The sequence below is a fragment of the Colias eurytheme genome, chromosome 19, assembly GCF_061535395.1.
Source record: "Colias eurytheme isolate Ceu_HAF_F1 chromosome 19, ilColEury1 Martin Lab GWU primary, whole genome shotgun sequence".
Lineage (NCBI taxonomy): Eukaryota > Metazoa > Arthropoda > Insecta > Lepidoptera > Pieridae > Colias > Colias eurytheme.
The window spans coordinates 9,386,139-9,530,317 of NC_142998.1; the positions used below are offsets into that span (position 1 = coordinate 9,386,139).

Genomic DNA, 144,179 nt, shown 5'->3' on the forward strand with positions numbered 1-144,179 from the left:
AAGTTTACGTGACATTTTAATATTATCGTGTATTACTTTATTGGACGGATAAGTTTTATCCAAGCATTGAAAGATCGGCCTCATGAAATACTAAATGACTATCCAACATGATAATATTACTACTAAGTATGTAGTAGTATTATAATATTATCTGTGATATTACTAAGGAGCGTAATAAAATAACACTTAAGTGTGACTATAATTGAATTGTAATATAGGTACCTCTGCGGAGTGTGGTTACACGTTTGAACTCTTAGTGGTCTGTGACTCATTATAGTGTACCATAAATAAATCATTGCTCATAGTCTTTGTCTCATTGTGTATTATTATAATATCGTTACATACACTATCCATACTAATATCATCTAATATTATAAATGCGAAAGTAACTCTGTCTGTCTGTCTGTTACTCAATCACGCCTAAACTACTGAACCGATTTGCATGAAATTTGGTATGGAGATATTTTGATAACCGAGAAAGGACATAGGCTACCTTTTATTGCGAAATATGTACCACGGGCGAAGCCGGGGCGGACCACTAGTAGTCTATACATTTATTTCTTCATAACAACACTAGCAGTCAACATCAATACGAGTTTTATGCGATAAAAATTCTAGCTACGTAGGTAATATGTATACAAAATAGCAAGTGAAAAATTGCTTCTTAGATTTTAGATGCCTTTTAAAGTGTTACTTGGAAGTAGAATACTTAATTATTCAGACATTATTAGTTAAGTAACATTTAACTTTTACATTCTTTAGTTAGCAGGAACTAGGATTGCTAAAAGTTACCAGTTATGCATCGTGGCGCAAAATTGTTTTGCAAATTGCTTAGAATTGAGCTTTTGTTGTTATGTTTTCATGGAAAGTTGTTGAACTTACCGATACATATATAACATTTTTATTTTAAATTATCTTACATTATTAAGTCATATTGTACCACGGTATTGTACCTACTCAAAATTATTAATTAAAATCGGAGCCATGACAGGCTACAATAGAAATTTTAAGAAAATATAGAGACTTAATAACGAAAAAAAAAAAATAAACAATATGATCAATATACTGACAATGATTACTAACTTTAATTTTTAATGGTTCCTTGTAACTATGTACTAGATACCTTTTAACTAATTTAAGCTTCTAAAAAGATGTATCATAAAAATAAACATAGAGCGGAAATCTTCAAAGACATAGTTAACCATATTTTTATTGTAGCATAATTTTTTATAGCCCAGACTAAAATTTACATTTTTAGTGCATCGATGTTTTTATGCACTTATTGACCTTTTGCTTGCATAATAAGAAACTACTTTAAACAATGTAATGATAAATTATCGAAAATGTCAAAGCTATTTTTAATTTATATTTACTAACCGACCCACGCATCTTCGTCATAATATATATTTTTCAATTCGAACTAGTCGTTGAGATGAGCAGTTTCAACCAAACCAACAATGATATTTTATTATTAGTATTAGTCTGTACCTATTAGTATTAAATATTTGGCTACCTTGCAACAGATAATAATTGAATTGTGTTTTTTTTTTTCTTTTACTTTTTCTATTATGTTCACTGTGAGACGTAGAGGAAACAATTGTTAATGTTATTATTGATTATGTCATTATTTTATGTATACGCCTTTAATTGTTTCTGTAAGATCTCCAAATAAATAAATAAATAAATAATAAATCAGTAATCAGTAACATGAGTTGAAGAGTTTGTTATATTTATCTACCGCAATATTTTAAATTAAAAATAATTAATATTATTTTAAAAATATGCTTTAAATAAATGGTACGCAATTGTTTCCTGCAAACAATTTGCTACTAGTTGTATTAAGGCGTCATGTGATTTTTTTTATAATGTGTTTTATTTTTTTTATCATAAAATAGCAATTAACCTTACGAAGAAAAATCTTACTCCAGTTTTATGAGTGAGATTTTTCTTCGTAGTAGTTACATATACTATTGAACATTCATTAATAGAACGCAAAAGAGTAATGTTTCATTAAAATTACAATAACTTTTAAATATTATGAAGTAGCAGAAGGAACAAAAGTGACCTGCAATTTTACCCGCATAGCTCCGCTCCTGTTGATATATTAAAATTTAAAGCCTATATGTTGACCCGTTAGTATTCATGCAAAATTTGAAGTTAATCCATGCAGTTCTAGAGAAACAGACAAAAAATTCTAAAAACTATAGTTTAGTTTAGCCAGGAAGTTCAACGATTCTTTTAAAAAAATGTACAGTTTTTACTTTTATTATGATTTTATTACATGACGTATATTCATGTGATACTTTTCACATGGGTTGATTTTTTATTGATTGCACCTAACAAAGCTGGAATGTGCAGTTTATAATTAAACTGATCGATATGTATGTATGCAATACGTCAAAAACAAGGTTGTATTATCCAATTTTGTGATTGTTACAATTATTATTGATTGCGTTACGATACGATACTACAGCAACTACAGCTACGCTTTCACAGAGCATTTGTGAAAAAACCGTCTTTGATACATGCGTATTTATTATTTTATAAAAACATAAAACTTTTTATAACTTATAATTTTTTCAAGTCAAGCTTTGTAAAGTAACTGTGAATAGTTCTGAAAGTAAATTTCTTTCATAAAAGTGGTAATTAATGAAAATAATTTATTTGTTTGTTAGTTTTTAAGTTATGTTGTGCAACATTTACGTAAACAGTGGTACTAGGAGAATTGATTTGAAAGGAGATACAGATTAAGGGCCAATAAGGAATCACAATAAAGCAGTCTGTGTTGGATTTTGAACTACTTCGTGACTCAGGACTGGTTCAAGAGGTATGTAACAAAGTCTATCTCTAAAACTAAATAATATTATAATTTCTATTGTAGATAAATTCTGTTGAAAATAAATTCAATTAATTAGCAGTTTTATTAGTAAATTGTGTTAATGTAATTCATTCGTTTATTGGCACAGAAATTCTTGAAAATATTTAAAATTAATCTTTATTACGCATGTATTATAAAATATGATGATTGGACTAATGTAATTAATAAAAAACACCTTACGATCCATAGTACAGTAACTATGCTACTACGTAAGACGTTCCGTGAAATCGCATTCAAAGCTGAACTGGATCGCCACATTGTTCCCGAGTGCGAGGACCAGGCCCGCATACTGTGTGGAGAGGATCCAGACAATCGGACAAATGCGATCAAGGAACTGAGGGACATGATACTTGGTATGTAGTGGTTCTTTGTAGTTATACGAACCTAGTACAAGTGACATTTTAAGGTCTTTTGCATATTTCGTTTGCCTTGGTGCCTGGTGGGTTGAAAAAATAATAAAGATAAAAATTACTGTAATATAATTTAAATTTTAAACAAACTACACTCTGGGCATATCTAAAATTTCTCAGAGTTACATTGTTTTGATCAATAGAAGAAATCGGACCGAATTGTATAGGAAAGTGTTAATAGCCACACATTTTTTTCAGTTCGTCACATTATACTTAAATAATGTGTTGACTCCCAATTAGGTTGATTGATAATGATCGACATTAAATTCGATTATTAAAAGTTTATTGATTGAAATCATTCAGTTACAATTATCATTTTGCTCTTCATAAAGATGAACGATTAGTTAATTGACAGCTCTTTTGCTTTCGTAACGCAAACATTTGACGACAACATTGAACATGATAAAAGCTAATGTGATGATTTTAATTCTATTGTGCTGTCATACTCCAAAGCCATAAGATCAAGCTTTTGTAATCCAAAGACAAGTCATATTCTATATTTGTTACAGACAGAGGTGAATGTAACCCGCCTCGGTTGGACGATGCGTTCTTATTGAAATTTTTACGTGCCCGTCGTAGTATTCCCGCTCGGGCTCATCGCTTGGTACGTTATGTTCTCCTAGTACATTGTAACTTTCGTTGTGTAATAATAGTGTAAGTACAGAACAGCATTACAACAACATACATACATACTTTACACGGCCTGCCTTTGTATGTAAGATGTAATTTCATGAGTGGAATGAGTAAACAGATTTGATTTTGCAGAAAGTGAAATTCGATGGTAACTCTATTTTACTGAATAGTTAGTTAGTTACAACTTACTTTGTAATGCGCAAATTAATTGTGTGTGTTTAATTAACTGTCCACAGTTGGTGCGTTACTGCAGATTTCGAGATCAAAACCCGAAATTATGGAAAGATGTATATTGGTACGGCCTTGCTCGTCTTGGGCATATCTTCGAAGGCGTGTTGTATGACAGGCCTGATGTTGGTCGACTTATCATTGGCAGACTTGGTAATTAATAGATTTAATTTTACTATTCTAAAGTTACAATTATCAAATTATATCATCACAAAATCTATCTACAGTAGGTCAGTAGAAAAAAAAAACAAATAGGTTGCATCAAATGTCTATAATTTCCCTTTATTTAATTATTGCATATATCGGATGCTGTTATCCAGGCCACTCAAGCGTAGTTCTAATTTAAAGGCTTGTCAGGTCATTTTCCCCTGACTAAATAGCCTACTTCACTTTTACTTTTATGTATTACGAAATTCTATTAATCGGGGCTAGAAAACCTACGTTCTAAACCTGAACTCACCAAAATGAGAAATAAAAATTGAACCCAATCTGTTTTGATGAAAAATATTAACCAGCCATTATTTTATTTTATTATTAACCCCTTACCGCATACAAAGCCATATATGGACGACGAAGTTCATGAATTTTTTATAGGCTAACCATAAACAATATCTAAAAAAACTACCTTACATCTTAAACAGCATTTCATCGAGAATTGGAATGTAATTAATTTATACAGTGTAAATAATATCCATCAGATATATTAGAGATTTAGTCTTGCGCGTGCGACGGTTTGGGTGCGCGGAAAAAACCGTGATTTTCAAATTAAGATTTCAATATCAAAAAGATGAGTAAAGCCATGGAAAAAAATATTACTTCATTCCTTAGTCTTTCTAAAATAAGGTAAAACATTTGGTTTGGTTGTTTTTTTGTTTTAATCATGTTTTTCTTGAACTTTTCCAAATCTGTCATATTTGGCTTCGTATGCATTCCGTCCAAAATATATTATGTCATATGTGGCTTGGTATGCATTCAAGGATACTTTCACTGATTGTTCCAGTATCGATCCTGGACACTTTTATCTCACTGCTAAGCATGTAAATATCATATCATCATCAATAAATACAGACTCATGCTATATGCCACTGTATGATTTTTAATTAGCCGTTTCAGAGCAAATGCGAAAGTCAGGGAAAGCTCTTATTATCAAAAGACGTGGTCGTCTCTCAAAAACTAAGGAACATCGGCATCTCTCGCGTCTCCTCAGGATTCCTGACTCGCCAATTGCCGCAAAAAAGCTACGAAAAACTCCTGCAAGTCATCTAGATTTTCACTTTGATTCTGTACGATCTGATGGGATTAGTCATTACCCAGTTTGGAAGAAGAACACCCGTCAGCTATGCCTATATTGTTCCAATTTCGTTCCTTCACGTTATGTGAAAAACATAACGTATTTTTATGTTTTAATGACAAACGTAATTGTTTTAAGCAATTTCACGAAGTATAATTTGGCTGTGATTCTGGGTGTTATTCAGGTATCCATATAAAGTACTAACATTTCGCCCGCGGCCTCGCCCGCTCTTTCAAAGAAAACCCCGCATAGTTCCCGTTCCCGTGGGATTTCCGGGATAAAACCTATCCTATGTGTTAGTCCAAGTTACCCTCTATATTATGTGTGCTAAATTTCATTACAGTCGGTTCAGTAGTATTTGCGTGAAAGAGTAACAAACAAACACATACACATACATCCACCCTCACAAACTTTCGCATTTATAATATTAGTAGGATAGGATTTATGTAAAATATATGTAGTATATCAGTTGACTTAGCATTCAGGATACAAGCCTAAGTTTAGTTTGGGGCTTAGCAACCATGTGTGTGAAATTAGTCCGGAATATATTTTTATTTTATTAATTAGTTACTTTTTTCTAATTGCATACGAAGCCATATATGACAGAAAAAATACAACAAACACTGCATACGAGTCCATATATGGCGCCGTCTCATATTTTCTATAATATAAGTAAATAATTTTTTTTCTCAATTTAATCTCATAATGTAAGGTCTAATAAACACTTTTTTGCAAAAAAATAATTTTTATTTCATCTCCTTAATAATTCATGCAATAAGGGGTTAATTGTATAATTTGACCCGAATTTTGTTAACATTCTCAACATTGAGATCTCAATTTGCATTAGTTTAAAATTAAAGATAATAAATTATAAACACATGAACCAGCTGTGAGGGCAAGGGCGCACGAAGACGCATAATTCCTAACAATTATGCAATTTAGTGCATTTATTTAGTCAATGCCCTAAACCTTAATTCGAAAGATTAATCGTGTGAATCATGAAACGTTTATTTGTATAGCAAGTTTTGAAAAAGATCCTTACGTGGACTGTTAATATTTCTAAACAGGAAATCTGTGTGATTAGTTACTAATCATTTCTATCAATAACTTTTAAATACTTACGCTATTTTTGTTCTCTTACTTATTTAACAGTGTTCTCTTCGACTCCCAATAATTTATTCATATCGTTATTTTCAAATTACAATGCAGAATTCAAATTTTCATCATAGCAAGACGTGCCTATGTGATACTATGAAAAGTGCTCTGCTTAGTACTGAGTACTGACCATGCAACATCTACTCTAAAAGCAATATTTTATTCATTTCGCTCCTATTATTTTCTACTGATAAGATGTTACAATAAGCCTATATCTCTTTCAAATAACAATTTCATCGAACAATAACAAAATCATGTTCTAATATATCAGGTGAATGGGACCCGGACATCATAACAGCCGAAGAGTTGATGAGCGGTATGCTTCTTCTCCTTGAAGTGGGCATCATGCAGCCGAAACTGCAGGTGCTTGGTGGGATCGCCTTGCTGGATTGTGAAGGGATGACGCTGTACCACATGAGGCAGCTCACTCCCACTGTGGCAATACAGGCTATGAATGTTATGGGGGTAAAGTCATTTATGTATAATATTATTTAGTTCTGTTCTGTTATGACATAATAACACGTAACAAGATTTCGCTTAAGGGCTGATTTTTCAATCCTTGGTTAAAACGTATTCATCGAATAACGTATTAAACTACTATTTCAAAAATGTATTCTAATTGTCCGTATTTGACAGTTTACAGGTGACATTTTAAAATGTTCGTGTAATACTTTATTGGACGGATAAATTTTAAGCAAGGATTGAAAAATCAGCCCTAAATGAAGCTTAAAATAACCTCGTCACTACAAACTAGTGGCGAAAAGGAATATGGAAATAAATCAAAAATGCTATGAATAATGTTTATTTTTCCAACCCAATTTCAAGTATTTTTTTTGACCCAACTTTCCCGTTCTTTCCATTTTTCATTCACGCTATCGCGTAAGTTTCGCTGTAAAGTTTTCAACTACTATTTCAGCACTTGAGCTTCTATTTTCGCAAGTACATTCTGCTTTATTTTTATAAAATTTTATAACGTAAACGTTTATATTTCTCAGTACTCCTTCCCTCTACACCAACGTGGCGTGCACGTCATCAATTGTTCTAGAATCATCGAGAAGCTTTTCTACTTATTCAAACGGCTAGCTCCAGTCGATGATATCTGGAAAAATGTCTACTTCCACGGATATGACAACAGTTCCTTGCACCGGTAAGTTAGTCCGCAAACTTTTACTGCGCCTCACAAAAAATATTACCAACATTCTTTAAACGCGTTTACGTTTTAAAATAAATAAAGGCGTTAAAAAATAACAATTTATAGTTGATTTGTGAAAAAACTAATAATTTTATTGTATTATCAATACGAGTTTAGTTTCAATCTAATCTTTTTATGTGAGGATAATTATTATCACTATCCTTGCTCAGATATATTGCTGGTTTAGTAAATATATAAGAAAACGATACATTAAAATTAATTCCAGGTACATAGATCCTGAATGTCTACCAGTACGGTACGGCGGCTTCAGAGAGGCTGTATCGCTGGGAGAATGGTTAACAGCCATCAGGCAATATAAGGACGAAGAGTTTGACAAGGACATGAGTAGCATAGGTTATGCAGTGTGACCTTTCATTACCACTAATATTAATTTGTTTACACGCAGAATTATTTTAGCAACAGTGGGTGTAGGTACCGTAGAATTCTGTAAATAATGAAAATATACTTACTGTGTTTTGCTAGTAATATTTTACTTACTTGTTTCAAATTTATCCACTATATTTTTTTAATTGGTGGTTCATAGATGTTTGACTTTATTAATTAATGTTTTTGTACCCTTCATGGTTGTCTTGTATAATGATAATTAAAAAAACTTGAGTGTAGTATTAGTTACTTGTAAAATAAACGTAACCAAATAAATTTTGTTGTTTGTATTCACGATGTGTGCACGATATTGAAGGGAAGTGTTTTTCTATACCAATTTTAAGTCAGTTATGTTAGTGTGTTTAACCGATCTATATTCACAAATACCTATGCAAAATGCACTTATCTCTGAGTAACATATAGATATGAAAATATATTTTTAACTATCCTTTACCCGATCGATGCTATTCTAGCTTACTTACTTTTTTATAAACCTGCCCTTTAATGCCAGCAGGATCGTTAAGTATTAGCATGTATTAGCAGGCTAAGTATAAAATTTATTTATAGAACTTCAATAAAAAGGATAAAACCAGGAGCGAGCAGTAGCGCTTTTAATCCGTCGTAATAAACAGAATATGTATTAAAATAGGCGATGACTAGGTACCAGTCTGAAATCTGACTTATACTAATATTCAAAATTCTATAGTATATAGGTATAGCTAGGCTGTTTTAGGTTTGGTACCTACTCAAATGGAATTTCCATTTATTTCTCAAGTGTGCATAATGAAGGCCAATAATTTGTTAATTTATAGATAATATGTGTGCGATGTAAAATTCGTTTGCTCAAAATATCTATTAGATGTACCTACCTATTTTTAAGACGTTTTTCACTGCATTCTTTTTAGTAGTTGCAGTAGATTTTCATCCAGATGATATTTTTGTGTCTTGAAATCGAATTGTTCTGAAATCTGTTGAAGTGGGTGCTTCTATATCTTTCTTACAATCCGTTGAACTGACTTTGCCTTTCTCTACCATAAAAAGTTATTGCTTTGATACACAAGATAGTCAATTCTTGTTTCCTATACAATAATTTAAATGTCGTGCACGCAGTTTCCGTGTTTTATTCACATTATAACATTCTAACGTTTTAGATCTCTATGGTTTTATCTTATACATTAACATACTAGCTTTCCGCCCGCGGCTTCACCCGCGTTTTCAAAGAAAAACCCGTTCCCGTAGGATTTCCGGGATAAAACCTATCCTATGTCCTTTCTCGAGTATCAAAATATCTCTATACCAAATTTCATGCAAATTGGTTCAGTAGTTAAGGCGTGATTGAGTAACAGACAGACAGACAGAGTTACTTTCGCATTTATAATATTAGTACGGATTAACTAGATATCCACTCGGTTTCACCCGCATTGCTCTGCCCTATATTATAATCTTCCTTGATAAATGGGCTACCTAACGCTGAAATATTTTTTTTCTTAATCGGACCCCTACCTGGATTAGGTATGAGATAAGCGCGTTCTAACAAACATTCAAACAAATTGTTCAGCTTTATACTATGTAAATTTCCAATGTCACTCATGGTTTTCTACGCAGTTATTATATCTGCTTAGATTGTTCTGGAACCAAGACTGGTCCATGTTAAAAATTCTGTTTGTGCGAAAACAAAGACTATCGAAGCAAACGTGTTTTGCTTGAATACATAATATTTTTGTTTGCATATAGGTGTTTTATTCAGGGCTTGCAGTGTTTAGAAAATCTATGAACGACTGTTTTAGAAAAAACGTTGAATAATGAACAAAAAAATATTTGTAGGAAACTATCATAATTTGTAGCTACTCATGATGATAAATAATACTTTTTGTCGTCTTGAAACCGAGGTAGTACAATCAGAAAAAATATAATGTAAGAAATAGGAAACAATAGGTAAATTCAAATCCTACAAAAAGTGTGACTGATTGTTTATTCACACATATTTTTTTCCAAAAATATCGCAGCTATTTTGTAATATTACGGAAATCTTTGATCTGCGTGATTGATTAATCCATTTTCATAACTTTACGACTAAGTACATTGTTTTTATTAAAGTTTGAAAGAGTTTTTATGTATAAGATAAAACAATAATTTTCGATCTATGAACTTCAAATCCAAGTTTGCCTCTAGGTATTATTTTCAGAATGTTGATTAATTTATATAGCTACGTAGTGTTAGTTTCTTTTTGGAAAATCATTTTTTTTATTTAACAGGATTTTGATTTGCATAATTGATAATATAAATTGAGGAAAATGCCTTGCTAAAATTAAATGCACTTAAAAGTCATTTTTGAATCCTGGTCTTAACCTGCATCTTAACGCTATTTCTGAGATATTCACAAAACCAATATATCGTTGTACAAATCAGAAATATCATTGTTTGAATAAGTAACAGCGCCCACTACAACTGTAGTTAAATGGTTTTCCACAATGTTCTTTACATCTATAGCTATACTAATATTATAAAGCTGAAGAGTTTGTTTGTTTGTTTGAACGCGCTAATCTCAGGAACTAGGTACTGGTCCGATTTGAAAAATTCTTTCGGTGTTAGATAGCCCATTTATCGAGGAAGGCTATAGGCATATATTATACTAGCTGCTCCGCGTGGTTTCACCCCCGTGGCTCCTCTCCTGTTGATCGTAGCGTGATGATATATAGCCTATAGCCTTCCTCGATAAATGAGCTATCTAACACCGAAAGAATTTTTCAAATCGGACCAGCAGTTCCCGAGATTAGCGCGTTCAAACAAACTATAATACTCTATAGTCTATGCTACCGAGTAAATCGATGGTTCGTTAGCACGTTTGTGTGTGAAGTGTTATTTTCTTTTGTATAGCTAATGGGAATTTAGTAGGTTCAATGTCCGTGCTTTGACTCCAAATTAGAAAGTACTCAGATAGGTTCAAATGACCGATATTAGGTAATAATTAAGTGCCAAACCAACATTTCCTTGTTAAAATCCTATAGAGATATATATTCTTATATGATTCTTATTAAGATAAAATAAATATTACCTACTAAGAAATCACTCTTGATATTTAATGTTTATTTTATACTTTATAGGTAGCTTATCTAGTAGGTTATCTGCTTAAACTAATTATAGGATCCGGTTTCTCTACGAATCGAGAAGCTCTGTTGTTTTTGCGAATGTTTATAAATAGATACTTACTTTTAAACCCACAGATCTCTATGTTTAAACCCTATCCATACGCTAGAAAACTTACTGGTTATCTTACTGTGTACAAAAAATACATCTGAAGCAAATACGCATAAATGTTTTGTTTTGTTTCTTGCGTCGCTTCGAGATAACGCATTCGTCTCGCGACTATCGGAGAAGTGAACGTGTTTTTAATTCCAATTTCAAATACAACCTCTTTTAATGAAACTGGTGCTTTATAAAAAAGAATACTCTGTATTATCTGTGGTTTGGCAGTTTGAGGTGACAGTGTTTTGGCGGGAAAGGAGAATTTTCATAATGTAATTGGAGCTAAATACCACAATAAATACAAAGGTATGTTAAATCGTGTTTAGTCAACAGTCGGTTCATTGTAACTTGTGTGAATGACTCCGATGAGCGATACTATCTCTTATGTATAATACAACCGACTTTTATAGGAACGTACTCATTCTAACAAGGTATAAATTAAACCAGCCTATGTATACAATTTTGTTGTTGACTTTATTGTTAGAAATAAGATGGGAATAACTCAAGGTAACATAATATATGTAATACATAGTACACTCTTCATACTATGATTGTGTAATAGGTAAGTTAATTTTACATAAGCATTTATTAGTTTTATTAGGTTAATGTTGAAATATAGGATATTTTAATAGAATTATTTTAATTACAGTAAATGTACATTTTGAAAACAGAAAGGGTACTTGCCTTATGTTCTAAATAATGTGCCTATCAATAATCTATACTAATATTATAAAGCTGAAGAGTTTGTTTGTTTGTTTGAACGCGCTAATCTCGGGAACTACTGGTCCGATTTGAAAAATTCTTTCGGTGTTGGATAGCCCATTTATCGAGGAAGGTTATAGGCTATAACATCATCACGCTACGACCAACAGGAGTGGAGCCACGGGGGTGAAACCGCGCGGAGCAGCTAGTAACGGTATCTTTATATAAAAATATTGTGAATGCTAAAGAAAAACAGAAGTAGAGCAAAGCATTTTATTCGATATCGCACCAGATAAAGTTGTCGGTTATATCATTTAATTATAGAGGGAGTATAGTGGGTAATTTACATAGATTCCCTTATGTAATATTATATACTCTAGTTTTCCACCATCTATTTTACCGGTACATGAATGTTATTGCATACATTTCCGACTTCGTTCTCGTGGAGTTTGTTTTATAAAGTAACACACTCGCAACTTAGTGGAAGAAAAAAGGTTTTGAAATATTATCAATCTGGGCCGATACGATGATCAAGGTTTGTTTTATTTGCAAGTTTTAATATAATCATGGAAATCAATGTTTATTTTATTTCATACCTACTCTACTAAACCTCATTTTTGCCTCTTTCTTCTTACTTCTTATGTCTGGCATACAGATACATCAATTTTTAAAATCATTCCAACTGACAGAATTCAAATGTACCTCGCTTTAATTTGCCTGCAGCATTTTTAGTGTTATTTTTATGTCGTCTATCTTTTCAATTGTTATGAATACGCAATAAGATATGAACTTTCTTTATCTAATATATCACTTACATTCACTCATTGATCATAGATTTTACCGATGATTTTAACTCAATAAATTGTTGGCTGAGTCATGAGTGAAAGTTAAAAAAATACAATATTTCGTTACACGATTGCTCTACTTTCTCAATTTTTTTGTTACTTATCTTTTATAATAAAAAAAATATTATATTCCCGGTTCAGTCAGGCAGACAACAAGGCAAAACAGGGTCAATGTTAAACTTAACTATGAACAAAAAACACACAGTTATTTGCCTGATACTCTAATACCTACTCTATAAATTGGGTGTAAATAACCAACTAGCTATTTGCATTTATAAAAAATCACCATGCCACACATTTTTATTTCATTGCATATCGAGCATAAACGAGCCTCGAATTTATAACGCAAATAAGTATCGTGAGCTTGCGGCTAAATTCTAAGCTTTTTAAAATCTAACAAGTTAAAGACTTAAAGTAAACTAAACTTTAAAAATGGGCCAATTCAAAGTTTACTTTTTACGTTTAAATCTAATTAGGAAGCATAATGTGCAGTAATTGCTTAATTGCTGTTCTCAATTCTCACTCATTACAATATTGTAATCATGCAATACAATGGGGAGTACATTACATACAACTAGTACTAGACACGCAGGTTTGTTTCTTGTACCTCTTATTATTTGAGCAAAATATTAGCAAGTCCAATCACTATTATCTAGAAAGGAATATCGGAAAAATCTTAGTTGTAATTCTTAAAATGTTATATCAATCCATACTATGATCACATATACATTTAATCATCATCACTACATAGTATAAGACAAAACATACTACATTGTTTAAAACTACGCAACACTCAAAACTCAAACTCAATTCTCAAATATTTATTTATTCAATTAGACTTCTTCTAGAAGCACTTTTGAAACGTCATTACATATTTTTAACATTTACCATCGATTCGGAAAGCAGTATCTACTGGCCGAACAGGCAAGAAACTCCATAGTTTATTTTTTTTCCAACGGATTTTGAAGCAGTTTTTTAATAGATAGAGTGGTTCTCGAGGAAGGTTTTAGTATATATTTACTAGCTGCGCCCAGCGGTTTCCCCCGCGTGGCTTCGCTCCTGTTGGTCGCGTGATGTGATATAGTCTTTAGCCTTCTTCGATAAATGAGCTATCTAACACTGAAAGAATTTTTCAAATCGGACCAGTAGTTCCTGAGATTAGCGCGTTCAAACAAACAAACTCTTCAGCTTCATAATATTAAGAATTGATTAGGTTTTAGACAAAGAAAGTTAGTATATTATATATAACTAGCGGTCCGCCCCTGCTTCGCCCGTGGTACATATGAAAAATAGATGTTGGCCGATTCTCAGACTTACCCGATATGCACAGAAAATTTCATGAGAATCGGTCCACCCGTTTCGGAGGAGTATGCAGACTAACATTGTGACACGAGAATTTTATATATAAGAAGAAGAAGATATAATTCGTTCTCTTTTAAATTTTATTCTCAGTTCATGACATAAAAAATGTTACATCAAAAAGTATTTGGTTATGCGGTCATATATGAATATATTGCAAGCCTCAAATGAACGCCATTTAATCTCCGTGGAATAAAACTGAATTTTATTATTACATAGCATAGTAATGAAAGTACTGAATTTTTGTAGCTTCCATACAATTTTCAATCCAAAAACAAAATATAATAAACCAATATGTTTGTATATATCGAGTATATTTTGAGTTCAAAGTACCTACAGTTCGCTTTATTCCAAAAGCTTCATTGTTAGCAGATGCTTTGAATTTGCTGCTACGTTTAAATTCCTAACTGCTATTACACCTACGTTGAAAATAGTGACATGAATTGAGTCTTCTGTAATATTATTTTGGTATAATTATAACATCATTACGTACAAGCTTTCTGCCATATAGTGTGTTTGAACTGACGGGTGTAATAGTAGGGGAGCCCAGGATGCTAAATGTGGATTTACTCGAGCGTCACGGGAACCTATTAGAATTGGTAGATTAGACCATAGCGAGAAAAAAAGGTCCTATAATGTTTTCACTTTTAGCGGTGGGGAAGGGTTTTTTGATTTTTTTTAATTTAAAAAAGAAAAAAATTGGCTTGGAAATACTCAAGCGCGTTAGATATTGATATTTTGCATGCTCCAGGACGTCACTGAAAAAAAGTATACGTTAATCTGACGATTTAAGTGGCGATTTAATCGCTATGAAGAAAGGGTAAAAAATTAAAGTAATATTATTCGAGCGCGTCAGATTAATATATGGGGGGGTTAATTACAATATAAGAAGTCCCCATTTCGCTAATCTGACGATTCGAGCTCAACCTTAGGGAATTATGGATTATTCAAATTTTCCAGCGGGGCCCCTGAGCGCAACCACCAACCATAACTGCTCATATTGACTAGAGGTACTAATGAATAGCTAAGGTACCGTCCCTTATAAATACCGGCTCGAGTAAATCCCAAAATCCCCTCTTGGCCTCCCCTACTATAAATTGAGTACAAAGGGAGCATAATATGATAATATGTAATAGTTTTTAGTGCAGATTAATTACAAATATCGATGATCGAACTAAGTAGTACTGAATTAATCGTTTTAAATTTCTCAAAATATCTCTAGCTTCTAAAGGCTTATAAAAATTGTTGAAAATGCTTTATTGTCATTTTTAATATCTTAATATTTAATAAAAGATTAAAAAAAAGATTACAAATAAATGTAATTTCCCAGCATTGAGATTACAACAATAATGACTTTGTTTAACGAGTTTTTAATAGCGACAGTTGCGTTTAGATTTGTTCCGACATTTGTACGCAATGGTTACTTTCTTGTCTTTGTCAATGAATTCATAATATAACACCTTGATTATTAACACATAATTTTAAAATAATCGAAAATCCAAATATCTTAATATATATAAATCTCGTGTCACAATGTTTGTCCTCAATGGACTCCTTAACCACTAAACCGATTATAATCAAATTCGCACACCATGTGCATTGTGCAGTTCGATCCAACTTGAGAGAAAGGATAGGTTTTTTCCCGGAAATCCCACGGGAAAAGGAACTATGCGGGGTTTTCTCTGAAAACGCGGGCGAAGCCGCGGGTGGAAAGCTAGTTAAAATATAAACGAATCAAATGAATTTGATTGAGTCAGTAGTCACTATTCATTTAGGACAACTTAAAAATGACTCGTTGAATGTCTAGACTCTAGAACTTCATTTTCGCTGATATTTTTAGCAACATCAGCTAATACTTTCCTTCTGAAGGAGCACGGAATGTTAACTGTGAAAAAAATTAAATGGCCATGAAATTCATGTACCAAACATATTTATTGAATCTAATTAATGCTGGTAATACGATTATGATGTACATATTTTATAATATGACCTTCTCAACACTACAATAATTAATAAAGAAATATAACACGAAACTCATTAAAAATCTGAAGATAGGTAACGATAATAACTTTTGTTCTTCACAGTTTGAAATATTATAAATTATAATAAATTCAATTCCGCGTTTATAATTTGTAAATACAGCAAATTAACTTGGTGTTAACGATACTAAAATAATGTTATAATCACTTGAAGATTAGGTACGTTTTATGACTTTTATTTTACTTTTATTACTTTTTTATTACTATTTAAACAACATAATATTTTGAAGTGCATTATGATACACAAATAATGTTATTTTCTTTTAAATAAATTAGCAAGAAAATTATACCAAACGTATTTTAAAATATATTTTATGATTACATATTTCAAATTGTATTATATGTTTTAGATATTCTATTTTTATATTAATAATGTGTGAATCGATCGTCAGCAGTCAGCAAAAACCAGGTCAATGCCAGGTTTAGATCAACGACCTTGCTCTCCCGTGCGTTTAGGAAATCTCTTAAGGAATTAGTTTTAAATTTACATAAAAAATCTAATAAGTGATACCTTTTAAAGCTTTAGGCAAATTAATTTATTTCTTTTAGTCTAAGATTGCTTTTAACTAAAGTAGTAGGTATGTTGAGCAAATAGGCGGAAATAATGATATTTCGGCCTGCCTGCTATCCATTAGGATACATTCTACTAATATTATAAATGCGAAAGTTTGTGAGGATGTGTGTGTGTGTGTGTGTTTGTTACTCTTTCACGCAAATTCTACTGAACTGATTACAATGAAATTTAGCACACATATAGAGGGTAACTTGGGTTAACACATAGAATAGGTTTTATCCCGGAAATCCAACGGGAACGGGAACTATGCGGGTTTTCCTTTGAAAACGCGGGCGAAGCCGCGGGCGGAAATCTAGTATGCTATTATAATGAACTTTGTAGTCTATAGGTTCCTACTTCCTAGTCTATCATTCGATGCTATGTATTCTAAAATAATACAATATTGGACATGAAAATTTACATTCAAACATAAAGGTTACTCTTCCATATTATTTTCTACAGAAACAGTTTACCTTTAACGTTTAAGTAACTCAACAATTAAAAGAAATTTTCTTTCTTAAACATGACGATTTAAATTTTAAAGGTACACTTTCTTGTACATACTTTCACTGTAGATGTACCCGGTAATAGCTGAGTGCCAAAAATACCGTAATATTCTTACTATGGCTATTTTCAACCTTATAACTATCGGGTTAAGATGCTTATTTTAGATTATTTTCTGAGTAAATGTTTTTTTAATTGTGTACTTTTTGTTATTCAGTAGTTTTGACATGGCTATTGAACGAATTATCATAGGTTTATAAGAGAAATTAGAGATTCAGAATAATTTTCGAAAAAATTGGCTTCTAGAATTCAACTTTTTCATTCATAGTATTATCATATGTACCTACCTACATCTAAAAAGGGAGGGAGGCCTTTGTCCAGCAGTGGACGTCCCACAGCTGATTACACACACACAAATCTGAAAATGTAGGTATTAGATTTCTACTGTTATCAAAACAATAACTATCTATTGCAAATTTTTCTGTCTATCTCTACCAGTTTGTTAGTAAAAACAAAAGCCTGGGCTACAGATCTTCTCTAGCAATAGCTAGAAAGCAAACTGCTTGCGTTATAATCTCACTTAAATCTTACAAAATCGCGAGCGCCAATTTAAATATGAATCTTACAAAAGCGAAGCAATTTTAAAAAATGCGCAATGATGTACAAATTCATCTTGTTTTATGATCTTGTAATAGCCTAAAAACGACTTTGTTAAGCAATTGTTGAAATAAATATAAATGTATAATAAATAGTAAAAAGACAAATCCTATTCTGGGTTTGAGCAAGATGTGCTGTATATGTTACGATATATCCTCGGTTCTTGCTTTTTAGTTTTTATACAGATGGAGCCCGTGGGTACTATTAAAAGTCCGAGGAAAAAAGTCATAAAACGGTTAACTATATTATCCGGAACATTCTATCAGTAATAAAGATTAAATAAATCAGCCCCATTAGTAGGTACTTACATAATACATAATTATAAATATGTATGTACCAACAAGTTAATATTATTTTTATCTAAGGGCCGATTTTTCAATGCTTGGATAAAACTTATCCGTCCAATAAAGTATTACACGATAATATTAAAATGTCACGTAAACTGTCAAATACGGGCAATTAGAATACGTTTTTAATGATAGTTTTATACATTATTCGACGAATAAGTTTTATCCAAGCATTGAAAAATCGGCCCTAAGAAAATAAGCATGTGATTAAGTCGGCGTCATTAATCACAGAAGCAATAAAGTTAACAATGCCAATAATTATGATTGCTTGGTTTCAATACTTCTAGATTTTTCTCTACCACTCTAAACATGAAACAGATCATATTCAATTATGAATAGGTACTTTAAAAAGAGGCCTAGTTGAACAGACAAATTTTGATTTAAACCTTTAAAACACGGATTTGATAATCGATTTTATATATTCTTATCGATCAAATAAAAAGACCGAACTTCTTCAACATTCCACTAACAACTTATTTACAATACCTTGAAGTTTTTAACAAGATTATCCTTGCAATTAATGCTATATCTTCAAAGGGCACGACCGCATAACAATGAGTAAAAAGTATAATTAATACTAATCACATACTAAGATTCCATTTAGTTCTAAGGAATCACAGTCTCACCATATGAGTACTGGAAAATTATACCTACATATTACAAAATATTCTATACATTTGTTATGCAGAAAGTTATAACGCAATACACGTGAATAAGCAATGATACAGCATGATAATTATTAGTACTTGGAATGGTAATTTATTTAGGTCGTAGCCATATTCTATGAAATACTAGAAATTAATTAGGTCGTTCATTCCGTTATTTAGCTATTTTATTGTTTCAAAATGAGTGTAAGTATGTTATTCCATCACCCAAAACAATATTTACAGATGCCGTTCATAGACATCGCCTTCCAAGCTGAGATCAGCCGCTTCGAGGACACGGAGTTCGAAGAGGTGGCCCGGAGGAACTGCGGAGAGGACCCAGATACGAGGCAGCAGGCTATAGAGGAGCTTAGAAGCATGATACTAGGTAATGTATTAACACGTTCGCTGCGGCACAGATATATCTGTACTTTCCATTACTGCGTTACGGGTCGTTTTAAACCTTGTCCTATACCAGACATTGTGGCGGCACGAGGCATATTAAACCCCACCGCCCGTAGGAGACCAAAATCCTTTTTTTGGCGCCAAATAAGACAAAGTGTGCGGCTTTTGTCGTGATTATTATTAACAATGAGTTCATTAACCTAAATCTACCGCCGCCCGTGGTTAGATTAGTTAGTTTAGATTCTATGGGTAAAATAAAATGTGGGGTCTGATGTACCCCATACCGCACTGAACAATAGCAGTTTTTCATATAATTTAGTGATGTGAAAAGAAATATCGATTTTATTTAATTGTATTTATTTATCAAACTTATGGATGTTTTTTATTAAAACAGGCCAAACCAGAATATTGTTTGCAACCAGTGCATTCTGTGAGAATTTCCTTTACTTTTTTTGTCGGCCTCACGACTTGTTAAGAAGATGCGGAGTTTTTCGTAACATCCTACACATCTCCTCTTCTTTGATCCCTTTAAGAGATGATGTGCCTTGTTTGTTGGCTTGTTGACTTGGGCAAGAGTTAAATTTTGATGAGCCATACACCGATTGCCGGGTGTTTTGGATTTGCCGCTAGTTGATTCAATGAACAAACACACTAATAGTAATCATGATTATCAACCTATTTGAAGAAAGTTACTCAACATGTCACATTCACGTTTCTATTAACGATATTTATTATAACGAGTAGTTTGAAAATTAGGTACCTGTATCCACATTCAAGTCCTTCTTTGTAAAAGCTTCAATAAGTTGTTCCACAAATAGTCTCGAATGCGTTGCACAACACTAACCGCGTGAAGCTAGCTTAGGGTGCGGTACGAGGTGCGCGGTGGTACGAGGTGTTCGCAACCTCGTTCCGCACTGTGTTAGAAATTTTATTTGTTCAGTGCGGCACGAGGTCTAAGAAACCCGGTATTAAGGTCGGTATACCATTGAACTAGGAATCAATAGCACATCTCAGATATATAGATATCACGTTCCTACACTGAACCAGATGGAAGTTATGCCTCCCGCACGACAGAGAAGTTTAAGTTTTTTCCTACCGCTATAACGACGAGACACGGACAGGGTGTTTCAAGCCCTGTTTCGCAGCGAACGTGTTAAGGTTGATAAAAAAGATGTAAAATAAGTATTTGACATTTTAGTTTTATAGCCTTAGTTTATAGCATTCAAATGCTGTAAATATTTTTTTAAAATAATAGAAAAAAATCGATTACGATATAGTGTTCCGAGAATCCGCGACCTTAAAAAAAATATGTATATGTATGTATGTAGATAGCTATCTAAACTTTCCTTTTGGTAAAAAAGCCAGAGGTACTATAATAAAATTACCGATATTGAATCTATAATATAAAAATGAATCCCAAAATGTGTTGGTAAGCGCATAACTTGAGAACGGCTGAACCGATTTCGATAATTCTTTTTTTATTGTATACCTTGAAGTACGAGGACGGTTCTTATGTAGAGAAAACGTAAATATGTACCACGGGCGAAGCCGGGGCGGACCGCTAGTTTATAATAAAATTATTTGGATAGCTCAATACGGATTCAAGTCATGATGATTCATCATTCTATCTGTTCATAAATGACTTTTCATATCTATTGTACTGCAGTGTTTCATAACTGAAAAGGGGTCTACATTGATTCTAAACATATAATATTGTATAATATAAATAAATATAAGCTTAGAATTAGCGTAAGAAAACTGCAATAGCTCTCAATTAGCGGAAGTTAAAAAACTAGCGTTGCAACATTCCTTATATCACCACAATCTTAGGTATATGGTTGCATGGTTGCATTTATTTTCTGGTTAGACCAAGGGCAGAAAGAGAAAGAAATGTGGACTTCCTTTATCTTTATTATCTTGAGAATTTAACATACAACACATTACAAATCCCGTTGAAGCGAAAAATTTTCATACATTTCAGTGATCGATTTTCTTTGCGAGCATGTAGAACAGGTATCTCCTGCCTATTTGTGTTCACTGGGATTGAACCCAGGGTACTCACCATTTTGGCATAGGTACCTTAATGTAATACGAATATCAAATAAATACTTTATCTGACATAATAATGTGTATTTTTATGTATAACTAGCTTTCCGCCTGCGGCTTCGCCCGCGTTTTCAAAGAAAAACCCGCATAGTTCCCGTTCCCGTGGGATTTCCGGGATAAAACCTAGCCTATGTTACTCGTGGATAATGTAGCTTTCGAATGGTGAAAGAATTTTTAAAATCGGTCCAGTAGTTTATGAGCCTATTCATTACAATCAAACAAACAAACAAACAAACAAAGTTTTCCTCTTTATAATATTAGTGTAGATATGATACCTACATTTTCCCATAACGAGCCGGTTTCCTTGTAACTATAATATATTTTTGTTTTGTAGAGCGAGGTATGTGTAACCCACGAAGAATGGATGACGCCTATCTGCTGCGGTTTTTGCGTTGTCGAAGATTCATACCCGCCCTTACACATAAATTGGTAAGTAAATCAAATCTTTTATTAAAACAAGGTTTATATAAAAACTAAAATCACTTCGTGGCTTTAACTAGGTAGGTAAAAAGAGTTATTACTCTTACCTGCATTTAATTACGTATTGCAATAAAATTATAATACGCTAGCGTTGTTCCCCGCGGTTTCACCCGCATTGCTTCGCTCCTGTTGGTCTTAGCGTGATGATACATAGCCTTCCTCGACAAATGGGTTATCTAACACCGAAAGAATTTTTCAAATCGGACCAGTAGTTTCTGAGATTAACGCGTTCAAACAAACAAACAAACTCTTCAGCTTTATAATATTAGTATAGATAAGAGAAATCATTCATTTTATTTAAAGTAGAAGATAAAAATATAAAATCACCAAAAAATAATTAAAGATGTTCTTCCGTTATATTGTTGAAAACTGTGTTGATAAACAAGAAAGTATTTTTAAAACTGACTGATTCGCAACGGTCCATTGAATAACTATGACCACAACAAACTATTATTTTTGAAGGTGTAGTTTGTTGAACCCGGAACCTTTGCTTGTAACACTTTTAAGCACAGATGAACAAAAATTAGAAAATATTACTTATTTGAGATCAAAACGTACTAAAACTCATTTTAGTTCTTCCTATATTTATGTGTTGGATCATAATAATTATTTTAGGATGATTGTTTTGAAAATATGTAGTGTTGACTTATAGAGAAAAAAAATGTAGGAAATAAAGTACATTCATCCCAATAAAAAATACACAATATGTGCAATTAATCTGTTTACAAAAATTTATTGTTTTATTTTTCAAGGGCATTGAAACTTTCTGGCATATCAACCCGGCCGCCATTTTGATTTTTCTTCAAAATCGCGGCGCACGATTAAAGTTGTATGCATGGATAGAGGATACATAGACAAACAAAAAATGTCTAATATCATAGTACCCTAAAGCGTCACGTTACCGAGATATTTGGAGGTAAATATTCACTTATGAGTACAACGACAAACACTAAAAATTGACTTATTACGTGTCTATATGCATAATATTATCTCCAAATAATCACTCCCAGGTAGATTATTATTAATTAACAGTTTATTGGAAGAAAGTAGGTACATTCATTACATAAAAACATACATACATTACATAAAAATGTAAGTAATGTAATGAATACCTAATTTCTTCCTGTAATAATAATAATCTACCTGGGAGTGATTATTTGGAGATAATATTATGCATATAGACACGTAATAAGTCTATTTTTAGTGTTTGTCGTTGTACTCATAAGTGAATATTTACCTCCAAATATCTCGGTAATGTGACGCTTTAGGGTACTATGTTATGAGACATTTTTTGTTCGTCTATGTGTCCTCTATCCATACATACCACTTTAATCGTGCGCCGCGATTTTGAAAAAAAATCAAAATGGCGGCAGGTCGATATGCCAGCGTCCATACAAAAAGTTTCAAACCCCTTTATATGTAGATTAGTGATAACCGCCGTTAATTACATGTTTATGTCTGGAAGCCTGGGTTTAATGGAACTAAAATTTTCAATATAATAATTATATTGAAAAAGATTTTTTTTTTATTCCATTTAGATTCTTTTGTAAAATATACTTTTACTTTTTTATCTACCTATAAACAAATATAAGTACCATACTTAGTTGTGGCATTCAAATGCTTTAATAATATAATTTTTTAAAGAATAGAAAAAAATCGATCACAACGCGGCATTCGAACCCGCGTCTTCACTCTTCCTCCTTATCATTCCGCCTTACCTTTCTATTTTTTTTAAATATAAGCACAGATTATATCTTATATATAAAATTCTCGTGTCACAATGTTAGTCTGCATACTCCTCCGAAACGGGTGGACCGATTCTCATGAAATTTTCTGTGCATATCGGGTAAGTCTGAGAATCGGCCAACATCTATTTTTCATATGTACCACGGGCGAAGCCGGGGCGGACCGCTAGTATTATATATTACCTTAGGCAGCATTAGTATAAAAAAAAAACGTTAGCTATCTACTATATAAAAATAAGTCGGATTTTCCTTCCTGACGCTATAACTCCAGAATGCACGAACCAATTTTCACGGTTTTGCATTCGTTGGAAAGGTCTCGAGCTCCGTGAGGTTTATAGCAAAGAAAAGGTGTCTCTGGTGGCGAAACGGAGTTCGCCCGATTTGCTAGTTTTATATAAAATTCAAGTGTACTTCTATTGGTGACGGGCTAACTGGAATGAACCTTGACTGCACGTATTACCTTTCCAATCCGACCATAATGACATCGTAACATTGAAATAGTACTCGATCTAAAATAACTAGCGCTGTATATTCGTATTGCAGTCGAACTACATTTGAGTATAAGAATTTTTTGAGAAAAAAAATGATCACGAGGCGGGATTCGAGCCCCGCGTCTTTCGCTTAGCCGGTGTCTCGTGATAATTTTTTTTATTAGGTAATACATTAGAGCGGATTAAAATTAAAACCGAACCGCGGGTTTTTAGTGGGTGAAACCACGCCGCGCAACCAGTCTAGTATAAACAATTTTTAATACCAGGAATACATAACTGTTGCAGATGGTACGATACGAGGAATTCCGTAGGAAGAACTCTTATCTATACGACTGCAACGCATTCGGTCTGCAAAAAGTGAAGCATGTATACGGAGGCACACTACCCGATAGTCCAGATAATGGCAGGATCACGCTTATGAGGTTCGGTGAGTTTTTTTTATTTAATCTTTATATAGCAGAAACAAAAAAAAGCGTGTGCCGAGCACGTGTCAGAAGTGAAACTTCTTTGACCAGATTCAAAGATACCAAAGTCGTCACCTTACTCCATGACGTGACCAACGACGGTATTGTCATGACGCGACCTAAAAATTTTGCTCTCAACTTCAAAAGTTTGTTACGGTTGGAAACAGAAAAGTTTGCCTTAGCTTAGACAAGCCCGAGACTGACTATGCGTCGCGCAGAAAAGTGCTACACTGCACATTAGAAAAGGGTGCAAACTGCATCATAACAATTAACAATATAATGGAGTTAAGTACATATGCCTAGAGACTAGAGTCTGTTTTATCGAATTACTGGCAAGATAATTAAAAGGTTTCGATATTCCAATAGTTTACAGGCTATAGTTTCTCTTATCTTCCCAAATTCTTTTATAGCGTGAGCATTAATATAGCAATATGAAATGTGTCCACACCCAAAGTACAGTAATTGCCCCGTTCAATTTACACAGCTATGTGAAATCTCGTTAAGATAGCATCAAGTGTGATTTATTGCCAGGCTCGGTTATCTCGTTTATTCAAAACGGTGTCAAATGTAAATATGGTCAAATTTTATCAGGCCAATTAATGTTTATATGCCTGCATAAGTATTTTAAATGTTTTGAGGTTCAAGCATAAAATATGGATGAAATAATGGTTTCAAATCTTATTTATTTAGAAAATGATCGTATAAGTAGTATAATTGGGCTTGATAAAAAGGCCCGCCACAGATTACTCAATATTTACTTACCTGCTTCACATTTTTCCATTAAAACATACTGCGTCTTTCATATGAGTATACAAGACCGAATTAATTTAAAAAATGACTGGATATTCAAAATAGGATCTACCTTAACCAAAGTATGACATGACCTTAAAGCCAATTACTATTACAACCATAGAAATCGAAATAACAGCCTAGTTTAGAATTCTGTGATTTTGTAATCACAGAAATCTATCTGTTCGAAGTATGACAACTGATCTAACCAAAAATGCTTTCCAGGTAGGTGGAACGTAGAAGAAGTCCCCATAGAGGACGTAGTAAGATGTGCGCTATTAATGGACGAAATAGCGGCGATGCAGCCTCGCCTGCAGATCCTGGGGGTCACCATAATTGTGGATCTCGAAGGCCTGGGCATGAGGCATGTACGGCCCCTCACTAGGACGGTTGCTGGCCAGATTGTAGCTTTAATGGGGGTAAGTAATTTTACTATATTATTTTATAGGGTAACTAATAAGTATATAGAGTTGTCGTCTGAAGAGTATAGGTTGTACATAATTATGTACATAAGTCGGTAAAGTATGATGCCTAAAAAATTGAATTACACTAGACTTTGATGTTGAGTTACACTTATAAATAATTTAAAAATATTAAATAACAGCATATTTAATAATTGAAGCACAGTGTTCATAAGATAACAAATATTGAAATTCATGCGTCAAAAGTAAACAACAGAAATCAAAATTGTGCTTTTGCGTTACAAATAAGTAGCAATAATGTTTAGATTTTATGTTTCAACTATTTGGTAAATTCATCTTACCCTTTTATTTTCTTTTAGTGTTTTGTATAGCATTATTTACGATTCCTTTCAGGTATCATTCCCGATCCACATCCACGCGGTCCACGTGATCAACTACAACTGGATCCTTAGTAGCTTCTTTAGTCTTTTTAAACAGTTTATTCCCGCAGCTGCTTGGGCTCGTTTACACTTTCATGGTCACGATATGTCCTCCCTTCACAAACACATAGATCCTGAATACCTCCCACAGGAGTACGGAGGAAGGTGCCAACACGTGATCAGTACTGAGGAGTGGCTTCGGAAGATCAATATGTATAAGGATGAGTTTATGGTCCAGGAATTGAGAGCGCTAGGCTTCACGGTAGATGATACTAAAAGTGAGTGCAGTGATTTGTAGGAAAGTAGCAAGTTGTATGCATTAAATGATTTGAGTTTGAAAAAAGTTTGGGAAAATATAAAGGAATGACTGGAAGGAATGGAAGAAAAGGAAGGAATGGAATTTGAGTTTGAGTTTGAGTATGGAGGAAGGTGCCAACACGTGATCAGTACTGAGGAATGGCTTCGGAAGATCAATATGTATAAGGATGAGTTTATGGTCCAGGAATTAAGAGCGCTAGGCTTCACGGTAGATGATACTAAAAGTGAGTGCAGTGATTTGTAGGAAAGTAGCAAGTTGTATGCATTAAATGATTTGAGTTTGAAAAAAGTTTGGGAAAATATAAAGGAATGACATATTTTGGTAATTTTGGTAAATGTACGTTTGGAATGATGGTGTGGAAAGTAGGATACATTTTAAGAATGGAATATGTATAGAACTTCAGCAGAAAATATTATGAAGGGCATTTTCTGAGAAATATTTACAACGCGCTTTGTTTTTAATAATAATTAACTAATTGTTTTGAACAATACATTTTTATTTTTAAGGTCATTTCCTGTCTGAGGAGTAGCTGTAACATATTGTTTAAGGTTAAACGAAATATGTGTTATTGAGGCATCTATTATAAACGCTTAAAATGTTAAGTTTTAATAATATAACTATGTACAAACTGGGCATTTACGATTTTAATAAGAGACAATAAGAAAATAGAGTTACAATACTATTTGATAAAATATATAGGTTTTAGTAATAAACTAATACTAAACTAATAACATTTCAAATAATGTACTTATGTCCAATTAATCAAATATATGTATTACTGTAAGGGGACGTGAAAGACCTACTGCCAAATTAATGGTCATCAAAAATATTCTTCGCAAAATTGAGTAGGGTCTGGACAGTTTTTCAACAAATGTTTCAGTAACTTATAGTTAAATAAAATTTGGCTTCATATAACTTCTGGTATATTATAAGCTTCTGACTTCTACCTACATATAAAGAAGTATTGAAATAGTTGTCACAATCTCATAAAAGACATCAGAGAACATTAAGTAGGTATGCCGGATTGTGGTCAACCAAGAAAAAATTTTGAGGCCTAATTTATGACTAACCTACTAAATAATTGTGTTTATAATAAATATTATACTGACTGAAGTGTCGGACAGCTCTCTTTTGTAGTATTGATGGATACTTTATAGAATTGTTTACAAAATAAGGACCAGTTTTATAAACTTAGAAATATTTTAGTACCTATGTAAATTTTGTAGTCTGAATAAGTTTTGATCCTCAAAACGTTACTAGTAATTTAAGACTGGGATATCTTTAGATCGGTGATAAAACGCATTTTGATACTCATAATATTTTAATTGTATCTATATTACATGTGAATATATGATTTATGTACTTACGTTGTTTTTTATTTCACCTTACACTGCCTTTCTAATAAATAATAAACACTATTTTTTTACATACAGATTGGTTTAAGTTTAAGGGCCGGCGCCCACTGCCGGCACGGCGTGGCATGGCAGGGCAGAGGATTTTATTACTAAAGAAGTTATTTTGAATCTTATTTCAATCAGTTTAGAATTCAAGTTACTTTATTTCGATGCCACGATGCCGCGACGTATCGCAGGATGCTGAAGCATGACACGGCACGCCGCAGGATGCGGCAGCATGACGTGTCTTGCTGTTTCATTCCAAGGGATGCCGCGGCGCGCCATTGCATCCCGCGAGGCGTATGCGTCACTTTGGGGTCGAGGAATTATGATTGCTAGCTAGTTGAAATAAGGTTGAAACTTATGCAGCATTAGTGGGGCTTTAAGCAGGATGCCACGGCATGCCACTGAATGCCGCGGGTTCACGCAGCACGCCGCGGGATTCCACTGCACGCCGCGGGATGCCATTGCACGCCGCGGGATGCTCTGCCGTGCCATGCCGTGCCGTGCCGGCAGTGGGCGCCGGCCCTAACAATGTTTAAAAATTATACGTGCCCAAACTTCAATAAATAATTTATGTGCGTGTTTTGCAACAATGTTGTTCTCATTAAAATTATTTAAAAATTATAGATGAAATCATAAATAATGATATGTATAATTTGTTTATTAAATAATGACTAGATACAATCGACAATATGATTTATATATTAATCATTTTAATATGATTTTTTTAATCAATGGCTTTAAGGCTAGGCTAGGCTTCTAGGCAATTCCTTTAAATATAACCTAGACCATCAAGTATATGGTTTTTGCTATGATGATTAATTCTGAAAAGCTCTTCATCTCCCTCGAAAGATGTTTCATAATCTATTGATTCCTGATTTCCTGGTATCGTGAAAAGATTTTCACTAAAATCGAAGAAGTCATTATTGTCATTATTATTTAAGTACAAGTTATTATTTATTTCATTATCCAAGAAGTCGTCATTTTTATAAATGCGGGGGCCGTTTTTCATATGATTTGGCATTTGTTCTGTTCCATGTATAATCAGGGTCATTGGTTCCACGATACCATAGTTGGGCTCCCTGGTCTGAAAGAAATAAGTATAATACGTATATATTGACAACCATAATACCTACAAAAGGTATCTAATCTCTTATATATAAAAATGAATCGCAAAATGTGTTGGTAAGCGCATAACTCGAGAACGGCTGAACCGATTTCGATAATTCTTTTTTTATTATATTCCTTGAAGTACGAGGATGGTTCTTATGTAGAGAAAACGTAAATATGTACCACGGGCGAAGCCGGGGCGGACCGCTAGTTTTAAATAAAAAAAGTAAAGTCAGCTTATTAGTACATTTTGGCAGTCAAAGTAAAAGTTGTAGCATTAAACAGAACTATTCGCATTTTCTATAAATACACGACGCAAAAGGCTCGACTGTATGAAACTTATGTGTAACAAAACTTTGTAGACATATTTAACTATTTCAATAATAGAAGTCTCCAATTTATTGCTCAATTTATACTGAAAATAAATATTTTCGAGACTGGGTAGAAAAACTTACCAAATCTTGTACGATGACCTTCCAAATTCCATTAGGATTCTCTCCCCACGTCGCTACAGATGTTAAAGGCCACTTAAAGAAACCGGCTTCTGAAGAATCCTTTGGTCGTGGACTAAGAACTTGAACTTTTGTACCTGATTAGAACAAACTTTCCTAGAGAAGAATTTTCTGAGTAGATACTTAATTTATAAATGTTGGGATTAATCTTATAATTTGGTTTTATCAAAGGATAAATAATATAAACTGGTTAGGGAAGTTCAATTGGTTGAAAGTTAGAAGTGATTGTATCCTGAAATTTTGTATTGTGCTTTGCAAATGGGTGCAGATTGGGTGAAGATTACCTTTGAATTAAACACAATTCTTTATTTCATTAATCTTTTGTAAACATAACAAATTATATTCATGTGAAAAGAGGTTTTAGTTGCTATTTATTTCTTTAAAAAACACATTAAAAAACGTTTATGTTTCGTGACTTTAATACGGTTTCAATTAATATTGAATTTATAACCAAATCACCTGTAATAAATTCATAGCAAAATTTCTTGCACAAAGTTTACAATATCAGCAGGAGAAAAAAACATAATATTATTTAAATAAGATCTACACAAATGCTATCTAGTATCTACCTGTAGAATATAGGTACATTTTCCGACTGCCAGAACATGAAAACTCATTAAAAAATGTAACAATAAAATTGGTAGCAATATAGTACCTACTTATTACACAAACCTTGTGGGGAAACCAAGTAAATTTCAAGAGCGCCTCGCCTCGTGTATTGTATGCTAATTATAAGTTCAACGTGCTCCAAGTACTGTATTCCGCCGTTCACATAAATATCAACTTCCACGGGTCGTACTGGTCCGATGCTCAAGGAGATATTGCTGAAATTTTAAAGTGGAGTATTTTATTACAATAAGAACTCGGCAGATTAATTGAAATCTTTATTATTAAAAATTAACCATTCGTTTAATTTTTAACGAAGAAATTATATTTTAAATAGAAAGGACATGACAAAATAATACTTTTTTATTGCACGCCTCATAAGCGAAGCGTTGAGGTGGGTACTACTGTCACTTCGCGCAAAACATCTGATTTTTCAAACTTAAAATGTCTTTATGTATCATACATTGCACTTGTAAGATAATACATACACACACATATTAAGAAAAAACACTATTTTTAACGTTCATGATATTTTTGATGTCATTTTTGTTATTTAAACTAGTTAAAAAACAGTTTAAAAAAGTTCTGTCTTGGACGTCCGTGTGTCTGTATGTGCGGATCCTTTTTCTTGTTAACACGATAGCGACCGAAATACTTTACTAATCGAGTCTTTTTTTTTCTCTTACGCTTGAGTATGCTCAGGAATAGAACCCTTTCATTTTTCAGGGTCTGATTCGATGTGGTTTAATTGTTATTAAATAAACAAAAATAATAATTAATAAGTACTTATTTATTAAAAAAAAATTATGAGGCGTGCACTTTTGGATTTTCCAAATTATTTTATATTGGTACAGATCGACACCACCGTAACCACACCGTAACTGCCATATAATTATTTAAAGACTCAAGGCCAAACGCTTTTAAACGTTGCCGCATCGTCGTCGCTCATAAATTTTTTTGTGACCGCGCGCGGCGCAATAGCGACAGTCTGACGTAACTAACGTCCAAAGTACTAGGAGAGCATACTCACGCAGATGTGTACGTAGATATTTGCTTTGGTGGGACTGTGATCCAGTTCAATGCTGCTGATACAAGGCGCGCGGCATTTAAAAGGCCAAATCCAAAACGCACGTCAAAACGTAAACCAGCCCTGTGAATTAAGTAATAATTAAACTTATGAAATGAATATAATAATATTTGAATTTGAGATTTATATTAAAAAAATAAGTGTAAGTTGTTAAAATGTTTACCCATTGACTTGCCATCCTTTATTTTGAGACAAAGGTGCGTATTCAGATGTCCACACAATTAAATGTTGGACATCACGCCATGTAAGATTTGGGCTGCAATGAGATATATGTATTATAATTTAAAATATTCATGATAATATATGACCGCTTTTCTCATATTTATTTGATATGTAATTCATACTTAGCATGCAGCGCTAAAGCTATAATTCCGACTGCCAGTGGAGCGGCAGCCGAAGTTCCAGTGTGACCAAGAGTGCAGGAATTATTCGTATCGGTTGTAGCCTGTGGATATAGCATTATCTCATTTTACGGTAGTTCATCGCTGAAGTGCGAAAGAGATAGTTAGATTTTCATTATGTAAGCAAAATTGGATTTTATTTTCTAGGGTATAAATTCAATTATTGAATGAACATAACAGTGACTAAAGATAGACGATGTGTAACAAGTAAAAAAGTGTGTAAACGTTTTTTAACTTCATTGACAAATTATAGGTCAATAACCGAATCAACAAGAAAAAATTATTCTACAATACAATAACAATACTTTAAATTGTAACAAAAATATCAAGCAAATAAGAATTCATTAATGTACCCGACAGGAATTGAAGCGTCTAATTAATAATTGCATAAGTAGTAATTAACTACTGATAAGTAGTTAAGGGCCGATTTCAATCCTTGGTTAAAATTTATCCGTCCAATAAAGTATATATATTATACAAACATTTTAAAATTTCACCTGTAAACTGTCAAATACGGACAATTAGAATACATTTTTGAAATGGTAGTTTAAATACGTTATTCGGTGAATAAGTTTTAAACAAGGATTGAAAAATCAGCCTTAAATAAAATACTTTTTATATCACATCAATACAGACAAGAAGGAAAGTACAGATTAATTAAATAGTTTTAAATGAAACAGTGCCTTACTATTTTCTGATCCTTATATGCACCAGAGGAGTATGCAGTGGCAAGAGTTGAAGAACAAATTTCGCCGTACCATGGGAACAGACCTTGCTGAGATGCGCTGCCAATCGATATTGTATAAATACTTGAGGAATATCTGAAATAAGTTTAGCTTATTATAGCAAATTATTTTACCCTGGGCGTTAGTGCTACCCGTAACTAAAAATATTGTGTGATAAACGAAATACTAAAGTGTATAGACAATAGTCATGTTATGTCACAGGAATTATAGTAAGTAAGTAGGTATAAAAAAGAACTGAAATAATTCACGTATTTATATATTTTTTATAGACCATAAAAATATGTAGTAACTAGTAACTAAGTAGTTAAGTAGTACAAATTTAATGTTGATCGTGTTTCACTGTTCCGGTGGCTGTTCTAAATAAGAACTTTGCAAAGAGCTTCCATAGCATTCGAATAGATGGCGTTATCCGACTATCAATATATTTTATTTATTCATCAATACTACATCTTCTTAAATAGTTAAAGTAACTTACCCATCGCAGTTACAATTATCACCGTGACCTCCTCCATTACCATTTGCCCAAACAAAAATATTGCCCTTGCCGCCTCGACCCTTCGAACAAAACAGAATTAGTATAAAAATGATGTCTACATCCCTACAAGACACACGAGATTTCACTTTTTGAAATGAAAACTTTTTAGTTTTTAGTATTGTAGTTAAGTAAGTAATTTCGATTTTTTTTTTAAAGATCTTCGTTCCTTCTTACGTTCGTGGTAGATTTTACATTCGTCTCTTTCATTATCTTACAAGAAACATTTTTAAAGATTTTACAGTTCACTTCACTTCACAATATTTTACAGTTAAATAGAAAACAAAAATACTGTTTTTTTTTAATTTATAGAAAATAAACTAGTACTTATCCATATTCTTATTGTACCTGTTCGATTCCACGTTTAAATGCCTCGATTGCGAGCCTGCCAGGACCCTCAACAGTTTTGCCGTCATCATTGGGACCCCATGACGCACTATATATGTCAACCTTATCCCACGCATATCCTATAACACGTTAAAAGTATTTTACTATCAAAACTAAATTAAATAAGGTTTACTTCAAGAAAACACAATAATATTATTGCATGAAAGCATGAATGTGTTGTTGGAACAAACAGAACCTCTTCATAAGTCATATATTCCTATTAGAAGGTGACGTAACTAGAGTCACTAAAGTTGACTTTTACCCTATAGCCCTATTCACAGTCCACACTTGGTCCACACCGTGCTCAAAAGAGATATCAGGCACACAACTGCTGCAAATATTGTTCGGTTGGGACCAGACCAAAATAATATTAAAAATATTCAACTTTACATCTTCTAAACTCATGGTCTCCTAGTAGCCGTGGTCACCACGACCGTATTGTGGCTGCCTCTGATCCAAGAGGCGAAAGCCGCAAAGCAAGTTGTTTCGTCAACCAACTAGACTACAAGCCGGCATAGGAAAAAAATATGGGTCAAATGAACCACCATGGGACATATCTAGATCGATAGAAGAGCATAAAATAATAAGATTCATCACTATGCCGTCACTTGTAAGCTGTCCAACTGAGTGCAGATGAGAATTCAAAAGTACAGGTAGACTCGGTAAATTTTGGTCATATATTTTTGTACGGCATTCTTAACCATCGATAGATCCATTAAAAATAATAAGAAACCGCTCAGTGCCGTACAAAAATGGTGGTCCACCAAGTCGGAATTTTTATTTAATTTCCGAGAGTTACCGGGGGTAAATTTGGTCATTTGACCATGTACGGCATCTGTGTCATACTATTGCTATACTGCTTTTAATCCATTATTCCGCAACGCCGTACAAAAATCATGGGGACAAGGGGAAAAAATCGAGAGTTGCAATCCCCTCTCTCTCCCCACTCCAGGGGGTCATTTGACACAACACGAAATAAATTTATTTTTAAAGTATTTTATGCATTTCATTTCGTTATATGGATTATTTTCTTTTTCAGATTTTTCCCCTTTGAACCAATGAAAATGTACGGCACATGAAAAAATATTATCTATGCATAAAATACTTTAAAAATAAATTTATTTCGTGTTGTGTCAAATGACCCCCTGGAGTGGGGAAAGAGAGGGGATTACAACTCTCGATTTTTTCCCCTTGTCCCCATGATTTTTGTACGGCGTTGCGGAATAATGGATTAAAAGCAGTATAGCAATAGTATGACACAGATGCCGTACATGGTCAAATGACCAAATTTACCCTCGGTAACTCTCGGAAATTAAATAAAAATTCCGACTTGGTGGACCACCATTTTTGTACGGCACTGAGCGGTTTCTTATTATTTTTAATGGATCTATCGATGGTTAAGAATGCCGTACAAAAATATATGACCAAAATTTACCGAGTCTACCTGTACTTTTGAATTCTCATCTGCACTCAGTTGGACAGCTTACAAGTGACGGCATAGTGATGAATCTTATTATTTTATGCTCTTCTATCGATCTAGATATGTCCCATGGTGGTTCATTTGACCCATATTTTTTTCCTATGCCGGCTTGTAGTCTAAACCGTCACAAAAGCGGCTATTGCGAATTGCGATAATGTTTATGACCGCGTCGGTCGTTGCTTTACCCACAAGCAAAAGAAGATAGTAAAAGAAGTAGAAGTATTTAGCGTTTGAATCACTTTTTTGTTGAGGAACTCCGTCGTTTTTGGTGGATTTCGGTTATAACTTCTAGATTCTATGTGCGTTCAGAATTTGTTTATAATTTTGTAATAACATTTTCCCGTGATTTTGAAAAATTACCTGGTATCATCTCGTTTTCTTTGATCCATACTTAGATCCATAGGACATATTCAATTAAAATACATAATAATTTATTAATTAACAACAACATTTCAAACCAAAATTTCTCACTACAAGACAAAGTTTTGTTTATTGGACACAAATAATCAAACAATGTTTGTTTCCTATCCAAAGAATGTAAAAAAAATCAATCGCTTTCAGTATCCACGTATTTCGGGCTCAACTTGGCAATCGCTGATACTAGGAGAGCATAAAGCGCTAGAGATATTGGAATTTGTATTGTTGTTTCGCTTAACCTATTGCTTCTCCTTCAACACGATCAGTGATTCGTCCATCAAGCATCCGCACACCGCCCACCTTCGCTCGCCAAGCCACTCCTACTCCACACTTTCCGTTGTTTGCAACCATCGCTATCTAGAACCGAAAAAATATTTTTTTTCTTAAACAATTTATTTCTAAACGCATATAGGTAAAATAAACGATATTGATACAAAATTGTACATACTTCTCCTGCACATCTCGTACCATGTGAATTTCTGTTTTGTTCATCATATCTTGGAAATGGATCCGAATCACGATCATTGCAATCCCAACTTATTTCCTTGTCCTATAATTGAAATATTGGAGATTGAGTTTGAGAAAATAAATAATACCTAAAGATAAATAAACATTTAAAATCTGTAAAGTAAGGTAGGCATCAGGCATGTAGGCAAATATTGTAAAGGAAATTGCGCGGATTAGTCAATAAAAAAGATCGTGTGTCAGAAGTGAAACTTCTTTGGCAAAATTCAAAGATACCAAAATCGTGCCTTACTCCACGACGTGACGGTATTGACATCATGACCTTCTCTCAACGTGCCTAAAGAAGTTTCACTAAATCAAAAATTCCTAATATTAAAATTAATATAATACAAGTCGTTTAAAGTGACAGTTTTCGAACAACAATTTCAATTACAGTTGACAGAGAGACAATTATTGTGATTTAATCATGTTTTCCACATCTTTCAAATATCAAGCGACATTTGGTGCGTCACGAACGACGCATCGGCCGCGAAGTTACTAGGGAAAGAGGAGTTAAACGGAGACCGTATTGTTTATTTTATTTCGATGACAGGCGGTCTGCTCCTGCTGCGCCCATTGTACCAGACATGCGTCATGTACGTGTACGCTGTACGTGTAATGTACGTGATTCCCTTGTGATTCCTGAGGGCTATTTATTTATATAGTAAACTTTTAAAACCGTTATAATTACAAAAGCAAATTAATTACATAAGTAAGAGATAGAAGGTTAAATGAATTATTTCACGATAAAATACATAAAAGAAAATGAGACGAGCGTGCCGAATGAACTACGTTCTAAAAAGCTTCTAAAATATAGCACTATATTTTGGAACGTCATTCACCGTAGCTTTAAAAAAATAAACTACCTTAGTCCCTAGTACAAAAACCCAAGTGGATCATATACACTCGAATCACTCGACATTTCATTCAACATATTGTCGGCGTTGCGCCTGTGGCATTATCAACGAGATAATAATATGCTCGCGAATGCTTTTTTTCAGAGTTTATACTTCAGGCGTAGACAAAATAATGTTTAGTCTTTTTGAATTTGAATCTTCTTTGCGCGTTGAGAGTAAAATTTCAAGGTCGCGTCAGGGCAATACCGTCACGTCATTGATTAAGGCGATTTTTTTAGCGATTAATAAATAGTCCGGTCAAACTAGACATTCAAAAGAACAAAATTGGTGAAATTGTAAACGTAAGCAATTAATTAAATATAATCGAAGTTTCCTGTCATTCCGGTAATTGGATTAAAAATGATTTTCATTATTTTCACCTAGCTCTATGTTCATTCCATTGAGAATTTTTTCTTTATTCAGAGCTTTTTGGTCTAGGACCAGCTTGCAGCAGCGTACGAAAAGGATAGCTGTAGTCTTTGTTTTATGAATTTGAACTTTAATTAAGTGACTTACGACCTCTAGGAGATTTTAGCCAGACAAAGCAGGAGATAGATAGATAGATTAATTATGCTCACCACACAACGAATTTCGTTTTGTGTCAGTATTGTCGAAAAACTCCGCTTAAAGTAACAGGCGAGCATAAACTTCTGAAGATAAGAAAAGTTAGTTGGTTAGTTGCGCCAGTTGGCGTGTCCACGAATCGAGAAAGATTTGCAGTTACGCCAGTATTGTCGACAAACTTTACTAAATATACTAGGGTAGCATGATACTAGAGTAGATAGATCCATTAGAATCATTGGGACATGGATCCGCTAATTTGACAATAGGCTGTGCCAGTTGCCCAGTTGCCACTTTTTCAATACTTTATTTTTATTTTTTCATAAAATTGATTTAATAAAATTAACTAGGTAAATCAATAAAGTAACAGCAAAATAATAAATAGTAAAATAATACCTATGTACTATGTATGTATGTGAAAGTGGGCATACCTATGTTATTATTCATGATTTAATCAAACATTTTTATTTATTTTTTGAAGAAAAAGTTGTTGAAAAATTATTCAAGAAACAACAAAATATCATCAGATTTACTATTTTGTAAAACATCTAAAAGTTAACTAATTATTTTTTTGTTAGTGATTTTTATTTTTCAATCTTTTTGGTATTGATTTATTTATTCAATTTTATTATTCTTGAATTGCATAGTGCCTGCCGGAAATGTTTTTTTTTATTATTATTTTATAGTTACGACAAAATCACCTCGAACTTTACTATTATTACCAGGGAAACATAACATATTTGAAGATATATTAAAATTGCAATACCGCGACCGTCGTGAACGATCGTGACGTAAACGGACAGACGGAACTTAAGGCGTGAATCGGGTAGAATGACCTTTTAATACCGAAAATTAACTCTAGTTATAACCGTTTTTCTTCTTAGATTCTTAATGTACATATCTAAAAAAAATGTATATTAAAGTTTCGAATATGATAAAGGGCATGGTTGTTTTAATTTGTTTATTTTACAATCAGGTTTTTTGGAAAAAAATCATGAACTGAGGTAGATTTTTGGCCTTTAAACCAAAACGCTAAGTCAATATAACGTCAATTATTGTAGTATTTTTACAGTGTGTTTATGAAATTGAAACACAGGGCATGGTTGTTTTAAATTTTGATTCCATACCCAAATATCATTTTAAATAATTTTTATACGTACTTTTACTACGGTAGATTCGCGCCGGTCCCCCGATCCCGCCTTGTAAATCGTCGTCAAGGTCGCTAGCCCCTATTAACGCCTTAAACGGAACGGAACGAACGGAAGCTCATGGTGTGTATAACTTTGGTGTAACTGTAGAGTGTAGACTAAACACCATGAGCTTCAAAAAAAAATTATTTTCTTACTTTCTCTCAAGTAAATCGCCGACACGCATTTGAAACCCACGTACAATCACCAAAATGCACAAAAACAAAACCGAATTATTATATCAGATCATCTTAAAATTCTCGTGTCACAATGTTAGTCTGCATACTCCTCCGAAACGGGTGGACCCGATTCTCATGAAATTTTCTGTGCATATCGGGTAAGTCTGAGAATCGGCCAACATCTATTTTTCATATTATGTACCACGGGCGAAGCCGGGGCGGACCGCTAGTTTAAATATAAAATGATAATAATTAGGGAATAGTTACCTAGTTGTCGACGAAAGTCAAATGAAATGGAATATCTGATGACGTCATATTGCTAGCCTGAATTAACAGGACAACAGAAATAGAAAGGCAGAAAAGAATGTAGCAAGTACTGAAACTACATAAAATGTAATAATCTTATTATATTTTAGTGTGACTGGGACGCGGCGCCTAACCGCGCCTAAGGGTGACAAATCAACATCGAGCTGTGCTGCGCTGTACTGCGCTGTGCTGTGTTTGGTCAACTCGCTCGTCTAATATTTTAATGAGGATACAAACAAACCATGCTGTGCTGCGCTGTGTGAGGCTACGCTCTGTTTAAGGGTGACAAATCAACATCGAGCTATGCTGCGCTGTACTGCGTTGTGCTGTGCTGTGTTTCTTAAGCTACGTTTTTTTAACAATTAAACGATGCTGCGCTGTGATGTGCTGTGTTTCTTAAGCTACGTTTTTTAACAATCTAGCTCAGTATAAAGTAATCAGCAGCTCGTGTAGTCGTTTATCTCGTCAAATATGACCCTATTTTCAAAAAAACGTAAACATTACGACATAGTTGAATCCGATGAAGATGAAAGTGAAGAAGAAGCGGATATGGATATTTTATGTGTTATTTTGTCGTTAAAAGAGTCCAGTCACGGTAGCTTGTTACCTCATACCATACGTGAAAAATACGGAGAATTTTCTAAAGAGTATTGCCACTGAAGACGATTTTTTTTTAATATTTGCGAATGACTAAAAATCATTTTAATTATTATTAACTAGCGACCCGCCCCGGCTTCGCACGGGTGCAATGCTGATACTAAATACACTACAGAAAAACTGTGAACGTTGTACAATATAAAAACATAGCGGCCCGCTCCGGCTTCGCACGGGTATAAAATATATAGCCGGGCGGCCGGCCGGTACCGCCGCAAACGCTACGTCCCGCAATTTTTAAATCTGTAATATCTTCGAAAATATTCACTTAAATTATACGGTGTAAAGGGCCATATAGATCTATATTAAATGAACAATGTATTCAAGGTATTTAATTGGTTAAGGATTAATGCTGTATTGGTTAAAATCGCTTCGAAAATTAGCCATTATTTGTCGTAAAAAGTAAATGACAAAAATAAGTTATTGTGGGTTATCCATAAGAGATAGACATATACCATCGCGGACTTTTCTGTAGACCTTTTCAATGTGTATGTGTACTTAGTACATTATTTTGTTAAAACTCGTAGGGTTCAGCCTGCGTTTGCAATGTAAGCGGAATAAATGTAATTTTTTACGACATCATATTAGAAACCTCAAAAATAACAGTACTTCTCCACTATTTAATGGATATTATTATACATATAAACCTTCCTCTTGAATCACTCTATCTATTAAAAAAAACTGCATCAAAATCCGTTGCGTAGTTTCAAAGATTCAAGCGTACAAAGGGACATAGGGACATAGGGACAGAGAAAGCGACTTTGTTTTATACTATGTAGTGATAAGCTCGACACAGCGCAGCATGGCAGAGCTCCATAAAAACATAGCACAGTTCGGCACAGCGCGGCTCAGCAAGGCGGGTAGCGCGCCTCGCTCGAGACTGCTGCGTTTTTAAACAGAGCGTAGCCTCACACAGCGCAGCACAGCATGGTTTGTTTGTATCCTCATTAAAATATTAGACGAGCGAGTTGACCAAACACAGCACAGCGCAGTACAGCGCAGCATAGCTCGATGTTGATTCGTCACCCTAAAAACGCAGCAGTCTCGAGCGAGGCGCGCTACCCGCCATGCTGAGCCGCGCTGTGCCGAACTGTGCTATGTTTTTATGGAGCTCTGCCATGCTGCGCTGTGTCGAGCTTATCACTACATAGTATAAAACAAAGTCGCTTTCTCTGTCCCTATGTCCCTTTGTACGCTTAAATATTTGAAACTACGCAACGGATTTTGATGAAATTTTTTTTTTAATAGATAGAGTGATTCAAGAGGAAGGTTTATATGTATAATAACATCCATTAAATAGTGGAGAAGTACTGTTATTTTTGAGGTTTCTAATGTGATGTCGTAAAAAATTACATTTATTCCGCTTACATTGCAAACGCAGGCTGAACCTTACGAGTTTTATCAAAATAATGTACTAAGTATTTATACACATTGAAAAGGTCTACAGAAAAGTCCGCGATGGTATATGTCTATCTCTTATGGATAACCCACAATAACTTAATTTTGTCATTTACTTTTTACGACAAATAATGGCTAATTTTCGAAGCGATTTTAACCAAAACAGCATTAATCCTTAACCAATTAAATACCTTGAATACATTGTTCATTTAATATAGATCTATATGGCCCTTTACACCGTATGATTTAAGTGAATATTTTCGAAGATATTACAGATTTAAAAATTGCGGGACGTAGCGTTTGCGGCGGTACCGGCCGGCCGCCCGGCTATATATTTTATACCCGTGCGAAGCCGGAGCGGGCCGCTATGTTTTTATATTGTACAACGTTCACAGTTTTTCTGTAGTGTATTTAGTATCAGCATTGCACCCGTGCGAAGCCGGGGCGGGTCGCTAGTTAATAATAATTAAAATGATTTTTAGTCATTCGCAAATATTAAAAAAAAATCGTCTTCAGTGGCAATACTCTTTAGAAAATTCTCCGTATTTTTCACGTATGGTGTGAGGTAACAAGCTACCGTGACTGGACTCTTTTAACGACAAAATAACACATAAAATATCCATATCCGCTTCTTCTTCACTTTCATCTTCATCGGATTCAACTATGTCGTAATGTTTACGTTTTTTTGAAAATAGGGTCATATTTGACGAGATAAACGACTACACGAGCTGCTGATTACTTTATACTGAGCTAGATTGTTAAAAAACGTAGCTTAAGAAACACAGCACATCACAGCGCAGTACAGCGCAGCATCGTTTAATTGTTAAAAAAACGTAGCTTAAGAAACACAGCACAGCACAACGCAGTACATACAGCGCAGCATAGCTCGATGTTGATTTGTCACCCTTACTCACATAATATTTTCAAAACTAAAGTTATTTCATCTAGACTATAAAAATTAGTGTGGTTTCTTAGATTGGTTTATTTACGATGTGAGTACCTACAATTTTAAAACTGAAAATGGATTGCAATTTTTTTTTTTTTTTTTTTTTAATATTAAGTAATAATCACATAAAATCTCATTGATTCTAAGAGAATTAAGAAAGTACTTAGTACTTACGTATAGGTAAAAAGATTAAACAATATAGCGGCTAAGGTAAAGTAAACTCTTTACTTTGATTTTGGAAAACTAAACAAGTGAAAATACCTGTTACAGTGAAAACCTGTTGGCTAAAACTACGTTTGAAGACGTTTTTGACCGACCGACGCCCTTCTGTAGGGTTTTAATAATTAAGTAATTAACATTGATTGTAATTTTGTTCCAAAACCTTATTTTTTCATAATTGTCTGTACTTAGTCAATGTTCTCTCACCTAAAACTTTTCCAATAGGTACCTAATCATCTAATATAATATGTTCACATTTCACACGATAAAATACCTAGTTTTTATCATTATTAGGTATATAAATATTAAATAAACGTACCTTTTATATAAATTCAAGACAACTCCTAGCCACGCCACGGCCCTAGCTCCTACCTATATTATATTGTATAATTTGATCATTTATGTCAAGAGCACGACTCAAATTGTAAACTACCGCCATGAAAATTTATTTTCTAAAAAGCATTTACATAATTACCTACTTTTTTGTAACTCAACTCAGAATTACATTGTGCTTTGCTCATTGAACATCTATTACCCGTATTTTTTAAACCAAATATGTAATGTGTAAAAAAGCAAGAATAACCAACGAACCGCCAAGCAAATCAAATCTCGAGAAAAGAAAAAAAACAAAGTAGCAAACTCGCGTCAAAATCGCCTCAAACTTTGCCCAAAGTACCAGGCGAGCATAGCACTCACGTAGTTGTCTCGCAGGTCGGTGTGGTTGTGTTCGATGCCGTCATCCAGTATCGATATACGCACACCCAAGCCATTGAACCCCATGTCGTAAACTGGTAGCACGTTGAGGTCGAGACGCGGGAGATCCGTGAATGTTCGGGTGTCTTGCTGGAAGTAACATTTGTAAGTAAGTATATAATACCGCAACAAATGAAAGTAAAAGCACAGAATACTGAATAAGTACCTAACGCAAAAGCTCCCACCCAGTATTTACAGAATTAGTATCGTTTAAGGGTTATCTTGAAAAAAGTAATCAACCACCGCATTTATGATATGGCATGCCTGTAATCTATATTAAGAAATTCCTACATATAATTACCAATAAAAAGATTGGCTTGAGGGATATACATATAGGTATACCGAATCATTGACCTCTTGTTTTATACTTTTTTTTACTCCAAAAATGTAAATTAAATTGATTCAATTTAGTATCTATAAATTATGAAGACGTATTTAATTCTATCAAGTATCATCCAAAGCCTCGTCTTACCAAATACCATTCATAGCCCCAAAGTTCGTCGTTGAACATTTTACTGGGAACATTTCTCTTGTTTCTATCCTCGTCGCTCGCATTAGTAATACCATTTTCTCTCCTCTTTACTCTTAAAAGTTCTTTATTCAAATCCACCAATGGATATCGTTTGGCTCGTTTTTTTGTGAAGAGTTGCTCCGACCAACGTATCTAGGGAAAATTAATTTGTATTATATTGTTAATAAATTGTAAAACTGTGAAAATCATTGATTTATTGGGAGCTCAAAGACGCACGATTTTTTTTTGTCAAGTTGGTAGAACAATGTGTGAGAGTACATATTCTAAAATACATATACCAGGTAAGGAATAACAATAACAATGATATTAAAAATCTTTGTAGACACAAAATATATTGTTTTGCATATTATTTTCTTTCTTTTGTATCTTGTAAGTCTTAAAAATAATTATATGTATTTTAATTGCATCTACCTGCTATATTTGCACTCCCACATACACTTTACATATTATATTTTTATTCGAATAGGAATTGAGATAATACAAATACGGATTCCGGATTCACTAAACTGACTCAACTAAAAGCTCCTAAAAGTGCGCCTGTACGTACGTACTACGTACGTACTTAGGCCACTGACACCGTTTTGCAAACGATCGAAAACAGCACGTGTAATGCAAGTCAGTTGTACCAGGGGCCCATAGAACAAAAGCAATGACTCACCCTTCTATCGTTGGCAAGTATGGATGTGTGCTCGCTAGGGGTGCGACGGTTTTTGCTGTGGACTCGATAGGCATACACGTTCGGAAATCCTAATAACTGAAACAAACACAATAAAATATACAATAAAGTATGAGTGTTGATTATGAATAATTACAAAAAACCAAAAAACAAAACAAGTAACAATAATCAATAAGTTAACCTTAGATTCGATCATTGCAATTTTAGCTAGGGGGTAAAAAACAAAAAAATGAATAGAACAAGAAAAGTAACCTGAACTTTTTATTTAAAAGAAATTTAATACATGATAGTAGTTTAGTGTAGGGGCGTGGAGCTGCGACGGACTACGATTTAAAAAAAATCTAGCAGGACACAGAAGGCTCATCGTCATCACCTACTTGTCAGTAAATAAGATTGATCAATGAAATAGTACAATTAATCCAGTTATCAAAGAATCTCGGAATTCGAGATACCCAGCTGGTCTGTAATATGGTACACAACTATTAAATTTCAAGGTCAAAGGTTTTTTGCTTTTTGTACCTATTATCAATATTGTAGAATACAAAATTCTCTACAAATTTAACATATTTTTTTATGGTTTGGTGTGGCGTTTTCCAGATAGAGGGTGGGGAGCGCGTAGTCACAGGTCTTCAGGTCAAATTCTCCGGTCGAAAACGAGCCATATATTAGTTGATGAACTATCGATAAATCAATATAAAAGATCCTAAAAGATATAGCCATATTATGTAGGTTTTGAGACAACTTTTAAGGGTATTTATATCACTACATAGTATAAAACAAAGTCGCTTTCCCTGTCCCTATGTCCCTATGTCCCTTTGTACGCTTAAATCTTTGAAACTACGCAACGGATTTTGATGCGGTTTTTTTTAATAGATAGAGTAATTCAAGAGGAAGGTTTATATGTATAATAATATCCATTAAATAGTGGAGAAGTACTGTTATTTTGGAGGTTTCTAATGTGATGTCGTAAAAAATTACATTTTTTCCGCTTACATTGCAAACGCAGGCTGAACCCTACGAGTTTTATCAAAATAATGTACTAAGTATAATACACATTGAAAAGGTCTACAGAAAAGTCCGCGATGGTATATGTCTATCTCTTAAGGATAACCCACAATAACTTTTTTTTGTCATTTACTTTTCACGACAAATAATGGCTAATTTTCGATGCGATTTTAACAAATACAGCATTAATCCTTAACCAATTTAATACCTTGAATACATTGTTCATTTAATAAAGATCTATATGGCCCTTTACACCGTATGATTTAAGTGAATATTTTCGAAGATATTACAGACTAGCTTTCCGCCCGCGGCTTCGCCCGCGTTTTCAAATAAAAACCCGTTCCCGTAGGGTTTCCGGGATAAAACCTATCCTATGTCCTTTCTCGGGTATCAAAGTATCTCTATACCAAATTTCATGCAAATTGGTTCAGTAGTTAAGGCGTGATTGAGTAACAGACAGACAGACAGACAGAGTTACTTTCGCATTTATAATATTAGTATGGATTTAAAAATTGCGAGACGTAGCGTTTGCGGCGGTACCGGCCGGCCGCCCGGCTATCTATTTTATACCCGGGCCGTGCAACGATCACAGTTTTTCTGTAGTGTATTTAGTATCAGCATTGCACCCGTGCGAAGCCGGGGCGGGTCGCTAGTTTTAATATATACAAATATTTTCAGACTTACAGCCATCGAGATATATGTACTACTAGAGGGGTTATTCCAAACAAAAACATTGCGCGCGGCCGATGTGGTGGGGTACGTGTGGAACGAGCGAGGCGTGGCTTCAAGTTCAAAGATTAAGCAATGCGTGCAGATGCGACACATTGTGCAATCTGTTTACTCGGTACTATCTGGTGGTACTGATACTAGGGAATTAATAAAAAGAGGATTTTATATTAAACTATGTATTTTAATTTCCTTTAAATAATATCAATTTAGTAAGCTTTTGTCGTTTTGTGTAGTAATCAATAGTTTTATCAGTTTTTGCTTCATGATGTAATCGAATTTTTGAGTATTGGTTTATAATAGCCCTAATTAAATGGATACGATGATTCAATGTTGATGGCGTTTACGTCATAAGAAACTCACATTTTGAAAAATCTCACGTGAGATTCGAGGATGGGGGAGGGGTTGAATAAATTCTCACGACATCTCACCAGGGGGGGAGGGAGGTGCAGAAAATTTAAAAAAACACCTCACGTAATTTATGGACGCCCCCTTACTCGATCACAATTTTTGTAACTTTACTATAAACGGAACTACATTTAAAAATATACTTTATTTATTGAGTTATAAGGTTGCTTCCATTCTGTTTATTTACATTCTCAAAAACATCAATCGCCGCAGAGGTGGCTTGCGACAAAGGCGGCTTGTGTCAAAGGCCTCGGCGATATCATTTAAGAACATAATATTATGTACTTTAGGCAAACTTGTAATAAGATCTATTTTACTTTCTTATTAGTCCATTTCACAAGGATATTGGGTAAGATACCTATTGGAATAATTTTATTATTATGTATGTACTTATTAAATCCGCGAATAAAAAAAATTTTTGTCGTGAATATAGAAATTGGGTCGCATTTTTTTAATCCGCGAATAGTGAAAACACGAATAAAGGAAGCGCGATTAAGGAACTTTTACTGTATTAGTTTCTGTGAATGCTGTGTTTATTTGTAATTGTTGGGCATAATAATTTATAAATCCTATTGGAACAACTGTTGATTAACCTTTTTTTAATAAATAAAAATAGGTAAATAAATAAATATTACTTAATATAACCTACCGTTTTACTTTGCGTAGTCGGGTAAAAGTACATATAAATATTTAGGTACTACACCACGGTAATCTTTCCTAGTAGATATTGTATATACATAGTTAAAAAAATCCAGTTACATTTTTTTAACAGACTCATCGATAGTGTCACGTCTGTGCTGTTAGTCTATGAAAAATGGCGCGAAACGCAGAACGCGTGGTGATTTTTCGCAAAATGATAACAATATTAGTAAAATGCATGACTTACTCATAATAAGGAAACTTACTGGTGAAAAGTCACTCCTCGGGCTTTGTTTGTATTATGGGAACTGTTAAAACAATATCTAAGCAAACACGAAGGCATTTTGAACAGAGCAATAACACGTGTTGACGCGGCAAGCGGGGGGCACAGTCCGACACAGACTAAAGAGACTTGTGATTCTTACCTCTAGCTCGTGTTAAAGAGAGTGTAGTAGCGATCGCCTCTCTTGTACGTAGTACATTCTATCTCGATGCTTACAGCTGGTTATCTCGAATTCTGAGATGAACTTACTATAATGACTAGACCAAATGCATATTGCACGTATCTATTCCCTTATCCATACAGTGCGACCCGGGAGTTCACTTTTTAATTGTAAAATCAAAAGGACCAAACCTTCCTTTCTTTCTTTATTATTTGCCATCAAACACAGTTCCCCTGCGCATTATAAACCTTTGTAATATGTACCCTAGTTATCCAATAAAATTGGATAAAAATAATAGGTCGCCGAAACATTGTAAAAACTAGAACTTGATTGAAATCCGTTGAAAAAGTAGTGATCCGAAACATACTTGCAATTTAACGGATTAGCTTTCGTTCGATTAGGTTTAATTATTATTTATAATTAATCTATGGAAGTGATATCGTTGTTTTATATTACGGTGACATATTATCTTACACAAAAACCATTTATTGGTTTTTAGAAGACATGATTTATGAAAGTAAATTATGTATATGAAAAATCATATTATCAGCAGTCAGCACATCCCTATTCTACCCCGCCAAGGGTGCCCTAATAACTTTAGTCCTATTTCGGTGCCTCGGTCCTGCTTCCGCACCCCTTACAATTGCTACCTCCTACACATTCCTTTATTCCTGATATTTGACGTGTAAAACAATGGGATGTAGGCGGCGCCCTAGACTAAGTAAATGACAGCTTGGGCAGCCTTGGGCGGATTTACACCCCTTCACTGCGTTGCGACTAGTCGAATGCGTTTGGTTATTTTGTTGGAATTTATTAAGTGCGTCACGTCTTCTGATAAATAATAAATAATCAGTTTAAAAATAAGATTTGTCTTCTTTTATTATCGACTTTAATAATAAGATCCATTGATGTACAGACTATGCTGTCTAGCTAAAAATAAGAACTTCAATTACCTTTATATTAGACTAGCTTTCCACCCACAGCTTCGCCCGCGCAGTCAAAGAAAAACCCGCATAGTTCCCGTTCCCGTGGGATTTCCGGGATAAAACCTATCCTATTTCCCGGGGTAAAAGTAGCCTATGTCCTTTCTCGGGTATCAAATATCTCTATACCAAATTTCATGCAAATTGGTTCAGTAGTTAAGGCGTGATTGAGTAACAGACAGACAGACAGAGTTATTTTCGCATTTATAATATTAGTATGGATATGTGAAATGTCATAAAAATCAGATTTATGTACATATTTTGTTAAATTAATTGAAGTTAGATCGCATAGTCAACGAGATGTTCTCTGTACATTTCACCTCATTATTTATCGCTTTTTAACGAGAAATAGACAAGTACCTACATCGTGCATCGGTGTTATTTCTTGACTTTGTGTCGCATCTTCTTGAAATTTTAGTTTACATCAACATGTTTATATTTTAACATCGTATTATAACCAAATCATATTCGGTCCATATTGTTCTGCAGCGCGCTACAAATAGGGTAGATAAAAATAATCACAGTATAAACGTGAAACTGTAGTTTTTGTACCATTTTATGTAATGTAATTTGAATTTTACATAATATATATATTAATTTTAAGGATAACATGATAATAAAACCGAGATGCTTTCTCCACAAATTCCTTTTATTTTCCCTCCCAAAGAAGCTGTCATTCGTAACAAATTCAACAACGTCCTTACTTGAATAATTGAATCAATCTAAGTCAATTTTCACGTTGTTTACGCGCAATTTTTTATTTTTACATCATGTTTCATCTTCCCAAACAGATGAAAAATGTCAAAGGTGGTATTTAATAATTTTATTTATTTTCTAACAGTGAGTAAAGACAGATATGGACCATATGGACTTCCATATCTGTATTGACGAAATATCATTTTCACTTATCCATAAGAAAGAAAATTCAACAAGAAAAAAATTGCTACGAAAAAATCTTTACACGAACGTAAGTAACACATAACAAACACATGGTTTAATTTCTAGGTTACCAGTGTTTTTGTAAAGCTCATAAAAATAAAACGGACAAATTATGTGGTACTCAAGATTCATTTTAAAAAATATAATACATACTATTATATCGAAGCTGTGTGAATCAAAAAACGTGCTAGCGTTTGCCACTTGTCTGTCATTTGTCATGTTTGTCACATGTCACATCAAATACATGTCGTCATATGATGTTTTTGCCACACGTTAGTACCAGGGCAATATGAACGATAAGATACAAGCGATGCTATCATGTATGTGACGCACGCCACATGTGTTCGTATCGTTGTGTCGTTATCGCGTATACATGCGTATACGATATGTATGCGCCATACATACAACCATATAATATGTATATTATTTAATTTTTGTCAAACAAGTTATTTGACTATAAATATTATATTATAATCAATTACAAAAATGATTAAGCAAATACAAACAGAATTCTAATAAAAATTCCTGAATTTCATACTATGTCAAAATTGGCCTGTTTGTTCCTTAACAAGAGCAGCGAAGCTTGTGTGTTTGAAAGTACCGAGCAATGTGTGTAGAACAAACACGTCAATATTTGGTGTCATGTGAGTTTCCCGAGACACGTATGTACCAGGAAAGCAGAATTTCATAGGAGCAAATTCACACATGTGCGTTGCGAGGGGAAGGGTTGAAGTTTGCGATGTACGAGGGTTGATCGTGTATGTGTGCGACGCGTCGTGCATTGTTTATATAAATACTGAACGATTCATATAATTTGGTTACTTTTATTTTCCTTGTGATAGAATACTTATACGAATACTAACTAATAAGTTAAATAACTATTATAGCCAAAGATTTAATTTGCTATACCTATTCTTTTTTTAGCTCATCCAATGGCTTTGATAAAATGTTATAATAAGATAGGTAGGTACTCGATATGGTTCCAAATCTCTCCTTAGAAATATTTATTTTCTAATATATAATAATCAATAAGTAGTGCCCTGCTTACTTTACTATTATATGTCAGGCTTTTATTTTTTTGTAAAGCCGTGTTTTTGATATTGATGCTTGCTTCAAGTCAATTTCGTAGCAACTAATTGAAGCCTGTACGTAACAGATTTCTTGTTCATAAGGGTTTTCTTAAATTTTTATAGGTCCTCCTTATTTTACAAACAAAACGTTTATCCAGTATTTTTTTGGGTCATGAATAAATCCGTTTTTTGTCAAAAGAGGCCATTTACAATAGTCGTGGTCAGTTACAAACGCTCCGCATTTTAACATTATAGCAAAGAATACCTAGATCTCCTGAAATGTTAGAGCGAGGGTGCTTATATTCCATGTGCGTTCTGTTCGCCCCGTATCCTCATTTTGGGAATATAATGAAATATACTTCTAATAGCTTCTAAACGCCTAGTTATCGTGACGGTTAAACATTTTGCATCGCCTGAAAAATTAAATTTAGGCGAGGGACGTACATTTACGTCACGCGCATGTCTATTTTTGTTATGCTACGTTCTCCCTCGTTTCGAAACAGATGTCGTGATTTACAAAGCTGAAAATGAACTCTTAACCACTCTACATTCCTGGTAAAAATTACGCCGTTTCAGCCGTCAGTGTCGCCTGAAATCTTTCAGGTGGAGTAAGAATTTATTGTACCTACTGCCATCTACCGACGTATTAGAAAAGTGCTGTGTCGTTTCACAATGAAACGTAGGCACATAGTTACCGCGAAACGTTTAGTTTTGTGTAACATTCAGGTGCTAACTGCTACAAATGTTACCACCAATAAATTGGAAATAATAACTAAAATACTAATGCAGTAAGAAGAATCTATGTATTTTTTTTCTAAATTAATTTTTATCCTTTTCATCAACTACTTATGGTTACCTACTTCTACTTAGTATGTATTCCAAATTATACAAATACCCCTTTATGTAATAAATGACAGTATGTTTTATATTTATTACTAGCGGTCCGCCCCGGCTTCGCCCGTGGTACATATGAAAAATAGATGTTGGCCGATTCTCAGACTTACCCGATATGCACAGAAAATTTCATGAGAATCGGTCCACCCGTTTCGGAGGAGTATGCAGACTAACATTGTGACACGAGAATTTTATATATAAGAAGATTTATGTTCAATATGCATACAAAATATATCTCAAATTAATTTATATTTTATACAACCTATTAAAAAATTTAGCTTATCCTACTAATATTATAAATGCGAAAGTTTGTGAGGATGTGTGTGTGTGTTTATTACTCTTTCACGCAAATACTACTGAACCGATTACAATGAAATTTAGCACACATATAGAGGGTTACTTGGATTAACACATAGGATAGGTTTTATCCCGGAAATCCCTCGAAAACGGGAACTATGCGGCTTTTCTTTGAAAACGCGGGCGAAGCCGCGGGCGGAAAACTAGTCTTAAATATTCCTTACAGAATAGGTACAAATTTGAAGTTAAAAACAGCATGTAAAGGTATGTATTTGTATACTCTTGTCAAAACGTATTAACCTTTCCCTAGAACAGAAGTTAAAATAAAATTAAAGTTATTTTCTTACTTTCTAGGTCACTCCAGAACGGTTAACGTTTGTTGAACTTGACGTAAACCTTGTTAGCTTGTCTTTTTATTTTATTTTGTACAGCGTGGGTGCCGTGGATAATTTAGAATAATATAGATATTCAAGTTGCTATGCTGATTACGTCTCCATTGAAACGTAGGCTTAGAACAAAATACTTGATAATATAAATCGTATCATTGTGACTTCGAAAAAATTAAAATTCGTTATCTCTCACATCGTTATGTTATCCTGGTAAGCAGATGTTCATGAAAAAAATTTGCGGCCATGATTTGCGGTTTAGCCCTCCACCGCACCGCCCTCCCTCCTCAATTACCTACTGCACGATGAACCAAACCAATAATAATAATTATTGTGTCAAAATCAGGTCAAAATATAAATTACTAAGATTAAATTATATACTCATATTTTTTAAAAATAATTTTCGATTAATCGAGATTGTATTTCAATAGGTATCGGTACTGTAACGGATTCATAACAAAATTTATACGTACCAAATTCGTACACGACTCGTACTCACATAATACAGGTTTCATATTTTATAGCAAAAACAAACTTAAAATACGAAAGTACACATAATACTACTTATATTTTTAATAAATAAATTACATAAATCTGACACGGCACACCTGAAAATTAAAAAGTAAACGTTTAAAATAAGTTTAAAATGTCGAATCTCTTGTTACACTAACGAAACTTTTGCTCGAAAATTTAGCTCCCAATAAAGAAAGAATAGATACGGGAGCTTATAGTCGTAATTGGTACATTTTGCGTCGATTGAGACAAATAGTCGAACTAATTCCCAACATTAGTCACCATTACTGTCGTCTGTCTGTCAACGCATATATTTTTAGCAAACGTTTGCTTTCGCTTATTTATTCAACAATAAATGCACAATATTGTTTTCGAATAAAACAAATAATGCTTTATTTTTATTTCAAAACTTTTTGTTATACTGACATGAACTTTTTGGATATACCTAGGTAAATTTTAAGGCATTTATGTAAAAAATCTAAAAAATAATTATGCATTGCATGTGCATATTCTCTTTGTTTCTATTCATAAAGTATCCACCCGGGAATGAGGGATATCAATACGACCTTTACAAAATGTAACACGTAAAATTACATAAGTACATTTTTATATACGACAAACGCGTAATATAATTGTTATATTTATGGCATTTACAAAGTTAAAACATTAGGTCGTTTAGAAATTTAGATTTAGTTTTCTTCAGAAGAAGACTGAAGGTTTCATGTTACAGACAATAGACATTAGCCACACTCCTATTGGTGGAAGAAAACAGCGTAAAGAATGTCTAAACGTAAAGAAACTGCTTGTTTTTGCTAATCCTGCAATTGCGAAGATCACTGTCACCTAAACTCGAGGTAATTAGTGTCCCAGGCCCCTGCAGTGGGGAAGAAAATGGACTGAAAACTAAACGACTGATAAAATAAAGGATACAGGTTGTGACTATTATTTTTCTATGTATAACTACTTTTACTATACTAATATGTATTATAAAGTTTAAGAGTTTGTTTGTTTGCTTGAACGTGCTATCCTCTGGAACTACGGGGCCGATTTGAAAAATTGTTTCTGTGTTAGATAGCCCATTTATCAAGGAAGCTACGCCTAAACCAATAGAACCAATGCGGTTAAAATTGCGGGGCACAACTAGTCGGAAATAATGCACAGTTCAAGTTACAATGGCAATATTTTCTACAAGCATAACATTATTGTTTTTGCTGTTAAAAGTATTGGTGTAACGTAACGAAACTTAGCAACTAGAATCTGTTGCCAATTGCCATCGTCTAGTAAAATAGCATGTAGGAGGAATGTAGAAAACATGAGCAATATAACAAAGTAGATAGGTACGAAACCAATGATATTTATTACAATAGCTAAAACAGTATCTGTCAATATTTTCAAGTGTTATTGCTGAAATCAAAGCCAATGCCGTCACGTTTCAAGTGCTGATAAACTAAAGCTTATCAGTATATTGTATTTATCAAAAAGCTCTATTGCGTCACAAATAGATAATTAATTTGGATGAATGAAAGCACTATTTTTGTACTCTAAAAAAGAATAAATTTATTATGGGCCTTGGTAAGATTTCTGTCAGGAAGAGATATATACATAATTAATAATAGTAGATAAGTATTATTAAAATCGTCATCAACGTCAATTTTCTCTTTGAGGTTTAGTTTAGTGATAAAAAGGAGGCTAGAATAATATTTGCACGGATGCTGAAAATTACAATCAATCTAAATATGCGAAGTGACTTAGTAGTGAAAACTCCGCATTAAAACAGTACTTACAGCCACTTACAGGCAAGCCTGATCAAGATACAATTTGCGACGATTTAATTCGTATTATTACAAATTAGCGGTTGTCAATGGACAACTTTATAATTTACTAGCTTACCGCCCGCGGTTTCGCCCGCTTTGTTTAAAACCTAATTAATTATATACTAAAACCTTCCTCTTGAATCACTCGTTCTATTAAAAAAAACCGCATCAAAATCCGTTACGTTTTAAAGATTTAAGCATACATACGGACATAGCATAGGGACATAAGGACAGAGAAAGCGACTTTAAAATAGTGATATTTAAATTAAAAGTGGATTCTATCACATTATATTATGAGTAATAAGCGTTCCGATTTGGTGAAGATTCAATGCTTTTTGATATACGTGTTATTGCAGTTATAATGTGAAATTGAATGTTTTTTATTTTTTATTTATTGGTAGGTATATTGAATTTCATTATTTATCATATTACATTTAAATGTTAGTCTGATAAGAAAATCTTATTGTATCGGTAATCTCGAATGCTAATGTCGTCACAAAAATGATTTTCCGCAAAATACACGCTATGGCTTTGAATTTTTTCTTCGACCATATCATTATAAGTAAGTAGGTACATACTATATTTTTCAGTTTTTGATATCAAATAAATATTACAGTATTATTCTATTTTGTAATTTGCATAATCTAATGAAATACATCATGTACATATGTATTTTCTTAAAACAAAACTGATTTCAATAAATTTCAGCTTAAGAATTCTCCTGAATCCAATACCTCGGAAGCTTTCAATTAAAATGGTAAACCTTTTGCTAATTAAAAGCTTTACCTTCTTTAGCAAATCGAATACAGAATTCTAATTATAATCTTTCTGGGGCTGAACATTTGAATTAATTTAGAAAAATGCTAATTTTTAAAAGACCTAAAGAACCTTTTTTACAACAGTCAATGACGCTGAAACCTTTCTTAATTTTAAGATAATTAATCAATGATAGGCATGTATTGTAAAAATAGGTTACTAGTATTTTTAGCCCTTAACAATTAATAAAAAAATTTCTTAATAGACCTTGTATATTTTTTCTCTCTTCGTTTTATTCGTTATTTTTTTATCTATCTCTATCAAAAAAGTATTAGGAGATAATTAATTAATTTTTCAATTAACACTACACCAGGACATCATAAAATCAGAGAAGCTTACCGGCCCGTCGTACTCATATCCTAGCTCAAGTGCAACCAGCTGAGCGACTTCCTCACCAGCAGGCACTTCCACTGTCCATTCATCGATATAGTCCTTAGAACTCTCAGGTCCATTATGCACTATATGATAATCATAATATCCTGGTATCCCATCATGACTTGCGGTAGTCGAGATTAATAAAACTTTAATTAAAATAATTGAATTTATTATAATCATGATTTTTTACTTCATTTAAATTATAAAAGGGAAAGTTTGTTCCAAAGAAAATTTTGCAAGATAATCAATGGAGCCGGCGGACTCGATCAAGCGTTTTGTCTGAATGGCGTTTCAGTAACGTATATCTGCTACGAAAGTTAAGTTCGGAGGGATCAAAAAATTACTTATTACTTTATGCGTCATTGAACTTATTTAGTTCTACATAATAGATATCTAAATAAAGTTAGATATCGTTGTACATGACAGTAAAAAACATACCAGCTGACAATTTTTATGTATTATTTTAATTATGTGTCGTCAGTCGTGTAATGGGTGTCTCTTAATCTTAATGATTTAAACTCTTAATACATAAAAGTCCAATATAATTTTTTCAATCAATTAAACATCCAATAAAATATGTAGTTAATAGTTACCTATGTTATGAAAATAAGTAATATTGTTACTGCAAAACGTATGCAAAAGATTCTAAACTTGAAAGAGACTTAAAAATATAACATGATATTATAGATTATTAATTCCAAACAAATGAAAATGTTTCTTTCTATTAAGTCTAAGTATTAAGTAAAAAGATAGTATTTAAAAGCATGAAGATTAATCTTCGATTGTTGGCGAGGAAGCTTTTAATTTTTTATCATCTCGTTCATGTTTACATTGTTATAATTTTTTCTTGCAATATTTATTATGTACTTTGTGCTTCAAACTTCTATGCTCTGAGTTGTTATAAACCATTTTATGTTTTTATAAGATTAAAATATAGTTATACATTTTTATTTCAGAGACATCTAGCTATCCCAGATTGAACTACTGAAACAGTTCTATTTCAAGTTTCAACAGTTTCAACCGTGTTTCAACCCATTATTTTAACAATCTAGATATTCTGTACGTATAAAATTCCAATTAAAACTGATAGAGGCCGTTTGTCTGAAGGTTTTAACTCGAGAGCAGCTCGACCAATTCAGCAATTTTTTCGTGTTGTCTCTCCATAAGAACCTTCCCTGGGCAAATCTTGGCTAACAAAAACGTTAAAAATAATTAATTATTCAACTTTTTGTCTCGTTATTTATTTCTGATCCAAGTTACCCTCCAAATGATATTAAACTTTCACTGGTAGGTAGGCTGTTTTAAGTTATTTGTATTTTCGAAAAAACAATAAACATTTTTTGCTCTCGAATTAAAAGGGCTGCTCTAAAAAAAATATTTATCAATGTAGTCCGAGTTAGGACGGGGCTGTGTAGCATAAAGTGGAATAATTATGAAAATCGATAATACTGTACAATCACAGTGTACAATTCATGATATCATCTGGTTAGTAAGGAGCTTGAAGTACCACGTATCTTCATGTTATATTTTTAGTTTTGAATCTACGATATTTGCAGAAGCGAGTGTGTCAGTGGAGCGCGGCCGTGAGACGGTCAGATAAACAAACAAAATCACGGATGAGATGCTTTAGAAACAACCATTTTTATAGGCACTACAAGGTCAAAAAATTAATCAGACACTTGTGAATAGAAACTTCGTATATATTTGGTTTATCATCTATACTAATATTATAAAGCTGAAGAGTTTGTTTGTTTTTTTGAACGCGCTAATCTCGGGAACTACTGGTCCGATTTGAAAAATTCTTTCGGTGTTAGATAGCTCATTTATCGAGGAAGGCTATAGGGTATATATCATCACGCTACGACCTACAGGAGTGGAGCCACAGGGGTGAAACCGCGCGGAGCAGCTAGTCATAAATAAAAATCACACATTCTATAAACATAGACATTTTTAGATAGCAATTCCCCTAAATTTGTAGTAGGTACTTTCTCTTAACAACATAACTGATAACTATCTATTAAAGAAATATTTTTTATCAACAAATAGTCATTCAAGACCCAGTGCTATATACCAAGCACAAAATAATTAAAGGTTATAACTTATAATAGTGTTTCCATACTGTAGGTACACAAACTGCGTTACGCACTGGAGTCTATTTTCGGCTCAATGCTAGTGAAGACAGCGGTTCTCAAACTTACGAACAATACTTCGTTGTATTTATAAAGTAAAAAGTGAATGAAACAAAAAATGTTGCATTTTACTTTAAACTAAGTACATACTTAACTTATTTCAATGAAACAGAGTTATAATAAATGGAAGCCAATAAAAGTGATGAATGGTTCATATTACATCCCACCAGGATATATCATATAACCGGTCGTCCATCCATATCTTTACCTATATTATTGTGTTATGTTATTGGTTTGCAAAATCCAAGATATCATGACAAAATATGAATTGTAGTTATTGGAGATCCGATAATTCATATAAAACGCGATTAAATTATAAACCTACTAAAATGAGTTCTGCTCTGAATCTGCGATTATAATATAGCTGTGCACAACTTGTAAAATATCTATTAACTTTGTTCATATTTATGTAACTATACAAGTTTCGAACAAATTAAAAAGTTCTAATAACTACATTATGTATTTCAAAATATAATACTTACTTTAGCCTCGCTTGATCCCGAGCGAAGATAGAATGAACGGCTACTACAGCAATATTTAAATTAACCCTCCTAAAAATAAACCCTTTCAGTATCGAGAAAAATACAAATAACATTGATCGCTGGTTAGCACCAGACAATTTTAATATGCAATTAAGATAACTTATTCATCAGACTTCGTCAGTGTTCTCGCAAGGAATTCAGATTAATTCTCATTATACTTTAACGGCTAAGAATCTTAGATCACTGATAAGCAAATCTTATTAACATACTCTTTGCATACACTACTTTTCTTGTAAGACTAGTTCATATCCCAACTTTACAAGTCTTGCAAAACTGATTCTTAGGTACTAAATACATATTTTGACTTAAAATTTAGACGAAAGCATATAACGTAAATGACCGCCTCCTCGGTACAGTGGTTGACGCGTGAGCGTAGAACCGAGGGGTCCTGGGTTCGATTCCCGGTGGAGACGAAAAAAAAATGTCTCGGTCTGGCAGGACACAGAAGGCTGATCACCTACTTGTCCCTAAAGAAAAATCGATCAGTGAAACAGATGTATGAATAATGCATCTGCCCCCTACCCCACTACGGGGACACGGGACTTCACTTATATAACGTAAATGAGCTAAATTGATTATGTTCACTTTCTCCAGTGATAGTTTTAATAATCTGGTTGAATAAACAAAATTAAAGGAGATTCTAAACTGAAATCTTAATATCTTCTTCACATCTTATAAGCGTACCTGCTTTAATTAGAGGTCAAACATGACTAGGCTACCATAAAACGTATGTACATACATATTTCTATGCTAATTTAGATTTTATTACATAGCTATTAAAGTTCAAGAACATAATATCCTTAATGATATTCATCAAACGTCCTAAATTAAGTGCGGGAAGTGAATTAAATAAGTACCCTTTAATAGCTCGATGATATTATGATAAGGCAGCCCACATGCTACTCGCACGCATCCTATATAAAGGCTGTGTACTCATGCGATGCATAAAATTATTTATAAATAATGCAATTTAATGCAAGTCAATGGTATATTATACTCACAAACCTGCATCTAAGACTTTACAATCGAATTTATTGTATAGTATTTATTCTCTTTGTCGTGGAAATAAAACAGTTAACAAAAGTTTTATCAAATTGAACAAAAATATTGACAAATTGTATATTATTATTATTTATTAATATATTCATAGGAATTTTTAACAATAGTATTAAATCAAAAAAGGACTACTAAGTTCAATTATTAGATTTAATGGGATACAGGAAAAGAAAATTGAATTATCCAACATGTGAACACCCGCCCTACAAGTTTGAGATTCAGTGTACAAACGCATCAACGCGGGCGCAGTCACGATGCGCGCGCCGCCCGGCTCCGCGGGTCTCATGCTCCTCGCCATCTATACACCCCTGGTACTCACCACTCAGGACACGGGGTATTACGCAGAAGACGGTTACCATGACGACGTGCTTGACGTGTGAGTTTTCAGTGATCGTGAAGTGCTTTTAATAAAAGTTGTGACGATTAAAAAAAAGAAACCCTATAAAAAATAAGTGTACCTATGTAAAAGTCAGGTAATCTAAGAATAGGTATAGGAGCTTAACTTTAATGACGTCACAACACAGATAATATTTTGATAAATGTGTAAAATACCTAAATACTGAAAAAATCGCATGTAATAAGTTGTACATTATTCTGTGATAACGGGTTTTTATTTAGTGCAACGTGCATTTTCAGTGATAATAGTTGAGGTCATTGGGCTTTTGTTTATCATTAAACTTTGAAATCATTTGTTAAATATTAACGAAAATATCGACATAGACTTTCCAGTCCGTTTTCGTTGAAGTAAAAGTTAAACTTTGTTTCAAATTAGTGTACCTACCTGTACTGATTTGATTTAACTGAATTATACTTCTCTATGTCCATTGTCCTGTAATTACTGAATCACTGACATAATAATTATTACAACTATTACATATTTGGTGTCTATTGGAGATCCCCATCCCGTCATAGGTCAATTAATTGATACTAATAAATAAAAATTATAAAAACACCTGCAACATTATCAAGTGTTTACATTTTTAGTGTAATAATATTATTGTCTGACATCCTGGCACTAGTTATAATGATATACCGATATAAAGCCGAACCCAAATCAGGTTACACGGAAACAAGTATAATATTATAGACGTAGCTAGTAGATAAAATATGTACCTAATCACTAGCTGTGCCCCGCGGTTTTACCCGCATTGCTCCACTCATGTTGGTCTTAGCGTGATGATAAATGATAGTGTGTCTACAGCCTTTCACGATAAATAGGCTATCTAATACCGAAAGAATTTTTCAAAACGGACCAGTAGTTCCTCTCTTCAGCTTTATGATATTTGTTACAATTTATAGGTACCATTCAATAATATTGAAATATACCTATCTTAGACTATATACATAGGTATATAGCTTCCATATAGTTCGCTGACTAGAGGTACTAAGAGTCACCAGTCTCTACCCTTGCTCTACCCAATGTTATGTGTGTTTTTACAGTTACGCCTCTGCCAGTCTGCCTATTATACAGGGTGTCCCACTGTTGGTATACTATGCTCAAAGGAGGTTATAGTTTTGCATACGCTGAGTACGTAAAAAATACTTATAAAATTCCAGACGTATTTTTTTTCCAATAGATGAATTCTTAAAACTCTATACAGTTGTACACCCAAAACAAGCAACCCGCCCAACTTTGCCGTCCGCATGTCAGGTATCGTTTAAGATTAAGTTTTCATAGACAAAATGCTCACATTAGAGAAGCGGTATATGCCGGCTGCGCGAAGCTACCGAAGAAAACATGGATTTTCAGGAAAAATTTAGCAAAAAATTTTTGACGTAATTTTGTTGTTTAAGTATTTTTTACGTGATCAGTGTATGCAAAACTACAAGGCCCTTCGCGCTTAGTATACCAATAGTGGGACACCCTGTATATTTATTGAAAACGTTAATCTGTTTAAACACAAATCGTTAAATTAATTTAATATTCCATCTAATGCAGATGCCGATGTCATTTCCTCCCGTAATTATGCGTCAGAGCGTAATATTTTATTAGCACCAAAATCTTTAAGATCATTTTAAATTGACAACTTTTCTCTTTATAGCAATTACCGTTATAAGTACGTATCCTTATAGGCTGCAATAAAATTTTGAAAGACTCGTGATCATCATTTTGTTTCTGTCGTATACCTACCTCGAAATCATAGACTTGTTACAACTTATAACAACGTAATTTATATTTCAGTAAACAATTTTCTGAGTGTCAATCTAGGTTTCATTTCCTAATTTCAAAATAAAATAAAAAATTTCAATGCATTCTGCAAGATTCACTAAGAGCAAGGCGTCCCTGATCCACAAACTATTTCTGTTCTATGTAAAAATAGAATCTCTTAGTCATATTCTTTCTGTATTTTGATTGATGTCTCAGCGTTGTAATTTCCTTGTCTATAAGTAATACATATAATTATCATTTTCTCAAGCAGGAAAGACTTTCTCATCCGGTGACATCTTTAATGTACCTTACTAATATAATAACTAATGACTGATACTTAGGTCTTAGCCGATTGAATAAAACAGTTAAGGATGCCAACATCTTCTCTAACTCTTTATTTTTAAGGCGTTCGTTATTTATATCTAAAACTTAAATCAACTTATATGTTTTTAATAATTAAATAAAAACAGCAAGATTAATGTAGCAGCAGTGCTGTCTTGAAAATATTTTAGATTGATGGCTATGCAGTGGAGCTACTCCAATAGCAACAGGACCAAAGAGAAGAGAATACTTAGGTATAAAGATTATAAACGCAAAAGTTTTGTTGAAAATTGAAGTAGATATCTAATTAGTAATCTGTGCAGTGTGCTATTGATTAGCGAGGGCAGAGTTGTGTTGTGTAGTTACCTTCTTAATCATTCTGAGTCTAATTACACTGAAGTTTGTATTTCTGACAAAAGCTTTTAATATCGGACGTAGCACATAGCAAAAGCGATACTTGCTTTAAATTTTCGAAACTATTTTTTATAATATTACCTTGATAATAATTGATAACTACACGGAGATCATAACTGCCCGGAAGTAAATTAAAAGCACCGTTGTATAATGATGGACGTTATGAACTTATGAGTTGCATAACGCCATGGACTTCGGGGAAGCGAGATCAAAGTGTTATTTATATCCTTACTGGCTATACGAATATAGTTTATAACAGGGCATTGTATGCAGACCGCCATCATAATTACTCTCACTCCAATTCACTGCAGGTCGTTGAACCCTTGCACTTGTTTTACCATCTTTGGTATTGTTTTTTAAAACTTGCAAGGGTCTTGGTAATCGCGTGAATGTAGGCCTGTATTGTGAACTTTGTCTAGGCAAGTTTAGTTTTAAAGAACTTGACAAAATCAAATTATTTTGAAATAACAGAGAAAACTTGCATATCTTACGAATATTATATGGGAAATTTTGTGAGGATGTGTGTGTGTGTGTGTGTGTGTTTGTTACTCTTTCACGCAAATTCTACTGAACCGATTACAATGAAATTTAGCACACATATAGAAATAATAGAGGGTAACTTGGATTAACACATATATAATAGGTTTTATACCGGAAATCAGACGGGATCGGGAACTATGCGGGGTTTTCTTTGAAAACGCGAAAATCTAGTTAGGTATATTTTATACATTTGTTTTAAATATTAAACCGTTTAATTATTATGCTAAACCGAGCTGGAAAAAATCAATGAAATTCAGAATCAAGAAAATCGATCTAATCGTTCTTGAATTAACTACCTAGCTATATAATATAAATCTAAGCTATAAATAGAGGAAATCATTGATTTTTTTCTATTGCCAGAGTACCATTTTGTTTTATCAGGAAATAGAACTTAATTATAAAACTATTTTGGCACAAAGTAAAGTCCAAAAGTTAAATGGAATTACTCTGTCCTGATAAGTGGGACTGATGATTTCATATGAATTTGTTCTCGTAATTATGATAAGATAAAACTACGTCATTGTTTGCGCGTTGTACATACCTACTATTGTATTTTGTATACATAGTAAACTAAACAGTCTTACACACTAGGTACTATGTTTGTACTATGAATGATGAGTTTCAGATAGCCTTTTAACAAATAAGCTGTAAATCCAGTTTATATCTCGACATATTTAGTCTTAGCACAGATTACATAGTTAATAAACTTTTTTTTTAAAGTGAAACTTTTATTACATCGTCTCAAACTTTTTGGTCTGTGTAGCGCATGTCGCGTGTATCGCGGCTGCCGAGTAGGTATACCTACTCGGCAGCCGACCGTCACGCGACATGCGCTACACAAAGCAGTGTTCGGAACCGTTCGAACAGTTTCACTTTAATCGTGGTTTCATAAAACCACACAACATTTTTTTTCTAATTTTATTTAGGGACTTTGAGTCAGTGTAATAAACTAGTTTGTATAGTAGGTACTTAGTTATTTAAGGAGTTAAGTTCTACGACCCAATTTGCTAATAAGATGATGATGAACACGAAAATAATATATTTTTCATTATAGTTAACTCGACTATACTATAACATTTAACATTTTTATATCCGATGGTGTTTTTTATAGGGATTTTAATAATGGTACATAGGTATAATATGAATAAATTGGAAAAACTAATTGCCAACGTCCATACCACGTTGAATACACCGGTTCTCGTCCGATCACCGAAGTTAAGCAACGTCGGGCGCGGTCAGTACTTGGATGGGTGACCGCCTGGGAACACCGCGTGATGTTGGCTTTTTGCTTTGTTAATGTATTTTATATTAATTTTTGTTCAATCGTTTTTTCATTAGCTTTAATTAATTGATTTTTTAAATGATAAATTTTCTTATTAAAATTTCTTATTAAATTATCACTTTCTACATAAGTACTAAAATAAGCAATCCTATTGATTATTCCAGATGAACGGATTACGGACAGAAGCAGAGACAAGCAAAAAATATATTAAAAGGCTGTTCTGCACTCAAAAACTCTTGTCCCCTTGCTACTAATAGGAAACCATTTTAAAACCATGTCTATAATATATCATAACAATTAGAATAATCTTCATACTTTATGTTGCAGGATAGACAAAAGTGCAGAATGTCCTACAGACCGAGTCCTACGATCGCGGGAGACATGCAGGGTTGGCGGCGCCGATGTCCAGTGCATACAACTGCATTGCTGCGAAACGCACAATTATATCGCTGGCCGGTGAGAAATCATATTTTTTTTACTTGTAGTAATTTCACAGAATACATAATATGTAGTAGCTAAACGCTACAGAACGGACACTCTCACACACGCTAGTCACAAATGTGCCAACCATAAAGCGCGTCACACACGGTGAAGATTTATCTTAAGATACTGTAATATTTTATATTACAGTATCTTAACGGTCATTTGTAACAGGATGGCGGTTCTACAGGGGTCTTAGTACGCAATGACAAAAAGAAAAATGATGGTCAGAACGCTGATACCGGATACCTTAAGATACTGTAATATAAAATATTACAGTATCTTAAGATAAATCTTCACCGTGTGTGACGCGCTTAAAGCGTTAACACACACATATTTTGCAGTCTCTACAGTGTGACTGTCAAAACGATAATTTTGTATGGAGTGTCCGGGGTGTGGTAATATGCTAATATTCAGTTGTCAATATTGAAACCATGAAACTGTGTCGGATCGCTGAACGACAGTTGAACATCGAGCACAATTAAAAGAATATTATGAAAATTCATCTTATGTGGTGCAGACTCTGTGATTATTTATACATAGGACCGCTTAATTAATTAAAAAAAAAAATCATTCTGTATCGCAATTGAGCAAATTGAAGTGAATAACCATATTTCCGGCATCCCGGTTTAATTTAGTGTGCTTTTTGAAAAAAAATGGCATTTTAGCAACTTTAGGTAGGAACCTGCCATACTTCTCATGATGTTATAATAATAATTATAGTAGTTTCCAGAAAAATATGTTTATTTCTTTCAGATGTGTCCCAAAAACCGTGGACCCTTGTAGCTTGCGGCTCTGCGAACAGGCGTGTGAGGTGAAAGAGGACCGCATGTGGTGCACCTGCTACCAGGGGTTCAGCTTCAGCGAGGACCATTATAGGAGGAAGACGCAGCCTTATTGTATAGGTGGGTTATATATTTTGTTATATTTAATTCATACAATATGTAAATTGTAAAAGATACGGACATAATTATTTGCTAGAGGTATTTTTTGCATTAGTGAAAAAAATTCAGAACAAATTTGTATAACACAAAACGTTCCATAATTTTACATAAGAATATACATAACTTATTATTAATTATAACAGATATGCAAGATCTTTGTAAATTATAACGAACTGACTGAGCCGACACGTTGTCTTCACATTTTATGAGTTTTCGGCGCATTTTTTTTTTAGTTTTTCTATCGTAAGATCCTTCTCCTGACAAAATCGAATACATCAAAATAAGAATAATCGAAATCGGTCCAGCCGTTCACACATAATGCACACGTGTGCAAAAAAACACGCGTGTGCGCGTGACAAGGGAAATAGGCATTCATTTTTACAGAGATTATTAAGATTATGTACATCACCAAAAATATGATACAAAATTTCATTTGAATCATCGCCAACGTCCATACCACGTTGAATACACCGGTTCTCGTCCGATCACCGAAGTTAAGCAACGTCGGGCGCGGTCAGTACTTGGATGGGTGACCGCCTGGGAACACCGCGTGATGTTGGCTTTTTGCATTTTTTTTTTAATTTATTACAACCTCGTATTTATTTTATTCAGGATTAAAAGAAATCAATATTTCGCAAGGTAATTTATTATTTGTTTTTTTTTCAGACATAAACGAGTGTTTAGATAACAATGGTGGGTGCGACCAGAAGTGCGTCAACGACCCTGGTGGCCACCACTGCGAGTGTGTGCCGCCCTTTACCATCGCTGATGACGGCAGGAAGTGCGTCCGCCCTGTGGTTACTGTGCCGGTAAAAAATAAGGCTTCTAGTAAATGTATAAGAAACTTATTATGATAAACAACTTTATTTGCTCATTGGTGTCTTCTTATAAAACAACGATTACAATTTAATTTGAAGAAAGTCATATAATCTAATTATGTATTTGTATTGCCGCCATAAACATTTATCTATCGACATTATAATTGATTGAGTTACATTATAAAGTCACATCGTCTTTACTAGTGTTGGTAACGTTGGTTGTTGTTCCATGATCCACACAGATAAAAAAACCGGCCAAGTGCGAGTCGGGCTCGCGCACAAAGGGTTCCGTAGCAGCAAATATAATAAATTACAGTTAAATCAACCTATCTCAAAAACTATAAGAGATACTTTGATCAAACCAAAAATCGTTGAAAGAGTTAATTAGCATGCATCACCTCTATTTTTTTTAGAATTTTATACCCCGTAGTTATAAAAATAGAGGGGGGGGGACATACTTTTTACGACTTTGAGAGCTGATATCTCAAAAACCGTTCACTTTAAGAAAAATGTTTTTTAGAAAACTTTATATCATTTTAAAAGACCTTTCCATTGATACCCCACACGGGTATGTACATCGAAAAAAAAAATTTCATCCCTCAGTTACATGTATGGGGGGCCCCACCCCCAATTCTTTTTTTTACTATTTAGTGTCATATTTTTGTAGCGGTTCATACAACACATATTCCCATCAAATTTCATCACTGTAGTACTTATAGTTTCCGAGTAAATCGGCTGTGACAGACGGACAGACGGACAGACGGACAGACGGACATGACGAAACTATAAGGGTTCCGTTTTTGCCATTTTGGCTACGGAACCCTAAAAATGGACTATTCAACACAAAAATATTTTTTAATTTGAATCAGCACTTCCTGAGTAGAAGTTAACTGCTTTATAATGTCAGCTGTTAGTGTACTAGTGCAGTATTAAAATATTATCTGTGGTGTTAGTAAATTAAATTGTAAAGAATTATTCCCAAGAGACGCTGCTGCTCATCCGCGCGGCATCGCGTCGCTACGCGCCGATTGTAGTTAGTTATTAATTATTATATTATCTGTGGTGTAATAAAAGGAATATTTCCAGGAGCCGCTGCCGCTCGTCCGCGCGGCGTCGCGTTGCTACGCACCGTGCGACACCGTGTCGTGGCTCTCCCGCAAGGTGAAGCTGCTGAGCGATCAGCTGCACTCCACGCAGGCGGCGCTAAAGAAGCTGCTAGATAACCCCGCGCTGAAGGGAGAAGGTGGGTTTAGGAAGAAATTGAGCAATTCCATTAGTATGTAATATTATAATACTATGCAATATGCAGTTTTTTAGCAATATTTTATTTTATGTAATAAATTTAATTGTCTTATATTCATAAAAATAAATATCTTCGGCAAACGACTTATCAATAGATGTCAATAGTAGAAACTAGAAACCTTGTTAATTTGTTAGTAATCCGTGGAAAAACTAAAATAATAAAATTCGGTTTAAAATTTGTCAGAAAAAAAGTATAGTTATTAATTAATCACAAATATGAAAGTCGTAAAAAAGCAAATTAAATTTTATTAAAAAAATAAGCAAAAAGCCAACATCACGCGGTGTTCCCAGGCGGTCACCCATCCAAGTACTGACCGCGCCCGACGTTGCTTAACTTCGGTGATCGGACGAGAACCGGTGTATTCAACGTGGTATGGACTTTGGCGATAGTTTTAATAAAAATGTTGAACCAAAGTTTCATGAATCACTGATAAAGTTGCTGATAACTTATTGTACATACTGATATTTTATTTTTATTGAAATAATTTTAATTAGCAGATATTACCTATGCTGATCCAAAAGTTGTGAAATTGTCTGTAAATGTAATTTAAAGACGTTACTTACTGAATTTATATAATAACATGAATTTTTATATTTTTATTTATTTTTAAAAATTAAATCATTACTTTATTTTCAGGAGACGATCGCTTCGCGGAGGGCACATATGCATATAGAGTGCTCGACGCCACGGCGCCGCTAGAGGGCGGCTACTGTAGGTGCGAGAGAGGGCCCAGGGTAAGGAAATTAATATTAAAAAAATATTATAAAAAGAAATATCAAATATGTGTTATTTGAAATGAATTACTCACTTCACCAGCAGAAAGTAGGTACATCATTTCTGAGAGACATAGGCAATATTTTGTTTTGAATTATCCCCGGTTGACCCAGCCGGAGCCGGGAGGCAGAACGAACTATTAGCGACTAGTTGTAAATAAAACGCTACAATAATTTATATTTATTGTAAGATAAAGTACAATTTTTATCAAGTCGGATAATATAAAATTAGTTAAGTATTAATTCAAAATTTTGAAAACGTCGTTTGGTAAAATACATTAATTACTTATTAAAATCTATGAATACAATCTATAGTTAGTCTTACATTTCTACAGGGTCCACCAGGGCCGCCAGGTATGGAGGGACCGAAAGGCGACACCGGGCCCCGAGGGCCGCGCGGGTCGAGAGGCCCCAACGGCTCCATGGACCTGATGCTGCTTCTACTGGCTGATGTTAGACATGACATACGGAATTTGGAAGCACGAGTTTACAAGAATGGGGAAAAGTAATGAGTTTATTGTTTGCAATATTTAAAAATAATTATTAAATAATTGATTAATGTTCAATGTGGATACTTACAGTTTCTTTACAAATTAGGCTTGATACTTTATTCAATTAAAAAAAACGGGAAAAGCCAAATTCGCTTTTTCAATAATTATTTTAAAATCTGTTAACGAAAAACGATGGAACCACAACTTATATTAGAATATTTAATAAAATAAATTACTAGACTATGAATTATGTATGAATTATGAAAACCAGATTATCATTTAATCTACACGATTCAACTAATATCTGATTTCAGGCCAGAACGCTTCAACCTGCAAAAAGCATGGCGTGAACAGAAGAAGCAAGAAAAGCTGCAGCGCGGGAACAGCACGCGGCAAGAGCTGGAGGCCTACACCGCGCCGCCCGTCGAGGGACCAGAGGAAGTGGAGATAAACACGCATGGTAATCCATTATTAATTGTCCGTATTTAAGCAAAAAGGAACCACCCAGCAAAAACGCACTTCTGAGATATCAAAGGATTTACAAAAACATTTGCAGCTCTGTTAGATGAAGTAAAATTAAAATTTATTTTATTTGAATTCATTGATAAATTACTTATTTAAGTATGTGTATATAAATTTGCGCTGAATATTCTTAAACTTTCTAGATAATTAAGAAAATGTGCATGTGGTTCCTTTTAACATTTATCAATTGATAGGTTTTCTCTTATACAAAAAGGAACCACATCCCAGGGATTTAATGATATAAATGAAACTATGTATTTATAATATCGTAATTAAAGCTTTAATTAATAAAATATATAAAATAATACTTATATAGGACGTTTATTCGACGTTATCATCAAATTGGATTTCGAAATCCACCGTGTCTAGTCCATCTATGTGGTCTTCTATTGCATCATCACTAATGAGACCGTTATAAAAACTGTGCATCTTGTGGAATGAGATGTAATATGGACCGAATATCGCTAGAAGGTGAAAAAAGCTTCTACAGAGGCAGCGACGTATAAGGTTCTTCGTTATCTTCTGTAATAAATAGAAAAAAGCTTTAAATCAAAATTATAAAGCCACGTGGCTTTTATACGTAGGTAGTTATATGGCGACAGCAAAATATTATTAGTTCTTATAAAGCCGTGTCCCTACTAGACGACTAAGTATGTTGTATGTACATGCGCCATGTACAAAAAACTGGCTAAGTGCGAGTCGGACTCGCGCAACGAAGAGTTCCGTACCACTATCTAACTGTCACGGTTAATCATGAGACAGAGGGATAGACAGACGGACAGCGGAGTCTTAGTAATAGGGTCTCGTTTTACCCTTTGGGTACGGAACCCTAAAAATCATACGCAACAGTGGCAACCCTAGCAAAAAATTAAATAAACTTGTTAAAATTTTGAATTTCGCAGGCTAGGGCCTTGTTCCGGTCAAAACAGTAGCCGCGCGAGTTTTAAAATCAAACAAATAATTATATGCGCTGAATGATGTGGCTGAATGTACTGTACTGAATCTGAATCTAAACGTATTTTACCAAAATAGTAGGTAGGTACCTAGATCATCGACAGTTATTTTTAAAACAGGGTTTAGACTTTAGTAGTTTCATCTCACAATGACAGATGAATCGTAACAAAATGATCTCTTAATTCGACTCGCCTTCGTGAACAACGACATTGTCGTTAAAATACGTAAATCCACAGAGGATTCCTCTTGTACTTACTTAATGAACTATCTTCTTAAAATCACACCACAATCGGGAATGAATCAAAAGTGGATAAAGCGTACCTGCATCTCAGATTCAATAAGTACTTAAATGCATTAAATAAAACTACTTACCCGTTGTATCTTCATTATTATCTTCGGTGTTCGTCTCCAATGCTTTTCTTACCAATTGCTTGCTTATTTATTTATTACTAAACATTTTCACATTTAATTTTAAAGGTAATTAACAAAAACAATAGAACTTACTTCGCGGAGGAAAAAAACACCGTCACGTATTCGAACTACTTCGCTGAATGTCACCTATATTGACAGATGTTCGACGTTTTACTTAAAAAATTGGAGTTTTGCACTTAAGTAATGAAATACGTTGTTTAAAGATGATAAGCATTGTAACAAGTCAAGGTATTTGGTTCCATATAGCGATGATGGGTTTCAAAATGTTTTACATTATTTATTTATGCATAATAGAACCGAATGCTTGTGGTTTTATTTTGCAATAAAAAATTACAATTAAATTATGTATTTATTTTACGCATAACTATACCACAGAAACCTGGTTCCATTTTGTGTATTAAAAATAATTGTTATTAATAGAAATATGTGTAATGTATAATGGTACCAAGTAGGTGTGGATCTGTTTTGTATAAAATGACATGATAGTAATATCGTTTATTTGTTTGAACAAAGCAGTCCCGTGGTGCTGTGGTTCGGTTTTGCTTAATATGGTATTATTCGTTGTTGCTGGTGGTTCCTTTCTGCTTTTAGTATACCTTGTTTCCAACGTAAAAATCATGTGGTTCTCGTTTGTATAAGAATTTAGACCACTTTTGAATGAGTATTCTTCAATAAAAGTAAAAAACGAAATTTGTCGAGTGGTTCCATTTTGCATAAATACGGACAATTATTCTATTACAAGTTAGAACTAAACATAAGTTTTAAATTTAGATTTAGATAGGTTATATACGTATAGGGCTGGCCGACAAGGGACAAACACACCATCGCGTTATCATGATTGCATTGAATGAGAAAATGAACGTTCTATATGCTACAAGTTGTAACCAGGAGACACATTTTTAAATAGGTCAATCATCATATATTAAACCATAGAAATTTAAATAACAAGACTAAACCCATAACCCATAAGAGATAGTACTGTATTTTTTTTCGTAAAATGACCTTTCAAAAATCGTATGTTCTATCTACTCCGTCTTTCCTATTTAGTTTAAATCTTTAAGACATAATAATATACTCCTAGGCATGTTTTATGAAATGCATCATTCAACTAAGATATTTAAAATCAAACATTTCACAGGTTTAACGGGTGATATAACGCACGATACAACCACAGACTACTCATTCGCAAAGACAACCAATCCAGAAGTGACTGAACTCATAGAAATGGACGAGAAACTGCGTCAGTTCAGAAAACTCGCTGAGACCAGCGCGGGCGATGACGACGTGGACACAGACTATGATTATAGCTTCTATTGATTGGAAATATATTTCAGTTTTTGTTAAATGTCGTTTTATTTTTAATTTTACCTATAGTTTATGCTACATAATGTGATAATATTATGTTAGATACTTGGTTAACAAAAAATATTTTAAAAGCTTGAAAAGTAAAGAAGGTATATCCTATAGAGATAGACACTATAGCATAGACCGAAGTAAATGAAAATATAGTCACAAAATACAGATACAACCAGTAGGGAAACTGAATACCTACAACACGTTCGCGCGCAAGCGTCTTTACGAGAATCGTAAGAGTATTCTTATACAATATACCTACATATTATCTGTCATTGTTATAATACCCACGATTCTCGTAAACACGCTTGCTTGTGAGCGTGAGCCATTTCGAACGTGTTGTATTTAGTTTCCCTACTGGTTGTATCTGTTAGTTCTGTTACTCTGTTATTACTAAGTAGTATTACTTGCAACTTTTTTATAACATTAGATACTTCATTCTAATTGATGTTCAGCATTCGATAAATGAATAAAATTTATCAGCAACTTCATCAGTGATTCATGAAAGTTTCGTTCAACATTTTTATCAAATCTATCGCCAACGTCCATACCACGTTGAATACACCGGTTCTCGTCCGATCACCGAAGTTAAGCAACGTCGGGCGCGGTCAGTACTTGGATGGGTGACCGCCTGGGAACACCGCGTGATGTTGGCTTTTTGCCGTTTTTTTTATGTAATTTTACGTATTTTAATAGTTGTGACATAATATTTTAAGTTTATCAATCAATAAGAGAATCTTACAGTAAATATGAAATATTTGATTGTAAGTTATTTTAAGCACAGATCTAGATATAGTTTAGGTAACGGACATTGAAAATCACTAAATAATTTTTAAGTATCACAGCTTATGTAATATTTCTTCTTTATCTGTACAATGTACATAACAAACAATAACAAACTACAGAATGAATTTATTTTAATATTTTTACGCAATGATATTATATATAGAAACAAGAGGTAGATACGTCATCAACGCACCAAAACTGATTCCGTGAATTGGTCCCATTTGGGACCAATGCAATCAGTCAAAAATCAGTCAGATTGTGACCGGTCCCAGTGAGCGCATGTGCCGATAGGTACATTAAAGTTGTCGAAAATGCATTCCTGTGTGTTCAGAAAGTGCACGTATTCGTGCAAAAAAATAAAGAAAGCTAAAGGAATATCATATCACAGGAAAATATATTAAATTATTACAGTTTAAGATTAAAAATAACAATTTACAATTCTTTATGAATGACACTTGCTTGACACTTGTATTGAAATAATGAAAGGGATAAAACATTGCTTCAATCACTAGTGTGACAAAGCTAGCGTACACTGTGTTCAAAGATTATCATGTAGATACGATTATTGAAAATATAACGGTTATTTTATTAATTTCGATTTGGGTAAATACTTGATTATTTTCATATTTAAATCCACACAGTGCATGTAATTAACAAATATATCTATTTATTATATACAATGAAATCGTGATGGCAAAAATGTTTGTTTGCAAAAATGATGTTGAATACATTAAAGAAAAGATTATCGCTACTGACGAAATGGGCTATTTGCTTTTCTGTAAATAGCTATTGAACATAAATTTTATTTGTGTTTTAGATAAAAAAGGCTTATACTTCATCCTTTCTTTTATTGAAATATATAAATCTTTTTTTTTTTCATCTAGGTACCACTATTATTATATCCTACAAGTTGGAGTGATGACCTTGTACGGGTTCCGGGAACTGCCTTGAAACGAATAGCGTAAGATCGGTCCTTATGGAGTTCTATACGGAGGACTATATGCTCAGCAGTGGGTGTTTATCGGGTGAAATGATGATGACCGAAAACGAACACCAGAGCTAGTAATAAATACTTAATACAGTTATATCTCCAAAAAAGTTTTTTTCATTTTAATACAACATCATAATAATAATTAAATAGTAAATGAAATTGTCACATTTGTTTACTTGTGCAGGAAACGTAACATCTATAACATTGAACCTTCTGTGTCGTTAGTCTATGCCAATTACCATGGCAACTATTTGTTTATTTATATTTAATTGGTGAATTCTTATGACTTTTGCTTACACCTGCGCGGAAGTGACAAACTATCTTTGTCTTTTTTGTTTATATCATTTTATTAGAGCCATCTCTCTTATACAGTCTGTCAATGTAATAAATTAAGTAAAATGAAACTTGTATATGTGTGTGTCTGACACTGCATATGAAGCATTTTTTTTGGATATATTGTGAGTATATAACGTATCTATACATAAAATATCATTGTTTTTACGTGGATACTTTTTAATTTTTTTATCGGGTGAAGCTTAGGAATCATTAACACCAAAAATATTAATAACTCAGGCCCCGGAACCACAGACACAATAGGAAATCTATTGTGACGTGGATCGATCGGGCCACTTGGGCCTCAATGGGTTAATTTTATAAATAAAACACACACTTCCGATAACACAATTTATTAAATACAAACTACCCTACATTTAGCTAGCGACAGTGGGCTGGTATTGCGCAGTGAGACGCTTCAGTTCATTCAGTTTGACGTTGTACTCGCGAGCGAACGGGTGTTCCGGGTGCGTGTCTAATAACTGCGCTATATAGCGGGATGATACCTGCAAATATAATAAAAAAAAAATTAGAATTTGATATTATGGTTCGATGCCATATGTAGCGACTACATAATATTTGTACAGCAATATTGTCCCGTAGATAGATTAACACACGATGATTTTTTTTGTTTTATGGCATTCAAATGCTTTATAAATATACATTTTTAAATAATAGAAAAAATTCGATCACGTGGTGGGATTCGAACCCGTGTCTTCCACTTTTCCGTGTACCTACTATTTAATTTATTTAAAAATTAACGTACCATTAATAAAATTTAAATATTCCGGGGCTTATAGCCATACTAGCTGTGCCGCGCGCCCGCAGACGAAAAGGCGGGAAATGGCTACATCATTGCCAAATATCATAAAAACCGTTCTGTGGTATTTGTGCGAATGAGAATATACATACTTACAAACTTTATTTCTTACATTTTAATTAAAAATCCTTCTAACAAGCTCACTACTTCAGTATTCTTAAAAAAATTAGAAAAAATTATCGCAATAATTTATGAGTATCTCTGTATCAACAAACTCCTAAGGGCGGCCGTACATGGACCGCTTCAAGCAGTTGAGATCGACTGCTTGAAGCCGCGAACGCACGGTAAACTATAGACATTCATTCACTGCCGTACACGGACTGCTCGAGCCGTCGCGACTGCTTCAAGCCGTCAACTGCGTGGTTTGTAGCGAGAGCTCGAGCAGTCAACGACCGACCGCTCGAGCAGTCCGTGTACGGCCGCCCTTACATGCGTTCACAACGCACTTTTTATAATATTAGTATTATACAGAGAGAAATATATTTTTATTTTTATTTATTTTTCTTTATTGGAAAACATACAGAGACAAAGACAGAGATATATAAAACAAAAAAAAATCTTATTAACTAAAGATACATGAAAATGCCTCCTTATAGTGTTTTCACTGTGAACATATAACATTATTTTTGCCAACACCCAGCAGTAGGAGAGACAAGGAAGATAATAATCCATACTAATATTATAAATGCGAAAGTAACTCTGTCTGTCTGTCTGTCTGTTACTCAATCACGCCTTAACTACTGAACCAATTTGCATGAAATTTGGTATAGAGATATTTTGATACCCGAGAAAGGACATAGGATAGGTTTTATCCCGGAAATCCTACGGGAACGGGTTTTTCTTTGAAAACGCGGGCGAAGCCACGGGCGGAAAGCTAGTAAAATATAAATCTTATAATATATAAATCTTATAAATAAATAAAAGCATATTACTACCTCAGGTGGTTTAGAGCTGTGTGCAGCGCTGACAGCAAGCCCTAAAAGCAGTTCCGGTTGTTGTGGACAGCGGGCTTGTGCCTCTGTTAACATTTGTTCAGCTTCCTCCCACATGCCTGGAAACAAATTATATTACTATTACAAACATAAAGTTTTTAAGCTATTGCATAGCTTCTATCGCGGGCCTTGAGCGCGGGGACCGAAATTGCGTAACGAAAAAACCTCACGCTCCCCACTCCGACGGGGACGGGTACGGAGGTGTTGCTTGAAGGCATAGCATGCAATAGCTTTACCGCGGCAGTCCCCGAGTGCCACACGTCGTTTTTTATTTGCAGGTCACTTGTTGGCAGTTGTAAATAATATTATGTAGGTACATAGAATATTAATGCCACATGCTATAAGCATTTCTAAATCAAATGCGTTAGCAACACATTTCATTGATAATTTTAAAGTGAATATTAATGGTTTAACAACATTGAGCATGGCAGAGAAAGATTTTGTAGACACGCGTCACCAAGTTATAAGTTTTCACTTCTATCTCCAGTCCTTCGACTACTTACTTATTTCTTTCTTTATCTTCTCTATATAATAAAAATGAATCGCCAAATGTGTACCTAAGCGCGAAACGGCTGAATCGATTTCTTTAATTCTTTTTATATAACATTCCTCGAAATATGAGAATGGTTATTATGGATAAGAGACACATGTACCACGAGCAAAGCCGGGGAGGACAGCTAGTCCTACTACTATTATAAAGGCGAAAGTTTGTAAGTATGGATGTATGGATGTTTGTTACTCTTTCACGTAAAAACTACTGAACCGATTACAATGAAATTTAGCACACATATAGAGGGTAACTTGGATTAACACATAGGATAGGTTTTATCCCGGGAATCCCACGGGAACGGGAACTATGCGGGTTTTCCTTTGAAAACGCGGGCGAAGCCGCGGGCGGAAATCTAGTATTTAAATATAGTAATAAGTTAAAAAGCCAACCTCTAGAAGCAGCAGCAGCAGCTCCCACAGCTGCTGGACCGGCTCCGAGTGCTCCGAGCCTCTCTGCTAACTCCATAATACTGTAGTGAGCGTCTTGCACACCGGGACCACCCTGGAAAATAAAAATATTAATAATATGTAATCGGTTGTTGAAACCACCCATTTCTTCAACATCAAATATAACTAAACAGAAAAAGGAACTGAAAACCTTGAATGTGTTTTTCAAAATTCTAGTAAAAAAAACTTAGCTTATGACTTTAAGGTGTATTCATAAAAGATACAAAAAGTAAAAACTCAAGCTAGCTGATTTTATCAAATAAAATCAATCTCTGCATCGAGTAATGTCTCTTTTACAAAGCAGTAAAACTCACTATGTGAACTTTTCATAGAAAAATTTTTTAACACCAATAGTGTATCTAGATTCGAATTGTTATAATTAATAAAAAAATATATCCTCACTCACTTTTATAAAAAAGTTTTCTCATATTGAAACAAGCAGCTTTGATTTGTATAATCTAGTATAAATTTACTATACAATCGTCATCATAGTAAAACTTAGGAGAATATGTAAGAACAAATTACACATTGAAAGATCTTTTTCTTGTTGAAAAAAGCAAATAAATGATATCAGCAGGTAATATGTGAAGTAATCGTAAATTCAATAATGCTCATTACACGGTAACTAACAAAAAGTTAAACCATAGCTTTGTGCTGCTCTTGCTCACATGAAACGTCAATCATAAAAACAAAACAGGTTATTGCAATAACTAATCCATTGCAAAGCAAATGGGTAACATTTTATTAGTAGGACCGTTATTGTACAGCAAATGATATGTGTATCTATCAAGTGAACATTATCAGATAGCAATTGTCCTAAAAAGCTAAATTATCTAAAAGTACCTGTGACAAATTCAGCCAAGCCTGTGCAAGTTGCGTCAAAGTGCCATCATCTTCAATATCTTGTAGCAACTTCAGTTGTTTGCGAGCAAGGTCAGGTCTGTTCATTGCGAGGAGACATTGTAGTGTGAACGCTCGTAGCTCGAGGGACTCGGCTCCGTGGAGGATCCTAGAAAGGATATCATTTTATGTAGTTTTGTAAAGGCAAGGAGCTATAGAAATGGAGCCAAGTCCGTGGAGAATTCTGAAATCAATGCAATGTAGTGTTGTGAAGGCAATATGATATGGTAATGTTTCAGTATGGTCACACCCCGGACACTCCATACAAAATTATCGTTTTGACAGTCACACTATAGAGAGTGCAAATGTGTGTGTTAACGCTTTATGGTTGGCACATTAATTGTGACTAGCGTAAAGAAATTCGCGTTTTTCTGATGAAATACATCCGTAAACAGCACAATATCTAACCATTTTCTACGAAAAACGATAATCACAATTCCAAAATAATAAAATTACTTCGTCAATTTGAATAATGTTGTCAATCTTCGTTGCGTATCGTCCTTACGGAAAATGCAGGCCATCTATAGCGTGATCGTGCAGGGTGAGGTAAGTGTTTAATTTTAGTGGGAGGCAGAGAGTGTCCGTTCTGTAGCGTTTAGCTAATATTATGTATTCTGTGGCATGGTGTCAACATAGACAGAGTTTGAATGTGAATAAAGAGTTTATGCACATAAATATTAAAATATGTATTTCAAATTACACCATTAATATGTTACCCATATCCATTATCCATCTTTATACAATTTATAACTTACTTGAGAGCTGCCTCATAGTTGTCCTCATGGTAGTAAATAGTGGCGGCCACAATCAGGAATATATCATTTGCCAGTTCTGTGCCTTTGGCCACCTGAAATGTACAAATATAAGCTTAATAATTGAAAAATTCACTACAAAATAGTAAATAAAGTCTAGCAGTAATAATAACATAATATATGTCTGTCTGTAGTCTGTGCTGTACACATTTGAAAAATATCATTCTCATAATCAAGAAAATTAAACCTTAACCTTTGAGATTTTAAATAACGGGTTGCATCATGCATAATAATATTGCAATAACTATGACTTCATAAAAGTAAAACATTAATATATCTCATTGCATCATTATTTTCATAACATCAACAATTTTTATTTTTTTTAATAGTGATATAATATTGTTTTATTTATTGTAAAAGCAATGTATACCCTAGCATCAACATCAGCAACGATAGCCGGTTTATTTGCTCCCGGAGACAGGTAATCGACGAGCGTCTTCAGCGGCTGCAGCAGAGGATCCGCAGTCTTCAGCTCTTGCAGAACAATCCGGAAGTTCCCTTGCGCTATGTATGAGCGGTACAGGAATGTGTCTCGCTGTAGTGCTATCAATGGAGAGGAGGGCTGGAAATTGGTGGAAACTATTTATATTAACGTCTTGAAATTATGACTATTATAAATATAAACTAGCTTACCGCCTGTGGCTTGACCCGCTTTGTCTAAAACCTAATAAATTATACTAAAACCTTCCTCTTGAATCACTTAATCTATTAAAAAAAACCGCATAAAATCCGATGCGTAATTTTAAAGATTTAAGCATACATAGGGACATAGGGACAGAGAAACTGACTTTGTTTTATACTATGTAGTGATTTATATAAGTATTTCTTTTTTGTAAAACAGACAACCAACATACATTTTGAGGTGAGACAACAGAAACAATTTATTTAAAAGTGAAACAGACAATAATAATCTTCAAATACTAACTTAAAACCAGATCCAACAGGGAAAAGAAACTTAAGGGCTTGGTCTAGTAGTGCAAACAAATGCATCCTGTCATCCTATATGTAAATAATACAAATGTACTAAGGGAAAGTTGCTCCACTTAATTTTTAAAAATTAAATCATTCGTATAATTTAATATTCGTAATAAGTACCAAAAATGACAATTTGAAACAATTTTCGTGAAAATTACACCGGGTGATTTTTTTTATCAGTACACAAAATTTGCGAATACTTTCTATTGATATCTTCAACTTCATGTTTATATAACTGATCAACTTTTACAAAGAAATTTGGACGAAATATAAAAAAAAATAAGCTTTCCATACAAAATGCATAACTCTATACATTTTTTTCGACCTAAGTTTCTTAGTGAAAGTTGTTCAGTTTAAATAATAAAACGGATAAACAAATTTTGTATATAATAAAAAAAAATGTAATGTTTGTGTTAAAAAATTATAAAATAGAAAAATACGCAAATAAAAACAAAAGATATTTATTTCTGACTAGCTTCCGCCCGCGACTCCGTCCGTGCGGATGTCAGTCTTCGCGTCTTCTACAGATTTATTATATTATGTGTAATATATAGATTTATATTGATAAACCTAATAAATCTTTTGCTAGCATTCTGATGCTTTATCGGTTGCACTGGATTTATCTCTTTTTTTTCAATCGCTTGAATGATATAGGATGGGTCCTTGATGGGCATCGAATGCTGAAGTCTCGAATCAATCAATTCTGACAGTAGGCAATTTATGTAAAATCTTGATAATGGTCCATCATTTTATTTTGCCTAAACGTTACATACTTTTTTATATATTCTATTTTTAACGAATGATTCACTCCAGTCCAAACAGCAAATAAGCAGACTTCTGCTTCTGCAACGTTTAGTTGTCCCTGAATTTGGAAAAAATAGTCATGATTCTTATCTATGACAAAAGTGTTATTTTTTGCATTGTATTTTAAATATTAAATTTTTTTTAACCGCATCTTCCGCATTCATGTCTTTTGCCGGAATTAGACATTTAACTTCTACTAGTCCCATTTTCCCTTTTTGATATGGGAGTGTATAAAGTAAATTTTTTAGATATTTCTCGTTATACTTTTAAAAAGTTATTATTGTCATTTTGCTCATTAGGTAAATTAATTTCGATATCAGTTTTAAGTTTTTTGATACCTGCAATAATAACGTCATAATCGCCTGCACATACTTATCGATTACACCCTGTATACAATCCACCATTCACATTCATAATGTTTTCAATGAGTAAATCTGCTACCACTGAAGGATGTTTCATTGTGATCAGCAAATTTTCACCACTGTTGTCGATTATTTGTTTTTCATTTTTAATCAGCAATTGGGAATCATCAGTTTTGTTTTTTGCAAATTGGTGATGTACCCTAACAATACGTCGAAAAGGGAAAGCATCAACGAATTATCGTTTTCGTCCTCTTTTTTTTTATTCTTCGCGTCTCTGTTACATCTGTTTGTTTAGTTCTCAACACCCACTGAATTTTCTATGTTATTGTGATCTTCCATTACATCTGAGTTTTGATGATGTGATGATAATCCATTCGTTTTAATATTGGTACTTAGAGTTGGTAGACTAAACTAGAAATGGCGGACTAAATTTGTCAGCGCGTCTGTAAGATCAGAATATAAAACCAACATCCTGTATTTAAGTTACAAAATTAATAATCAAACAACATGCCGCTACGTTGAAAATGACTAGAAGAAAAAATTAAAACACCTCGGATCAATTTTGGAGTAAACAAATCATTTTCCCCGTATGGGGATTTCCCCGGATGAACTTGGGAAGTTCAAGTTCTCAATACAAGTTTAAGTATATTATATTTCGTATTTATCAAACGAAAAATAAACATTTTTGGAACTTCAAAAAAATTATATTATAAGAAAATTTATGAGCTTACTTTATTTTTAAAGAAATATACATCCCTTTACTGATACCCCGTAAAATAAAGAAATTGTTGCCAATCCTTTGCAATCAATTTGGTTTCATTAACTTTATGTTCGAAGATAATTTTTTTTCTAGTAGTTACACGCGTATTTTTTTCGTTTATTTTCCATATCGAAATCAAATGTTTAAAAATACGAATATTTGCACAAAGCTAAGATAAAAATAATCAATTAACAAAAATATTAAATTTAATGAAGTAGAGCAACTTTCACTTCGGTATGAAGGAAAATCGAGCGTAGAGCACACGTCAGAACGCTCCGGCCCAAGGAGCGCGACTAAAGAAATTCGCTAGGATTTTTCCTAATTATTTTAAATATTTTTTTAATATTTAAAGAATTATCAAAATTCAAAAAAAAAAATTTAAAAGGATTAATACTCATTGGTCTTCAACCAACTCGAATAAATTAATGGAAAAAATAACTTTTAGCAGTATTTATCAATAGATTTTGTAAGGCAAATAATGGGAAATTTAATGAATTTATAACGTTCTAATTAAGAAAATCATAAGTTTTTCGGTAATTGTATTCAGCAGTTTTTAATAATGACTATATAAGGATAATAATGCGCTGATCAGATTGTGTAAATTGTAATCGGTTGCAACGTAGTGAGTGCACAAACTTAGCTCGAAATGTCTTTGGGGGAAAGAGACTTATCTTGAAGGCCTGATTAAGGTAACATAAAGTAACTTTATAAATGTAAAAAAATTCACGCGCATTGCGTATATAACACTAATTGATAAACAAGAAAAAAAAACTCAGTTTATCATTTCATTAGCCGGGAAAAAATTGTCAAATAACTTGTTGAAAACGCAATTTTGCTAGACTGCAGCCTTAAGACAAGGTGCATAAATGACACTTGATAACATAATGCTTATTACTTGTAAGCTATAATTTCTAATTGGATTGTTCACATTGGAACATTTGGTTTGATTGATAAAACATATGAAACTCAATTTACGTAGATTGTATATTCTGTTTATAAATATTCGCCTATATGTTACTAAAACATTAATTTTGGCTGGCATTTTATACGATTCCCATTATTTTCTGACGAAATGAAACAATTACAGCATTATATTTTGTTTAGAGATATTATGAGGATTAGGCCACATATTTAATTTATTTAATTATTTATTGCACACACAAAGGAAATAGAGACACATAAAGTACAGGTAAGAGGAAAACAAAGTGTACAAACATAATGGGCCCCCAAGTATTTTATTAAATATACATGTTTTTTACTAAGGAACAATATTAATAAAGAAATTGTAATAGGCGTTACTTATGATAAAATAATTAAAAACATAACATCAGCAATGACTGAAATGTCAACACGTCATCGGCGTTCAATACAATAAAATAACTCTGATACAGAACGCTTTACACCTGGAATTAAATAGTTTTAGTAATACTTACATTTACATTTTGTGCCTCGTTAATGGCTTGTTGATAATTTCCAACATAAAATGCATTTTTCACATCGAAAAGTTCATCAACATCCTGCTGACGTGCCATCTTGACAAGTTTTTAATTAATTCTGACATTGACAGTTATTTGGAGCACAGAGCAAGTAATTTGGAGCCTCAGAGCAATATCCTCTGAGTAAGCCTCTGAGGCTTAGATCATTAAGTAATGGATAACACACGCAGGCGTTTCCCCTTTTGCCGAGGTATATGATTATTCGAATCGAAAAATCTTATGCTTTCATAAAAACTACTTGCGTAATCGATTACGAACACTCTGCGTATTCGTAAAACATCGAAAGGACGTCTGCGAGTGCTCCGCTAAAAATGCCGTTTTGCACTGTCATGTCTTGCAGAAGCAATTCAAACATGTCGAATATTAAAAAAGATGGAATAACCTTTCATTTGTGTATATTTTTTTATTTTTTTAACGTACATTTCTAATTAAATGCAATTTCTAATAATCGTCGATGTATCGTTTAGCGATATGATCAAGACAAATAATCGAGTCATGTGTTTACTCGATCATTGATGCGGCTTCACGAGACTATCATGGAAAGAAAATATACAAATTTAATCTTTATGAACTAAGAGATAAAGTTGAATTTAGAACGCGATATTGAACCGCACTCCCCACGAGACTATAAACTGATGTAGCGAGACTATCTTGAAGAAAAAACATACAAATTTAATCTTTATGAACGAAGCGATAAAGTTGAATTTAGAACGCGATATTGAACCGCACTCCCCACGAGACTATAAACTGATGTAGCGAGACTATCTTGAAGAGAAATTCAAATTTAATCTTTATGAACTTAGTGATAGAGTTGAATTTAAAAACTCGTCGCTTAAAAGGTCGTAAATTTTTACGACTTTCTTAAGCGTCTTATTCACGGTCAATCCCCGACGTACGTCGGCTCAAGGCCGCGGTGCTGGATGTATCCTACTGACGATCGTGCGCGCATCAAGCATGGCTAGGGTTGCCAACTTTTATTTGAAGAAATAGAGTATATCTGATTTTAAAGGAGGTAAATAAAGAGTAAATAAATATTTTTAAAAATGTATTTTTTTGTACTTTTTGCAGTAACTAAGAATTTTTCATTATTTTTAAATGAATTATATGAATCCAAACATTCCAAATCTAAATTTATATATTTCAAGAGCTCATTTTTAATTAATTTTTAATGAAACTCGGTTTCTCTCTTCCCGCCACTTCACATTCATGACCGAAAAGACTCTTTCAGTAAATGCTAAAGTGGCGGGAACAGAGAGTATATAGCTAATCATTTTTTTTAAACAAACAAATTCGTCAAGATATTTTTTTTAAATAAATTGCCATTTTTCTGCAGTGGACTTTTGCATAAAATCTGTGTTATTCAACAGTTCGCCTTGGAGTTCTTTTAAAATAATAACTTCTGAATATAAACTGTCCATGTGTAAAAGGTTGATCGAAAAGTAATGATAATTGGGATTTCCTGTGTACATAAAAATAAAAAATAACCGTTTCTTGCTTGCTCATGTACTCACTAAGTTATCACAAAAAAATCATATCAATAGGCCACGTTTCCAAGTATTTACATTAATTTCTGTTGGCAACACTAATCTGCTGTACGTCCGCGCTATTCACTGTCCATCTGCACGACGTTCGCGGTGGTGGGGGTGCTTGCTGGATGAAAAGTTGGTCGTGCACATCCAGCAAGATAATAATAATAATTATTGACGTACGTCAACGCTATTCACTGTCGTTTTGCGTCGTGCATCGTGTATGACCTTGGCGGGACGTACGTCAAGATGGACCGTAAATAAGACGCTTTAGTGACGGACTGCTTTTAACTTGAACGTCGATAAAAAAATATTTTTCTAAGTATAATTTGAAATGAGATGAGAATTAATCTTTATTATATTACAATTTTACACAACTGCATAAATTTTTTATTTTAATTTTAATCGTACGGAACCCTTCGTGCGCGAGTCCGACTCGCACTTAGCCGTTTTTTTGTAGAAGAAGTATTCACTTCAATAAAAATTTCTGTACCGATATTTATTTTATTGAATATAATATGTGATGTGTTGAATAAATACATATTCAAATACAAATAAAATGGCGTTTTATTGTTTTTTCGTATGCATATAATAATGATGAAAACGTTACAAATGACCTGTGTAGTATTTTTTATGAATATAATATTAATGTTATTTCTAATTTCAACAAAATTATTATTTTTGTAATATCGATATGGTTACATCCCTTTAGAGCGATTGTATTATTAGTCCATTGAATAAAAAGTTCTAGAGTGCGTGAGTTAGTAACGTAAGATGTTTCTTCGGAAACATGTCAAGAGTCCCTAGGTAATAAACATACTAAAACCCCGGGCCACTAGGAGGAGCCCCGGAGTGGGGGGAGGGGGGAAATGGGTCCATTTTTTCATTTTTCGCTTAAATCTCAAAAACGGTACATGTTAGAGAAAAACTTTCAAGGAAAAGTTGAAAGGCCATAAAATTATCTATAAGTTGTACCTGAATCATTTTTTCCTATATCCTACCGTTTCTGAGTTATACGCAGTAAAACATGATTTTGGCTCAAACAATTTCCACATCAATCGATCAAAAAATATTTCTTTCTTCCAAAAAACTAAAATGTGCAACTTGTGACCGGTACTGATAGATTGCTCTTAATTAGGTCTATAATTGGTAAAATAAACACATTCCTCCATGGAAGCCTTTAGGAGGAATCGATTGTCAAAATATTATATTAGGGCAGTTTGAGTTACTGAACTTGATCTTTTTATTTTTTTCTTCCAAAAAACTCATAAGTGCAACTTGTGACCGGTACAGATAGATTGCTCATAATTGGGTCTATCATTGATAAAAATACCAGATTCCACCACGGAGGCGTTTACGGGGAATTGAATTTTATTAGGGTAGTTACGATACTTGAACTTTTTATTTTTTTTCTCCAAAAAAACTCAAAAGTGCAACTTGTGACCGATACTGATAGATTGCTCTTAATTAGGTCTATAATTGGTAAAATAAACACATTCCTCCATGGAAGCCTTTAGGAGGAATCGATTGTCAAAATACTATATTAGGGTAGTTTGAGTTACTGAACTTTATCTTTTTATTTTTTTCTTCCAAAAAACTCAAAAGTGCAACTTGTGACCGGTACAGATAAATTGCTCTTAATAAGGTCTATAATTGGTAAAATAAACACATTCCTCCATGGAAGCCTTTAGGAGGAATCGATTGTCAAAATATTACATTATGGTAGTTTGAGTTACTGAACTTGATCTTTTTATTTTTTTCTTCCAAAAAACTCAAAAGTGCAACTTGTGACCGGTACAGATAGATTGCTCATAATTAGGTCTATCATTGCTAAAAATATCAGATTCCACCACGGAGGCGTTTACGGGGAATTGAATTTTATTAGGGTAGATACGATACTTGAACTTTTTATTTTTTTTTCTTCCAAAAAAACTCAAAAGTGCAACTTGTGACCGGTGCCGATAGATTGCTCATAATTAGGTCTATCATTGATAAAAAAACCAGATTCCACCATGGAGGCGTTTAGGAGGTATTGAATTCTATTAGGGTAGTTACGATACATGAACTTTTTAACTAACTACCCTAATAAAATTCAATTCCCCGTAAACGCCTCCATGGTGGAATCTGGTATTTTTATCAATGATAGACCTAATTATGAGCAATCTATCTGTACCGGTCACAAGTTGCACTTTTGAGCTTTTTGGAAGAAAAAAAATAAAAAGTTCATGTATCGTAACTACCCTGATAAAATTCAATTCCCCGTAAACGCCTCCGTGGTGGAATCTGGTATTTTTAGCAATGATAGACCTAATTATGAGCAATTTATCTGTACCGGTCACAAGTTGCACTTTTGAATTTTTTGGAAGAAAAAAATAAAAATATCAAGTTCAGTAACTCAAACTGCCCTAATATAATATTTTGACAATCGATTCCTCCTAAAGGCTTCCATGGAGGAATGTGTTTATTTTACCAATTATAGACCTAATTAAGAGCAATCTATCAGTACTGGTCACAAGTTGCACATTTGAGTTTTTTGGAAGAAAGAAATATTTTTTGATTGATTGATGTGGAAATTGTTTGAGCCAAAATCATGTTTTACTGCGTATAACTCAGAAACGGTAGGATATAGGAAAAAATGATTTAGGTACAACTTGTAGATAATTTTATGGCCTTTCAACTTTTCCTTGAAAGTTTTTCTCTAAAGTGTACCGTTTTTGAGATTTAAGCGAAAAATGAAAAAATGAACCCATTTCCCCCCTCTCCCCACTCCGGGGCTCCTCCTAGTGGCCCGGGGTTTTAGTATGTTTATTACCTAGGGACTCTTGACATGTTTCCGAAGAAACATCTTACGTTACTAACTCACGCACTCTAGACCCCCCTTGGAGGGACTCATTCAATGGACTATATTACGTATATGTACAGAGATTTTTCTGTGTAATCGATGTATGTGTGCAAAAACATGCTAGTCTGCCAATTTTGTATTAGTTTGAGTTTGTAAAGACACAAATTATTTTTGTGAATGTGTGATTGTTTTTCAAAGTGTGAGTTACCCTCCCCGCACCAAAATCGGCAGAAAGTTTAGTTAGAACATTTGCCAGCGTGCTCCATCCATTACTTAATGATCTAAGCTCTGAGGTATAAATACAATTAGATTTTGTAGATATAATATAAATTATCATTTGTTATTTTTTTCATTAAATAATGCAATGGGTAGTAAATTCGTGTACAAGCTCTGAGTGTACAAGCCATAAAAATACTGTATTTGCAACATCATAACATTTTAGATTATAATAAGATTTAAACAATCATTGAAATAATAAGTTGTAATGTAATCTAGATAAAAAAGATTAATATAATATGCATTATCCGAATTTTATTGAGTTATGAGTTTTAGAGAGTTATGAGTGTAACAAACATACAAATATTTCAACTCGTCTCGCATATCCCGTATGGTCTAGTGGCTAGGATACCTGGCTTTCACCCAGGAGGCTCGGGTTCGATTCCCGGTACGGGAAATACCTTTTTGTTCTTTATTTATTTGTTCCTCATTATAATAATTGAAGACCATTGTATATTTATTTTGCTTATTTTTCGCTTTTACATAATCGCATAAAATAATAATATGCTTCGTTTATTTTCGTATTTTGTTTTTTAATTACAATAGTCTAGTACTGTAGTTCTATTCTATCATCATAGTTACATATTTATTGTTTGGTTAAAGCATTAGGTAACATAATTTGATGATGTAAATAGTAGGTATAAAATATTATATGACATACTTAATAATTAATATGATAGAATTTTTATAAAAGTTACTTTAGAATGAGATGATACCGTAGAAATTAAGGTACTAAAAGTGACTACCTTCAACTCTAATATAAAATTAATCTCTCGCAATTTGATCGTGTAACTAGAAGTATTGCTTCCAAAAATAAACTAAACCACGACAACTTACCTATACAAACAACATTATGTGGCGAAAATTCGTCCCGTAGAACCTTTAAAACCCATGTAACATCGTACAAAATCAAAACATTGTACACAAAGATATTCCGTCATACATAATCTTAAGTTTGTTCAATGAGGCTCAGGTAAAAAGCTGCAATTGTGAAAGTCTCATCTCGGCTTACATGAAAGAGTAAACAATATAACAATAAGACCTACATACCGTCAGGTAAAGTCCAGGTAAGTTGTAACAAGTAATAATACGCACTTTACCATTGAATTTGTTACGATACAAAACTTTTTTACACAAGGATTGTAGTGCAGGAGTAAATGCAAACTTTTATTCAATTTGTCTTTTTGAAATATTAATATAGATTCTCAAGATTAACATTATATCTTTCTTCGATAATAAAATGAAGAAAATATAATTACGAAAATAGAAAATCGGTATGAATTCAGGATATCAAGCATTTTCCCTTTTGTTTAATTTTAACTCACATTTTGTAACATAATGTAAGAAGTCAGTGTAAAAACCGTTGAAAATAATCTTCATTATAAGAATAAGCATAGTAATTGTAGGTTTGGGTATGTAACACACGTAAAAAAATGTTAACGAAAAAAATATGAAATGGAATCACCAAATTTAAAAACAGGTTCAAATTATTATACGAAAAAAATCATCTAATTTGAGTTAAATAAAAAAAAATATTCATTTAAAAATTGTCATAAAGATAAATATGTAACCAAAAAAGTGAACTGGGGTGTACAAAAAAGGCTGTATAAATAAATGTATTTGCTTTTTCAAAGCTTATCTCGTCTAGTTTTTTTAATTTATGATAGTTACGCATCCTAGATCCACGGCTTTGGTATGTCGTAGTAGTACTAACAAAAATTTACGTGTGACTACACTTATAGGACGGTTTATCAAAAAGGTACAACTGGTATATACTGTATATTATTGTACTGGTATATTCTAGTTTTATGATTGTTAAACAGAGCAAGAAGCTTATGAGTAGTTAAATTTTACACATAAAATCGTTTACTTACCTATCTGATTCAATGAAATCCATACTAATATTATAAATGCGAAAGTAACTCTGTCTGTCTGTCTGTTACTCAATCACGCCTAAACTACTGAACCAATTTGCATGAAATTTGGTATGGAGATATTTTGACAAACGAGAAAGGACATAGGCTACCTTTTATTGCGAAATATGTACCACAGGCGAATCCGGGGCGGACCACTAGTATTTGTATAATTCTGATTTTCATAGGCGCGTATATTTTCTAATTAGGTTGTTAACAATAACATTTTGTTTCTATTCGACAATACTATCAAATAATATTTGATTGTTAGTTCCGACTGAAGCTTGTTTGAAAGAGCGCTAATAAATTCCACAAAATTAAAGCACAGTAAATTTACTAAGCATGAATGAAGAAACAGTCTATCAATGTAATCTTATCTTTCCCCCAATAAAATATTAACAGTTTTGTAAAACGATAAACAAAAGCTTAATAGATATTTCCCAGTAATTCTTGCTATTAACAACGTACATTGTCTTCACAAATCTGGTTGATAATTCCAGGAAAATGTGTATTATAGTTGATAATAAGATCTCATTCTACTGGATTAATAGATAATAGGTACCTATGATAATATAATATACTTACACAGCAAATATAACGATAATTTTGGGTTTCGGATGTTGTTAGAGTCTATATAGATACATATTATATTAGGTAGGTACTCTACATTTTTTTGTTTGTCTCAGCCTCCTCTGGAATATAGTCCAGAGACTTTATTTTCTTTTTATATCTATTTAACCAATAGTAAATTATAATATTTTAAAAATACAATTTTTAAAGGTACTCTACATTCGATCATCGATGCGATTCGACGATCGAAATAATATCAAAAGTAATTTTAATGTACCTACCTACCTGAATAATGAGACAATTTATCGATAAAAAGAAAATTAAATACTTAATTAGAATTGTACAACACCGAGAATTTTTAATAAACTAACGCACCCAACTTAATCTGAAATATTTAATTTAAAAAGTAAGTTCTTTATCTGAATCCTACATCATGTACATTTTGAAGGTGTTTCATGTATTTCTAGATGTCAAATCATTTCAAATATGCGACGATTATAAGAGAAACCGAGCTAAATCTATATGAATGATGATTTTGATGCTGCCTTGATGAAAGCTCATTTAAATGTTTCAGGCAATAATATATGTACTTGAGTTTTACATATCTATCCTCGCAGGTCGCTTGAAAGAATATGCTCAATACACCATGTACCTACTAATAACATTCTTATTAAGTTAAAGAACATTGCAAATGTACTTCAGATCATTTCATATAATACAAGTGGATTGCACGTGCTATTTCCTTGTTTATATAGTTTGTGCGGAAAATTTGTGCTTGATAATAACCTGGTATGAAGTTTTCGCACGTGGAAGCACTCTATTGACTCTCCAGTTGGTCTCAAATTAAATGTACAGATATGCATAGGATTGTGGACGCAGTGTAGTATTGGTTTAGCCTTATAGATTGCCTATTGCTATTCACAATAAATTGCAAATAATAAGCAATTAGTTCTTAATATACGATGTTTAAGCATACTAGCAAAAAGCTTATAAATTGTTAAATAATCATTTTTTTAATAAACATATTGCATTTAGATTAAATTCGTCAAATGTTTTATTAAAAGGCGGGAAACTTTCAACGATCCCCTTTAATTTTGGCGGCAATTTTCAATATTGTTAGTCATATAAGTTATTGTAGGCAGGTAACATGCCTCTAGACTGCGGTTATGACACATGGAAACGATTCACTCGTCTTTAAAAATATCAAAATTTTTAAATTCCGCAAATTGTTACCTATATACTTAGGTTATAATGGGAACATTCGTATTCCAATCTAGCTACATATAATAAATAATACGTATACAAATAAATCCAAACGCAATCAAATCTTCTATAAGCAAGACCAGATTCAGATCGAGACCTCATTATCCGTACGAAATAAAACTAAATCAAATTCCCACTGCATAAATCGTCTCGATAAGTTTAAAATGAATGAAATTTTTGCATCGTTGTTGACCCCAAGGGCTTTGTAAGGGTCCTTTCTCAGGCTCTGCCAGCTGTCCTTGCACCGGGCCGCATTCAAGACGCTTACCGGCGGTTTTGTTGCCGCTATTTTTTAGACCCCATTTTTTAGGTAATGTTTTTGATTTTAGTGTAATTATATTTCAATTATGCTTTCATTCGTTTGTTATACGGCTAATAAATAAAAATAATGCGTGTGCAACGTAACATGTAATTTACCTTTATGTTTTTGTTTTTAATAAGTTTCGATTTTATTAAAAAAAAAAATATTTCACTTTATAAATTTGGATATTACAAAGATAGGTTTTATTATGAAATAGAAAAGCGTACATTTTCTTTTGAAGAATCCATTAGCGAGTAACCTAATTAGAGCACTAATTAATAATTATCGTATCAGTAAAATGGATAATGAAATAATTGATTTGTTTTGAAGGTCGGCAATTTCCAATATGTAAATAATTTTTCTTATTATAGGAAAATTAATGAAAAGCTATTGAAATGATATCAAGCTAGTAGGGGATGTGACTCCTACGCGTCTAATAATCGTATGTTCTTTCAGAAAATCCTTGAAAATTACCTGAAATATTTGAATTAAACTTGATTAGGGATGAAAACATGAATGAAAGTAAACAAACCTATAGATTCCGAAATTATATCCAATTCGAGGATTATTTAGAGTACATTCTTCAATATCTTATACGAGTTCTCCACGTCTTCGTTATAATGTTTTCAAAGCATTTTATTTTCAGAAGAAAAGTGTATTCACAAATATTTTGAAAAAAGTTTTGTACACTTATCCGTTTAACATTAATCGCTTTTATAAAAATAGGCTTTGTTTATTTCTGGATTCAATTTCAGCTAAATCTATGCAAACTTCATTAAATTCAGCAGCCATGAAAGAGTAACAGGTAATACCACTGACTAATAATAATATACTACGTATACAATAGGTAATACCATACAAACAAACGCTCATATGTACAATGATCAAGTTATATATACGTACTACCATCATATAATATAATATACCTTTCCGTAATTAATAATCACATGATACTAAACACTGAAACAAAACAAAGATATTAAAAAACGAAAAAATAAATGAATGAAAGTTATAATACTAATATTCATTCAGTTTTTAATAATAAGGTCTCAACAAACAATTCAATCAATATTAGTGAATTTTTGTTTGCAATCCAAGGCGAAATTAGCGCGGAGGTCATTGAACTTACAAGGGTTGTCGTTCCGGCAGCCTCCCTTCAAGGGTTCTCAATATTTTTCACTTTTTTAATGCCTTTGATCCTTAAGCTTGAATTCTGTTTGTAATTTTCGGCAGAATTTGATCAAAACTCAAGTTTAACTTGTTAAAAATTAAAGAAGAGAATTTGACGTAGATGACGCAACATTAGTTTTATTTCGTCACGTTTCTAAATGTCTTCCCTACTTCTGATTCAATGAAATAGCATTGCTTTATAATATTTTTATTCAACACAATTAATTCATTTATTTTAGCACGTAAAAAAACGCTCCAGCTATAATAAATTCGAACAATAGAAAATTTACAGTTTGCAACAACTTATTCATTTGTTAACTTAAAATCCTTTACAAAATATGTACTATCATATTTTGCCAATAACATATTCTAAAAATAAAACTTCAAACTTATCTAATAACTAATCAACTATTAGTATCCCATAAATAATATAAAACGAATCAGGAAGATATATTTTTTATTAAAATCAGCAAAACAAGAACAATCCATACTAATATTATAAATGCGAAAGTAACTCTGTCTGTCTGTCTGTTACTCAATCACGCCTAAACTACTGAACCAATTTGCATGAAATTTGGTATGGAGATATTTTGATATCCGAGAAAGGACATAGGCTACCTTTTATTGCGAAATATGTACCACGGGCGAAGCCGGGGCGGACCTCTAGTATAGTATAGGTAAGTATAATAATAACTTGGGCATAATTTAATAGATCACCCCATTAATCTACATCATAATACAATATTAACTAGAAATCCCCGAACTATATCACCGGAACCTGGCTTCCTCTAACAAAAACTTCAGAAATTAAGGAAACTGTTTTGTTACATTAAGATCGATTCTCCATACGTCTTCACATCCGTTCAATCTTCATAAAGTGCAAAAAAAACTGTTCTACCGAGTACAATAGCCTGGCTTACATCTGCTATCCGTTTTATAAGCAGATGGTTTGCCAGAAAAAAAAATTGTACCTGCAATGTTTTGTACACGACTGTACTTTGAACTCAAGACGAAGGGTGACGCTATGCGACACACGCGCGGGACTTTCTCACGAATTATTATTTAGGAAGTCTTGAATTGGGTTAATGGATAGGCTGGGGTGTGTGCAGCTTGCACTTCATTTGTTAAAGCTTGGTGGTAGTTTCGTGACGTTGTATATGAATGATGACTTAAAATTAAAGTCGTATCGAAACATATTTTGATTGTAAGATACGATTTTTAAAAGAGTCTAGAGTGCGCTCAATTGATTTCGTTCGTAAAAAGTGCATAGACATTTTTATCTATGAGCTTTTTATTTAGACTGTAAAAAACGCATTTTAGATAAATTTAATGATTGACTTTTTTGTTAGAAAAAGTAACATATTATTACTAATGTATCTATCCATCCATTCCAGCAAATTTTCATGACGTCGTTATTCTAAGTAGGATAGCTAGGATGCAATTCTCATAATTACTTACGTATGTATTTCTTCCATACACGCATTCGTATTGAGGGCATTGTGCACTAACAAATAACAATATCTTTATTAAGTAAAAAATCTGCTACTAAATTCAGGATAAAAGTTTAGGAGGTTGGATAGATGCATAGTATGTATGTTACTTCTTCACGCAAAAAACCACGGACTGGATTTCATTTTACTTGGCAGTGATATAGCTTATGTACCGGAATAACACATAAGCTTTAAAAATATTTATTTTTGCCCGCGCGTTCGGTCGATGGTGAGACCGCTCGGCAGAGGTAGTAAATAGTGTTTATGCACAGGCTCATAGGATATTAAAATATATTTTACTAGCTTTCCGCCTGCGGCTTCGCCCACGTTTTCAAAGAAAAACCCGCATAGTTCCCGTTCCCGTGGGATTTCCGGGATAAAACCTAGCCTATGTTACTCGTGGATAATGTAGCTTTCGAATGGTGAAAGAATTTTTAAAATCGGTCCAGTAGTTTATGAGCCTATTCATTACAATCAAACAAACAAACAAACAAACAAAGTTTTCCTCTTTATAATATTAGTGTAGATTAGTGTAGATTATTATGGTTTTGTTACATAATTTCATAGCAAATTTTTAAAATCGAATATTTTTAAAAGTTCTGAATTAATCGTGGTCACCCCACTGTACAGTCTGAATCGAAAATCCAAAATCTTATATTTCTTGTTCCTTCATAATAGCGTACGGAGTTTTGTTACTTTTATGCACTTAAATAATATTTTAATAATATATTTTTTTAACGAAGAGACGGATGAAACATGTCAATACGTCATCACTATATGGGATCTATAAGAAAAACCTTACATAAAAATAAATGAAATTGAGTTCAACATGAAATTAATTTTTATAATCTTCTCATAATATTCCGAATAATTATTATGTTAACGTTAACATAATAATATGAACAACGTAGTAATTTATTCAACTTTCAACGTAATATAAGAAGAAAGCAAACTATGCTTTTACAAGCTTTTTTCTAAGAATTTTGATATATTTATACAGATAGTTATCTAACCTCACATACGTTATACCGTATTTTATATATAACTGGCATTTTCAATACTTTCACTCGTATTCATATTTTTAAAGCTTTCAATTTTTTCAAGTAAGCTCTCATTAAAAAGCCGCTCTAAGTACTAGTCTATTTAAAACATAATTAGCCAACACCGACTTGTCTTGCGTGTATGCATCAAGCCATTCACCATCTGTTTATTGTATTTTTTTATATTTTTATTGAAAAAAATATTCACGCACGACATAAGGACCACCTTTAGGATTGGATCAAATTAACAAGCAATAATTGAGCTTAATTATATGCTCGTATTTAACCTGTTTTTGTTGTAACTAGTATTGATTTCTGATTTTTTAACAATTTATAATGTGTCCAGTCGTATAAGTACAAACGATAGGTAATATTAGAAAACTATGATATTGAATTGTAAATTTGAAGTAAAAATATGTTTAGTTGTAAATAATATAGGTATGACTTATGTTTGCTCAATAGTTTTTATAATATAGGTAATTAAAACGTCGGATTAAATTTAAAACAAAAAAAAATAGTTTCTGTTACTTGCACATATTTAACAATTTATTCAGAATACTTAAAAGAATAAACCAATAAAACATTCGAAACGTTATTCTTTATCTTAAGCTGAAGTTAAGTAATTTCTTTCTGCAAATCCAAGATTTTACGGTAAATATTGGTTAATCCTAGAAATATATAAGAGGTTCTTTAGGTCTATATGTTAGGGTTCTCAAAAATTTATTTAAATTTTTTTATTTAATAATGAAGGTTAAATATTAAATATATAATTAGCACCAAATTAACTTTGCAATTGGGTATGGGGATAGGTTTCATTTACAAAATAATCTGATTTTTATTATGTTAGGGTATTTTTTATACCCCACATTCAAATTCCAATTCTACTCATAGCAACCAAAATAATAACATATTTATTTAAAAATATACATAAGCAAGAATAAAACTTTTCTATCATTTTCCATTTTTCATAGAAAAAAACTTAGTAGTGCGTGTTAAAAACAACATTACTTCGGAATGTCAAGAACTTTATGCAGAATAGGGTTGACAGCCCTATTCCACAGTCTAGTGCTTATTTTGGGTTAACATAAAATGTACTGACGTAGGATGAAAGTGTAGTAAAAACTTAAGTGTTTTTGCTTGCCTTGACCTGCCAATAGTTGAACTTACGAGCTGCGGACCTCAAGGGAATGCTTTTTCTGTTAATGTTATGCGAAACGCAAAATAGCTACGGCCTTACTGAAGAAGGTACTATATTATTATATTATCTGTGCTATTACTGAAGTTATATATCTTTTATTATATAAAAAGGTGATGGACTGATGTATCAACGCATATACTAAATTACTGCACCGATCTCGTTAAAATTTGGCATGCCGATTGCCACTATGAGGAATCACTAAGAGAGGATTTTGATAAATACTCCCAGGGAAAAAATAAAAATAAAAGCGAATAAAATTTATTTTGACCAGGCGAGCGAAGCTGCGGGGATAAGCTAGGTAGTATAAATATACAGCTTTGGTAAACAAATAGAAACTGAAAATTATAGATTTGATTTAAAACGGAGATATGGTATTATAGGTACCTATATATACCTACGAAAAAACTGAAAATAACAAGTTACTACTATTTTTCAAACTCAAACTCAAACATTTATTTATTCAATTACTCTTCTTCTAGTCTCTAGAAGCACTTTTGAATCGTCATTACAATATATTTTTAATTTACCACCTATTCCGGAAAGCAGTATCTAAATACGAGATAAAATAGGAGATCAGAAAACCTACAAATATGTCTTTGTTAAATTAAAACCAAAAATTTGCTATTGCATCGTTGAGATCTTTCACTAAATCCAATAAGAATTGAATACCATGAAACAGTCAAGTAATCATTTTCTCAAAATATATAATTTACAACCTTGTAATTTACAACTTGCAACACGTTTATGAAAACTGCACTTTAAACGATACAGCCATTTAAAAGCTTTAACACCTCAGATAATTATAACAACGTAGAGACATAAAATTCTCACCCTTCGTTTGAAAGGGGTGAAGCTGTTGCTAAATGATTCATGCATTAATATAACTAAATGACAATTGTCATTAAAACCACAATATACAGATGTGTTAAAACCTTGTACCTACACATTTTAATAATAATAATTAATTCTCATTACATTTAACCCTAAAGACAATAAACTCGGATATCGACACATGATATTGCTAGTCAAATTATATTTAAAAATAAATTCAATAATAAAACAATAGTACAATGATAGAGTAAATTGGCTTAAGATTTAAATCATAATTAAAATTAGTAAATTTATCAATTTTAAAATTAAATCAAAAGCCAAAAGAAATCGGTTAACACTTAACAGTCAGTTTTCACTTTTCAGCTTTATTTCTCGCACTAACTACGAATTTTCATAAACGATTTATTGTATTGTACCTATCTTTGAATCAAATATATAAGAATAAAAAAAATATTGTAAGTACATACATATAATTATAATTGCTAGAAAATTTTGTAGTTTCAACTTAAAACTTTATAACTAACTACCTAGGTATAGCAGTATTTATAAAATTATGTTATCTCACTATAAATCATAAACCAGCTCAAAATTAAGTTTGATGAAACTCTTTAGAGACGCGTCCTCAGTTCGATTTACTACAATTACAGTTCAACAGTTCACGGACAATCGTAAGCGAATGTAAGCAATTAATTAGGCATGTACTTATCGCAGTGCATAGTTACCTGCGAGCGCCGTCTGCTAGGCGGGCGGAAGCTGCATCCCGCGGCCGCCCGCTGCAGCCGGCCACCCCACCCCCCTCCCCTCAGAGCGCGTGCGCTACCCATGCCGAGCCGGCCGGCAACTCAGTCTACCGCCGCGCCGCGACACAGCCGCACGCACGTTACGCTACAAAACGCGGCATCCACACGATCGAACGTGCTTTTTTTACCCAGTGACACTACGAGAGGGCAACCTCTCGCTACCGCCAAGATTGCTTCACAAGTGGAAATGCCGTCGAGCCTCTTCGGAGAGCTGGGAGGCGGGCTCGTCGAGGACCAGCGCGCGTTTCAGCTCGCTCTCGAGCTGAGCATGCTTAACTTCGGCGAAACTCTGCCGTCGTCCAACCCATTGGCCAGCCCGCTCGGCTTCGCGCCGCCGCCTGATGACCGCACCAAGAAATCGCAGAACATGACCGAGTGCGTCCCGGTGCCATCTTCCGAACACGTCGCAGAGATCGTCGGCAGACAAGGTAGGTTGAGCTTTGAGGTTATGTCGCCGGCTGTTACCCTGTTCACTCCACCCTTATGTAAGGGCGCACGTGCGATATAGGTTATGTTCGATCTATCCACCGGCTCGGCGGAATCGCCAAACAGATAAACCGTCAGTTTTTGTTTGTTTACCCTCGCAAATATGTCGCGGTGTCGTGTCGCGTAGTGCGCATTTCGTAGATATTTACGTAGACGTACGTAGCTTATTGCACGTAGAATGCACTCGGCGTATAAATATTAATGTGTAAATAATTGCATGTCGCTAGTTCCCATGACTATCTATGAGCGCCGTCGATACTTGTGTAGTGTGTATGAAAAAAGTAGAATCTTCTAATTAAAAGGTACCGTTAGCAAAAAATGGTCCCAAGGGATGTGGGTTTTTTTAAAGGGTCGGGGTGAAAAAATTCCGACAAAGCTCTCGACGCTGCCTTATCTGAGACTAATTTTTCTAAATGTGCATTAGATTTGAGCGAAAAAGTTAATTTCGTGGTTGACTTCAAAGTAAAATTATTCGTTTGAATGCAGGTATTTACGTAAGAAAAAAATTAGATCTACCCATGATTAGTAAAAAAATGGGAATAGATGAGCGTTATTTAATGGATGTTCTTTTGTATGAAATAAATTTGTCTGGATTTTTTTCAAAGTTCAAAAATGAGTTTATTTACCTGTCAATCGAAGTTTTGGTATCATTCATAAGCCATGCTATTATTTGTGATCAAATCGATATTTAATTTATTTACAAGTAATTATATGTACATTATATTTATTATTAAAAATGCCCACAAATAATACTAATAAGTAGAAGCAATAAAGTATGCATGCAGTTCGTTGCGCGTGCGCATGTTGACAGTTTAATAATAGATGACTGCACGTATGTAATAACTTATCTAAATAATGGCTTAGCAATTTCAGTCTAGATTCTAATAAAAACCTAACAAATTATATATTTCGTAGAGGTAGGTACCTATATAATTAATCTTTTAGAACGTTTATTTTTTCTTATATTTGACCGCCAGTGATTTATATTTGGGAGTTAAATTATTTATTAAATATATCTATAATTATTAACAATGAAAAATGCCAATAATATGTTTTCTCACGGTTTTATTAATAATATTGTGTTGTGGAATATTTGACCCTGAATCAATAGAATCAAATAGGTATTTTACTAATAAATGTTAAGACATTATGTACCTATTAGGATGAAAATACACAAAAATTTACAATTGAAGGAACATTCGTTGAAGCTTTCTTGTAAGTCGAAACGCAAGCATTAAAAGTGCAAAAAAACGAATCGCACTTGCAACCATGTCGTAGTAAGTTCCACCACAATAATGCCTTAAAACACTCCCAACAACGTCCGCCCTTTGTTGTGACAAGGTTCCATGTACAGAAATATTAATGTAGGTTAGCCTATATTTAGATGGTAGTTTTAAATGTTTCAATGTTTCGCTTTCGTGTATTTTTCTGTTTCTTTTATGAAAGCGTATTTGATTTGTGATTGTGTGGATTTAATGTGCATTCCTTTAGTTGTTTTCTGTCGTACATGATATGAACTTTAGACTTTTTTATACAGTATGTGCAGTCAATTTACATATTACCACTTGAAATATAGTCAAGTTCTTTAAAGAAATAGTAAAAGGCAAGACAACTTTTTCAGTATAACTAAAAAGTACATTTAATTTAAATTTTAAATAAAAAGAGCACATCAATACCGCGCAGCGTACAGGTTCTACATTATGTACAACTAAAGAAATTTTGAATGAAGTAATTTCTTGTACCTACTATCAGCAAAAAATCTTTAGAATTCGTTCCTTTACTGCAATCCAACTGGCAGAAATTCAATACAACGAGCTCTTTCACCTGGAAGGGACTTTTATTAATCTCGAGTACCTGACAAGTACCTACAAGTTTATATTGCGTTAAATCTATTGTTATTATGATTGCATCAAAGACGTCTTACCATTTCTTTGTTGAATCTCAACATTTTTTTGTACCGCTATTGTTTGTACGTTTTTCTGAATTCAGTTGAAAGCTCAGAGATTTGACAAACCGCCCAAGTACAATAGGACTTCGATTGTTATAATGCATTATCAATTTTCCGGATTATACTTTTCAATTGTGTTGGATATCTGCTATTTACATTACAAACTTTTTTTACATAATGATAATAATTTATATTGTTTGATTCATTACAAATGGTAAGTTACTTATAGTTTATGAAACACGGGTTTAGGATAAATTTATAATTACAGAAACCAATATGAATATTTAACTGTTTTAATATGCACTTTACGTAACATTTTATTAGCATGCAGATTCATAAAAACAATAAAACGAAAATTGGCGCATACACAACGAATTAATTAAATAAGTCAGCCATGTGTTTGATTTCGCGAACAAAAGACGAAGAAACCTTCGCCGTAAGACCGTTAAAATTCAACTCGACACGTAATTATGACCTTATAGCTACAAACTTTATTATGACATGAATATAAAATACATCCTTTGAATAATCCGAACATATTGAAATATAGTCTTTGATACGTAGATGATACGACGACAAAAACAATAAAAATGTCTATGTTTATACCGTTGACATGTGTTCAACGCAATATACCAAAAGGAGGTTGTTTAAAATTCTCAAGTTTACGCGCGGACACGGCGTGACGTCACGTCCGGTTGTCGATATCGAGTCTCGACTATCGATTGTCGATGTTCGATTGTCTCGAGTCGATCGGATCCTGTCGGCTCGTTTGTTGTTTTGATTTGTAGTGGCGCGCCGCCCGGTGTTTTGCATCTTGTAACTTGGTATATGTAGGGTAAGCGTGTTGTGCACATCTCATTCAAGTTGTATCACTTTAGTGGTGCGGTATTATTATGTACTGTAAGTTTCAATTTAGACATAAAGTGTATCCTCAGATTCAATTCTTGCAAATCTATAAAGCCACCACATAACTATAAATTATGCATTAACCGGCGCATAAAGTTCCAATAAATTTTCTTAATAACCTAACCATAGCGATTAGAAATCACGTCTGGTATTCAGAGTACCATCATAAAGTGCCTAAATGTTGTGACGATGAGTAATTCATCCCTGTCCGTCAACGCAAGCCGGTTCTAGCGAGAACCGGTTCCGCATCAATGACTGCCAACCCCTCGGCCCTCTACTCCCGATTTGATACATACCTTTTTATCGTACTCTTCATTTTGACGTGTCAGCTATTTAATTATTCTTGTAAAAGGCAAAATTAAGAGTGTATGTAGATCGTATAAGCTGTAATTTTCGTTATTTGTTCCTACTTCTAAAAGTCATTTTATATAGACCTGGAGATAATGTAATCAATTCTGAATCTTTTATCATATCAATTTACCAAATAAAAATAATAATTTGAAAGTATCAGTGTAATCGATGAAGTTGTAACACTAAAGAACACTATAGAACTCGTGTGAGTAGTGCATACAGACCACAACACTAGCTATGCGGTGGGACTGCGAAAGGGACTCAGGATTTGCAGTGTAGCTCAGCGTGCGTTCCGGTCGACGCCACCGCAGTCAGGGTCAAGGCTTTAACTCCTGCACACTTCTGCACGCCTGGTACACGCGGGGCGTACTCGTACTCTCCTCGCTTGAGCGGATATGGAGCGCTAAAAGCGAATCTGATTGTCTGATTACTCTCATTATTGAACTTCCCACGATACGCATGCAGAGTAGTTAAAGCCATATTCTTCAAAATTTTGAGAAGTTAGAACTTGTCTTGCTAGCATAACTGATAGCAAATTGATCCCTTTATTTACAGAAAATAACCATTAATGTCAGATTTAAATTTTAATACACTCAATAAATTGATTTTTAACAAAATGCTATTACTTTAACAAGATTACACAAATCTTATGCCGTTGACAATTTTTGAATGAAACTACTATGGTTAAAAAATAAACGAGCATGTGTCCCGGCACGGAGACGTCCCGAAATTCCATGGTCCCATTTTTTGTGTAACTTGACAGATGCATTCTGGGACGCCACTAACCGCATCTTGCATCCTTATCGCGCATTCGGAAATAAGATCTACGGATGCAATCTAAGACGATGAATTTGAGGTTTATTTTAAGGTACATTGTCTATCTCTGTCACTCATGATGGCGCCAGTTTCTGGAACAGGTCGTGCTTCTGTTTGCGCAGTGCATTACTGTTAAAACTTTTAATTTAACAAAAATATCTATTAGTAGTTACTGTATTGGCGATTATCGATACGACAATGTAATAATGTGGATGTTGATTGCGAAAGAAACGGCGTGACGACACAGTGCGACGGCACCCCCACGTCTGCAAAACTTAGGGACCCTAATGAATGACTTCCTAATTGCCGCGGCAGCACGAATAAACCCATAATCCGAGGCGAAAAGCCACTTCTTCATTTAATTATGAACTTTCAGCCCTTTGGTATCTAAGTCTGAAATCGGTTGCCAGACATCCTACAGCATGTACTTGTGGACGCGTATGATTATTTATTATACAGTTATTGAGTCTTAAACGTCAACATGTTGCTCGGGCAAATAAGATCGTATGTATTTAAATTTAAGATTGATTTCCCTTTAAATGTCGCGTATATAAAAACGTTTCAATCGTGTAGTGTCTGTAAGCGTGTTATAAAGCGACAAGTCGATATGCTTCCCGCACTAATGTTGACAACAATCCATCTCAGGCTGTCAGGCGCCGCCGCGAATTAGACTCACTCCCATTTCGATTTACTCCGTAGATTGTAATAAGTGTCCATCTTCTAGGTTTCTTCATTATTCTAGCGAATGCGACTATTTTCTTACAGAACTATACGATAGTAATTTCTGATGGTGATTAATCTATTTGTTGCGGACTATATTAAAGGAAAAAATGCTCGTTCGTTTTCTTGTGTACGTTTAATGACAGGATACGGTGTTAATGCCGTCGAGTCAAAGTCCCCAGAACGCAGATGTGCGAAAAGTTGCCGCTGGAAGAATGTGGCCTAGCTACAGCAACACATGTGTCTTGTGCGTGCTAATGTGCTCGAAGTCGTTCGTTCACAATTGATATTTAACAATACCTACCGCAAAACTAGTTTAAATAACGTGCCCTTATTATACGTAAGTATGGACCGCTGTAGTTCTCCAATAATGAGGATATATTTAAAAATATTTAAATGACAGCCTACAGAAATATAACTTACTATTAAATAATTTATTGACGCTGAATAATTATGTCCATTAATCTTCTTACAAACGCGAACGCCGATAACGTCTTAAAATAAATTTTCCTATGTAAATGGTGTTATAACAGTTAACGTAAAACGTATTATACGCGCTCAAATAGCTCTTATCGTGGTGTTAACTTCACCATCTGCTTATAACCGTCGCCGCCGCGGAGTGGTGTCTTGCAACGGCCGCGCACACCTGCCGCAGCTAACTGTCTTGCGTTGGGAAGAATTTATTGATAGCAGAATAATCGCAGGTATAATACGTCAATTGAATGTCACTTCACAAGACATCGACAGCGTAATTATATCTTTCGGCAAGTTTTTAATTGAACGGGTGATAAATTGATTTCTGATCGACAGCTTATTACGAACTTATACGTGTTTTATTTATTTAATATGGTACTACGAATTCGTGTAAATTTTTGTTCTTAAAATGTGTTTGCTCGATTCAACTACATATAAGATAAAAAGTAAAATTTTCTCGTTAAAATTGTAATCTTCCCAATTATTGGGTTGTAATAATTTGTTGTTGCTAAAAAATTATATTTTTAACATGGTCTCTACGGTACTTATAGGATAAATTTTTCGCTTTTTATCTGAATAAACGAGTTGAACAGGTGAAGCTGGAAACAAATACTATTCATAGTTTTGTTCGAGGGATATAACAAATTATTATTTCTTATTATTTAATATACGAACCAACGTCATAATAAATCCAGTTACATTTGTCGCATTCATATCTTATACATATATTATTTTATTTTCGAAATGCAAAGTTCAATGTACTGAGCTAGTAATGGTAATCAAATCGAAAGGATACTTCCTTATCCATTGACTTATTTGCTGTACCATGCCGACAAAAAAAACACCTGGTGCCCTGTTATTACAAAACTTAATCCATTGTGAATTAAAGCGTAAATTAACGTGTAAATTACTTCCTACATACGTGCTTAAATTACAACATTGGGTTGTAAAAATATTTTTTCCGTCTGAATCGTTAAACATCGTTTCAATTGGCATATAGGTAATAGGTGGTGTATGGAGGTAAAGGTGGAACTAACGATTTGTTTAGTCGTTTCAACGATCAAACGACGTTGAAGACAACATGAAAGTAAGAGTAATACAATTGGTGCGTGTACCCTAACGCCGCGCCGTTCCCGTCGCCGCGCCGCGCGCAACGTCGCGAGTGCCAGCTGCGCTTTACGTTTTTAACGTGCGTGAGCAACGGTCAACACCTAGCCGAGTAGCTATTGTTGTACTAGTTAAGGAATTTTATTTGTTTGCGCGGGAATATAAACTACAAATTGACGTTACGTACATATTAAGTTACCGGTTGTATTGTGTTGTTAATGCGCTATTTATTCGTGTCTGAACACAGAAGGGTTAAGAGTACGGACAAAGCGTCTGAAATTCTAGTCTCTTAAGTGCTTATAATGAGGCAAAGTTTTAACGTTTAAGCTACGAGAAATTCACGTTATTAGTCCTTTAATAATGCTAATAATATATGGTATTTGCTATATATATCACCGATTACGTTCAATACTGTTTTCATAATTGAAGGGTCGAAAGTCGAAACAAATAGGGACTATTAAACAGGGCACGATTTATGTTTGAATTAACGAAACTCCTTGCTACGGAAAATTACAATTTGCTTCTTCAGTTGCTTGGAGAACTTAAAATACCAAAGTATTGATATCATTGAAGTAGTTTTTAATACCCTTCATATATGGGACGTGAGAATCATAAAATTTTATCATCAAAAGGTTTATTGTTGATCATGATTAATTTAATTTAATTACTTTCACAATAATTGGTCATAAACATGTTTTATCAAAGGAACATTAATAATGAATTTTAAACAAAGAAAGCGCATAATGATACAAATAAAAAAATAATCATATGCATATAATTAACGTAAACACAATGTTTCCAAACATAAATTTCCCAAAACTCCTCAATAGTAATTGTTGGTATTTAATTTTTTACTAGTTTAATATAAATGGATATAACAAGACCACGTAGCTTCGTTTTTAGGTCATGACGAGTAATTTGTTTGTCGTTCATATCACGAGTAAACAGCTGTCGAATTGTACGACCGTACGAGCTTTTTTACTACAAAATTATTTAAAATGACTACAGGTATAACACGTTTAATTTCGCAATATAATAATTAAATTATTGAAATAGTACATTTTCAAGTGTTAGTATTTTTAGAGATAATTATAATGGCCGAGTATTGTAAGGGTAAAGCAAAATGGAAGATAGAACTAGAACGTTGAGTCACAATTATTCAAAATTGTCGCTAATTAATTTTCGTCTCATGGACATTCATAATTTTTATCTCTCGCTGACACGTGCATTCTGATTCATAACTAGCTTTATACCGTGCCGTAATCTTTTACGGACGTCAGGGTTATCACGCACCGGACGCAATACTGGGAATACTTAAGAAAATCGACCAAACAATTAACTGGCTACTCAATGAAGTGCCGATTGTAACGCATTTCGAAATTCACAAAAGAATTTATCTGCATTGTAAAAACACCTTTTGTGGAGCGAAAAGGTTCTGTTCAATCGCTCCGAGCTGTTATTAAGTTGGGTTTCGTTTCTTGTAAAAGCCTACCTGCAGTCGTTACCTGCACCTATCACTAAATTAAATGTACCACTCCACTGAAGAGTGGATAGATTTATTATTTCACTTGTTTCGCTAATTAATTATTGATTGTTTTTTTTTTATGACTAAGTAAGGAGCAGATAACGAGAACAATTTTTATAAGATTCAAGTACTAAGACTGCAGTACTCTGCTGGAGGTAGACTTAATGCGTAGTGGGTGGCGTTGTAAACTGATATTTCCCTCGTGAAAATGTTCAATGGTCGATATCGAGTTGCCGTTGAGTGCGTGTCGCCTTTAGATTTTCGTCTTGTATGCTGGTCCATTATTCCGCGTCATTAATTATTGAATACCCGTTTTTGCTGAAAAGCGCATACGCCACCTGCCGCACGATGTAATTAAAGATCGCGAGGAAAGGAGTCTGGCCCGTACAGGTTCACCTTCATAAAGACAACTGTATTTATAGACGATTAAAGAAACAAATATTCGACTCGGAGCAGCGGGTGGGACTTTCGTAGAGAGGCGGTCTTAACTTGGAATGTTCGTTCCAGTACATTGCGAAGGTGGCAGTTGGCGAGCGCGCCATCTGTCGGGCGGTGGCCGGAAATGCAATTTGTTTTGTTTTCCTCTCTTCTATTTCGAAACGGTTCAATCGCGACCGCTATGCAAATGCGATCGAACGTCACGAAACGTCACGACAGTTGCGGTTGTGACACGTGCCGCCGTCACGAATAATGACGTCGTATTATTCGATCGCATTTAAAATTCGAACGTAAAACAATTTATAATTCATGAACGTTCAAAATTTCGGGTAACGAAATTTCCACCTGTCCAGACCCCGACCTGTAATAACACCACTTTTTAATAATAGTACATAATACTATGAATATACTGTTGTAGTAAAAAACGTTTTAAAAGTTATACCCACAGGTTATACCTAAGGCTTGCACATCTGTTGATCACATTCTTCAATCACTATTCACTATGGACAAAAGCTTAATTCAATAAATATAAAGATAAATGCGGCAGAGCTGAAAATCCACATACCTACATACTTAGAATATAATGTTGGTTGATTTTACGAAATGTTTGAGACCGACATCTGCCGTTTGCACCTGCCGAAGCCGTCGCGAACTCCTGAGTTTTTACAGACTGATCACATCGCTCGATAACTCATGGGCCCCTGGTACATAAAATTATATTCGCCTCGAAAGGAAACGTGCGTGTCGTCTCGTTTTCAATAACATAATTTAATACAGCTAAAATAACGCACCTCCTTACATCCATTACGCAGCAATTGACACCTCAGGCGGTGCGTACTCAAAAATAAAACAAGACGTTGGCACACGCATCTTGCACCGACCTGTAATTTCCGATTTGCAGGTAATTGAAAAAAAATGCTCTATGATTGAATCGTATTTTAGCAAAATTACCTGAACTAATGACGAGCAATCGATTGCCAATAAACGACATCGATTATTTCCAAATGTCCAATATAAGTACATTTGAAATGGGCGTATTAAATTAAATAAACTATAAAACGATTATATCACGGGCAGAGGCCGCTGGGCGCTCGGAAAGCGAGAGCTGTAGAGCGGCATTCCACGGTAATAATCCTTAGAATCGGCCCGACGCATCGTGAACATCGATCCTTTTGCGACAAGCGATTTGGTTTTAGCCAGTCCTCGAATCCCTTTTTTAGAACGATATCCGATATCTTTTGGCCACTCAATTAGCGCTTAAATGACGTCAGATTGTCAAATGACAATAAAACTTGACTTGTTTTTACAATGTGTCGCATTTATGAGGCAACGCTCGTGAAATATCCTTTGCGCCGTCCCGAGTGCAATTTATTTAAAAGTTTGATGTGATTTTGTTGAGATCTAAATATTATGTTAAATGGTTACTCCGCCGGCGGTATTGAACAACAATTTTATTATAATTGGCGACTCGGTCAACGCTTCTTGGAAATTGTTTTTTTATTCGGAACTTTTAACCGATCTCGTTTTTGCGCGGACACCGCGCGCTTTGTTCTCCGCCATATTTGTTTTTAATGTTTAACGATTGGAAAATGACTGTCTGATGAAAACTAGTGAAAGTTCACGTTGTATAAAATACTCCTTTTTGGTACTTATCCGGTATTTTAACTGGTCTATAAATTGTTGTTTAAAGAACTCACAGAACGGACGTGAAAAAATATAACTTAACCTAAATTTCAGTAGACTAGTAAGACACTTTTTTGATCAAGTGTCGACACAGAAACACACTTCGCTTAATTGGTGGGGCGGTCCCGCGGGATATGACTAGTTGCTGAAATGTTTTGCGATATGCTAAAATTATTTCGAAAGATTCTCTAATCGATGTAAATTCATTCAGAATCATCATTATTTGAAACCAATTGACCAACTACAATTAGTCTAAGAATGATAAAAAGACAAAGTACCTACAATATATATATCTATCAAAATTTGATAAAATGTTATTGAAGTGTTGTTTAAACGTATAGGTCCTTAGAATTCCTAGAGATAATATAAACTCTCGCATGGGCATTAAGTATATGTAGTTGCGCACATATTTTTCACCCGCATAGTTACTGAGGTGATTCTGTTAGACAAACGGTCAATTAATTAAGACCACCTTGGGCAAATGCGAATAAATCACGATTTTAATATAAGAGGGCGTTCAACAAAGGCAATAAATATGCGATATCGATGTTCAAATATCGTACGTTTTGTCATTAAAATGCCGACAACATATTTTCTTATAAAAATCGTCGCAGAATCGTCTAATTCCATATTCTACACGTAGGGCTGTCAACAAGGTGGATACAGATTTAAACATTATAATGATTTTATATAAATAGCATTAGCATTGAGATAGCGTCAGTTGACTAATCAATTTTATACCTGCAATTTGTCTTTGATCGCAAGCTCAATGCGGCATTGAAGCTCTTTTAATTTTTCGATACTAGCGATCGAATATAACACTGAGGAAACATACCGACAGAATAATTGTTATTCACACTATTTCTAAAAATAATGAATTAGGTAGCAAATGTGTGAAAGGGTTTAACTTGAAAGTTGAACAATTGCCACCCCTACGTTTTCCACAAATCGGGTTACTGACCGACTAACGTTGACCTCTCCTAACTCGCCCGCCGCCTCATACCTATTCTAGTTCTGACAACACTCGGGGTCACGTTGCACTGGTCCTGCCTTTGATGATACCGACTCAACTATTTATTTCATATAAACCGAACAATCAATTTAGATGTTTATCGTTTTAAGACGAAAAACTAATAACGCCATGCCTGAGATGAATAAAAAATGTAACAGTTCTGACCATGAAATTGTTAAGTGGCCTCGTTTTTAATTTCTCGCTAAAGCCATAAATGTCAGTGTTCACATCACTAGCTTTGTATGATTAAAAATTTTAAGTCAAAGTTCGAACGACATATCGAGGTTAGGTTCGAATTATTACCTGGCTCATAATTATTTTACGTTAGATTTCACAAACTCTAAAGTCTGAATTTGGCGTTTGAAGTTATTGCGGCATTATTGAGGGCAAACTTTAGATCTAAACTTAAAACGTTAAAAAACTGAATATAATATATTGTTGAATATACGATCAACTAGAATAACTTCTTTCTGAATTTATCTGTGATGCTTTATAGTTCAGTATAATCTTTAACACTTGAAACAACAATAATTACAAACCCATTTGTTAATGGAAAATTCTCATAAAGTATCGAGAAATTGTTTATTTTTAATTAATAAATAATGATAAGGATCGTATTATCCGGGTGATTAGTCAGGTTTGGCGGTCACTGCGCTGTAGATCAAAGCTCGACCGCCGGTTGACAGATATTTTGATATTTTGCATACATGCTCTAAAATAATGTTCACACCGATGACTTTTAGACTAAGAGCCAGCGATCGAATTGTTCAATGAATCGAATAATGACAAAATTAATAAGAAATTTTAGAATATAAAATGATACCTTAATACATATATCATATATCAATACAAATATAAAATGTTCAAATATAAATTAAAAGTTTTCACATAACAGCAATTCTTTATCTTCATAAAGTTTCTTATTTTTTCATATCCTATATTAAAAATTAAATGTTCCCATCGATTCAACTCAATGCCAGCTTTAAATCGATTCTAAAGTATGTAATTTTCTAATACATAATACCAGACTCTTAGCCTACGTTCTCCGGTGGCCTGTTTTTTAACAATGTGACTTGTAAGTCACCGCGGACGCAGTGAGGTGGTCCCACATAGCCAAAGTAAAATGCCAATTATATAAACTTCACGCTTCGATAACTTAATTGAGATCTCACATGTTAAATATGTAATTTAGATTAACTTGAAAAATTATATTTTTTGTGCCAATAGCTCGGCGAGCTCGGATGAAGTATCTTATCTTCTTATATACTCCTGGTGATTATTACGAGACCATAATAATTTAAATATAAATTAGAGGTCACAGTTATTTTTAGGTTAATCCATGATCATAGACGAATAAATTACTAAAAGTTAAATTGAACGTATTAAATACATTTTCATTAAGAATTAACTGACGTAACCATTAATTACATGTGATTGTAATTACAAAAATACAATCAATCCGTCATAATAGATAGGCGCATACGTAACAGCATTCCTCGCCGCACTGACCTACGGTGGCGTCATCGGCGCAATTTATCATTTGAAGTTCATTGGAAAGTTTAAGATCAACTTGAAGCTATTGTGCATTTATGTTCACCTAGTACATCGTCGTATTGTTATTAACAAATGTAAGTTTGATTCAGTGTTGGTTGTTTGTTATGGTGATATTGTGAAACTCTTTTATTATGCCCATATAACTTTAATATTAATTAAAAAAAAACGTATATACAAGTAGAATATGATAATCTTGTAGCCATTTATCAAAGGTAATTAGGTAGTATCTTTACTTTACATTAATAATAGTCCCGAACCTTTTGATTTATGTTAGCCGAATAAAAATGTCCATGTTATTTAAAAAATTGACAAATAGCACTTGTATTTTTTATCAACTTATTATATGACGAAATCATTAAGAGTGTTCACGTGGCGAACATACAAATAATAATTGTTTACGATTCGATTAGGTGGTTTGGTCGCGCCCTCCGTGCTGCCATCCTAAAGCGGTCAATTCCCAGTGCATTGCACTCTGTTACAAAATAACTTAATGTCGCCGTCATCCATCGCTTTTTTGCATTATTTGTAACAATTAAATCTGCATTCGAAAATCGAATCTTATTATGATGCGCTCCTAATTAATTTTAAATCAAATTTATTGGGACGATAGTATATTAAATGTGTCCAAATATACAATAACGATCTACAATTGTGTACACTAATTGACGAAAAAGGACGAAATCGAAAATGGTAAATTTTATGATAATAAATATTTGGTAGGTATGGAGAACACACAAGATGTTTTTAAATATTACGGCGACCGTTCCGGGTCATTCTGGTGACCTAACGACGACCTATTGCAAACAAAAATAAAGCTGTTCATTCACGATCGCGACATGTAAAATAACCTTGAACTAGTTAACTGGGCGGGAATAAATCAAAGACCAGACATGGCAACATCGTTGGGGGAAAAAAACGCGCCAATTCTCTGTATCGCTTAGCCAGACGTATCATTATCTTATTATTCTAATACGTTAGTTTCGATACTCGTTGCTTGATTGTGTTCTGTTTAATCTGTATGCGTTATTTTATACATTCGTATTAAAATCGCAATTTTAATTTGTGTAACTGTCAAAACATGACAAATGAGTGATGCGAATATGAGTGATTTTGCAAACTAAAACACCTTTGTACGATATATGAATTTTAATGTTTCTTAAGCGGGTTGAACGTGTTTAATGAGCAAAACTGAAAACATTAAAAGTAGGTATGTAATTATCACCAAACTCTATTTTAAATATTGTTTAAAAGTTTTAATTAGGTGACATTAGTATCACACCCTAACTCCTAAGTCGATTAATGAAGCTATGAATAACCTGGGCGGTATTATAACTGCAAAATGATTTCATTGCGTCATTGCATCTGCATTGGGTCACACGCGAGGGTCTTAATGACCTCAAACCATAATCACCGGGTTGGATCAATAGCAAAAAATATCGATATTAATCTTAATTCTCCGTTACCGAATAACATTTTTTAGTTTCGTTTGGCGATGATATATAAACCTATCTACCTTTTGGGTAATTTACGGTTCAATAAATTACCTTCAAATTCTCAATGGTTCAGTGATTGATGTTATTCAAATAAACGTATAGTTTGTTTTTTAATAATTTAATCACTTTTATCCTTAGCTTGTTGAGTTTTATTATGAAGGTGGGACCATGGGAAATTACAAATTAGTCTCATTTTTATCCTTGTTAAATAAATTCACTTTAAATAAAACATACACACATATAGACAATATAAGATAAATAAAATACAAGGGTATATATAATACATCTTATATATAAAATTCTCGTGTCACAATGTTAGTCTGCATACTCCTCCGAAACGGGTGGACCGATTCTCATGAAATTTTCTGTGCATATCGGGTAAGTCTGAGAATCGGCCAACATCTATTTTTCATATGTACCACGGGCGAAGCCGGGGCGGACCGCTAGTATAGGTATAATCGAAAAAATTGCACCTAATTTTACAGCTATATAACAAAAAGTACTATTATTACCAGTTTATAGCAGACACTACGATTAGCGTTAATTTGATTTTTAACAAGTAATCTATTTATTATATTAGCATAATATTTAGATTGGTTGTATATAAGTAATTATTTGTATAACTTAATGACAGGTTGTATGATTGGTTAGATATGTAATTATGAGTCATTGAGTTAAAACTGCCAAAAGCTAAGCTGTTAGCAATTAACCTATCAGTTGTGAAGGTCGATGTAAATAGGTTTTGTTAAAAAAACGTATATTATCTTATATGGTATCCTATCCTTCCTATGAAACTGATTTCAGGTACGTAAACCAACAAATAAAAAAAATTGCGTTCATAGAATAAGCTTTTTATTTATTATTTAATTATTATATGTTATACCTATGTTACTTAAGGAAATCAATTTTATTTGAGTATCTTAATTTGAATAATACTGCGAATAGTTATTAATTTATTATAGAATACATTAAAGGATTAACTATGTACAATCTAAATTATAAAGATGCAATTCAAATACAACGAGATATATGCGATACGCAACGGAAAGTTACCATATCGCGTGATCGAATTTGAAACTTGTATTTATTTATAAAAGAATGGTATCCATTCATTCTCGAAATTACCATCGAACAATGATGCTTCATGGTGTTTCTTTTACAACGCAAAAAATGACTGTTTTGACATATGCCGATGCTTTTATTACAAGCAATTTGGGCGCAGCAAAATAATATGAGCCGATATTACTGACAAAAGAACATTATATATTCCGTGTTTCTTTAAAATTTTCGAAAGTATTTTTTAAATGCTGGTAATTATTCAGTAAAATTATAATAATGACTACATGACATTCGATCGCTTACCGGCAACGCAAAAAGAAAACAAATGAAACTGAGTCTTGGTATCAGAATAGACAAACCTGCTACGCTCCCACACATTCATGGCTTCCCTAGTTCTGCGGTAACGAGCCGTGATAGACCGCTTCATTTGATACCTCTGATGTTATAATGTTCTCCTGGTGCCTGCATATACTGTTTATATGGCTTGTCTTATGCATATAGCTCGTCGATGCCGTATCAAAATATTTTTTATTTTTCATTCACATAAAAAATACCAGACATCGCTACAAGCTATCACTAGTATCCAATAAATGTATAAACAGAGTCGATCTGCGTATTACGTGCATCCGGCGAGCTTTCGTCCGGCGCATACGCATTGTCCGCCGGATGTCTTGCGGTCGCACGCAATTTCACAACCTCTGCACTCTCATGCTGCCCTTGTATATATTTCGTTTATTTTGCAATAAATACGAGGCTCACTTGTTTAATTTTTTCTTTATTTACTGACTGAGTACTCTATATATATATATATATATATATATATATATATATATATATATATATATATATATTTTTTTTTTTTCAAGTTATGAAGCTGCTTTAAAAGTAGTCATATTTGAAAAAAAAATAATGTGTTCGTGTACTAGTGTACACACGTAAGAAGTGAAACTTCTTTATGACCTTATTTTTCAAAAAATAATTTACTATATGCAACTTTACATAAATACGTCAATCACGCGTGGTAGGGATAAAAACAAGATGGCGCGTAACGGAAAAATGTCACGCGTAACGAAAAAATGTTACACTAAATTTTTTTCCAACCCCGATAAAGAAGTTTCACTTTAAAAATTGAATAGTATGAAGTAGTAAACCAAACAAATGAACTTAACAAAAAATACAGGACGATAACAAGGTATGTTATAAATAATGTAGAGGTCGAATTGAGCTTACTTGTTTAAATATTAAGCTGATTATGTAGTCCGTAATGGAGTCTAAGCGGTTATGACCTCTAAGCAAACGAATGGACGAAAACAATACACGTCTGCAAGGACGGGGCGCTTGATTGCACCGCATCAATCATTTCTCACTGATGTTTCAATAACACTTCGGAAATTAGGCACTCTAATTAGCTGCTAGAAATCTGCCGAAATCAAGATCCACCCTGAATACGTCACGATTCACGAAGCTTTCGACCTTTAGCGCGCTGATGCGAGTAGGTATAAATAACTTTATCTCCCTTATTTATAACCCTGTCAAGAATTATTGACCAACAATAAAATATATCGACGTTAATAGAATGCAAGATATTATTTTTAAAAGAAAGCCTTGTGAACGTTTGCGTAATCGATTAATCATATTTACATAATCATTTTTAACTGTGAGCATCTCTTTAACTCGCGAAGTAACTTATTATTCCCCTGGAGGTTCAATATGTCACTCTTTAACGATATCGCGGCGATCGATGTCAATACGCAACGATTTCTGTATTTATTTAATCTTATTGCCATGACGATTATTCTTTCTTCGCAATCGGCCGTTGAAACAGCTTTGCTCTTTAAGCTTTATTGTGATTCGTTTTGATTTAGTCGCTTTGTAGCTTCAACGAACTCGATCCCCTTATTCGCTCCCGTTGGGGCCCTAACGACCTCGAATTTAAATCAAGAAAGGGCAAGAAAGGAGTCGCGCAACTGGATATTTGACCCTAACGCCCTTCGCTCGTTTTTACCTTTTACAAGTCTCGCTAGGTTTTGTAACGGTAAAGCGGTGTCACATTCGGCGCTGCAACCCCGCGCCCCTGTCATTTCGGCGACTAATAACCGCCGGAGTTCATAATTTATAAGGCGGTGCATGTGACCGCTTTTTACCTCTCGCCGTCGCCGACGTCTGGGAATCCGCAACAAAGCCCCAACGAGATTCCGCTTTGCATTCCGCGAGTATTCTTGTGCGTCGTCTGCCTGCGAATCCGCCGTTTCGAAATCAACATTTGCACTCAATCGATGCGCTGGCGATCCGCATAAGTAAAATGTATGTCGCAATCTATTTCTCGCAAATAGCGCGTTTAGAAGTACTGCCGCTCGTCGGCGAGCTTTTGTTTTATATCTGTTATGGGCGTCGCGTCGTCTCCGGCGAAGCCAATCGAAGCGAGCGTCGAACGCGCCTGACCTACATTTGCGACAATAAAGCACCCCGTCAAATTTTGTTTCAGACTCCACGTTAACTCGGTTTTTTAGCAACTCCGAACCCGTTGCATTCCCGAGTTTACGATCATCTCGGCTGACCGACGGCTGACAGAGCGATCGTAAAAGATCAGATTTTATTTCTTATTGTTCACCTTTCGCGAAATCTAATTGAAGTCGGCGAGCAACGTTGCCTTTACGCGTTTTTAATTTTACTGCTGCGCACGCTGAGTTATACCCTTGCGATAATGACAACTGGCGTGAATTCGTTCATTACTTTTTATCACATATTAAAAGGTTTAATCAGTTCGCGTGAAAATGACGCCGTCTGATGTCGCACCGCGCCGAAAGTCTGAGAATGGCCAGCGCGCCCTTGCCGGTGCTTTTTTGCTTTATAATTCCAATAATTCCAACATAAATCAATATATCGAGAAGAATGGGCTCTATATCGTTGCAATAAGACAACATGATCTACGTAAATAAGGCTCGTGTGGTATTTGCTTCTTCAGACTCGTTTTGGAGGTTGTCAACTTTAGCTACGTTATTTTGCTATCTGCTTCATCGGTAGGAATCAATAATAAAAATTGATAAATTAATTTAATTTTTCGTGTTTTTAAGAAGGTAACGAAACGCATATTACTTACGAGTACTCTTTCGTGTGAAATCATGCGAAAAGTATTTTTGATTTCAATGGACATGTTTGCAGCAAGTTTATAGCGAATTGTTCAATGTTCAGCCCTCACATCACGTAATAAAATAAGATGTACAGAAATAGCCGCGACAAATATGAATAGAATGTTCCAGCAATAGGCCTACAATTTAATGTTGACCCGGGCTCATATCGTGAGTCACTTTGTATTCGCCACGCACTGCGCTGCGTCACATGCTATCGGAAACGCTAACTGCTGCGACGGGTATAAACGACTTGTTCTTCTAAATCATTCATCATATTCACAGCTTTTTGCATGAAATATCTTGTAGGTAAAACTTATTGTGCATTCTGTAGGTACGCTCGAGCGATATGTCTGCGCTCTTGAGGAAAATACTTCGCATCATTTTTATTTTTAATGTTGCGAATTAGTCCAGTCCATTTTTTTTTAAATATGTGCGTCATAGGTTACATAATAAGTTGTTATTTAATCTATACTTATATTATAAAGCTGAAGAGTTTGTTTGTTTGTTTGTTTGAACGCGCTAATCTCAGGAGCTACTGGTCCGATTTGAAAAATTATTTCGGTGTTAGATAGCCCATTTATCGAGGAAGGCTGAGACCAACATGAGCAATGCGGGTGAAACCGTGCGGCACAGCTAGTAAGAAATATATATAATCCTTGTATGATTTGATCCTTGTGATAGGAAAGTTACATTCCTTTCATATAAAAGAAAAAAAACGTTAAATTCTTCGAACAATGTTAGCGTCAATAAAAGAATCGTTTACGCATTTCACATTTGTAACAATCGAGATACCACTGGGAGTAAACAAATTCGTATTTTGTAAATACCAAATACTGTTTATGTCATAAAGGTTATATAGAGATTAAAATGCAGCTTTATTTTTATTGCGACGGCATTAAAATGTAACTTGAATGGTTTTATAGTTGAGATGTAGTTATTAATGTGTTTTTTCTTTATTTCAGGTAAATACACTTACGAAGGCTGTTTTACAATAGACAGGTATTTTAAATATACAGTCGTTGAAATTGATATTTAATTTTGATGAATTTATATCGGTCGCTCTGTAGGTACTCGCAAGTGTAGTGTGAGTAATGCGTACCAGGTAATCATGATTGAAAAGAGTTGGACATGCACTGACCTATGTCACTCGAAGTACTTTCTTCTAATCTCAAAATGTAACCGTAACTATGAGGCGGGCATCGTTTCCGGCGCCTGTGACGTCACACCCGTCTCGCCGGTCGCCGCCCCTACCACGTAACCTTGGCGCAGATGCGCTCACGATCGCACAACGCTTTCGTTTTCATAGCTTCATAGGATCTTTAATGAGATTTCGCATTACCTGTCGTTTTTTCTTAGAGCTCTATTACGAAACATCTTAGCTTAGGTTAGTGATGGGAGTACGCTGCGAGAAACAGTTTTGTCTTAAAAAAGGGATAAACATTTCAAAATATACTGATTGCTACGTATTTTTATCGGGGAAAGTTTCAGCTTGACTGTAAAAATAAAGTTATAAAATAAATCAGCAACGTAACATAACCGAGGAGTACGTGCACCGGGCTCCGCTGCATTTTCGAAGTTCGATCGAACGGATGCAGAAATTACACAAATCGAATTCCACTTATTGCGAAATAAGAGCAAAATCTCTTGTAATTTTTCACACGATACACAAGAGAATAGTTGCCCTAAGCGCACCGTGCTGAGGTGATCGAACTCGCAGCCTGTAATTTTGGACCGCAAAAGGAATAAAACGTATTGCGATCGGTGATTAAAAACCTTTGTCGGTTCTACTAATATTTATATTTTCGCAATGCGGCCGACATCTAATTGGCCGCTCATATATTTGACGCGGGTGAGCGGCGCCGGCCAACGGTGACCACCTCGGCTTCATTAGTTTTCCTGGTAGTCGAATCATAAACCACTCACAATTTTTTACGTGCAGTCGTATATGTCAAAACGTGACCCGGGCGGGCCGCCGACAAAGCGACGGAAAAATACATTTCCCTTCCAAACTGTAATTGTTTCGATCAGTCGTCCATTATGATACGCTAAAAATACTCGGTATTATAAACGATCGCAGGTGGTAGGTATGGGCGACTAGTTTCAACTGCCCGTTGGTACTCTCGATCGGCCCAAGGTCTGGGATATTGAACCTGGCCGGTGCAACAGCACCGCAAGGTCCGCCGCGAAAGAGACGGCTGCACTATCACTCATTGTTATGGGGGAAATGTCGCGACCACACGCGCGCTATCGATTCTTTTCGTCGGCCCAGCTTGCGCCTTCTAATCGCGTGTACGCAAAGCTGCAATTGTCCAGTCCCGTAAGCAGTGCACTTCCTCAAAGTGTGATCCGGAGGAACGAGACAGGAAACTGGAATGCGGCTCCCGCCTCCGGAGCGACAGAGACGGCTATACTCAGGCGAGTGCGTCGCAGACCGACAGGAGTGCATTGCGCTGACGCATCGCGATCGTCTGCGTGCATTCGTCTTTTTTGTTGACGCTACCCCCGCAGCTTTCGTTGTTCACGTTAGTGACAAAGGTTTCGGTCGCTTTTTACATCAATATCAATCGAGAACAATTAAATTCGCCGGTCGGACCGGTCTTGCTATTTGGCATTTATTCGTTCCCACGCGGTTGATGTTATTTTAATTATGAATGGCCTTCGGGGCAGGGTGCGGGTCCACTGACCCACTGCCTGTGACCGGATTCCCGGCGCGAGCGCTTTTCGCTGTGTCAGCGTCGTACGCACTTTCAATTGAAGCACTATCGCTTACAAATAAAGCCGATCGAACAGGAAGCGTCGCAATATTTATGTAGAAGCGGAGCGAAGGTTAACGTCTTTAGCGTTCATTGGCATAATTAAAAATAAATAATATTTCTTTAGGAATGTATTCGGTGCGTCCTCTCGCCCTCCTGCTGAGAGCGCGTGAACTTTTTATCGGCTGAGTACATCTCATTTAGTGGATTAAGAGTCCAACAGTACAGCACCGACAAACATTTATCACATGTGGTATCGAGAAGTGACGTCGTACTCTGATATATTACGGCCGCGCTTCGATTACCACGTGTGTTGTTATCTCACAACATACTTCTAATACGTAGTAGTGTGGTTCTCACGAAGCCACCGCCGAGTACGTTCACACCTATACCTACGATTCGGACCCGCGCACGATCGCGCCGCGCTGCTTATTTGTGTTCAGCAAACATTCTTCCAGATAAGCTATGAACGAGTCGCCTGTACTTCCCACATCTGCTCCGACCTTGGCTCCTTCAGCCCGTTGTGTAACCTCCTTATCAGTCACGCTCCCCTGGTGCCTCGATTACCGAATCATTCCAAGTTTTCCGGTCTTGATAACTTTATCATTCTTATAAAATAGATGCGATTCTATCACCCACATAATTTGACAATAAAATCTAATATGTGTGATAAAACAGTGAACCCGTTGTAGTCTTTCACTATCGCTAATCTCCCGATAAAACATATTTAGAAGCCACGTGGGCTAAGTCGTTAACATAATTACAGTTTTCAAGTGGCCCGACTCGTTTCGGTGCTTCATCTTAAGCTATAATAGATTCTAAACGTTGCGAAACCGAAAGTGTCTCCGGCCCCCGCCTAACAATAATAATACAAATCGTCAAAACATCGAGTCTGGTGTCTGCGACAGCGCGCAGAACAGGTTCTGAGCGGTTATAAAAAGTGAAAAACTTGTCTATAGAAGCTCAGTCGGAGAGCGTTTTGTTGACATTTCAGTTATGACTTATGGGGTTAGCGAGAGCGATGAGGCGGTCCTTCCGTGAGCTTTTATTATTCCGGTTATAAATTAAACTGTGCTCGTTAATCGGCCCTTTAATCCGTCTGGGCGTTGACTCCGCGGCCGGCCGCTCAATGGCTCACTCATCCACAGGACAACCGCCGCAGTAAACTCTAAATAGCTCCTCTTTCCGCAATGTTTATGCATCGGGAGAAAAACTTACAATGGTGGTGGCCGATGACCGGCGACTCATCCTTGTGGAATGTCGCAGCTCGCCTCCTCGCGCGCTCGGATCCGCCGCTCCCGTGATGCACCCTCGCCTATCGACGGATCCGGAACGGTCAAAGACTAGATATCGACGTGAGATAATTTCGTCGGTTTGATTTTTTGCGCGTTATTGTTAGCCTCGAATGATACACTGGTTGAATATTTAGCGATATCCGCTGACTTCACCGCTTATAAAAAATGGCGAATAATTAGTCAATAAAAATTCCGCCGATTATATACAGAGTTGTTACACGGGTGTTACGTAAGTGGAGTAAACGACCTAAGAGTTGGTGGTCCGAAGGTCTTGGACCACGTGGGGGAAGCATGTGGCTTCGTTTGCGTTACCGACCGACTAATTGTTGAAGATTAATGTAGTCTATTTCATAATGGTGTGAATTGGATTACACGAATGAGGAAACTTCCTGAACTTCTTTATCGGGAGTAATAATAAGTTACATTATTATAATATTACACATACGCCGCGACGGCTGTACTAAAAACAATCAGTTAGGTAGTTATGAATGGCTGTGAGAATTTTTACGTGTATCGACATCATCGTGTCTCGAATTCGACGGAGGATATTTTCGGCGCGTATTCACCGAGCGATGGATGCCGCCCTTGACCGAGGAGTCGCGTCGGGCGGTGTAAACAAATTGAATGAATCGCGTAGTATACATTCATGTGTGTGCCGTTAACGCACGATAATTCAAGCAGTCGTGTTAACAGCCGGACGCACTGCGGCCGCGGATGACGCATCGCGTAACGAACAAGACGCCTAACAATTTAAGTGCGCGTAATCTTGAATGAACTAGTTATCATTCAATTGTACGCCTCACTACATATGGCCAAACCCCTCTCCCTTTTGCAAGGAGAAATTAAAATTAAGAAATAAATCGAAAAGCTCTAGGTACGATCATAAAACATGAAAAAAATTATAAAAGGAAAAGATAACCATGATTAATTGATTAATGAAATATTTAATACCACATCATCACTTTTGTTTTTTTTTTTATAAATAAATTTTAATCTAAATTTTTATAAAAAATTGTCAACTATTTGCTCTTATCCACTAATCATGCACGAGCAAGCGTTAGTCATTTTCCAAAACAGTGTGTACAGATAAACGGAAACGAAGCGGCCGTCACGGCTGGCGAGGCGCCCCTCAAGACGACCATACCGCGGCAAACACTGGTTCCATCTCATTACAAGCCATTTCCTTCGCGACTATACGCCACGTCCCGAGTGTGGACACACCACTAATTCCCTTATTGTTACCACTGCTCATTTGTTGTTGATAGTTATGGTTCAGTACACACTACACACAAAAATAATAGTACTTGGTGAAGATACGTTTAAGAGAAGTGTGGTCTTACCTTTACAATTATAATAAAATGAAAGAACAGTAATTAGTTTTTTAATTTAATTTGCTTAAAGTTTAAGGATTATATTTCAAATTGATTTTCTCTTATAAATAAATTTTCAGTTTCAGTTCAACTTTCAACCAATTAAATTACTTTTTGCTTACAATCGCAACTCTCGACAATGAATTCTAAAACATTTTCTCATTACTTACAAACTGACTAGGCACAGACGTAAATAACGCAAGCATTAATAAAACAAACGTACAAATGAGTATACAATTAAATACAATTGTTTAAAATACAAAGAATGCCGGAATAAGAAAATAATATTTCTATCATCAATTTTGTACCAGGCGAACTGGAAGTGAAGGAGGTGTGATATACACAAGGATATTGTATTTTTAATAAATAAATAGCGAAGTAGTTGTATTATAATCGGTGTTTTTTTGTGTCTATATTTCTACCTAGATAAGGAAACTAATTTGCGAAGCCGAGCGCGGGGTCGTTGGCCGGCCGCGCGTCCGATCGCCGAAGGTCAAGGCTTCCCACATCCTACTAGTGTCGGACGAAAGAAAAAGTGACAGAACAAACCTGAATAGAATCGGAGGACGAATAAAAATGAAAGCTACATGCTTACTTTCATTGGAAAATTCGCTTTAACCAGCCGAATTACAACTTTCGGTAGTAATATTGTCGTTGTAAAACTAACTAAAAATTATTTTAAAATACCTACTACCTATGGATATGAATATCGTGAGGTGAAATACTGAATAATAATACATATGTATTTCTAAGACTAATAAATGTATTGCGTGCAAAATGTCTAGATTGACTACCAGATATCCTAGGCGTAGGTGATTCGCGGTCAGGGACCTCCCTTTATTACTTGATCAAAACATGATTAAGCTATTTGCTTTAATTTATTGCCAATCAATCAATCATTTAACGACATTTGGTGTTAAAATTATTGATTTATTTCAAAATGCATACGATTGATTAATGTGGGTAAGTGAAGTACCTCTGACCTTTGTGACAACGACTATAATAAGAAAGTACGATGTACAATATTGCTGAATGATAATTTCTTAAATTGATTACTGACCCGCAGACATCCGGCCGTTAAACATATAACATGACACAAAAACAAATTCTGCATACGAATCAATTAATGCGACACAATATGTTATGTTCATATATCGTATTGCGCAGAAGTGATCCGAACTAACCTACCTAACATTTTAATAAGTATGCACCAGACGGGGGCTCTGAACTTATGGCACGATTAAACAAGGATTAGCAATAAATAGAAATAAACAATCAAAAATGCGAATCACAAACAAGAAAACCAGATGAAAAAACCAATAAATCTTATATCGTGTCTGCAAAAGAATTAGACTATATAAATATTAATGACACAAGCAAAAACACATTATCATTGAAAAAGTAATCAGGACTGCAGAAAGGTTAAAGTGGTACTAATTGCCAGCAGCCGAGCGGACTCGAAGTAAAGAAGTTGCTTTTTACTCAAGCCCAGGCTTATTTATGAACCACTATTATAAGTTCAGATGTGCAGGAATAAAAATGCAACGCAATAATGGATATGCCTACGTTATGTAACATCAACTTTGACCTTTAAAATATTTTCTTTAGCCGTTCTAGATATAATTTGATGTTATGAAACTAGAAATTTAAGGGTTCAGCAGAAGAGATATCGTATTATTAAAAGTATTTTCAAACTAGCAAATACGAAGATTTTCATTATAGCATACAAAATAGTATGTACAAAATATACGATAGATTAATTTTAAAGGAACACTAAACAGAATACGTCATACGTGATACGACTGAATAATTCTAGTTGTCAGATGAGCATTGAAGAAAATTTTACCTACCATTATATGAATTTCTAACATGGAATGGATATTCTTTTACTCTGATGGCCTATTTGATTTTCCTGAACGTAGAATGTCATATTGTCGAGAGGAAAAATCATGAACTAAGCGTTGATATATCCGCGGGCACCATCTAGTAGCATACATTTAAAATGACGCAAGCTTTAAATGCTTTTATATCTGTTGTATACGGGTCGCGATGCTTCGAACCGAGCCAGTTTTTTACCCAACGCTTTGTCTGGTGAAACTGTATCGCATTATGTCCGAAGCCCTAATTAAAATGTTTGCAATCGGATATCGTGCGGGCCACGTCGTGATCTCTATCAATTTTGCTTAATGGTGCATTCTCAGCCGATTCTAAACCTGCATCCAAGGTCAGGTCGCTTTGACCTACAAACTTCTCAGTAAACTCTCTTTTTAATTTATTATAATCATGCTTGTTAGGAAACTATATGCAGAGCTAGTGAGAATAGAATGTCTCGTGCGAAGTTTCGAAACTTCAATCTTACAGCTCTAGTTCTTCAACTTTTTACTGTTCCCTATGTGCTTCGATACACGTATCATAATTCACGTAAAGTATTAAAATATATCCTTGCTTGTTTTAGTACGCCAGGCGTTTATGGAAAAACGTTAAAACGTACTGAGAACAAAGATTATAATGTTGAGATCGTGCGTTTATTTAATAACGATCAGACCAATTTTTTTCACAGTATAATCTAATTTGTTGCGCGTCACGCTCAAATCGATACTTATGTGTTAAAACCCAGCTTTTGTAACGTATCAATATGAGTTTTAATTGGTTTTGTTTCGACATTAGTATCTTCCCTTTTGATGTGTGGAATTTTGAATGGCAAAGAGAAAGTGACGCATTTTTCTTAATCTCTATTCACGAATTATATAGTGGTTGAACAGCGGTATGTTCAATATTTGATAGTAGTCGGATGCACCTAGCGCGAGTAAATGTCACTCGGTGAGACGCCACATTTAGTCGCTCCGAAATAGATCGCCCGCGTTCATCAACCCCTCACATTCGTCATCGCCCCTACTTCGCTCAGCTGACTTTTTACATCGACAACTTTACACACAACACTTATTTTACAATCAACGGCATCCAGTAATGGACAGGTTACAAGGCGAAAATCACCCGATACTGATGAGGCAACGTATTATTTTTCGTTCATAGGTTGCCTTTTTATAGTATCGATAGCTTTAGATATGCATATAGCGATTATCTTTGTGTAATTTGGTGCTGTCAAATCGCAACCAAAATTAATTGAGTGTTCGTTTCAAACGGACCCAAACCGCAGCGATACTGCAATTTCGACCCGTCATTATGACGGAGCAGCAAAAACATGACACCTGAAACCTATTATTTAATTTCGAAATACCATCTCAGTTTGTACCTAGATGTATACGTTAACGGCGAAAGGAAAGTCAAAGCTCGAATAATGTAATAAACTTTGAACTCGAAACGTTCATGAAACCCCTCTGATTGTTTGTAAACAACGTCGAACATTTTACAGTTTTTACGTGGCGTAAATCCAACCAGCTGGCTTTTATAGCGCAACCTAGATCGTATTTTTATTACTTTGTGCGGGAATAGATGATTTTTCTCATTAAGATCAGTCAATACATTAGTATCAGCCGCCAATATGTCACAAAGATTGGACATCGACGACTCTACTGGTTCAGCTATTTATAGCATCAGCGACTCCAATATAGACTAGACACAGGGCTCATCTGCAATCAGGAATGTTATTTGTGGATTACTCTCCTTAATCAAGTCCTTAAGATTACTATTTACGAATATACAAAGTCAAAAGTCAAAGTCAAATATTTGCATAAACATGTTTATCGTGATGGTCATAAAACATAATAACTTCACTGTTTGGTATGCAAATCGATTTTTAACATATTAGTTTATTAGTGAATACAATTACAATGATAATAATGATACATTACAATCGAGATTTATTTTAACTGTATTTTATTCCACCATTAAAATGTTCCACGTTTTGTATTGATGAAATGAGACTAAGGTGTTCAATTAGCGAGCAGCTGGTTTCTGAACAAACTCTTCAAATATAACGTTGAATTTAAGAGACATTTTTACACAAACCGGGACTTTGTGCGCAGTAGATGAAGCCGATAATCGAGATGTTAAGCTCAAGTTACAAGATGTAAATTCACAGCGTGTGGCTCCCTCCACACAAGATCACTACCGACCTCGCGTTTCGCTAATCTTATTTATCTTTTCATTTCTGAAATATTATCCTGCTGAAGTTGACCTTTAAGATGTTAATGCGAATAAAAAATGGGTAACATTAATAAATGTATGGTTGGTGGTATTCTGTTCGCTATAATAGTTAACTAGTTTCAGTTGTTTTTAAACTTCACTATTAAACATTCTAGACTACAAGCCCGCATAGGACAAAAATATGTTTCAAATGAACCACCAGGGGACATATCTAGAACGATAGCAGAGCAAAAAATAATAAGATTCATCACTATGCCGTCACTTGTAAGCTGTCCAACTGAGTGCAGATGAGAATTGAAAAGTACAGGTAGACTCGGTAAATTTTGGTCATATATTTTTGTACGGCATTCTTAACCATCGATAGATCCATTAAAAATAATAAGAAACCGCTCAGTGCCGTACAAAAATGGTGGTCCACCAAGTCGGAATTTTTATTTAATTTCCCAGAGTTACCGGGGGTAAATTTGGTCATTTGACCATGTACGGCATCTGTGTCATACTATTGCTATACTGCTTTTAATCCATTATTCCGCAACGCCGTACAAAAATCATGGGGACAAGGGGAAAAAATCGAGAGTTGTAATTCCCTCTCTTTTCCCACTCCAGGGGGTCATTTGACTAAGTACGGCTTCGGTTCCAAAACATTATCTAGCACTCAAAAGTACTATTAAAAGCAATGCCGTCAAAAAATAATTGTTCTTTTAAATGTATACCAATAATCATCTTAATTTCATCGAATTCTTGATATAAAGAGCTGTAAGGTCATTTGACCCTGTACGGGAACTTTTTTTTTAACATGATATTGTAAAATTCAATTGTTGTATAGTATTGCCGTTTAAAAGAAACCGTTCTAAAAAAAGTTATAGAGAAATGCAAAACCAGAAATTTTGTTAAAGTTTAAACATCGTAGATTAATGAAATATAATAGTTTTCTACACTTTATCCGTTGTTTTAAATAGTATTAACATAGATAAATTAGGAAAAAACGATGCCGTACATTTTTGTGCAGACCACATCTTTTAGGCTGATGAAAGCGACGAAAGCTACAATTTTAAGGGTGCTTTATGGCCATTTGATACAGTACGGCATTAACATATTTTTACCCAACTACGGCAAAGCAAAAGGAGGGTTATGGTTGTTTACAGGTCATGTATGTATGTTCATCTATTCCCTCGTAACTTCTAAACTACTTATCAGAATTCGACAAATGACATATCATTAGAAGCGTCTGAATTGTTCACTGGATAACCAGCGACCAGCTAGCTAAAGGCTATATGGGGTTTCACAAAATCTAATGTGGCGCCCTCTAGCGGACAAAACATACAGAGTAAAAAAATAAAGTTAAGATAAATATGCAGTGTTTGGTATCATTTGAAAGCGCTTTACTTGTACATTTTGAATATGTATATATTACTAGCATTTGCTTGTGACTTTACCTGTATTCATGGACTGATTGCATATAATTCACATCTTTTCGTTCATAGCTTTTTTATTAGTTCATCAATTTAACGGAGTCCATTCCACCTGACTCCGACTTGACAAGGTGATAATTAACCACCTCGAGCTTCAAAATATTAATGTATATTTATATTTTATTATCAAAATATAAAGCAAACATTTCGTTATATGGATTTTTTTCTTTTTCAGATTTTTCCCCTTTGAACCAACGAAAATGTACGGCACATGAAAAAATATTATCTATGCATAAAATACTTTAAAAATAAATTTATTTCGTGTTGTGTCAAATGACCCCCTGGAGTGGGAAAAGAGAGGGGATTACAACTCTCGATTTTTTCCCCTTGTCCCCATGATTTTTGTACGGCGTTGCGGAATAATGGATTAAAAGCAGTATAGCAATAGTATGACACAGATGCCGTACATGGTCAAATGACCAAATTTACCCCCGGTAACTCTGGGAAATTAAATAAAAATTCCGACTTGGTGGACCACCATTTTTGTACGGCACTGAGCGGTTTCTTATTATTTTTAATGGATCTATCGATGGTTAAGAATGCCGTACAAAAATATATGACCAAAATTTACCGAGTCTACCTGTACTTTTCAATTCTCATCTGCACTCAGTTGGACAGCTTACAAGTGACGGCATAGTGATGAATCTTATTATTTTTTGCTCTGCTATCGTTCTAGATATGTCCCCTGGTGGTTCATTTGACCCATATTTTTGTCCTATGCGGGCTTGTAGTCTATTCAACTTATTATAACTTTTAAAAAGGGATTAGATAAGGGACTAGATCTTGTAGTAGTATATTTTAATGTTTAAATTTCCAATTTCTGTTATATTTTTTGTTTTCAAGCCATCATTGCCTTATCTTGAAAAATATGCGTTATAAGTAGTTTCACTTATTTCAAACATGAATTATCATACTATAATATAACACACTGAAATATATATACAGTACTTTACTGATAAAAAACAACATGTAATTCACGTATCCATCGTATCCTAGACTTTCAATTCTATTTATAAATCGCAAAAATAACTGTTAAAACCAATATGCACAGTAAGTTACAACCGAACAAATAAACTATAAGGACTATCTGAGCGCATGAAGTTAATTATACGAATTAATCAATTTAAAGGCGACTTCGGATATTTATCACGCTCACATACCGAAGGAATAAAGGTGCAAGATATAAGATCAGCGGTCAGTGGCACGGGATGTGCAAGTGCCATTGTAGACTCGAGAATAAATAATTGGGTGTGTTTTTCTTGGTTGCGACAATTCACTTTTATATCTATTTTTATCTTTAACGATACTTGTATTAATATGAAAAACTTGTCGCAAAAAGTATTTTACATGTGGTTAATTGTAATATGTTCGATTTAATTATCAATAAATGGATTAAACGGTTCCATAAAGGTCAGAATAAAGTACCGTCTATACTTGAAAGTATTTCTATAAGAACCATCTGTTCATTTGGTAGTACGGTTATAGGATTAATAAAAGAAATACAATTCGTGTCTACGTTCTTATACAGCCTATAGTTGTAACTTGTATAACTTCGATGAAGCGTTTCTTTAAATCGCGTCTCAAGGCCCTTCGCTAACTCATATTATTTATAAAGACGTTACAAGTAAGCATGTTCAGTATCGTATTCTTGGTATGTGCCGAATGTGCCGGTACCGTGTCACACGTGTTTGCGGGGGCGCCGCACGACGTCTTTTGTTCCCATTTAATAATATTTGCAAATTACTGTGTGGCCCTCGCTTTCGACAATCCTTCATACATATTCGACCTGATATTTTAAGTTCATAAACTTGTGCCTTTCCAATTCTTAGAAGAAATGACGCGCGAACTTTTTGTTGTTGGAAAGGGGTCGCTCACTTTCGATAGTTTTATTTAGATATTAGATTATTGAAATGAAGATTATGTTCATGAAAATTGTACTGTAGGAGCTAAATTGTTATCGATATTTTCAAAGGGCTTTAGATAATAATTAATAATCCATTACGATCACAACATAATCTAGAATCACAACAAATAAAGCATTAACGGCGCACGCTTAATATACTTGAAAGAATGCTGATTTCGAAACGAGATCTCAATCTTATTATTTTTTATCATACAGTAGACGCATTATGGCTGATTGAAGTTTTATCCCCAGGCTAGCTATAGGTTATTCAGGGTCTAACAAAAAGCCCAGCATTGGTTCCGCAACGAATGGATTTCGTCCCTAGGGATAGAATTACCTGTATGAATAGCCTGCTACTGCCATCTTATAAAAGATATTCTCAGTTCTAGATCCTACCTTTTCATTATGTTTTTATAAACTGGACGAACCTCATCAAAGCCAATTGTATAGTTTTTATTCGCTTTGTAGGTTTATATCGAAAAAGTTTCTATATGTTTAACCTACAGATGTCTTGATTTGGCCGATAAAAACGCTTTTGTGTAGTGAATAGTGATCAATAAAATAAATAATAAATGGTATTTCATTATGTTCGCTGAGCACGGACACACGTTTTTGTTCGTCAATTAAAGAATCATTACATTTCACCACAACTATAAAATTGTTTAATTTCCTTCAACCTTCAACTTAATTTAATCGAGTTCGTAAATCGTTCGGCGGAAACTGATCTGGTTTTTCTTTTATTTTGTTATAATTATGGTGTACGGTCGGACAGAAAATAATTTTCGTCATTGCGCTTGTGCCTTACCTTGGTTAATGGTTTTAAATGTCTCGGTCCGTGAACCGGCAGTGAACTGTGTTGAGTTTGCACAATACATACAAGCGTCACATCATTGTGCGACTCATCTTGAGTTATATTCAATTGTGTGATAAATATCCTTCATATTTTGGAGCTTTTTAATTAAACTTCATACTTAGCACATAGGTATTAGTCCATTGAATAAAAAGTTCTAGAGTGCGTGAGTTAGTAACGTAAGATGTTTCTTCGGAAACATGTCAAGAGTCCCTAGGTAATAAACATACTAAAACCCCGGGACACTAGGAGGAGCCTCGGAGTGGGGGGAGGGGGGGAATGGGTCCATTTTTTCATTTTTCGCTTAAATATCAAAAACGGTACATGTTAGAGAAAAACTTTCAAGGAAAAGTTGAAATGCCATAAAATTATCTACAAGTTGTACCTAAATCATTTTTTCCTATATCCTACCGTTTCTGAGTCATACGCAGTAAAAAATTATTTTGGCTCAAACAATTTCCCCATACTACACATCAATCGATCAAAAAATATTTCTTTCTTCGAAAAAACTCAAATGTGCAACTTGTAACTGGTACTGATAGATTGCTCTTAATTAGGTCTATAATTGGTAAAATAAACACATTCCTCCATGGAAGCCTTTAGGAGGAATCGATTGTCAAAATATTATATTAGGGTAGTTTGAGTTACTGAACTTGATCTTTTTATTTTTTCTTCCAAAAAACTCAAAAGTGCAACTTGTGACCGGTACAGATAGATTGCTCATAATTGGGTCAATCATTGATAAAAATACCAGATTCCACCACGGAGGCGTTTACGGGGAATTGAATTTTATTAGGGTAGTTACGATACTTGAACTTTTTATTTTTTTTATTCCAAAAAACTCAAAAGTGCAACTTGTGACCAGTACTGATAGATTGCTCTTAATTAGGTCTATAATTGGTAAAATAAACACATTCCTCCATGGAAGCCTTTAGGAGGAATCGATTGTCAAAATATTATATTAGGGTAGTTTGATTTACTGAACTTGATCTTTTTATTTTTTTCTTCCAAAAAACTCAAAAGTGCAACTTGTGACCAGTACTGATAGATTGCTCTTAATTAGGTCTATAATTGGTAAAATAAACATATTCCTCCATGGAAGCCTTTAGGAGGAATCGATTGTCAAAATATTATATTAGGGTAGTTTGAGTTACTGAACTTGATCTTTTTATTTTATTCTTCCAAAAATCTCAAAAGTTCAACTTGTGACCCGTACAGATAGATTGCTCATAATTAGGTCTATCATTGATAAAAATACTAGATTCCACCACGGAGGCGTTTACGGGGAATTGAATTTTATTAGGGTAGTTACGATACTTGAACTTTCTATTTTTTTTCTTCCAAAAAACTCAAAAGTGCAACTTGTGACCAGTACCGATAGATTGCTCATAATTAGGTCTATCATTGATAAAAAAACCAGATTCCACCATGGAGGCGTTTAGGAGGTATTGAATTTTATTAGGGTAGTTACGATACTTGAACTTTTTAACTAACTACCCTAATAAAATTCAATTCCCCGTAAACGCCTCCATGGTGGAATCTGGTATTTTTATCAATGATAGACCTAATTATGAGCAATCTATCTGTACCGGTCACAAGTTGCACTTTTGAGTTTTTTTGGAAGAAAAAAAATAAAAAGTTCAAGTATCGTAACTACCCTGATAAAATTCAATTCCCCGTAAACGCCTCCGTGGTGGAATCTAGTATTTTTATCAATGATAGACCTAATTATGAGCAATCTATCTGTACCGGTCACAAGTTGCACTTTTGAGTTTTTTGGAAGAAAAAAATAAAAAGATCAAGTTTAGTAACTCAAACTGCCCTAATATAATATTTTGACAATCGATTCCTCCTAAAGGCTTCCATGGAGGAATGTGTTTATTTTACCTGTTGAGGAGCGACGAGCGGCAGGACAACGAGGCGTCCGGCTCGCGTTGAACGAACGGGAGCGGGGCTATACTTAGTAGTCGACGACGCGCGCGTAGGCGACGGCGGGGTGCTTTCGCCCCGCAACATCCGGTCCCCGTCTGTTTAACTACACATGTTTTGTACCCTTTGTAAATTGTATAAATATAGAAAGATTTTATTGTAAATAGTAGTAAGAGATCAAGCTTGGAGGAATAAAGAGCTATCAAGGAAGAAACTGAGTTTTCAATCAACATACAGTCCACAATATTCAGTGGTCCATCGAGCGCCGGATCAAGAGTACGAGCGAGCTGAAACCCTACTGGAAGAAGAAGCCATCGATATCTACGGGATAATATCGAAGCATGGTCGTCACACGCAGCCAGGGCGAAGCCGCGGACACGGAAGACCGGGCTATGGAGCAAGTGCGGCAGGAGAGGGCTCGACGTTTAATACTCGACCCTCCGGCCTCACCGTCGGAGTTGAGGACTACCACAGCCACCGAGTCGGCTGACGTAGCGCAACTACGGCGGCGATCACCTACAAGGTCCGTCAGATCGGCACGGTCCACGGGGAGCACGGCCACACGAATTAAAATGGCGGAATTAGAGGCGGCGGAAAAACTCGCGGCCATTCACCGCAAGGAACTCGAGCTTGAAAAAGAGCTCGTAAAGAAGCGTCTGCAAGTCGAGGTGTCGGCAATAAAGGAAGAAAATCTACAAGAAGACATCATCACCGCACAAGACGAACATCAGAAGGTGGACGACTGGCTGCAGGCGAACCCCGTAAACACACGGGGGGAGCCGAGCAAAGACGACAGACAACTACGGTTCGGCGTGCAACGAGGGCGATCTCCCACGCCGACTAAGTCCCGAACGGGCATCGAACAGTTAGCAGCGTCGTTAGAGAAAATGGCACGACCGCGGCTGCGCCACGTAGAGCTCCCAGTATACGCGGGCGCTATTGAAGAGTGGCTGCCGTTTCGCGCTGCATTTAAAGACACGACAGAAATGTACAACGTCTCAGACGCGGAAAATATTCAACGACTACGCTCGTGTCTAAGAGGCGAAGCAAGAGACGCCGTGGCGGCATTACTACACACCGCGACGTCGCCTGCACTGATAATCCGAACACTCGAACAATGTTTCGGACGGCCGGAGATACTCGTCGATAGAGCATTGGACGAATTAAAGAAAATGCCGAGGCCGGGGACATCGGCGAAAGAATTGAATAGCTTCGCCGTTAAGCTGCAAAATATAGTCTGCACAATACAAACAATCGACCGCAAAGGATACCTTTTCAATCCGATGCTGGCGAGAGAGGTTTTGGACAAGCTAAGTCCACATATTCGATCGCGTTGGTGCGACTACGCGCTCACACAAGAGGGAACGATAGACCCGGAAATCGTCGTGCTATCTCGCTTCCTTATGCGAGAGGCCGATCAGGCGCTGCGATACACGTACGCGCCTGTGAGCGACGCTACGACAACAACATCGAAGCCAGCGTCACGAAGGAAAACTGCAGTCTTCAATATTGTATCAACAAATGAAGAAAAGAAAGAAAAAACATGTCCGTGTTGTGGGCGTGACCACGAACTCACTGCGTGCCCGCAATACACAAAACTCAGCGTAAACGAGCGATGGGCGCTAGTAAAACAAAAAGGAATTTGTTTTAAATGTGCTACAAGGAAGCACAGACGCAATTTCTGTAAGGCGAAGTTGTGCGGCGTAAACGAATGCCAGCGCTCACATCATTCGTCATTGCATAACGAAGCACCGAGGGAGGAGCCATCGACGTCTGCGGAAGAAACCGTTATGTCAGTTGCGGACCGCGCGACCACACATCGACGCAACGTTTTATTGAAGATGTGTCCCGTCACCGTGGTTGGTCCACGGGGGGAGATCAAAACTCATGCGCTACTGGATGAGGGATCGACTATATCTCTCATAGACGAGGATATCGCTCGTCAAATCGGCGCAGAGGGCCCCACATTGCCTCTTTGCATACACGGGGCGAACATGAAACAAAGTGAGAAGAACAGCAAATTAGTTTCCATTCAACTAAAAGGAAGCAACGAAGACATCACACACACGGTGAAAGCGCGAACGATGAAAAATCTAAAACTTCATCAACAAGCCATACCGAACTCGCTTCTCCGGTATGAACATTTGCGCGATATACCCACCGATGAAGTGTGTTACGAACGAGCGCACGCGAGCCTGCTAATTGGTACAGATCACTGGGAATGCATTGTATCGCGTGAGCTGCGCACGGGCGGTCCCGACGAACCGGCCGCGTCAAGAACACAACTCGGCTGGGTGGTGCACGGAACCGCACCTCAGAGAGCACTTATAAACAAAAATAATGTGCTACACGTTCACGATAGCGAGCATCAACAACAACTCGACGAGCGACTGCACGACATGGTCGCCGAACATTTCAAAATAGAAGCCTTATGCATCGCTAACAAACCACGCATTAGCGACGCCGACGCAAGAGCCACAGAGATAGTTCAACAAACTATAAAACAAATAGAAAATGGTTATGAAGTCGGACTACCGTGGAAAAGAGACAACACTATCATGCCTCTCAGCTACAACAACGCGCTTCGTCGCCTAACAAACATCGAAAGGAAAATGGACGCGTCACCGGAGTTTGCCGACGAGTACACGCGACAAATAAATAATTTATTTGCAAAAGGATACGCGGTACCGTGCGACGGATCGGAAGCAAAAAGCAACGTGTGTTGGTACTTGCCGCATTTTGCCGTTACTAACCCAAACAAGCCCGGCAAACACAGACTCGTATTCGATGCGGCGGCGAAAAGCTACGGAGTTTGTCTCAACGACGAGTTGTTAGAGGGACCCGACATGTTGCTATCTCTACCGGGCATACTCTTCCGGTTTAGAGAAGGAAGCGTGGCAGTAACAGCGGACGTGCAAGAAATGTTCTTACGAATTAAGATTCGCTCCGAAGATCAGCCTGCACAACAATTCTTGTGGAGAGGTGATAAGCGTGATTCACCACCGCAACAATACAAGATGACATCGATGATCTTCGGCGCAGCGAGCTCGCCATTCATGGCACACTACGTGCGTAATCATAACGCACAAACCCACGCCGAAAAGTATCCGTTGGCGTGGGAGGCTATCACAAACGGCCATTATATGGACGACATGGTCGTTAGCTACGACAATGTAGAAGAGGCGTGCAGAGCCGTAGAAGAAACAAGAAAAGTGCACGCTGTGGCAGGCTTCACATTGCGTGGGTGGAGCGCGAGCAACGAGCGCATATTGCGAGACATACCGCAAGAGCTGCACGCCACCGCGCCGACTCAGCTAGGCGGCTCACAACCCACGCCTAAGATACTCGGCCTCATGTGGGATGCCGTACGAGACGAATTGGGATTCAATACATCTATGAATCGCGTGCCGGCGGAGGTGCGAGAGCGAGAGCGACCGCCGACAAAGAGGGAAGCACTCAGCGCCGTCATGTCTATCTACGACCCGCTGGGACTTCTAAGCCACTTCACTATACGGGCGAAGATTATACTACAAAGCTTGTGGCGCCTTCAGATATCGTGGGACGAAGCGATACCGGCAGAGGAGGGCGAGTTATTTGCGGATTGGCTTGCACAATTAAAACAAGTCAGCAAGCTACGCCTACGACGGTGCTACGACGCTACGAAGGCGCGGGGCGTCGAGCTACATGTGTTTTGTGACGCGAGCGAACAGGCCTACGCTGCAGTCGCGTATTGGCGTACGCTCAAGGACGACGGCAGCTACAACATCAAATTGATTGCGGCTAAAGCGAAGGTAGCTCCCCGACGCACACAAACCATACCGCGTCTGGAGCTACAAGCGGCGGTTATCGGCGCGAGACTCGCTGATACGATAAAGCGGGAACATCGATACGAGATCGAACGTACGGTCTATTGGACGGACTCCTCAACCGTCGTTCAATGGGTGAGGAACGACGCGAAACGCTACACTCCGTTCGTCGCACACAGGCTCGGTGAGATAGCCGAGCTAACCAACAAGACCGAGTGGCGATGGCTGCCTACGCAGCATAACGTCGCGGACGACGCTACAAGACTTTCCAACGTCGACGTAGACGTACGTAGATGGTTTTACGGACCGGATTTCTTAAACGAAGACGAAGAACGGTGGCCCACGGAACGAGAAGCGTACGAAGAGGACGACGTGGACGTACTACACATCGACGAGCAGCCTACCTTGTACGACTGGCTGCCGGACCCCGCACGTTTCTCAAAATACGAAACGTTAGTGCGTACGATAGCGCGTGTGTTAACCTTCGTAGACGTGCGTATTAAACGCACCGCTACAAAAATGGAGTATCGCCACATTCAAAGCGCAGAGCGAATGCTCATTCAGCGCGCACAGCACGATAGCTTTGGTGACGATATAAAGAGACTACAGGAAGCGCGCTCAGTCACCAAATCGAGCAAATTATTCAAGTTAGACCCAGTATTAGAAGAAGGAATCGTGCGAGTGAGAGGTCGCATCGACGCGGCTACGGCGCCGGTCGAGACAAAGCGACCGATTATTCTAGACGGCCGACATCGAGTCACACGCCTGCTAGTTCTAAAAGAACACTGCGCAGCGGGACACGCAAATAGGGAGCGTGTGACCAACGACCTAAGACAATTGTATTGGATCATACACTTGCGACCAACAGTGCGTGCCGTCGCGAGAAGCTGCGCGTTGTGTCAAGTGCGACGTACGAAACCACAAGTCCCAGCCAAAGGGGACTTGCCTCGCGCACGATTAGACGCATTTCACAGACCTTTCACTAACTGTGGAGTGGACTACTTCGGACCAATGCAAGTGAAAATTGGAAGACGGCGTGAAAAGCGGTGGGGCGCGTTATTTACGTGTCTCACGTCACGCGCCGTACACATCGAAATCGTCGCATCGCTGTCTACCGACTCCGCAATCATGGCGCTAAGGCGTATGGCGGCGCGTAGAGGCTGGCCGCGTCTCATCTACTCGGACAATGGGACTAATTTCAAAGGCGCGAGTGAGGAGTTGAAGAAGGCACACGGCGAGTGGGCGGCGGCGCTGAGCGAAGAGGCGCTGCGACACCGCACCGAGTGGCGTTTCATACCGCCGGGCGCGCCGAATCAAGGCGGCGCGTGGGAGCGGCTAGTACGCTCTATCAAGACGGCGCTCGGCGCTACGCTTCACGAGAGGGCCCCAGCGAAGAATTACTACACACGCTACTTACGGAGGCCGAGTTTTCCGTCAACGCACGACCGTTGACGCATGTGAGCGTCGACCCGCACGACCCGGAGGCGCTCACGCCTAATCACTTCCTGTTGGGCTCATCGGCGGGCCTACCTACGACGACACAATGCGACGTGCAAGATCGGCAGATGTGGCGAGCGAGTCAAGCGCTCGCGAATCATTTCTGGCACCGCTGGGTGAAGGAATATTTACCCACGCTGGTGCCACGCGGCGAGCCACGAAACACAGCAAGGCGCGTATTGGAAGGCGACGTGGTAGTGATCGTGGACCACACGTTGCCCCGCAACACATGGCCGATGGGTGTCGTAGTGCGCACTCATGCCGGCCCCGATGGCGCTGTACGGGTGGCAGAGGTGCGAACAAGGAGCGGCGTGTTTAGAAGGCCAGTAAGCAAGCTCGTCGTCGTGGCCAAGGAGGCTACGCATGCTACGCCGGGGGGAGAGCTGTTGAGGAGCGACGAGCGGCAGGACAACGAGGCGTCCGGCTCGCGTTGAACGAACGGGAGCGGGGCTATACTTAGTAGTCGACGACGCGCGCGTAGGCGACGGCGGGGTGCTTTCGCCCCGCAACATCCGGTCCCCGTCTGTTTAACTACACATGTTTTGTACCCTTTGTAAATTGTATAAATATAGAAAGATTTTATTGTAAATAGTAGTAAGAGATCAAGCTTGGAGGAATAAAGAGCTATCAAGGAAGAAACTGAGTTTTCAATCAACATACAGTCCACAATATTACCAATTATAGACCTAATTAAGAGCAATCTATCAGTACCGGTCACAAGTTGCACATTTGAGTTTTTTGGTAGAAAGAAATATTTTTTGATCGATTGATTGAGCCAAAATTATTTTTTACTACGTATAACTCAGAAACGGTAGGATATAGGAAAAAATGATTTAGGTACAACTTGTAGATAATTTTATAGCCTTTCAACTTTTCCTTGAAAGTTTTTCTCTAACATGTACCGTTTTTGATATTTAAGCGAAAAATGAAAAAATGGACCCATTCCCCCCCTCCCCCCACTCCGAGGCTCCTCCTAGTGTCCCGGGGTTTTAGTATGTTTATTACCTAGGGACTCTTGACATGTTTCTGAAGAAACATCTTACGTTACTAACTCACGCACTCTAGACCCCCCTTGGAGGGACTCATTCAATGGACTATATGCTAAATTTCTTAATTTAACATTTATTTTACCAATCAATTTTGAGATAATTCATGTTATGATCACGTTGTTTTTCTAAAAGAGACACATTGATGTGATTTTGATGTACTGGTCTAAACGTATAAGAGTATAAGCTTTGCTGTCGTTAATAATAATAAACTTATCAAGCATGCATATTGAATGCAGATAAATTCATTCCCATATTAGACGTTAACGCCCAACAAATTAATCTGAGTTGCTCACAAAGTGAGACGTCTCTTGACTCTTACAGCATTTTTATTTGCATGATATTCGCATTATTTTTACAATTTTATATCAAGCTAACCTTTAAAGGTTTGAGGTCTCGATCTAAGTATGTTTTACAAATATTTTTTACTACGATATTCAAGTAAATTGTCACGTATTCAACTATTTAAAGACTCTTATCACAGAAATCGTTGATGATTAGATACCTATATTTAATAGAATTATATATCCTCAATATAAATTAGCGTAACATGCGGAAATTTGTAGATAAAACCATAACCCATTATGGTACACAATATGGTACACAATATGGTAATGTACCTATGTCAGATATACTTTTAGTTATAATACGCTATATAGCAAACTTGAACTAGGCATAATGTACGCATTCAGGGTCATTGCCGAACCTCAAGGCCGAGACAATCTCGCTATTGCTATTATGATACCTACGATTTATGCTGTCCTGGTGATTGCCGAGAATTTGCGATGTATTTGCGACTATTTGTTATCCTGTGTCCTTCGCAGCTGGGACGTGGACGGGGTTTCCTCTTGGAGATTACGTAGTGGCACTTCGTGTTCAATGTATTATTATGTAGGCAGGGTACTAAGGAGTATATAAGGACCTTTGTTATATTGGCCATGGATTTTTTTAAACATAACAAGGTTCATAATTAATTATTTATTTTATTTAACATTATAATTTAAAATTTTGTAACATTTGCCTACACATTAAGATATCTGTTTTCTCAAAATTTATATTTGGTCGTCTGTGAACATGTTAGTATATTATTAAAACTTGTTATTGTACAAAATTAAATAATCTAAAATCTAAATAGATCCAAAAAAATCCTTGATAAAAAAAAAAATGAAAATCTTAGTTTCGCAAAAAGTAACCGACGATAATTCTTATTATACAATCAACGTATATTTGATGTTTTATTCGCCGAAAAGCTGGCATTGTAAGTCAATTTCCTGTGTCTAAGCGAAATAGAGCCGTGACAAGCAAATATTACGCAACTCTTTGACCTCACGTCGTAGCGGAAACGAGTCTAAACGCTCGCCAATGGGTCACACGCGGGAATTTTATCGAGATCTAAGCGTAGTATCTTCAAGGCAATTTATGGTGGTCACACATGCGTAATTCAGACAGGATCACTGTATGCTAAATAAAAATTTCCCTAAACCAAAACCCAAAAAATATTTCGCAATCAAAGGCAATAAGATAACTTTAATGCGATATGTCATTAAATCCCTCGCGTACTCGCTTAATTATTATAAAAGGTCTGTCAGCTACATACGAGATAGTTGGGGTTGATCAACCGATAAGCTTTATCACTCAAATGTACCTCGGAAGTAACACAAAAAAGGCAAATATCACAATCTATCACGACACTTTTTTCTTGCGATTTAATAAAAATATCATCAATACAACTAAAGAGGAAATTTTATGATGAAAACAGAACATAACTTTAACATGCAATTGTTTTACTAGTACCAGGCGTTTATAAGCTATCAGGAGCTTAACAGCTAACAGACGCTGGGCTGATTAGTGGCGTTTACCGTGAGAGTTGGCGGAGAGCCAATCGGGCCACGACGGTGCGTTCACCCACCATACACCTCGTAAAGATAATTAACGATTGTTTTAATATTACAAATGTTTAAAACTAGATGGGTTACGTTTGCGTGTATTCTGTTTAGAGTCATATTTAACATGTTCTTCTACGTAAGCTACGACATTCTCGTCAACACCTTCATGTTCTTATATTTTTTATTATTTAATAAATATAATTATTTTAAATTTATTAATAGCTCGCTCGGCTTACTATATTTTAAATACATAAAAATTATATAAAGTATATTTTATATATATTAATTACTAGGGTAACATGAAGTGACTGAAATTCGATATTAAAATAATTGTGAATGTCGTATGAACTAACATTTTTACTGTTTTTGAACGTGCGATCCGTTTGCCTTGATTGTATATTAGGTACGTAGTACTATTATATATTCTGTGGTATAGATATTTAGGTATACACTTTTCAATCCGTCATCTTCTGTTTGATTTATTGGAAACATTATAATAAACAGCCGAATTTAAATGCAGTAGGTATGCATGTATTTATGCAGGTCGTTTAGATTTGTTGTCATGTTCGCTAAAATGTTATTACCTCTTAAATTGTTTAGATTATTTTTTGCTCGTCTATGCCATCAGAATGCCGGTGACTTTCGGCCGCCTCGCACCGACCTTGTAATTAACATTTTTATCAGCAGTAATAAATTTAAATGTCGATTTATTTGTTCAAAATGTTAGGTATACATAATACTAGTTTTTTCGCCTGATTCGTTATATTATATTTACTGATAAATTAATTATAATCGATACTTGCTTGTTGAAGGTTGTATGTAACAATTAAAATAAAATCTTAACTAACAATATGCCAATTGTCACTCCCAAACCAAATACTGAAAATAACACAGAAAATAATAATTTGTGTCTGGATATGGCTTTATAGTCTATAAAACTCCTCATACTTAAATTTTGTACGCGAAACAGTAAGAGCTAATCTCGGTTTCCGAGAACATAAACACTTCGAAAATAATGTTATTTCGAATCTTGCACAATTTTCTCAATAAAACGATAATTTGCATACTACGTACACATCTCCCGACCTACGTCACGCTGGCCACGTGTTTACATAAATTGTTCACAGCAATCTGGCAGTTATGTAAAGTAATTACAGCACAAATTCACGTGCAGTTAATGAGGTTAATAAATCGTTTACATACATTTCACACCTGAACTCCGGTCAGCCAGTGCGTTGAACCATGTTTGGCACTGATCTTAGTTTTTAGTTTCCGTCGCTTTAAATATCATCTCTATTTATGACATCAATTAAAAAATGTAGTCTTCGTTATTCGTATATACACGCAAGACATTTGCAAGACAAGAAAACAAAAGCTTATGTACATAGTTAATGAGCAAAATGAATACGTAAATAAAAACTAGAGTAAAAAGTATTTCATCTTACAACAATGACTCGCAATTAATATACTATTCAGGTGCTCTTAAGTAGGACAATGTAGGACAGCAGCTAGGTGGTTATGCGGCCCAGGCTAATTTAGCCCTTATGAATAATCTTAATCTCCATCAACTGCTAACCTCGACACAACTCTGCAAGGTCTGGACACTTTACCAAAAACCAAGAATGCTTTTACTATACGAGCAAAATGAAACGATAACTTGATTGATTCATTTATTCGGAGCTAATTACAATTAATTATTGATAGTTTAGTTCGAGTAAGATGTTGTGAGTTGTGACTCAACATCACAGCTATCCTATTTGTGACTGGTATATTCCTAACATTGTGATGTATAGATAACAAAGTGTTCCAAAACATACATGTATATGATCTACCTCCCAGTACCTATAATTCGTCTAATAATTCCGGTTACATTAGGTCACTATGTACGTGTTTTTCATACATATGCTCAAGTAACTAGTTATGTCGGTTTTTACAAATGATTCTTATCATATTTATCATGATGTTCATCAAATAATTTAAAAAACGTGGAAATATCTGAGCGTATTTTTGGTCAGTGCACCTTTGTCCTTAATTTTTGCTTAACATATCAATTGAAAATAAAACTTGTATGCTACTTTATTACAATCTATTATTACACTAAACATTTGATCTTATTTATAATTCATTTTTAAAACATTTAAAACAGACTATAAATTCATCCACCAATGACGGTTCATACAGTATTTTATACGTTCTTATATTTACGTTCTTATATTATATACTATTATTTCTTATATAGCGTAGATGTTAAAAGGAAAATAAAAAGTCTGATCTTACTGTGAAGAGATGAGTCAGATGGTTAAAATGTATCAAGTTTTTCATCAGTTAGTCATCAGCTCGGGTCCCACGGTATCAAAATTATGTTGTGACAATATTGATTAATCTATAATTTTTATAGTTAACAATGCGTTCTATGAATCTTTATACTTTACGTTTATATATTAGAATCCATAGATACTAATATTATAAATGCGAAAGTAACTCTGTCTGTCTGTCTGTCTGTTACTCAATCACGCCTAAACTACTGAACCAATTTGCATGAAATTTGATATGGAGATATTTTGATACCCGAGAAAGGACATAGGCTACCTTTTATTGCGAAATATGTACCACGGGCGAAGCCGGGGCGGAACACTAGTTATTCATATATTTGAAAAAATGAAAACACAAAGGATATAAAATTATTTTAAAATGCCTATATGCGAGTTTTTAACAATATGCAAATAAATATCGCATAATACCTGTTTTTTAATGTTGGTAGACCACATTCGCATAATGTATTAGCAATTATTTTTAGTTAATTACCCATTAAGGTTTTATGATGTGTTAACAACACAACAGACGAAATGTCGCCGATCTGTGGTCATTTGGTTTATGATACAGATAAATAAGAATTAATTGCAACTTCTTACTTGATCATAAACCAAATGGATTTATTATATTGTCTCAGAAATTCCTTAAAGTACAACACAAATTTAAAAGTCGGAGGCTTTTTTAACATCTTTCTTATATATAAAATTCTCGTGTCACAATGTTAGTCTGCATACTCCTCTGAAACGGGTGGACCGATTCTCATGAAATTTTCTGTGCATATCGGGTAAGTCTGAGAATCGGCCAACATCTATTTTTCATATGTACCACGGGCGAAGCCGGGGCGGACCGCTAGTTATAATATAAGCAACAAAAATATAACTTCTGTGGTTGGAAGATATTTAATTGGATTTTAAGCTTTTTAAAGCAGAATTGATAAC

At 34.9% G+C, this 144,179-nt stretch overlaps 6 protein-coding genes and 5 non-coding genes across 12 annotated transcripts in view; 8 read left to right on the plus strand and 3 right to left on the minus strand.

The window, feature by feature from the left end:
* The first annotated feature begins 2,678 nt into the window (after positions 1-2,678).
* LOC149900325 (clavesin-1-like) lies at positions 2,679-8,211 on the plus strand. 2 transcript variants are annotated; one of them, XM_090113254.1, is made up of 7 exons: positions 2,679-2,827; positions 3,073-3,231; positions 3,798-3,892; positions 4,158-4,302; positions 6,867-7,060; positions 7,591-7,742; positions 8,014-8,211. In XM_090113254.1, the coding sequence occupies exons 2-7, from the start codon at positions 3,078-3,080 to the stop codon at positions 8,153-8,155; spliced, it is 882 nt and encodes a 293-aa protein (XP_089969380.1). In that variant the 5' UTR covers positions 2,679-2,827; positions 3,073-3,077; the 3' UTR covers positions 8,156-8,211. The 2 variants fall into 2 exon arrangements, with proteins under 2 accessions (XP_089969380.1, XP_089969381.1); XM_090113255.1 differs by having other exon boundaries at positions 2,680-2,827; positions 3,068-3,231.
* An 11,102-nt stretch (positions 8,212-19,313) lies between these two features.
* LOC149900326 (clavesin-1-like) lies at positions 19,314-27,710 on the plus strand. Its single transcript, XM_090113105.1, has 5 exons — positions 19,314-19,455; positions 21,913-22,007; positions 24,580-24,721; positions 25,773-25,966; positions 26,363-27,710. Exons 1-5 carry the CDS (start codon positions 19,314-19,316, stop codon positions 26,684-26,686), a joined length of 897 nt encoding a protein of 298 aa, XP_089969231.1. The 3' UTR covers positions 26,687-27,710.
* A 950-nt stretch (positions 27,711-28,660) lies between these two features.
* LOC149900327 (neuroendocrine convertase 1-like) lies at positions 28,661-55,681 on the minus strand. Its single transcript, XM_090112983.1, has 15 exons — positions 55,466-55,681; positions 44,176-44,271; positions 43,458-43,649; positions 42,929-43,075; positions 35,831-35,932; positions 35,622-35,739; positions 33,447-33,565; positions 33,042-33,121; positions 32,509-32,641; positions 31,764-31,864; positions 31,583-31,675; positions 31,363-31,482; positions 30,399-30,550; positions 29,670-29,803; positions 28,661-29,191 (listed from the first exon to the last, which is right to left on the minus strand). Exons 1-15 carry the CDS (start codon positions 55,679-55,681, stop codon positions 28,877-28,879), a joined length of 2,118 nt encoding a protein of 705 aa, XP_089969109.1. The 3' UTR covers positions 28,661-28,876.
* A 3,843-nt stretch (positions 55,682-59,524) lies between these two features.
* Positions 59,525-72,056, plus strand: LOC149900328 (uncharacterized). Its single transcript, XM_090113219.1, has 9 exons — positions 59,525-59,664; positions 64,322-64,450; positions 65,231-65,379; positions 66,085-66,227; positions 67,323-67,479; positions 68,176-68,273; positions 68,648-68,817; positions 69,118-69,263; positions 71,850-72,056. The coding sequence occupies exons 1-9, from the start codon at positions 59,543-59,545 to the stop codon at positions 72,026-72,028; spliced, it is 1,293 nt and encodes a 430-aa protein (XP_089969345.1). The 5' UTR covers positions 59,525-59,542; the 3' UTR covers positions 72,029-72,056.
* LOC149900329 (5S ribosomal RNA) lies at positions 63,877-63,995 on the plus strand. Its single transcript, XR_016457862.1, has one exon. It is a non-coding gene; the product is annotated as a 5S ribosomal RNA (ribosomal RNA).
* LOC149900330 (5S ribosomal RNA) lies at positions 65,862-65,980 on the plus strand. The gene has a single exon (XR_016457863.1). It is a non-coding gene; the product is annotated as a 5S ribosomal RNA (ribosomal RNA).
* LOC149900331 (5S ribosomal RNA) lies at positions 67,805-67,923 on the minus strand. The gene has a single exon (XR_016457865.1). It is a non-coding gene; the product is annotated as a 5S ribosomal RNA (ribosomal RNA).
* Positions 72,057-72,601: 545 nt separating the features above from the next.
* Positions 72,602-72,720, plus strand: LOC149900332 (5S ribosomal RNA). Its single transcript, XR_016457864.1, has one exon. It is a non-coding gene; the product is annotated as a 5S ribosomal RNA (ribosomal RNA).
* A 1,791-nt stretch (positions 72,721-74,511) lies between these two features.
* On the minus strand, positions 74,512-83,135 carry epsilonCOP (coatomer subunit epsilon). Its single transcript, XM_090113034.1, has 7 exons — positions 83,029-83,135; positions 79,065-79,256; positions 78,638-78,729; positions 77,826-77,991; positions 76,926-77,037; positions 75,930-76,045; positions 74,512-74,680 (listed from the first exon to the last, which is right to left on the minus strand). Exons 1-7 carry the CDS (start codon positions 83,125-83,127, stop codon positions 74,552-74,554), a joined length of 906 nt encoding a protein of 301 aa, XP_089969160.1. The 5' UTR covers positions 83,128-83,135; the 3' UTR covers positions 74,512-74,551.
* A 4,925-nt stretch (positions 83,136-88,060) lies between these two features.
* Positions 88,061-88,132, plus strand: TRNAE-UUC (transfer RNA glutamic acid (anticodon UUC)). The gene has a single exon. It is a non-coding gene; the product is annotated as a tRNA-Glu (tRNA).
* A 10,239-nt stretch (positions 88,133-98,371) lies between these two features.
* Positions 98,372-144,179, plus strand: part of LOC149900335 (RNA-binding protein MEX3A) — a 54,408-nt gene continuing 8,600 nt past the window's right edge. The window contains exon 1 of the mRNA XM_090112988.1: positions 98,372-98,739. Coding sequence (XP_089969114.1) covers positions 98,499-98,739 — 241 coding nt within the window. The 5' untranslated portion in view covers positions 98,372-98,498. The remainder of the gene's footprint in view (positions 98,740-144,179) is intronic.

Bases quoted from the DNA above. Each gene is read 5' to 3' on its own strand.
- LOC149900328 (XM_090113219.1), top strand. From the start codon at position 59,543: ATGCGCGCGCCGCCCGGCTCCGCGGGTCTCATGCTCCTCGCCATCTAT. The intron at 59,665-64,321 runs GTGAGTTTTCAG...TTTATGTTGCAG, and splicing joins CATGACGACGTGCTTGACGT to GATAGACAAAAGTGCAGAAT. The intron at 64,451-65,230 runs GTGAGAAATCAT...TATTTCTTTCAG, and splicing joins CACAATTATATCGCTGGCCG to ATGTGTCCCAAAAACCGTGG.
- epsilonCOP (XM_090113034.1), bottom strand. From the start codon at position 83,127: ATGGCACGTCAGCAGGATGTTGATGAACTTTTCGATGTGAAAAATGCA. The intron at 77,992-78,637 runs GTAAGTTATAAA...TATCCTTTCTAG, and splicing joins AACTATGAGGCAGCTCTCAA to GATCCTCCACGGAGCCGAGT. The intron at 77,038-77,825 runs GTACTTTTAGAT...TTTATTTTCCAG, and splicing joins CTTGGCTGAATTTGTCACAG to GGTGGTCCCGGTGTGCAAGA.
- LOC149900327 (XM_090112983.1), bottom strand. From the start codon at position 55,681: ATGATTATAATAAATTCAATTATTTTAATTAAAGTTTTATTAATCTCG. The intron at 33,566-35,621 runs GTTAAGCGAAAC...AACGTGTTATAG, and splicing joins TGTTGAAGGAGAAGCAATAG to GATATGCGTGGGATAAGGTT. The intron at 29,192-29,669 runs GTAAGTTTTTCT...TATTTCTTTCAG, and splicing joins AGGTCATCGTACAAGATTTG to ACCAGGGAGCCCAACTATGG.
- LOC149900326 (XM_090113105.1), top strand. From the start codon at position 19,314: ATGCCGTTCATAGACATCGCCTTCCAAGCTGAGATCAGCCGCTTCGAG. The intron at 19,456-21,912 runs GTAATGTATTAA...TTTGTTTTGTAG, and splicing joins GCTTAGAAGCATGATACTAG to AGCGAGGTATGTGTAACCCA. The intron at 22,008-24,579 runs GTAAGTAAATCA...TAACTGTTGCAG, and splicing joins CCGCCCTTACACATAAATTG to ATGGTACGATACGAGGAATT.
- LOC149900325 (XM_090113254.1), top strand. From the start codon at position 3,078: ATGCTACTACGTAAGACGTTCCGTGAAATCGCATTCAAAGCTGAACTG. The intron at 4,303-6,866 runs GTAATTAATAGA...CTAATATATCAG, and splicing joins ACTTATCATTGGCAGACTTG to GTGAATGGGACCCGGACATC. The intron at 7,743-8,013 runs GTAAGTTAGTCC...AATTAATTCCAG, and splicing joins GACAACAGTTCCTTGCACCG to GTACATAGATCCTGAATGTC.